At 38.4% G+C, this 114,062-nt stretch overlaps 7 protein-coding genes and 1 non-coding gene across 15 annotated transcripts; 5 read left to right on the top strand and 3 right to left on the bottom strand.

Moving 5' to 3' along the window:
- Positions 1 to 1,050: 1,050 nt before the first annotated feature.
- Positions 1,051 to 10,271, bottom strand: zgc:113278 (Translocating chain-associated membrane protein 1-like 1-like). The gene is made up of 11 exons (XM_044113805.1): positions 9,852 to 10,271; positions 8,271 to 8,331; positions 8,059 to 8,177; positions 6,726 to 6,842; positions 6,582 to 6,640; positions 6,195 to 6,279; positions 5,994 to 6,064; positions 3,872 to 3,976; positions 3,651 to 3,794; positions 3,401 to 3,561; positions 1,051 to 3,310 (listed from the first exon to the last, which is right to left on the bottom strand). The coding sequence occupies exons 1-11, from the start codon at positions 9,969 to 9,971 to the stop codon at positions 3,237 to 3,239; spliced, it is 1,116 nt and encodes a 371-aa protein (XP_043969740.1). The 5' UTR covers positions 9,972 to 10,271; the 3' UTR covers positions 1,051 to 3,236.
- A 1,556-nt stretch (positions 10,272 to 11,827) lies between these two features.
- Positions 11,828 to 11,900, top strand: trnak-cuu. Its single transcript has one exon. It is a non-coding gene; the product is annotated as a tRNA-Lys (tRNA).
- A 1,617-nt stretch (positions 11,901 to 13,517) lies between these two features.
- Positions 13,518 to 34,116, top strand: LOC122829307 (protein kinase C-binding protein 1-like). 6 transcript variants are annotated; one of them, XM_044113796.1, is made up of 21 exons: positions 13,518 to 13,736; positions 13,834 to 14,069; positions 18,834 to 18,904; positions 20,338 to 20,501; positions 22,441 to 22,584; positions 24,132 to 24,245; positions 24,864 to 24,956; positions 25,074 to 25,161; positions 25,256 to 25,311; positions 25,394 to 25,471; positions 25,560 to 25,675; positions 25,763 to 26,238; positions 26,326 to 26,454; positions 27,462 to 27,614; positions 27,893 to 28,402; positions 29,924 to 30,370; positions 30,473 to 30,615; positions 30,756 to 30,836; positions 31,568 to 31,646; positions 31,747 to 31,986; positions 32,973 to 34,116. In XM_044113796.1, the coding sequence occupies exons 2-21, from the start codon at positions 14,056 to 14,058 to the stop codon at positions 33,149 to 33,151; spliced, it is 3,375 nt and encodes a 1,124-aa protein (XP_043969731.1). In that variant the 5' UTR covers positions 13,518 to 13,736; positions 13,834 to 14,055; the 3' UTR covers positions 33,152 to 34,116. The 6 variants fall into 6 exon arrangements, with proteins under 6 accessions (XP_043969731.1, XP_043969687.1, XP_043969694.1 ...); XM_044113752.1 differs by having other exon boundaries at positions 22,363 to 22,584; XM_044113759.1 differs by having other exon boundaries at positions 13,518 to 13,740; positions 22,363 to 22,584.
- A 1,421-nt stretch (positions 34,117 to 35,537) lies between these two features.
- LOC122829344 lies at positions 35,538 to 64,720 on the top strand. 2 transcript variants are annotated; one of them, XM_044113827.1, is made up of 16 exons: positions 35,538 to 35,642; positions 37,013 to 37,093; positions 37,174 to 38,332; positions 38,418 to 38,667; positions 38,831 to 39,211; positions 39,319 to 39,502; positions 53,030 to 53,537; positions 54,419 to 54,578; positions 54,707 to 54,823; positions 54,916 to 55,023; positions 55,107 to 55,263; positions 55,626 to 56,247; positions 56,332 to 56,485; positions 56,583 to 56,672; positions 56,767 to 56,962; positions 57,584 to 64,720. In XM_044113827.1, the coding sequence occupies exons 2-16, from the start codon at positions 37,036 to 37,038 to the stop codon at positions 64,108 to 64,110; spliced, it is 10,671 nt and encodes a 3,556-aa protein (XP_043969762.1). In that variant the 5' UTR covers positions 35,538 to 35,642; positions 37,013 to 37,035; the 3' UTR covers positions 64,111 to 64,720. The 2 variants fall into 2 exon arrangements, with proteins under 2 accessions (XP_043969762.1, XP_043969753.1); XM_044113818.1 differs by having other exon boundaries at positions 53,027 to 53,537.
- Positions 64,721 to 66,406: 1,686 nt separating this feature from the next.
- LOC122829363 (transcription factor-like 5 protein) lies at positions 66,407 to 71,171 on the top strand. Its single transcript, XM_044113853.1, has 6 exons — positions 66,407 to 67,499; positions 67,609 to 67,765; positions 67,854 to 68,007; positions 68,107 to 68,293; positions 69,059 to 69,200; positions 70,291 to 71,171. The coding sequence occupies exons 1-6, from the start codon at positions 67,078 to 67,080 to the stop codon at positions 70,414 to 70,416; spliced, it is 1,188 nt and encodes a 395-aa protein (XP_043969788.1). The 5' UTR covers positions 66,407 to 67,077; the 3' UTR covers positions 70,417 to 71,171.
- A 30-nt stretch (positions 71,172 to 71,201) lies between these two features.
- col9a3 (collagen, type IX, alpha 3) lies at positions 71,202 to 89,474 on the bottom strand. Its single transcript, XM_044113841.1, has 32 exons — positions 89,176 to 89,474; positions 88,405 to 88,473; positions 87,228 to 87,263; positions 85,633 to 85,704; positions 85,463 to 85,516; positions 83,086 to 83,121; positions 82,743 to 82,766; positions 82,580 to 82,633; positions 81,233 to 81,286; positions 81,054 to 81,095; positions 80,908 to 80,964; positions 79,485 to 79,538; positions 79,344 to 79,397; positions 79,193 to 79,246; positions 79,020 to 79,073; positions 78,846 to 78,899; positions 78,268 to 78,321; positions 78,137 to 78,190; positions 77,999 to 78,052; positions 77,573 to 77,617; positions 77,433 to 77,486; positions 77,262 to 77,315; positions 76,617 to 76,670; positions 76,439 to 76,510; positions 75,947 to 75,982; positions 75,795 to 75,839; positions 74,470 to 74,502; positions 73,712 to 73,858; positions 73,573 to 73,627; positions 73,310 to 73,492; positions 72,122 to 72,199; positions 71,202 to 72,035 (listed from the first exon to the last, which is right to left on the bottom strand). Exons 1-32 carry the CDS (start codon positions 89,239 to 89,241, stop codon positions 71,851 to 71,853), a joined length of 2,037 nt encoding a protein of 678 aa, XP_043969776.1. The 5' UTR covers positions 89,242 to 89,474; the 3' UTR covers positions 71,202 to 71,850.
- A 1,212-nt stretch (positions 89,475 to 90,686) lies between these two features.
- Positions 90,687 to 97,431, bottom strand: ogfr (opioid growth factor receptor). The gene is made up of 7 exons (XM_044119129.1): positions 97,144 to 97,431; positions 96,705 to 96,770; positions 96,550 to 96,631; positions 96,369 to 96,447; positions 95,608 to 95,674; positions 93,651 to 93,799; positions 90,687 to 93,570 (listed from the first exon to the last, which is right to left on the bottom strand). Exons 1-7 carry the CDS (start codon positions 97,267 to 97,269, stop codon positions 92,493 to 92,495), a joined length of 1,647 nt encoding a protein of 548 aa, XP_043975064.1. The 5' UTR covers positions 97,270 to 97,431; the 3' UTR covers positions 90,687 to 92,492.
- A 327-nt stretch (positions 97,432 to 97,758) lies between these two features.
- Positions 97,759 to 107,679, top strand: kcnk15 (potassium channel, subfamily K, member 15). 2 transcript variants are annotated; one of them, XM_044119149.1, is made up of 3 exons: positions 97,759 to 102,106; positions 102,263 to 104,223; positions 104,378 to 107,679. In XM_044119149.1, exons 2-3 carry the CDS (start codon positions 103,926 to 103,928, stop codon positions 105,376 to 105,378), a joined length of 1,299 nt encoding a protein of 432 aa, XP_043975084.1. In that variant the 5' UTR covers positions 97,759 to 102,106; positions 102,263 to 103,925; the 3' UTR covers positions 105,379 to 107,679. The 2 variants fall into 2 exon arrangements, with proteins under 2 accessions (XP_043975084.1, XP_043975076.1); XM_044119141.1 differs by having other exon boundaries at positions 97,759 to 104,223.
- The last annotated feature ends 6,383 nt before the right edge of the window (positions 107,680 to 114,062 follow it).

Here is a 114,062-nt window from a genome sequence, read left to right as displayed (position 1 = left end):
GAAAAAAATTATAAAAAAATATCCAACAAGAGGCAGGAGTCATTGAACAGATTGTCACTTTTCCATGCTCCCCACACAGGCATGTTTTTTTCCCTTTAAACAAGACAAGCAATAAACCATCATTCCCAGTTATAATTTACGAGCTAAACAACACTGTACACGCACGAGAACAAGTGCACACGCATACAAAACACAGTCCCTCACAAACACACCTCCCACTGAACCATGGGACGCAAGTTATGGTGTGAGCGGTAAATAGCTTGTCCCCTGATACCAAAGGGTTGCAAAAAACGCAAACAGAAGGAGTGATATAAACCCTCAGCATTTGTAAGGACACTTGAAGAAAGATTGTTTTGTTTGGATTGATTAAATGTAGTTGCTATGTACCACTGTGTTTGCTGGTTATAGCTTTTTAAAGCATATAAAATAATAACTCTGTTGTTTATGACAAAAATAAATAACTGAAACATCTTGCAGCAGTTGTTAAAAAAGGTCACTTAATGTTTGTGTGTTTGTAGTACTATGTAAAAGATGCAAACTCAACAGCACAAGGAACTAGCAGTAAAAACCTTTAGCCTGAAACCATCATGCATTGCCATAGAAAAGACCAAAATGCATCCTCAGCAAACTTAATTTCCATCATGCCAATATAAATATTTAACTGTATACAAACAATACAGCATCACAATTTAGATTACGGATTACTCTTGATGAGTCTCCCATTCCGGACGAACCCCCAATCCAGGTTTGAATTCCAGAGTAGTGAATGAAATTTTTAAGTGCCTCAATCCTGAAACATGTCGGACTTCAATGGCAGAGGCCGTCAGATAATGGCAGTAAATGTTCGGAGAGCTCAGCACAGGCTCTGCTGTTCGCAAATATTTGCCTCTCGCATTTCATTTTGCCTCTTTTCCTGGAAAACAGCAGAATGTTTAACAACAAGGCCAACACTAAAAATGACACCCTGTGCTGTTAATCTGTGCACTGAACACTTTATGTTCCCCTGAAGTCAAGTATTGGCTTTGTAAGGAATTATGAAGGGATTCCATGTGAAATTACTGAAGTACTCCGTTTTTAATTTTTTTTTTTTTCCAAGGAGTGTTCGCTGTTTTACACAAAAAGGACACTTCATATAGCTAAATTCATCATGTTAAAGCATCAAAACCAGCAGTGCCCAGGCAACATCCCCATTCAGCAAACCCGAATGAACAATGAACACTTGCAGCTCACAGTAACACTGAAATTTTCAGAAAGGGGGTTTTTCAACCCCAGAGGGGGATTCATATAAAGGTTTCTTGGTGCGCAAAAATGTTTCATTTTCCCCAAAAGAGCAGCAGATGCATTTTTAGATTTTATAAGAAACAATGTTTCTTCTGACCAAACTTTTCTAAGAATTCCTGGAGAACCTACAGTTATAGGAATCCCCCATACAGCAAAGTAATAAGAAATATTACAACTTTTTTTTTTTTTTTGCTTGCATTTGCACTGCCAGAAAAAAAAAAAGAAAATGCAGTGATTGCATAGCAGTTGTCAGACGATCATTGTGGCAATGTCAGTTATGCTTGCAACACTCACCAAATTAAAGCCACAACAAAAGGATCCCCAAAATCAGAGCCATGTCTGTGTGTGTATGTTGCGTTAAATAACTTAGGCAGAGTTGGGAGAAAAAAAACCAACAAAAAAAAACATCAGGTTTCTGAAATTGCTGGTCATTTCATTCCTTCTCCATTTTGGTCAAACCAGACATTTTTTGGGTGTGATTGAGAAGTTCCTGTTAGAAGATTTATGAAAAGATTCAATTGTTTTAGTGAGTAGAGAGTTTTTCCTGGATCTTCCATGACAAACATGGCTCTGGTTTTGTAAAGTTGCCTGAAACTTAAATTGTACAATGTCACTCAGTGATTGTTTTACATCTTGAACTTGACTGAGACTTAGATCGACCTCTCATACCAGGTCACCTTGACCAAGTTGACCTAGTGTGAGAAACTTCACAATTCAGATTATTTTTGAAGATCCACCATTTGTGAGCTCCACCAGACATTTTTGCCTGAATCCCACTCCACCCTTTTTGGACCGCTAACAAAGGTAAGAACTGTAATGTTACTGGCCCATGTCAAAGTGGAGACAGATTTCCAGAAAGAGCTGGAAATCTTCACGTCCCCAGTGTTTTGAGTTAGTGAAAAACCAGATTAAGATAAAAATAAATCAATTAAATAAGTAGTTTCCTAAACTAAATAAAAACATTGTTCTTTTAAATTCAAGGTAGAACCAAGTCACATCACACTGATAAAAACATTGAGTGGTTGATAAATATTAGCCTGAATGATTAATTACAAAGTAACACAATTTTATTTGGTGCTAATTTGTCCTCAAAATATTGGCATCGTTAAACTATGCTATGAATGAGCATTTAGATATGTTAAATATTTTATCTTTATTAAATTAGCAATACAAGATTAAATTGAAAATTATAACTCCTCCTTTTCAACACATAAAAAGAATGTGTGATTCAGGACTGATGTCTGTTTACACAATATAAGAGCATTATAAACTATGTCAGGACAGAACTGATGCTGTACCACTTCCTAAAGGGAATGTCGTGTCTGGACATATATTTACCCTCTACCTGATAACTGAGGCGGGTGGAGAAGAAATGGGCGTGAGAATTGATGAAGCAGTGAAGTGGCCTGGAGCGTCTTTAAAAAACCCTGGAAGCTGAAGATTTCCAAACGTCTATCTAAATTAAATACTTAAAATGTTGAATCTATTTTTACCACTTGCTTCTCTTCCTGTGTAATCTTAGATTTTTTTTCTGCAATTCTGAATTTCCTGCATATTTTATTTAGAAATCCTCTCAGTCAGGTAAGACTGGCCTTAACTTCTGTTTCGCTTCATTTTGGTGAATGTTCTCAAACCTGTTGTGTACAGTTTGAGTGCGTTTCTAAAACCCAGACAATGACCAAGTGAACAACTGACTCTACAAATCTATATGCAACTGGGCCACCTACGTCCCCGATTGCAGACGGAGGGCTAATATTCTGAAGCAGGATCTTAAAAACACTCGTTAAAAGCAGCTCTGCAAAGAGGCCATGGTTCCTGCAGCGCAAATATAAACAAAGAGAGGAATCTGCCTTAAACTGTTATGAGAACTATTAAAAAGGTTCCTGCAGCCTGAAACAACCTGTAATGTCACATTATCAGAAATTATTTTCTCATCTCTCCAAGCTTGTCCGGTTTTATGAAGCTTTGGCTTTTCTTGCTCGTGGTGACATTTTATCCTCAGACTTGACAACTCCATTGGCAGCTCCTCCTAGCAAGACGAGTTGAGTGAAAAATTAGTAATTATAGCAGGTAAGCTGAGCTGCAGCAAGCAGGAAACACTGCATCTGTGCACACTTACCCTTGGTAGATTCTCTTTTATGAGGCTTGCTCTTTGGGCTCACTGTCTTCTTCTTTGATGCTTGGATTTGGCTGTGCTCTCTCCACTTTTTTAACTGGAAATTAATGAACTTCCACATCATCCAGGCCTGCGTCAGACAGATGGCTGCTAGGCAGGTCATCCTGAGAGGATACAGTTTACTTTATTTTACTCCCATCTGGATGTTTGCTGAGTATACACTGAAGCACTGAGAGCTTTTTCTTGGGCCTACCTGACGGTGAGCACATTAAAGTTGCCTTCTGCCAAGGAAAAACCGTGGTTTTCCGTACGGGGCAGACCAAAACCAAATGTCAGCACTGACAGCGTGAGGGTGAGGAGTCGGGCAATGACAAAAAGCAGCGCCCACAAGGTGAAGCTGGAGCCAAAAATAAATGGTGCTGTTAAATACCATTGCGCCATATTTAAAAAAATGAATGAGAATAAAACAAATACCCTTTTTGCTTGTTTTCGTCACTGAAGTAGAAAAGGCGTGAAGCGTGGAACAAAAGTTCGACCAAGTAGTGAGGGACCAGCAGCACCAGGCCCAGTCGGTGGAGGCTGAAAAACAAACAGGGACGCCAGTGAAGAATCAGCCAAAGACGAAAAACTCAACGTCCGGGTTCAAATACATTTTTTAGGATCAAGTTTCACACTTTTCTGTACCTGATCCCTTTTTAAGATATCTATACAAAAGTTAAACAAGACCCTTTTATGGACCTAACCAAGACCCGCCCACAACCGACCTAGAAAATCCCACGAGGCCGCAAGTCTCACAAACAAAGCCTCGCGGCCCATTGTTTCTAAACATGGCGTCTTCCACTTCGACTGATTCTCTGCAGTGTATTTCTGACTCGATTAGTGCATCATTTCTACCGGATTTTCACAATATATCAGCTACTACAATAAACAGAGGAACTAACAAGTTCATGTCATCTTTTTTGAATGAGATCAAGGTGTTTGAACCACACGATGCCTCCAACATTGTGCACATCACAGCAAAATGCTTTCGCTCGATGAGGAAAACGGCAGATCCACACACCCTCTACATCAATATAGCTGTGGACAAGATCACTGATGCCTATTGTTCTTGCAGGGCTGGGTAAGTCGGGCATTCGTTGTTTTGTAGGCTACTTTTGAAATCAGTGGGTGATTCCTGTGGTTTGTTGGCAAATGTTTGAGTGAACCTAGGCCTGGTACACTGTACTTGGTGCTAGAGTGGCTAACACCAGTAACAGTTTAGTCCAAAGCCTTTTCTGCTAAAATAAAATCTTTAGTGTACGGTATGTCAGATACAGTACACATTGCATATTGATCTGTTTAGCTAACATAAGACTGTGTAGCAGACAGACTTCTTCAAGGTGCAGAAGTTGTATCAGTATTGCCATTATGCTGTACTTAGCAAACGAGAAGCGTGTGTTTGTGAGACGGCCACCCACGCGGTAGCCGTAAAAATAGAATGGGCATCAGCCAATGAAACGCGGCTCCTGTGGTAAGGTCCACTGAAGTCCTGCTTTGAATACAGAATCTGTGAAAACCTGAGGATGAAGGGGTAAACAGATGGATAATGGTCAAATTAAATATAGACTAGATGGACAGATGCGTTGGAAGGGATGCATGGATGGACTAAAGCAGATGTATGGATGAGTCTCTGGTTCATTGATACCTGGACGGAAAAAGAGATGGAGAAATCAAGATATGGATAATTTGATAATGAATGGAAAGATGATTTGCACATGGAGTGTCAAAGGGGTAGATGGATATTTTGATGGATGGATAAACAGAAAGGGAAAGTTGGTTATTACACAAATTAAATTTTAGTCCTTATTCCAAAATTTTGTGATTTTGGAATAATCACAAAATTGATAACAATGGAAAAATGTAAGGTTTGTTGCTTAGTTTTTAAGTACTGCTAAATAAATAAACTTGCCTTTCTTAGGAAGATGGACAAATGGATGGACACGTCAATGAATGAATGAACAGAAGGGCAAATCGGTAAAAGGATGAATGGTTGAATGGTCAAACTCCTGGATGAACAAATCAATAGATTGTTCAAAGGAAGGTTGATTGAACTGACGGACAAATGGACACCCTGTCAACTAAAGTGAAGACTTAAAATGTACCACCTTCCATAAGCAGTAACTACAGAACAAGCCTATGGGCTCGACAGCATCCCTGCATCTGAGATCAATAATGCTGAAGGAAAAAAGATTAGCAAAGAGAACAGACTCCAAAGCCTGAAACAGTGAGGTCTGAGGTCAAAAAGCTTTTGGAAAGCTTCTGGTGTTGAAATCTATAGGCCAGGAAAAGGTGGCTGACCTGACTTTAAAAATGAAGAACATAATATGAGTGCATGCACGGAGAAGAGGGTACTGCAGGAATGGAGCAACTATTAAAACTTCATAAGTAATTAATTACAGAGAGCAGATTAGTGTCAGTCAGCAGGCTTGTTGTCCGGATGATTAAAAACATTCAAACTATCTCTTTAGAAGCTGCTTAGAGATCATAGGATTGATTTAATGAAGGTATTATTCTACTTGTAAAATTCTCAAAGCAAATAATAACCCCTCTGACTTACTTTAAGATGTAGGCACCAGAAATGTGGACAACATAAAGGCAAATGTAATAAAGCTGGCGGGGGATGTCCTCCTATGGAAATTAAACAGATAAGGAGAGCTACTGTTAGTATAAGCAGAATTTCACATAAGCATAAAGGTAGGTAAACACAGCTGTTATTAAAAATACATAAAATAAAAAAATTAGCACAGACCAACCTCACCTTTCGCACTTTTTGAAAGTACAGCTCAGGAAGCGCATGGAGCCAATAGGCAATTTGGCAAATGTAGAAGAATTTAACCTGAAAACTAAAGAGAAAATAGGTTGAGCAATAAACAAGAGACTAAGACACGCTAGTTTTATTTTATACATGTAGAAGATTTTTGTTTCTACCAACTGAAATTCAGAGAAATGCAGAGACAAGCTTAGAGATGAATAAGCAAATTTTTAACACTAAAAAAACCCAGAACATTTTGTTTAACAAAAGGAAAAACTCTGCAAGAAAACAATTTCAAACTGTGCTTCATCAGAGTTACATTAAAATAAACTTTTAACATGATTCCACAGTGTGACCTTATACTACACAGCTCTCAAAGGCATCTTTACTTACACCATGTTAGTGTGTGGGTACCCCTCCCATAAGAAAGTGGGGTTTGTTGCAAACTCCTCCTGTCAAAGTAAAAAGTTAAACCCCTATAAAGATGAAGCCTCGTACGACATGCAATAATGTTTTGGTGACTCCTGAGTTTTGTACCGCTGTTAGGATGCTGCAGCCCCAGATAAAGGAGAACAGGTAGAACGCTGCTAGCTGGCCAGACTCATTAAACTTGCTGTGTTTGGTCTTCGACAGGTGCAACCTCCTATTAATTTTCTGAAACGGAGAATAAACACACAACACGAACATAATTACACAGATCGCAGATCATTATGGGGCTGTGGGCAGTAGCTATGAGGGAACAGTGCATGGAAAGTTCAAGAGAAATTCAACTGGAAGCAATAAACTAACAGCTTCTAGTGGTGGCCTAGTAAAAAATGAAAATTTCCCTAATCTAAATCAACTCAAACTTAACAAAGATTTTTTTTTTTCTTTTTTTACACAGACATTAATAAATAAATAATCGCTCCTGGAAGACTTTGTGAGCAACATGTACACTCTTTCTTCAAAAGTAAAAATAAACAATAATGATTATAATAGGAAGGTTTTGGACTTCATTTGTTTCAAGTTGAGTAGATTCACTTGAATTTGCATTAGTCCACATAGCCAAAAGCATGGTTCTTTAATAAGAAAATAAGATAAGCCTGAAGCTTCTCTACTGCAGGTAAAAAATGTCTGCTAAGTACTTTACAGAACCCAGCTTAAAAATACCCCAATAAAACCTGCAGTGTTGTTAGTTCTTTTACTTTCTTAATTTTAATAATGCATGATCTTTATAATGTAATAGTCTGTCGTTTCTTTTAACCTCTTTTTGAAACAACTGCATTTGTTATAGTAGAAACACAAATGAATAAAGAAAAAAAATAAGCAAAAGCTGCTTGAGGACATTTTTGTTTCTGATTAAAAAAAATGTTTTTCAGAACAAGAGCAGTACAACTAAAATAAATAACAATAGTGTGACATTAAAAAACAATCTTAAAACATTCTATTGCAAACAAAGTATATTGCATATTTTTGTTTGGAAAGGAGGCATATGCATGACTGCAAGCACATACAAATAGAAAAATCCAATCACAAAGCTTATGAATCAGCCCTTTGAAGTGAAGTGAGAAGGGTTCTTTCTGGATTACTGCAGTATGAACAGGTTCATCTGATGGCCGTTTTAATAGATACACGGAAAAGAGTCTTATGAAGAGAGAAGGTACGCTTTAAAGCATGTTCCACTTTTTATATTGTAATCTTTGAATTACTGTCATGCTTTGATCATTTTGGATAAAGGGAAAAGAAGAAAAAAACAGACTTTTATTAGGTGAATAAAGCTTCCATCAGTCCTTATGAGTCACTTAAAAATATAAATATATGTGACGTTTTTCCTCGGGCATACATTTTTGATAAACAATTTGTGAGAAAAGTGGCGTCTAACTCTACTCACATCGAGAATATATTCTTGAATCAAGGCGTGAAGGATGACTGCTATGAGCAGGTAGAAAAACACTGTAGCCACATCTTTAGGGCCATACTGGTACAGGTTTATTGGCTCGCTTTTCTCATCTGCAGAGAGAAGGAAATCAGATTATTAAAAATAACCTTAAGGTATAAAAATTAAGAAACAGGAATGAGCAGAAATGTAGCAAACAATCTTACCAAGAACTTGAGTTACATTGTACTGGACTGTGATGAACATGATGGCAAACTTTGCCGTGACCTGGAGTGATAAGAAATTGGAATTAATTTTATTGCTTCAGTTTTCATCGCTGACGTTTTTTAAAATCACTTTGTGGTTTACTAAGCTTCCTTGGATACAAACCAAAAACCTTTTTTTCTTTTTAAAGATTGCCATGTATCATTAAATGTATCCATGTTTTTTCAAACTTTTTTTCCTATGAATGCAAATTGGCACCATGACAGATTTAGATTACAATAATTAGACAAGATTCTGTGTAGCTGCTTTGATACAATCCTCCACTGATGTTCCTTGAACACAAAGTGGTCTATTTGCTTTGAAAGACATCAGTAACATCAGTTCTGACTAAACATAAATATTCAACAGTTTTCTGAGCTTTTAGCTTGTTAAATGTGGGTTTTGGTTATTGAAGTCACTTTTAAGAAAAAAAAAAAAAAAAGAGTCTTTCCTTCCAAACCCACATATGCAAACTGGAATTTTAGATAATAAAAGTAATAGCAAAACTAAAATAGCAGACAATGAAATAAAAACACTTTTCTTATCTTTCCACAATCTTAGCTCCTTAAATTTCAGCTTTTGTGAAATTTTGATCAAAAAACAAACACAGAAAAGCTTATGTGTACTCCATTTATATGTGCAATACTTTTCTTTATGGTATTAACCCAGCCTGGAAAGAAGCCTGATTCTGATCATTTTAGGGGGTTTGTGTGTTTAAAGTTACTCAAAATCCATCAAAAATATTTTCTTCTCTGTCCCATTTCCACCCATCCCAATTACTCAAATTAGTAGATTGACTGCACCTTTCATTACATATATATATATATATATATATATGAAAAAAATAAAACATAACATTTTAAAGATTGGAAACCAATTACAAAATTGAGTTTGATAAGATCCAATAAATCCACTGTACCATATAGTCAAGATTACCCTCAATAAATGAAACTGTCAAAGCATACAGTACCTGCCTGCTCATTTAGCAGCATGCGTGTGATTTAAGCACCTCTGAAAGAACCTGAATTCACAAACTATCCTAATTGGGACCTATAGAGATATCCAGGAGCTGCCTGGAGGGGTAAATAAGTGAGGAGGTACATCACTCCTGCCACAGTTACATCTTGTAGGTTGTGTGTGTTGCACTTTAAATTAAGTATGTAAAAATGACATTTATAATGACAATAGTTTAATTTAAAAATGGATCGTAGAAGTCTGAATGATGCATTTGGGGTGGGGACAGGTTAGTGAGAGAAAAGCTTTTTGGTTTTATTCAACCGTAGCGGAGTACTTGTCAGCTTTAGTCGCAGCCTCCAGACAGACATTCAGTCTGATCAACTTGCTGACCAAAGCATTGGTTAGCTACAGTGGAAGGCGGTGAATCAGCAGAGAGAGAGCCAGCGGGCCTCCTGCACATCTTCTTTGGCAATCAGAGACACGCGAGAAGGGAAGGAGACACGCTAGCGCCCTGCTGCTGAGTACTGCTGTCATGTGAGCTAACGTCAGCTAGCAGCGGCTAACAGCTCCACTCACACACCGAGTACCTCAAACATTAGGCCGAGGAGGATGATCATGGCCAAACAGGAAACCATGTCGGCGTGATTCTGGATCACAAACTCGTGGCTCAGCACCGGTGGGCTCTTGTTTTTCTTGCGGAACCCCATGGCTCATCGACACGACTCTGCCTCCCTCTGGTTCCGCTGCTGCTGCTGCTGCTGCTGCTGTGGCCGCTGGCCTGTTCGTCTCAGCCGAAGGATGCTATCCCTGCGGGGTGAAGATCCCTCCGCTACAATCCGCAAACACAGACAACCACTCGCTGCTGGGCTGTTTAAAAACAGTCATGAAGCAGCAAAGCACATCACCCACTTTCTTCCTCCTGCCTGCTAAAGTCAGATGAGGGGCCCTCCCACTTCAGAGCCCCATTCATGAACCGCCCAGAGTCGTTGACGTAGAGGAGAACCCTACGCCGTGATGTCATCACTTACTTCACGTACGCGTTCTGTGTTCTAATGTTTTTGAAAGTGAAGAGATAACGGTCAGGCTAGTACGAAAGAGAATTAGAGCTACTGACTTTTATTATTTTATTTAATCTCAGAATCCGGATTCCTCCCCCACCCCCCACCTATCATAATTCAGATTTTAATGCAGATGGCACCTAGGATCAACCATCTTTAATGAGAGAGCTGTGAGTTGTGTAAGGAGGAGAATCGGGAGGGTCATAATGGATTGAAATGACATTTTACGTGACCTATTAACGTCAAAATACCCAGAAAGAAATCTGAATTCTGACTGGGCCTAATCATCTTCTACAGTTTTGAAATCATAGTCTATGTAAAAATAACAGGGACTACCCTTCTAAAGAGAATAGTTGTCAATTCAATTCATAAATACTTTGTACACCCAAAAGAGAAATTAAATGTAATAAATGAAGTTTCTTCAAAGTTGTCTTAGCTGCTGTGCAAGAATTATATCATGTAGCAGTAGGTATCACAGCAAATCTGGAAAAGCCTCTGACTGAGAATGCTCTATTGTTGTATCATTTTAGGATTGCAGTAGTTTTTCATCATCTTGATGCAGTTTTCCTTTAAAACAGAGGTTTTTTGTTGCTGAAGCACAAACTGACTCACTGTATTATTTTGAATTACTGCTGGCAAAAATTCCTTTCATAAGAATATGAAAGGAAGTTTCATATTCTTCCTATATAATTATTTCACATAAAAAGTATGCTTAGCCTGGTGCATATTTGTTTATGACTTCAACGTGGCAAAGTAGACTGATCAGGTGGTCCTGTGAGGTTTTTCACTTCTTCAAATGGTATATTTCAACTCAAATGTCACTTACAATCCTCAGGAGGGGAGACTGCATCAAAGAGCCAAATTGATAAAGCATGTTTCTTTGCTTAGATTGATACATCATTGGCATTTATCTTTTTTATTTACTAAATGTAGTTGTATTGGATTTATATGCAGTTTGATGACATTTAACAGCTCTGCTTTTTTGTCCTTTATTACAGTGACCGGAAGTTGCACTTGTTTTGGCATTACATTGGTGTCGCCTGAGAGGTATGTCCATTTACAATTCTAAACCGTTTTTAATGCAAATATTTTAGTACTTATGAACATACATGTTCATAATCAGTTTAGATGTATAATTTTTAAGCTCATTACTGTCCAAAGTTGTCAATGTAATGTTACGGAATAAATGTACGTAGCACATTTAGCTACCAAGCAACCTAACTGCTCACAATTATTTTTAACCAACCGTTACTTAGTTTATTGTTAAAAGGAGTCCCTATTCATCAATAAAATACAAGATTATTAATTTGTCTTTCTTACTTTGTCTTGAAATTAAACTTAAAGCCGAACATACGGCACATATACTATATTTTATTTCTGATTCAAAGGTATTTCACTCGAGGGAATGGGTTGTAAACAGTAGAGGGCAGTATTAGACAGAATGCGTGCTACAACACTTGCTGGTATGTGAAGGAAAAATGGCGCATGTTTTTCTGTTATTCCCAGCCCGGCTAGCTCAGTCGGTAGAGCATGAGACTCTTAATCTCAGGGTCGTGGGTTCGAGCCCCACGTTGGGCGCTCAAATTTTTTATTCCCTAGAATTTTAAATGCAGGCCTCAGTTGTCTTAGTGTAGATACGAAGAAAACTTAGTACAAAAATATGTTTGACTAGGCATGATTAAACCTGGTATTTATAGAGCAATTTTTCATTTCTTTAATGTTTCATGTTATTTAAATACCTTGCAACAATTCTGGGAGTATCTGTCAAACAGTTATTCCCTCTTTTCCAATAACACAACTCTTATTTTCTCAAGTTGAAAACTTATGAACTGAAAAAGCACTACAAATATTTAATAAAAGAATAACTGATAAGACAATCACAATTGTGCTATAAGCAAACACAGGAAATAAATAGGAAATGTTTGAAAAACCTAGGACAAACAATAACTACTTAATGTTTAACTTCCAAACGGTGATTAAAACCTAAAATAATGGTAAGTGCATTGCAAACAATATATAGTGCCGATATAGATAAACATTGGACATCGAAAAGTTTTGAATAATAAATATATTAGCAAATACATAAATAAAATAAATGTTAATTTTCACTTCAAGTATAAAAAACCCCCTAAAAAACAAAATATCTGAATGAATATACTTTACAATATATGGACATGCTTCTCAAGTAACACCCTTTTTTATGGGTCGTATGTAGGGCTGTTTGGTAGAACAGTTGTTAGCACTAAAATGTTACAATAATGTGTTTGGTTCAAATCCCAGCCTCCTTTTGCATGAAGTTTGAGTGTTCCCTCTGGCTTCTTCAGGTTCCTTTCACAGTCTAAAAACATGCATGCATGTAAATTAGTCTCTCTAAATGAGCAGAGAGTTATTAGTGGTTAATTCTGTGTGTACTTGTGATGGATTAGTGACATATCCAGAGAGAGTACCTCACCTCTTGCTCAATGACAGCTAGAGAGAGGCACCATCCCCCCCACAACCCTGAAATGATAAGTGGGTGTAGACAATCGATGGATGCTCTCATGTATTGTTGCAAGAGACTTCATTTGAGGGTTTTATTACCTGTAGACCATAGTAATGAAAATTAAATTAAATGACTGTTTGAAATATATCACTCTGTATAATTAGCTTGCTGATTTTTGAATTAAATTACTGAAATACAGGGAGTTTACAATGATTTTCTTATTTATTGAGATTTACCTATATTTGCTACAATCCCTTACAAAGCATAATACTGTCACAAGATACGCTGTCAGCTTAGTGTGAGACTTTTATTGGGATTTATATCTACAATGTGTTTGATCCCACCCCCATTGAAATGCTCTTTTGGCTATGTCATCATTAAACAAACATTACAGCCGTGTGGAAATCTCCTGAAGCCCCAAAGAGGCAGCAAAAATAAGGTACAGGAAAACCTAATTAAACAACCATTAGCAACTGAAATGCTAATCATAATTCAGATGTTGGATAAATACATTTGTGTTTGGTTGTCTGCTTCTGGGTGACCTTTTTATTTGCCAAGGTTATGACTTCCGTAACTATATTGAATTATGTTTAAATGTCATGTTAGTTTATTTGATTCCCTTCACAACAAGCTGTAGTGTAAGCCAGTGTAGATCATTTATCACTTGCAGCTTAATTCCCCCTTTTTGCATACTTAATAGGTGCAGAGCAGTGGCTTCTTCTCCCCCCCCCTCCGAGTCTAGAGGAAGCAGAGTGGGAGGGAGGAGTTTAAACAAAGGCCCTCTCCACATAAAAAATGGAGGCTTGTTCAGGGAAGCCATGGTGTCCTGCTCCTAACACTCCACAGGCTGACAGTTTCACTCTTTTAATCCTCCACTGAGAGAGCTGCCGACAGATTCTCCTCCTGGACGCTTCAAAACACTCTCACAAAGGGTTTGTATGTCAAAAATGCTCCTCTTAATCATATATTTGTGTGGATTTAGACCTAGCTCTGTGCTCATTTTTCTTCCCCTGTCTCTGACTCTCACAGAGCTGCCCCTGCCTGCACTGAACAAAGATAATTACTCAGGAAACATTTCGGCCAATCAGGCGCGGCTTTGTATTTCGCCTGCGAGGGAGGCGACCAGTCAGGATCTGGCTAACATCGCCGGGGCCTGATCGCCTTGCCTGAAGAGCGGAGCCTTCCCCGGCTGAGGGCTGAGAGTGTCCTCCATGTTTTATAAGTGTTGACATAACATTGTGTCAGGCAGCCATGCATCCACAGAGGTAAGCTCTGTCTTTTTTATCTCAGCCTTCTGATAGCAACATGGCTTCCTTTCTTGTTGTCGTGCTGACTTGTGGGGTTTCTCATGATGAATATGCACACCTTTAAAGTCAGCTTAGTGTGCAGCAGGAGGAAGAGGAGGAGGAGCTGGGCTGGATTGGAGGCCTCGTCAGGCCTCCGCGCCTTCCACAGGGGTTTTTTAGGGTTGGGGGGTTGGTTAACGACTCTCACCCTTGCTCTCTCTCTGTGTCTCAGGGTCACATGTGTGCCCCAGACAGCCAGGCTGCCATACAGCAGGCAGATCCCACCATGGCAAATCCTTTTTCTTTTTCCTTTGTACAAGGCAAAAGAGAGCTTGATCTAAAAGTTGCGCTCTCATCTCCTTGCTTCTGCTGCTGTTCTCGTGTTGTAGCCTGGCAGAGAAACAAGGGGGATGGGCAGGTTGGGGGTACTATGTACCCTGTGCAAGTATACTTGCTCTGCTCTGGCTTCTTATCTCCTGCCAGGCCCAGGGAGGAAGAGCAAGTGGCAACATACGTGTTTGGAAGAAGTGAAGGTAGTTCAGGGCAAAACTTAGAGCAGTTTAAAATATCTTGAAACTGAAATCTGCATGACTTTCTGTTTGTTGACACAGGAGTTTCTAATCTTCACACTGCTCAAAGAATGACTGCAGCTTCAAACCTGTTTTTGAACCCCTCTTTCCTGCCAGTCTAATCTTTAGAGCTGAAAAACACTAGACGGGACTTATTAGAGTCATGGGCCTTGAGGTTTCCGCCCCTGACTTCTTCAACTGTACTGTGAAGCTGCTTCCTCCACTCTCAGACACACACACACACACGCTCACACACACACGCGCATACACACAGTGGCCATTTTGTGTTCAGAGAGCTCATGTTGAAAGAACTTTACCCTCCCTTTTACAGATCAGACACCAGGACAAAGAAACAACACAAGATTTAAGAGGATCTTTGTATTATGTAATATTTAAACATCTGAGAACAGGATTTAGGAAGAATTTCAGTGATTGGATCTAATCTTTGTTAGGTTGTTTTTCTCGACCTACTCTTGCTGCTTTCTAATTATTTTTTTTTAGAGCTTTGAACACATAAACAAAAAAGCCAGCTAGGTTTGTCTTCAACTAGAGATTCAATGTAGGAAGTCGGACAAAGGTAAGACAGGTTATTTTATATTCAAACATCTTAAAATGACATCTTTTGAAAAGAGATTTTATGTAAAACATATGAAACAGATTACTCAAAATGTAAGCAAATGCTTCGTTGTGTCATGCTGTATGTATCAGAACATAGGCTGAACACCATGTTACGTCATGTAGCACCCTTATAGCAATCTGCGTGGGGGAAACAAAGAGGGATCTCTTTCTCTTGTGGGCTGACATGAGGCAGTTTTGATCTACATACACCCTGAAAATAGCAACATTACAATCAGAGAGGGTTTTTTGGCCTGCGACTAATTCACATTGTAAAATCAAAACCAAAAGTCAAACTTTTACTGGCTTGATTATTAGGTATCAAAAACATGTCGGGTAATTTTCTCACTGGTAGTGAGATAAGTTGGGGAACCAATCTGGGCCTCCTTCTGAGGCAACGGGGTGGCAGATGTTGAATAGTAAAGCCATAAATCACAGTTGTATATGCACAAATGTAATCTCCCATAAATCCTTGATTAAAATCCTCCTTTTTCAGAGTTTTTTGCTGTCATCATTAAGATGGGGAATAAGCTAAACTGAGAGGAGAAAAATAAAACCGACTAATGCAGGAGGAAAATCTCTGCATTGCAGCAAAAAAGGCTTTTTAAAGAGGAAGAGGGGAGCCTGCACACTGGTCTGTATTGGCACAGTGCAACCGACCAATGGCGTTCCAGCCTGTTGGCCTTCCAGCCAATTGCAGCGAGAGCTGAGGTTAAAGATTGACAATCGGAGGGAGCACGGCAGGGAGAGCAAGGGCCTTCTGGAAAATTCCACAGCCATCTTTGGTTCATCCTGTACAGCCTTATATAAAAATCCAGGTCTAATATTTTTCTCTTCTACAGGATTTATTGCGTATGATAGCAATGAATATTGTTGTGATAAGTTTTTCTCTTGTAGATAAATGCATTATTTGATCAAATGTAGGAACTATTTAGTTATTTAGTGACTACTGGGTTGGAAAACTGAGCCTCTTTGGTGTTTTTGGATTTTCTGAGTTTTGTTATATTGCTGAAAAATGGTTTTCTTGTTACTTTTATGTTGCATTCTGCTCCGTATGCTTATTTATTGCTCCTTTTTTAGCCATTGGAACCAATCTAAGTTGCTTTCATTTGGAGTTTCAGTCCAACGTATTGTTTCGCACATGATAGATCGTCTCTGTACTCTGAAATTGCTTTGTATCAGATATTTAGATATTTAACAACCCTCTTATGACACACATAGAAATGGGCTCGTCATGATCTGACTGTGGTTTCACATACTGGGTCTCTCCTTCCTAAAAAATGACATCTAATTATTCTGTGACAGTGGTGTTCACAGAGGAGAGAAGGAAGAGGATCGAAGACATACTGAAAGAGGTGGAGAGGTGGGGGGTGGGAGAATCCAGACCGGTGCTTCTCGTCCTGCTGGATTTTCTCGTGTCTCCTCGCTGTTGTTTTCCCTCTTGTGTCTGTGATTGGTTCATGAAGGTTCGTCCTGACACAACCGTCTTTATTTTTTCAGAAATGTTGGACCGTAATCTCCACAGATCTCTCGCCGGTCCTCCTGCATGGATGTGCCCGTGCCCGAGTCTCAGCCTTGGAGTGGGGGATGGGGGAGAGTGGGGGGGAGGGTAGCAAGCTGTGGCCTCCATTTTCTGTGACGAGAGAACCCTGCTCGTCTCTCACAGGAGTGGAATCTGAAGGCAGTGACTCAGTGTTGTTTCCTTTTTGTCCATCAGGTACTACAGTACTTGCAGAAGAGAAATGTGTGTGTGTAATTTTTTGTATTTGATCTTTCTGGAATATATCTGACTCTCTGCTGGGGATTTATTTGCCTTTAAGTCTGCTTGCTGCTTGATGGATCTTATTTCCTGATATGAAAAAAAAGCCCTTTTGGATACCTTTTTACTCCAGCTCATCTTGTCTTTTTGGTGGCTGCAGAAATTTCTTGACAATGTTTCTAAGAAGGTTTTGAGAACGAGGTTGTTGTGCAGCTCTGCTGAAGAATGGCGAACGTTCTCTCCTTTTCAGGGCTGTGGTGGAGACTCGGCTAACATCTCTTATTTTCATGTGGGCCTCGTTTGTTCACTCAGTCCGGAACAGGAAGGCCCTGAAGGGGTGTGTGTGTGCGCTTGTGAGAAAACTGGCAAGCTGAAACAAGATCTCCATGTGTCATATCTTAAACTTTGTTCAATGTTTTTATTTCAGTTCGATAAACTTTCTCTAATTGCTTCATTTTTAAATGAGTAATGGTCATTTTGTTTAGGTCTTTGGGTTGTAGAAGAACCACAAAGAGGAATTTAAGTAACTACTGGCTGATTGCATTATATTCGGGTTTAAATGTTTGTATCAAATCTTATCTTTTGGCTCATCTGTTCACATTCAGGCTTTTGGGCTTACATTTTATCCATCGTATATCCACAGCTTGGCTGCAATTTAACCAACTTTGTCTGGAGTTTCTCTGTAAAAATGGAGTCTGGAGGCGTAAAGAGGATTGTTGTAGTTTTCCAAGTGAAAATAAAACCAACCCACAACTGTGGGCATTCGAGTTGCAGACTGAAACCCTATCATTCAGCTGGAAACCAGAGCTGCAGCAGCCAGAGCTATTAACTGATCAAGTGTGTGACCTGTCAGGGGTTCTCTGGAGGGCTTCTTTCCCTGGTCTTTTGAATAAAGGGCACATCCTTGGAACGAGGCCCTGTGTTGCTTGGACAAAAGAAGAGCCAAAGACCCTCACTTATTGCCAAACCCTCTTTTTATTCTGCTTTTTGTAACCACAGAGGGAATGAGATGCTTTGCAAGAGCAAAGACGGGGGGGAGTGAGGATTATTATCATAATTTTTTTTATTCAGAGGTTAATGTTTTGACTTCTATGTTGAGCAGGCTTTGTGAAAGTGAATCTATAGTTGGTAGATTCGAAACTGATTATTTGGTAAAGATTTTGTTCAAGAATATTGAGATGACCTGAATGGTCTCCAAGAAAAGGCCTAAATCCTCCGGAGTCTGTTGTTGTTACTGAAGGGGCTTGCAAGGTGGTAGAAGCGTGTACTGTTAATTACAATGAGAGGCTGTCCTCTTCGCATGGGGCACCTCCCTTTGGATTTCTTGTTAGTATAGGTCTATTCGCCGATTGTCATAAACAAACCAGGCCGTGGCCCAGTTGAGCCACAATTTTACTTAGTCTGTGACATCTTCTGACGAGCACGGATGCACGGTAATGTTGGCTAAAAGGTTCTATGTATCGTTGTGAACATCCATTTGTGAAATTAATGTTGCCATGGTGACTGCTACTGGTCTCCCTGTTGGAGTATAAAGAACATTTTTCGACTTGATAGTAGCTGAAAATGTGGAAGGCGTTCGAACGTCACATTAAAAGTCAAAGATGCGTTCAAGTCTGATGAGATGTAAAAAAACAATGAAAACCGGTAGAGTCCCTGTTGACAGGTCCTCTGGGACCCAGTGCCTTAGGTGGTGTTCCATTTGTTTACAGATAACGCTGATGTGGTTTCTGAACACCCTCTCTGACTCTGTGTTTGCCCCTTTTCCTGTGTTCCTGTGTGCTCGTGTTCGTTGCTGTGCAGTCTGGCTGAGGAGGAGATAAAGAAAGAGCCGGATGTGGTAGAGGGGATGGACGCTTCTCTGCGATCGAAAGGTAAGTCTCTTAAGGCCGTGAATGTCCTATCAGAAGTCAAACATGACGGTGTCGGAGAACACGACAGGATTTTCCTATTGGATTTTGAGAGGTTAATGCATGCTGATGGGCATTAGATCTGCAACAGTGATATGTTATGACTGTATGGCTTTTTCCATCAGGAATCAGCACACACCCTTCACCTTAGATGAAGCCTTTTAGGCATTTGTTTTAATGTTTCAATTTATGTACTCCAAGATTTCAGGCATTCCTTTATTGAGCTTTGTTTAAAATGTTTGGTTGCTCTTGCAGTAATGTAAATGGTGTTGAAATAAATCTTTAGGTCATTGAAAGAAGCAAACTAAAATATTGCTTGGCTCTTGTTAGGATATAAATGTCTATGATTTTTTTTTCCTCCTTAATTGCATTGTTAGTTGTACTTGGATGCAATAAATAATCAAATGAGTTATATCAAAGAGATTTACACAAGTAAATACAAAATGCAGTTTCAAAATGATTTCACCTTAACTATCCAAACTAAACTGTCCCTATGTGAAACAGGGACAGTTTAGAGATTACCTTCAAACACTGTGGAAGACTTTTATTCCACTTTGCAGAATTTTATTAATTTAATAGGAGTAGCACATTGGAGGATTTCCAAGCACGAATGGGTCTTGCATCAACATCTTAGCTAGATTTGGATGGACTTTTATTTTTTCAACAAAATCAGCAGTGGTTTTGGCCTTCCAACTTTCCCATGGATGCCATTTTTGCCCAGTCTCATTTGCATTGTTGAATCATAAGCACCAATGTTTTAACTGAGGAAGCTATTGCTTGCAGTATTTTTGATATTGTTCTGGGCTCTTTTTGTGACTTGGATGAATTGTTGCTGTGCTCTTGGAGTAGTCCTGGTAGGATGTTTGTTTATGTTTCCTGCAGTTTCTGATCCTTAATATGCCGTTTTAACCCCCTTTACCTCTTAACTGATAGATATCAATGACTTTGTTTTATAGTGTGTTCTTATGTTTCTTTAGAGCAGGATATGATGTGTTGCTTCATGAAACAATTTAGCCTACTGCTCTGCTTAATATGTTTTCTTGGTTCAGGCAGGCTTGAGTGTAGCTAGTAAAACTGAACACAAAATTATGGTTACTATCATTATACTCATAATTTAACAAGGATTGGCATTAAATATCCTTATATAGAGCCATGTTGCTTTGGATAACTCTTTTTTTGTGCTTCTTCTATTTACTTGGGTAAATTTTTTCTGGTATTAAAATGATTTTTTTATCTGAAACGCCTGACCGTTGCAAAATCAGAAGAATCTCAACTGCAGCACTCCGGGGTGATAGATATGATCTATTGGAGCATTTATGAATTTATTTTTTGTCTAGCTTGTCTACTTTTATACCACAAGTGGTGCAATTCGAATGACACAAACCTTTTTATCTCAGCACCTGATGCACCAGGTTCAGCAGAACGATCAGCAGCACCACAGAAGCGAAAGGTGTCAAGTCCCACCCATTCCTCCAATGGACACTCTCCTTCAGACACGTCCCCCAGTCCCCTTAAGAAAAAGAAAAAGCCAGGAGCTGTAAATTGTAACAACAAAGACCAGGTAAGGCTCCTGGAGGCTCATCGCAAACTCAGGCATGGCCTGCTGCTTTTATCGGATTATAAGAGATTGTCAGATGTCCCCTTAACACACACACTTCTCTTCATTAATTTGGAAGTGTCTTTGTGTTGTGTAACATTTTAAAATGTAAATATTGTTAGACCAGTCCCTGCCACTAGTCCTATTTCTCTCAGAGCAAAAACCAAACACATAATCTTGATTAAATCCAAATTATTTTCAATTCACTTGTCCAATCTGCTGATTAAGCCTGCGACATATGTCATGATAAAAATATCAGTGTGTGCAATACTCATACTGCAAAGGACTGTTTGGAGTGTAATAATTGTTGCAATTTTCATGCTAATATTTATCCAGTTGAACTGTTTGAGTTATGCGGTACTTTCTTCACACTTAAGATTGGTTGAAAGGCCCACAGAGGTGAATAGGTTTCCTGACAGTAATGAATCAGACTTCTCTATACTTGCTTTAGTGCTACAAATAGCGGAAGGAATGCAAACAGAAATGAGTCACTGAAGAATTGTAGTCCAGTCCCTCATTTTCCTAAAAGAGTCAGCAGAGCTGTTTGGCATTAAAGAACATCAATATATACATAATGTAAACAAACTCAACCAGCAGAACTGAGAGAAATAAAAACACTCCTGCTGATCAAAAGTAATGTATAAAAAGTCACTTATTGTGCATATTGAGCTTTGACTTAAATGCATTTTAAACATAACCATGTATTTCAGACACTGAGTTTGTTTTAATAATTGTATCTATTTATTTATAGTTTGGTTTTTACTCTGAGCATATTTTGTCTTAATATGATTGTTATTAAATTCACTATACTGCCAAAAGTATTTGCTCAGATGCCTTGAAAAGCATGGCCTTGAGTGGTATCCCAATTCTAGTTCATAGAGTTTAACACGATGTCGGCCAAATTTTTGCGGCTTGCACTGGCTTGAGAAGCTTTATCAGGTTGAGGTCAGGAACTCCTTCATTTTGGGAGATTGCAACAGTAATGTTGGAACAGGAAGGGGCTATCCCCAGATTTTTCCCACAAAGTTTGGAGGTTTATGTAATACGAGCATTGTCCAGTGAAAGGACAGTTGGTTATGTAAGGTTAGCTTTTCATCATGGGGAATCCAGTTCCATGAAGCTCTCTACACACAGGTTTTCAGTTAATTACAAGGCCACATGAAATTTGGTTTCTCTGTACTCAAGTGTCTCTTCCGAAAATTTGACCTTTGTCCCCTGAATGCTTCACCATCTCACTGTTATGTGATTTTTACATGTCCCACTCCTACCACTTGTTGGCTCAGTTGCTGTGTCATCCCTGATCTCTTCCACTTTGTTATAATACCACTACAAGTTAACGGTGTCGCTTGGAAATTTTTACAATTGCTTAGGTGGCATCCTGTTATTGAACTTTGCTGCAATTCACAGAGCTCCTGAGAGCGGCCCATTCTTTCACAAAAATTTGTATAAATAGTCTGCCTGAAAAGATGCGGGATTTCAAACGCCTGTGGCCATGATAGCAATAATTTGGATGCATGAATGAATACTTTTGGCAAAATAGTTTATGGTTTGACTGTTAAATTTTATCACTTGTATTCACTATGAGTACAATCAACCCATTTATGTATCTTTTAAAAAGGGAAGCACAATTTTAGTGGAATTGATTTATTGTTCTCCTATTTGCAAAAAGCACCATTGTGTAGGTTTAGTTGCCTTTATTGTCCCCTGTGCCGCTTACCCTGCTTGCCTCACCTTAATACTACCTTGTTTCTGTTGCACTGCACCTTTTTTTGTGTTCCTGCGTGTTTTTGAAACCTGCCCCCTGTTTCTCTTGCCTGCATTTCAGTCAGAGCTAAGACATGGTCCCTTTTACTATATGAAGCAGCCAGCACTCACCACAGACCCTGTTGATGTTGTACCGCAGGACGGCAGGAATGACTTCTACTGCTGGCTGTGCCACCGCGAGGGTCAGGTGCTCTGCTGTGAGCTCTGCCCCAGGGTGTACCACGCCAAGTGCCTCAAACTACCAGCCGAGCCCGAGGGCGACTGGTTCTGTCCAGAGTGTGAGGTATCGCACGGACGACGTGTGTTTGTGTGTGGGTGTGGGCGTAGGCGTAGGCAGATGCTTGTTAGATTCAGCATGGCTCAGCTGACAAAAATGAGGTGTCCCAGTGAAGACATAAGTCAGTGTAATGACCTGCTTCAGCCTGTGGAACAGGCCGACACACAGAGACAAATGACCCACCATGGTACATCATCCTGTCACTACAGGAAATGAAAATCTGCACAAAAGAACAAAATGTGACGAACGTGGGCTCAGGTGCAGCTCAATAAATAATCATCATAAAGTAAAGTAATTACATGAATTCATTATACATACACTGATACTTTCAGGTATTATTTGAATGATTATAGTTAATGAGGGTGGCCTTCATGAACACGAGGAAGACGACTCACTTAAAAGTTGTCCTGAAGACAACTTCAGGTTTTTCTAAGGCGAACTGCCCTGCATGTTTCCCTGCTTCAGCTCCCTTAATTTCAATTTAGGCTTATTATGGGGCTTTTCCTGAACTGCAATCATCTGAATCAGGTGTGCTTAAAGCAGAGAAACGTCTAAAACATGCAGAGCAGTGGGCCTGGAGGACCGAGGTTGGGGAAACACTTCTCTATCGAAAAATTTGAATGAAAAACCGAGTGGAAGAAAGCAGAAGAATCCCACAGCCTCGAGAGGATTGTGAGAGTTTTTTTATTCCCTCTAAACCATAATCAACAGAATTACCTGAAATAAACACTGGAAATGCATCACTGTGTGTAACGTCTGTAATGGGGTTTGGTTTTTGAATGAAGTTACTAATATATATTTAACTATATTCTAATTGCTTGAGTTGCACCTGTCCATCAAAGAACCTTGAGCAGGGCCTGGTGTAAATGTAGACGCAATTACTCTGCATGCAAAGAATTGCTAAAACAGCTGCTTGATTTGAATGAAAGTAGTTTTTTGAATTTTTATTTAGATCAATTTCTCAGTTTCCCTTAAATTTAGACACCTGTTTAATAAAATTCATAATGACAAATTAATGGACAAATATTTAATATCTGATTGATATTATGACTACAGCGGGCATATTTACAAAACGATAATGCTGTAATGTTAAGTAATGAAATATGAATATAAAAATTATAATCTTATGTCTTGTCTCTAATTAGTTTTTTTTTACCACTTCCATATTTGATGATTCCTGTTTAATTTGAATTATTTATTTGAAAGTAATCTGTTAAGTAATTTGTTTTGCATTACTTTAAAGCTATTTACTATTTTTTAACCTTTGGGAATGGGAGTCAGTGATGCGCCTGGCTACACTCTGCATTTGCGACTCAGTTTGTGCAAGTTCTGATTTTCTTATAGCATCGGGCCTTTCAACCTGATGCTATAAGAATATCATGAACTGGGGATTTACAGAAAAAAAAACCTTGTTAGTTTATTTTTTAAGATGTACAGCTAAGATGATTTGTGGGATAAACTTTACAAAGTTTAACTTTGCTTGTTTATTATTATTATTATTATTATTATTATGATTATACAATAATTCTGTTCATCATTTTATCTTCTTTCAGAAAATAACAGTTGCTGAGTGCATTGAAACCCAGAGCAAAGCAATGACAATGCTAACAATAGACCAGCTCTCCTACTTACTGAAATTTGCACTCCAAAAAATCAAACAGCCTGGGGTAAGGAAGCCATTTTATCTGTTGTATTGCATTGTACACAAATTTATGAAATAATATTGGAAAATCCTGCAACAAACAATACCCTGGGAAAACTATGCTTTAAAAAATTCCTAAAATTTTTAAATAGATTTTTTTTTCTTTCCATTGCAGTTGCATGATCTCATACTGAACAATTTAGAAACCAATCCAAGTCCAATCTTTTGTTGGATTATACTTACTCCATTGAGCAGAAAATCTCACAGTAAAACTAAAGCTTTAGTTCTCTTTAAAACAAAATTACTGTAAAATTGTGTCCAGACCACAAAAAGTTTAAACTGTGCACTTTGAATTTAAGTTTAATTTGGTCAACATATAAAGAATCTTTCAATAAATAATCCATTACTTAATGTGACAAACTGATACATTTCTCTGCTGCCCACCAGTAAGAGGGAGGTTTTAAAAAAAAATCTTCAAGATCTTGCAACAATATTTTTAGTGTGGGATTATGCTACTGCAATAAAATCAGAATTGATTGTAACTGCGTCTTGGACGTGGCTGCAAAGACGCTGTGGCTTCAGGAGGTTAGTCTTTCAAAGTTCAGGCTTTAACAGTTGTCCCATGCTTGTCTTTAATGAGCAGACAGAGCCGTTTCAGAAGCCCGTGTCACTGGAACAGCATCCGGATTATGCAGAATACATCTTCCACCCTATGGACCTAAGTACTATAGAAAAGGTACTAACATTTTTAAGAACCCAAAGCAAGGGACAGCTTTACCAAATGCTATTTTTTTTTTCACTAAAATGTTTTATTGTCCTTGAATATGTGAGTATATTTTTTCCCTCTCGATAGAATGTGAAAAAGAAAATGTATGGCTGCACTGAGGCTTTTCTTGCTGATATGAAGTGGATCTTACACAACTGCATCATCTATAATGGAGGTTTGGCATTTTGTCATTTATAAATATTTATAACTACTCCTTTTATTGTGCAAACCCCCAAAGAAAAATAAAATTACTACAATTTCTTTTTCAGGTAATCATAAATTAACAGCAACTGCAAAGGTCATTGTCAAGATCTGTGAACATGAGGTAAAGGTTGTCTTCTAAATTGTTAAGGACAGAATAAAAATAAGTAATGCGTCATTAATGTTGTTTTTAAATTCATTTTTAGATGAATGAGATTGAGGTGTGTCCGGAGTGCTATTTGTCTTCTTGCCAAAAAAGGGATAACTGGTTTTGCGAGCCATGTGTAGGTCTTTGCTTTATCTTGAGTACCATATTTACAGAGTGTTTACACATTTGAAGCATATTGAATTGCGTTTCCTTGTTTTCAATAGAGTCAGCCTCACCCTCTGGTTTGGGCTAAGCTGAAGGGTTTTCCTTTTTGGCCGGCAAAAGCACTTAGAGAAAAGGATGGTCAAGTAGACGCACGCTTCTTTGGGCAACATGATCGGTAAGAGAAACAGCTCCTGTTGCGAATTGTTTAATTAATTTTTCTAAGTTGCTGATTTTCATATCCTTTTTGCTGTCGTCCATTCAGCGCCTGGGTTCCTATCAACAACTGCTACCTGATGTCCAAAGAAATCCCTTTCTCTGTGAAGAAAACAAAGAGCATTTTCAACAGCGCCATGCAAGAGATGGAGGTCTACGTGGAAAACATCCGCAAGAAATTTGGCATCTTTAACTACGCACCCTTCCGCACTCCCTACACACCCAACAACCAGCTGCAGATGCTGGTGGACCCCAACAACCCCAATGCCGGGACGGTGAAAACAGAGAAGCCAGACAAGCTCCGCTTCAACTTTGACATGACTTCCTCTCCCAAGATGATCCTCAGCAAGAGTTCTACGCCCAGCGGGATGAGCCGGCGGGCCTCAATGATGGAAATGCCTCGGTCTCCAATGAGCACCAACTCCTCGGTTCACACGGGGTCCGATGGGGAGCAAGAAACCGAGAAGCCGAGCAGGAACCCTGCCTTGCACTACAGCACTGGAGAGGAATCGATGGACTGCACTGGTAGATCATATTTCAAGTTTCTTTTTCTTTGGCAGCGATGACGATTTTAGTGCTTTTGAAAAACTTAGCAAAATCTTGTAATTACAGCATCTCCTGTATCGGGGAAGCCTGGTCCAACTGCTAGTGTGAGCAGCAGTCCAAAACCCATAAACTCTGCACTGGTTCCTAAGCAGGACAGGACAGCGGGAACTGGAGGCATCCTCAACCTTAACCTTGGTCAGTAACACATAAACTAGTATTTATGATGGATAACCTAGTAAAAATATATAGGTCCCTTTATATATTCGATAATATATATCATATCATCGAATATGATATGATATCATATTCGATGATATCATATCGAATATCATATTCATAGATCAAACTTAATCAATATGATTAAGTTTTTATCATATCGCAACCAGAAACATCGGTGTATTTATTTGGGATTTTAATAATGATTCAAAGTAGTGCATGTTTTTTTTTTTTGTTTTTGTTTTTTAATCTTTCTTTCCATCCCTTTTACTTTGATACGGTCAAATGAAATCCAGTGCAACCATCTTCATTCAGAAGTCACCTAATTAATTACTGAAATAGTAGAACTGGTAAAGCTGTATGTAATTCTAAGTACAAAAATACATAATACATTCCATGTGTCATTAACATGTGTGCTAATAACATTCAGTCTGTTGAAAAATGGAAAAGTTGATCATGCCATAACAATATTTTATCAAAATATAGTCATTAATTGTTTTCTGTGTTTTTTGTTGTGGTCATGAGGCTTTATTTTAGCTAAATAAGTTTAGAATGGCACAGTCGCAGTACACATCTTAACCAACTGGGAAACTGTGACAGGACTTGACTTGTCTACAGACAAGATATCCAATCTGACTGACTTTAAGTAATTTTACAAAAAACAATGAGCAAATATGCCACTTTCTGCATGTAGACAGCTAATAGACACATCCCCCGTAAGACCTACTGCTGGAACTCTGTGAGGCTGATTGCATGTAGGCATCACTTGTAAGACTTTTGTTTGTAAAAAAATAAAATAAAATCTTGAAAACCATGAGAACATTTCTTCCTACACCACAATTATGCACCACAATTGTCTTGTGTGGATTTATCGCATAAAATCCCATCGGAATACAGTAAACATTTTGTTGACTGAATTGGAAGGCTGTACATAGTTGACATACGATAAACCATGACTGTTGTCCTGTAATTTATGTTTAACTCAGATCGAGTGAAGGCTGAAATGGACCTGAAGGAACTAAGTGAGACCGTGCAGCAACAGCAGCAGCAACAACAAGCAGCTCCCACTACTGTCACCACTCCAAAGAGACCCATCAGGAGTCTGGACAAGACCATTGAAAGCTGCAAAGCACAGCTGGGTAAATATAGATATACTTTATAACTGTTTGAAACATAAATTTGGATTTGTTAAATGTATAAAAATAATTAATTTGATCTTCTTTGGCCAACAGTTTTGAGTAGTCTGACACTGTATCTTTGTATCTTGTGCCGATGTAAATCAATCATCTCAAGCTACTTTACAATAGAAATGGGTTCCGTTTAAATCAGACAATTACATGTAGTCCGATTCAGTCCAGAGATTGTGTATTTGTGTGATTTACCACAATAATTGTGAATTTTACATTTGCTTACACAGGTATTAACGAGATATCTGAAGATGTGTATAAAGATGTGGACCACAGCGACTCTGAGGACTCGGAGAAATCTGACTCCAGCGACAGCGAATATCCCAGCGATGAAGAACACCGGTCCAAGAACTCTGCACACGAGGACAAGGAGAAAGCAGAAAGAAAAAGGTCAAAGGTGAGCGCGGAGGGAGAGGGCAAGGAGGGACTTACAGCGATGGGGGATAAAGCCGCTCCCCCCGAGCCTTTGCTCAAAGAGAAGCCGGGCTGCAACGGTCCAGACAGGGATCTGCAGGAAAAGCCCAGGACACCTCAGTCTCAACCCGTCACTGAAAAGCCTAAACAGCCAGAGGAGGGCAAGACAGCTGCTCCATCCACTGAACAGGACTCTGATTCTGAGAGAGAGCTCGTCATTGATCTGGGCGACGAACATGGAGGACGGGACGCAAAGAGGCAGAGAAGAGACCCGAGCTCCGCCGCTGCCAAAACTACTAAGGAGTCCAACGCTGCCAAGGTGGAAGGTGAGGCTTTGTGCACTTTATGGTTGTGCTCTGTGTCCTTCACATTTTAAGACAAAATATAAGTTAAAAATAAGCCTAAACTGAAGTACTGGTAGGATCATGCCATGTCTGCTCTCTTGCTCATGGTTCTTGTTTTTTTTTTATTGTATGTTCACAGTGATGCTGGAATGTCTTGATTGGATATGTTGGTATAAAACTGTCTTTGGTAGAATAAGTACATTTGGATTTGTAGATATGATTTTCAGGTGATTCTCTGACAACATTTTGAAGAGACTACCATTAGTTGGTGTTTGATTTCCTCAGAGCCAAGTTCTGTTCTACCTTTCAGCCGATTTTTTTTTTTTTTTTTGTGCGTTGGTTTTTACTTTGTTAAATGCATAAAACAGCTTTAGGGCTTTATCAGTTATGGAGAAATATGGGGAGAAAGAAATTTGCAAAAAGATGTTGATCATAAAAGTGCTTCTTGCACTTCTATGATCGTAAGAAGCGACAATTTCCATAGTTTTCTTTAACATGGCAGATCTTATTTAGTTTAAAACATTCCTTAAAATGTAAATCACTTTCTGTTTTTAAGACAAACGTTTTTGCCACAACCCAAACATATGAGCAACTTTTCCTATTTTTACTCTAACCGGTCCCATAGTTTTCAAAATTTAATTTCATTTGTTGTTAAAGACTAGATTTTTTTTAGTCTTAGTTTAGTAATCATTATTTACTATGTTATTACACTGTGCCAAAGCAACAAATATCATGAGGCACAGATGCAAAAGGTCAGTTGAATGTTTCTCCTCAGTCATTCAGCCTCTAAAGGAATATTGCTCCTGCAGCTGTCTTAGTCAATGTTTAAGCAGTTTAACGTTTCATTATCTACAATCAGCTTATGGGCATGATTATTTTTTTTATTGTGGCTTGGCTTGAAACTGGAATTGTAATTGTGGGCTGAGTTCTGTCGACAGTTACTGGCTTAAAAGAAATGACGAACAGAAGGAATACATTGAGGTTTGTGAAGCTTGCTATAATGACAGACATCATAATTTTTCATATTCCACTTGGGTCTTAACTTTTAAATCAGAATGGTCTTAGATTTGGCAGAACTTGGAGAAAGCTGGAAGAAGACTAAACCCCTGTGATTAAACTCGGGAGGAAAAACAGGAAAGTGTAATTTTCTTCCGCAAATGTTGCCTGTCTGCATCGTAAATTTGCATAAAATATTTATTGTTGCGTGTTAAACTTCGGAAGAATCCTTGAAATGTGTAGACATGCTGGTCAACTGATTTACACAATGCAAACCAAACCAGGTTAATGCAACAGCCTGACTTCAAACTCACTCCTTGATTCCTTTTTTAAAATGATCTCTTTCTCCCTCAATTAAAAAGAAAATATACATCTTACATGCTACAAAAGGGGTTTAATTGTAATGCTTTTTCACATTGTTTGTGTTTAAAGTGCTGATGTTATAAATCCAGACTGTGCGGTGGATTATTAAGCAGTCCTAGTTATTCTTTCTTGCTTTTTGTTTAGGTAAGCTGTCTTCATCTGCTGCGTCAGCTACACCAACACGAGAAGCTGCCTCCAACCTGAAGGACTCTCTACAGCCGTCCATCACAGCAGCGCTCAACCTTGTTTCCAGTGCAGCATCTGGTCAGCCCAGCGCCTCCACAACCACCAGTGGATCTACCACTGCGCCACCTTCTGGCGCCACGACGTCCACAGGACCCACAACTGTAAAAAAACAGCGGCCGCTTCTTCCTAAAGAGACGGCTCAGCATGTGCAGCAGGCGGTGGTTTGGAATCCCACCAAGTTACAGACGTCGTCGCAAAAATGGCAAGTGCAGAAGCTCCAGAGGCAGCAGAACGAAGAGCAGTCGGGTGTCCAGACGCAGGGTCAGAGTCAGTCGCGCAGCCAGCAGCTGCAGTCACAGCAGAACTCCTCCAGCACTCGCTATCAGACCAGACAAGCAGCTAAAGGTAATATAAAAACACCACTGGGATTATGCACCAAAAAAACTTAAGTAACTATTTGAGGTTGTTTAATTTCTCTTGACATTTCTCCATCTTTGTCAACTGCAGTGCAACAAAAAGACCCAGCTCAAAGCTCCTCATCAACAGCGGGACAGATCACATCTGCTGCGTCGTCTCTGGTGTCAGCAGACTTGCAGATCCCCACAGTTTCAGCAGATGTAGCAGCAGATATCGCCAAATACACCAACAAAGTAAGTCACAATCCCCATTAATAATACTTCTAATACATGGTTTAGAATTTTTCACATACAGTTTCGAATATTTACTGCTCTGTTCTCTGGTTTTGCTTTGCAAGTATGTAAAATGTATAACTTCATTATTTTTCTCACAGATTATGGACACAATAAAAGGGACAATGACCGAAATCTACAACGATCTCTCTAAAAGTACATCAGGAAACACGATTGCCGAGGTAATCCCTCCCTCTCATATTGATGACTCTTCAAAAGTTGTTTAAGAAACTTGTAGTAATAAAAAAGCAGCTCGGAGGTCTTGTGTGTTTAGTGGTGGGAAGAAAATATGGAGGTAATTCTTCCTTCTCTGCCCCCAAAAACCCACTAATGCCACAAAAGCAATAAAATACTTTAAAACGTTTATATCGGGTTTTAAGAACTGAAAGACAAGAAGTACATCTGTCTGTCACTGCCTCAACTATGATGAACTCCTCTGTATAGAAAAGTATTTTTAATGTGAAAATATTAAGATTTTTTTTATTATTATTTATACAGCAAAAACTTGCCGGGATATGTAAAAACATGGCAGATTAAAATGACCGATTAAGTTAATTCTGAGTTGTTGAAGTGTCCCAGTCAAAGTCCAAATCTGAAAGTAAAGAACCATAGCAGGAAGGAATGCCAGTAAATCTCATCAAATAAGTGAAGCAATGTAGTAAAGAAAAGAAGACCAAATGTCCCAGCTGGATTATGTAATTTAGAAGAAAATGGTTTCAGTGTATTTCTGTTAATTATAGTGTGTAACCGTTTTGTTTAATGGCTACTTCTGTTTCTATAAAATAAATTTTTACCTATGCACTTTGAAGATCTTTAAAAAACAAAAGATCTTTTGCTTATGCCTACTTAAACAAGTTGTACTTTTGTTTTAACCACGACTGATTTCTTGATCGTTTCTATTTTTTTGCTACAGATTCGACGGCTGAGGATAGAAATTGAAAAACTCCAGTGGCTTCATCAGCAGGAGTTATCAGAGATGAAGCATAATCTGGGTAGGTTTTGCTTCCAGAGCTGCATGGATATCATGCAATTACCTTTTATTTTCTAAGACAGTTAGCATGGTTTCATGTTGAACTTACCACTTGAACGCAGAGCTGACGATGGCGGAGATGAGGCAGAGTCTTGAGCAGGAACGGGAACGTTTGGTTGCTGAGGTGAAAAAACAGATGGAGCTGGAGAAGCAGCAGGCGGTGGATGAGACCAAAAAGAAACAGTGGTGCGCCAACTGCAGGAAGGAGGCCATCTTCTACTGCTGCTGGAATACCAGCTACTGTGATTACCCCTGTCAGCAAGCACACTGGCCTGAGCACATGAAGTCCTGCACACAGTCGGGTAAAACAAGAATTCTCTCAGTTTTAAATCATTTTACTGTTTTTCAATCTGCTTTAAAACGTAGCATCTGTTGCTACTGCAGCTTTCAAGCAATCTTAGTATCCGCTATCTCGTTCTTTCGGTCATGACCCAAAGCTCATGACCATAGAAGAGGGTGGGAACATAGATTGACCGGTAAATCGAGAGCTTCGCTTTTTGGCTCAGCTCTCTCTTCACCACGACGGACTGGTACAGCGTCCGCTTGACAGCAGACGCTGCGCCAATCCGCCAGTTGATCTCCCGCTCCCTTCTTCCCTTATTCGTGAACAAGATCCCGAGATACTTGAACTCCTCCACTTGGGGCAGGACATCCCACCTGACCCGGAGAAGGCAATCTACCCTTTTCCGGCTCAAGACCATGGCCTCGGATTTGGAGGCACTGATCCTCATCCTGGCCGCTTCACAGTCGGCTGCGAACCGCTCCAGCGATAGCTGCAGATCACAACCTGATGAAGCCAAAAGGACCACGTCATCCGCAAAAAGCAGAGATGCAATCCTAAGGCCACCAAAACGGATCCCCTCAACACCTTGGCTGCACTTACAAATTCTGTCCATAAAAGTAATGAACAGAATCGTTGACAAAGGGCAGCCCTTTTTTCAACCAGTGTCATCAATAGGAAGCGAGAAAGGCAAGAAAAAAAGATAAAGCCGATAAATTAAAATGAGGTCGATAATTTTCATTTATTATGCGATTAATTGATTTATTGTTTATCACTACAGGCCTAGTCGTAACCTGACATAATGACAAATTTCAAAAGCTAGGATTGCTTTTGTAAAGCGTTTTTGTGTGCATTGGCAAGGTCCCTTCTTTGACAATGAAAGGAAATCGAATTGTTTAAAATCAATTTTATAGTCTGATTGGATTTTGTGTTGCACAAAAAGTTAAAAAGTCACTGTCAAACATAAAAAGTGTCTTCTCTCTCATGTTGGTTTTTGCTCTTTCCCAGCCACAGCATCCCAGCAGGAAGCAGAGGCAGAGCCCAGCTCGGAGCCGTCGGTCAAACCATCGGGCCACTCTCCCGCTGTGCAGTCCGTTCCCTCGGTCGCAGGCTCGATATCGGACAAAAGCAACTCTCCCACCTACACTGACAAAAACAAGGACAGTTCTGGTGTCACTGTGACCTAACTGATACACTACAAACACATCGGTGGAGTGAATGTGAGGCAGGTGGCCTCGAAGTTGGTGCTTCAAGCCCTGCACCTTGATGACAAATCACTTTTTTTTTTTTCTTTCTCTCTTTCATTCCCATTTGTATATGTGGTCACTGGACTGTTTTCGGTTCTCTTCTCATTTTCAGTTTCCACATCTGCGTTTAAGTCAGTTAATCATGTGAAAGTCTGTCTCGAGATGTGAAATGTTTTCATTCTACAGTTTTTCATTGTTGCTCAGATTATATCAACCCACAGGATAATCTCTTCATTTCTCTCTTTCATTGCTGCTCCATAGGACTTTGCTGCTGTTTGATTGCTCTCCATATTGTGAGACAAAACATTTGAAAGAGCCTTCAACAATTATACACAATGATTATGGTGCCATCACAAATACTTAGACTGATTTATTTTTCCTTTTATTTTGGTTTAAACCACACTTACTTAATGTTGAGTAGTGCAGGTTTAAACAACACATTTCAGTCCAACATGTTTGCTTTATGTCAGTGGTGGCGTTTTGGTTTCATACCAGTTTTGTATTGTAGTTCTGTGTTATATAGCCACACATTTAAAATGAAAAAAAAAAAATCTGATTTATTAAAAAGCCTAAACGATTTAAACTGTACAGCTTTTGTAAGAAGATACCTGTACAATATTTATAGTGTTACATGTTTTTATAGTATGTTTATTGCAATCACATTTCTATGTGTTGAGAAAAGTTATTTGAAATGAAACTTCTTCACATGAATGTCAGCTCCTAGTCAAGTCTTTGTGTAGCCAGTTACCCAAAGAAGATGTAAATCCAATCAAAAATGTGCCCATCTGAGTAGACATAAATATATATTGCTTTTTCAGCCATATATTTCCTGTGAGCATGTTTGTGTTGAGCTTTGTCTTGTTACTGTTTACATATTGTAAAAAGAATAAATGGACTTGTGAAGACGTTTCTCAACTTATTTGATCTGAATGGACATAAAAACACATTTTCTTTCTATTGCAGGGTTGCAAATATATAAATTATTAGTGATGAGTCCAAGAAGCAAAGAAGCTGCCTGAACACCCTGGCATCGCCGTTGCTGCATTTTACAAAAGCATTTTTGTGAGAATGAAAGCAAACTGCGAGGAATTTACATGGCAAATTTTCAGCTAATTTGCTGACTCTTAGATCTGCTGTGGTGATGTGACACCCTAACAACTCGGGACTCCTCTATTTTACAATATGAAGAATGAAAATGTAAAAAAGTACAAATGTATTTTTTCATGCTTAAATGATTCAGCTTACCGAACTGAGTAAATTCAATAAGCAGTTTGCAAAAGAAGAGAACCATATATGGACAAATATATGGACAACTTTTGATTACGTCAAAAGTTAAAGATAGAGCCACATTTGGCTGCAACAAACACATATAGCTGTGCATTAATTACGGGCCACTCTTCTTTGCAGAAGTTATTTCAGTCAGTCACACAAGAAGGGTTTTGACAATTATGAACAAATTTTTTTTTGCAATATGACATGCTGATTTACCTTTAATGTCCTTCTGCTGCTGTAACAAAAATAGAAATTTTGGCAGTGGATATTGCCAAAAATATTTGTCCACCTATCTTTAAATATCTGAATTTGACTGGCATGCCATTCTTACGCCATATGATCTAATATGATACTGGCTCACTCTTTAGACCTATGTACATGTAAAAAAAAAAAAAAAAGGTCTAAAAAGAAATATTTCTTGCTGTTTATCTCGCAAGGTGAAAGGGTCATTTTATAGAATTTTGACCATTTTCCCTGAAACGCAATTGTGGGGTCAGACACTTATGTGTGATTAAAAGGCATGGCCTGCAGTTTTAATTCATTTCAAAGATGTTCACTCCATTGATGTTATTTAAGTAGGCCATTAAAGTTCTTTCCCTTTGAGCTCACGTAGATCTTTAAGGAGCTCGATTTAAGTGCTGATGTGCAGAGCTGTTGAAAAAGGAAATATTTTACATCTAAAATGCATAAACTGTTTCCCATTAGGGTATTTACAAAGCAAGGTAGAACTTATTACAAGTAATTATTATAACTTATAGTTATTCAGATTTGGTTGTACAATGTAGGATTTAATTTCTAATTTCTACGCTTTCAAATATGTTTTTAAAATGTGATTTGCTCTTTTAGTGATAATGTCACATTTCTATTTTTAGTACGAATAAAATGGACACTGCATTGCATACATTTTTTACTATCTATAAACCTTAGAAGAACATGCATATTAGACATTATTTAATTCGAAAAACTAAGCTAGCAAACAATCAAATTCCAACGTAAACTTCCACTCAATAAGGAGATGGATGCAGCGTCAACACTTCTTCCGCCTCTGGCGAAATCTCGCGAGATTCCAAGTAGTAGGGCAAAGAAAATGGAATCCCATGCTAGCATGGTAGCTGAACGAATCTAACAACTACTGGAAAACAGTATCATATACTTCAAGGTATGGTATTCTTGTCTGCTACTGGTGTTCGCAGACAGCATTGTTAAATACAGTTAGCTTTAAAATGTAGTCCTTTGTTACCAGTTCACCGTCACGGCTAGCTAAGTTAGCTACAGACAACAATGTCGGACGCTTTTAACTGGTAGCCATTCTCCCCTGTGGCCTAACGGAATAACCCGATTTTGTTGTCGAGAGAGCAGATAAATCGTTTTGTTTCACGCTGGTTGAGATCTATTGTTTAAATTTTGAAGACTAGTTTCATTACTACTTCTCTAACTTGTGTTATCGACGTTCAAAAAGCATTTTAATGTTAAGGACTATGAACAAATACTAGCGCCACACTGTTTCTGCTCTGGTAAATAACACGATGAAATCTAGTCCAGACACAAGGGTCAAGTGTTTAATTAACATTAACATCGAGGTTATAATGTATATTCAAAGTACAGACTACAAAATTAATCATTATGTGTGGTTTTTATGCCGAATCCACATTTGGTGCTAAACCTGAAAGGCCAGCCTTGCACAGATTACTGCAGCATGCAGATTCTTTGCCTACTTACAGCTAAAGTTTGCCAGATAAAATGGAACATCTTTACTTACTTTTGCTAATATTTTTGCAGGGGTAAATTAAGAACAGCACTTCCCTGTAAAATAGAGCTCAGATGTTTCATCTGATGTTTTTTTAAATTTCTTCCCTGAAAAAGGAAAGCCAACTTAAAAACATCAGGCTTGTGTAAGTAGATTTTATTTAGAAACATTGTTCGTTTATAATAATCCATTTTCATAAGTATTACTTTCAGATTCTTGTTTTTCTCAATATTTTATTTAAATAAAAAAAACTTTTTGTCACAGTAACTACACCAAAAGAAAAGCTGGCCCAGGTCAATTCTTCTTCTCATTTTGTATGCATGTGTTGCCATTTTATTCTTCCTACTTCCACAAACTACTTCATACCAATTCACTTCATTATCACATCATTAATGTTGTAGTGTAGAGTTTGCTCAAATCAGGCCTGTAATGTAGCTTGATTTATTTTGTTTTCATTTTTCTTTTTTGTAAGTTTTTATAAAAGTGCCGTTTTCAACGTCGTTATATTTTTATCCTCTTAGGCACAATTAACTCAGGAAATATGAGAGTTAGGTCCCAGGTCAAACCCAAATAACTCTAAATTTACATCTTCTTTGTAGATATTTATTGGACTGCTAGAACCCCATTTCCTTATAGTAGATAAATAAAACAATGTTTTTTTAAGACTTAGGACTCTTTCCAGCCCTAAGGTACCTTAGGGCTGTTGTTGAAGTGAATACAAATTGGTGCTGCTACTGAGATGGATGTCATAATTTGTTTTAACTTAAATTGTTTGTGAACAGGACTGGTGGCTACTGATGTCAGCATGGACTCAATAGAAAAGACCGATGTGGTTAATGACGATGGTAGCTCAGGTACAACAGGTATGTGAACGAGTTTCTTAAGCAAACGGCTGAAATATCACGGTGTTAGTTCTATTTTCGATAATTTATTTTCCCTGTAGATGAACAGAGCCAATCAGGTGGGGTGGACTCCAGTGCCAGGCCGTCCTTGTCACAGGTTAAAAAGTCCTGGGGCTTCAGAAGGACAACCATTGCTAAACGGGAGTTTATGGAGGAGGTCGGAGACCTGACCCACAATCCCCCGCCGCTTCGAAGAGGCAGAAGCCGAAGAACCAACCAAGCACCAGAGATGAACACAGAAGAAGACACCAAGCCGAAAACTACTCGAACAGCTAGGAGTGTGATAGAGGACCTGCAGTGGTCTGCCCCTTCATCCCCTGCGTCAGATGACAGCAAGGAGCCACCAGAGACCTCTGCTGGAGGGAGCTTTGATCCCAACTTATGGCAGGACTTTGGATCTGCTTTCCACACAGCGTTCTCTCTGCTTGGTGGCAATGAAGGCTTGTCGTTGACAGATGCCCTGGCAGTTCCTAGTTTCTTTGAGCCTGCTAATGAAATTGAGCCCACTGATCCACAGCCTGTAGAAGAAAACGAGACCCCTGATAATCCGGATGACATGGAGGACACACAGCCTGTTGCTCCTGCCAATGTCGGAGAAAGAGAGAGCAATTATGTTGTTGTGATCTCCAGTCAGGAAGAGGACAGTGATGAAAAGACTCTGATGCAAATTAAAGAGCAGCTGGCCAGAAGCAGCAGGCAGGGAGACTCAAAAGCTCGAGGTGGGAACGGTGGAAGAGGAAAAGCCAGGGGCAGGGGGAGAGGCAGGGGAAGAGGCAGAGGAAGGGGGAAAGGTAAGGGAAGAGGCCGAGGCAGGGCAGCGGTGCTTCAGTCCATCGTTGCAGTCAACGAAGATACAGACGATGAAGTGGTGCTTGTTAATGAGCAGCAGGATTTACCCAAAGATGGCATCCAGAACGACTCACAGATCCCTCCTGAGATGGAATCAACATCTGCACACTTTGGTATAACTCTGAATGCTGCGCTGCAGTCTGTCAGCACAGGCTGCATAATCCTAGACAGCGATTTTAACCAAAGTGGCGCCATAACTCACGGCCAGTTTGATGATGCACCAGATGAGGTGGAAGGAGAGGAAGACAAGAATCAGGGGGAGACTATAACAGAGTTTCCCAGCATAACAGAGAGTGAGGGACAGGACTCCAACGCCACATGCTTCATCTGCAGCCAAACGCACATTAAGAGGTAACAAAGTCTCTTAGCTGAAAGATTTGCATTTCTGTTTTTTTTTTTATGCCTGTTTCACTTCCTGAAAACGTCCGTTTTTCAGGTTCATGATCTGCTGTAGCAGCTGCCAGGAGTGGTTTCATAGCGCATGTGTCGGTATCAGTGAAACGCAGGACAGGAAGATAGAGGAGATACACCAAGACTACATGTGTTTGACCTGCACTACAACGAGGCAGAGCATCATCCACCTAGAGTCACATCTTGAGCCAGACCTTAGCTTTCCTGAATGTCTGACTCTGAGTCCTCCTGCTGTGGAAACGGAGCCACAAGAGGAGCAGCAGCAAGTTGTCAAGGTTTGAATTTAGTTTGGATTGTTATCCATTCAACAAAAGGTTCAGAGTGAAGTTAAATGAAAATGATGGATGTTTTTGAATTTTGCTCTGGTTTATTTTAATATTTAGCATAAGTATGACAAATTTGAATGAGTATGCATTTAAGTTGGTGATCTGTGTTTAGGAGGCTGTTTTAGTAGAGGAGAAGGAGGAAGAAGAAGAGAGGGAGGCTCTTGTGATAAAGCCTCAAGTTGAAGCTGAACCTGAAGGGGAAACAAAAGCTGAGGTGGAAACAGAAGTTGAAGCTGAAGCTGAGGTGGAAAGAAAAGCTGAAGTTGAAGCTGAGGTGGAAACAGAAGCAGAAGCTGACCCTCAGTGTGAGATGGAGGCAGATGATTCGTTCCCTCTCTGCACTGGGCCTGGCTGCGCAAAACCAGCGCTGCCGGACTCTGTTTACTGTGGCACCGACTGCATCCTTCAGCATGCTGCTGTCACCATGAAGACTCTTTCCAGCCCTAAGGTGCCTAAATCCAAAGGACGACCTCAGAGAAAATCTGCTGCAAAGGTGAGTAAACACCTAGACTAGGTGAAGCGTTTTAGAGTTAAGAAAGAGTTGTTTTGTAGATAATGGGCGGGATCTTTGATGCTCATGTTTTAAAATATTACATCTAGGCTGAAAGCTCGTGTCGAACATCTAAGAGGTTGGCAAGAAAAGCTGCGGGAGATGCTGATGAAATGAAGGCGGAGCAAGATCAGGCAGAGCGGGAGGAGCCGCCCGCTTCTCCTAAAACCTGTGACCCCAATCTCTCAGATGTTCAGTCCACTTCCATACCGTCATCTAACCTAAACACCAAGTGTATGTACCACTCAGTACTCGTACACCTTCAGGTAGTTTATTCACCATGCACAAAGCACCTCCTCAGATACTATAGAGCTGTCCTTCCCTTTAAAAGGCTACATAAAACAAACTCACACTCCCTGTACGTATACATTTACTCTCATGGATGACTGACAAGTAGCAGGGGTCAGCTCTGGGTAAGTATGTTCAATTTTATTGTTGCTCTTGGATTTAAATACCAAAAATGTTGTGTTGAGAGAGTCTTAATGCATCATATTAGGTAAACCCTAAAACAAAACGGCTGGGTACTTCTGAATTTCTGTTAATACAACTTAATTTCACTCTTAAACTCCCAAGCTCTCTATAAATCTCAACTTTGAAGGATCATTTGAACAATGAACAAAACCTCACATGTTGGAAACAACATTTATGGGGGTTGGGGGAAGCATTACTCATTGTATGATCAGTAAAACTATCAAGATCTTTTCCTAAAGTTTTGCAATAAGATTTTATATTTAATCTTTATATTGTGCACCCATGTTTAATTTTCATTCAATAGAAAAGGCTGCTCAGGCCTGCTGTCTACGTTTCAATCAAAAACGTTCCTCAGTGACGGTGTTTGACTCTTACTCTTACAATATCTCAATAATCAGTTTCTATGGCTGCTTTATGAGAAACATTGCTGCTCTCTTGCTTCGTTTTCAGTTTAAAACATAAACATGCTCTCACAACATAAAGGATGGGACAGATCCCTGACACACATTTCTGCTGGCTTGTTGGAAGCCCTAGGGATGAATCTATCCACAGAATCTGCATGTTAAACATACCTCACTAATCACTTTCAGCCACAATTTGCTGCAATTTTCCTAGTTCTTGATTGTGACAATGGGTTTGTTTTTTTGTGACTGTACGGTTTTTGTGCATTTATTAAGCTCACACCTCATACAAAAAGCTTAGGAAAGCTCTCAAAGTAAATTAAACATACAGCAAATATTTACAATGCAATTTTTCTTTTACACAATTTATCGGCAGTTTTACAATACATAATACTACTAAATGAATGTTGCATCAGAGCAAATCAACAAGTCAAACGATTTTTTATTTTAGCAGTCAAAAATAAGAATACTATGATTTAAAACATAGTTATCCTTGTCTATACTACCTTGCAGAAGAATCTTATTCTTTAAACATTTCAACATTTGTTGCATTACAACCATAAACTGACCCAAAATAGATCAGAATTGTAAAATGGAAGAAGAATGGTCCCAAAAAGAATGACAGGCGAATATATTTTACTGACATACCTAACAGTTTCAGTGCAATCATTTACATTCGAAAGTCCCTTAATTATTTAATATATACAGTCCAGTTGTATTTAATTTACTCTAAGTAGAAATAGTGGTGTTCAATGGAGGCCCTTGATTTGAGGACACAGAAGAACAAGCCAGGGATGGAGTTTTTGGAGAAATATAAAGCAGGGTTAGGTTATAAAACAATTTCCTAAGCTTTGAACATCTTGCATAACTTGGGAGGTGAAACGTGGTCAAAGCATCATTCTGCGGGGACAACATTTTCAGTAGGGTTAGGGTATTAAATTAGGATAGCCTCGGCCTGATGTACGACACATTCATTCAAACACATTCAGGTGTTTGAATGAATGTGTCAAAGTCCACACTTAAATCCAGACCTCGTCCATCCAGTCAGACTGAGTTTGAGCTATTTTTCAAATTAGGAAAATAAATGTTATTTCTAGGTGTTCAAAAATGATTGTGACATACCACAATAAGAATATTCCACAAATTATTGACACATTTTTTAGATTTTCTGTGTGAAAAACTTTAAAAACCAAGTAATGTGAAAAGTTTTGAGGGCTATAAATGCTTTTGGAAGATATTTTACATTTTAAGGCTTCATATTAGGGCAACACATTTCCTGTCCAGTTTCCAAAAGGTAAATGTTTAGTTAATGACGTTTAATTTCAGTCTGCAATTTAAACTCTCTCCTTATGCTATATAATTCACCGATGGCCATTCTCTGTCCTTCTTCAGAGTTGCTTCTTTTGATGAAGTATATTTTTAAGAAGGTATTTACTGTTTAGCAGCCTGCCACCATCAACAGGCAACCTTTTCCTGAGAGGTCACATTTAAACACAATCTGAGTGCACCTGAAGCTATTTGTTGCATTAGATGCTTCCCTGCATACAAGTAGCTTCTGCATTTTAAAACTCTTCGTGTTCATGCCTTCTTAAAGTAGCTTTCTTGATACAGAAAATCTCACATTATGCTGTTTACGCTTCCAGTAACCTTAGTAGACATCTCGCTTTCTTCAAAATGGACGGAGTCAGTCTTCGGCTGACTATTGAGAGGCAGCTGCTTTCGAGCAGGAAGAGTTTCTACACATGGTACATAAATCTGGTATACACTGTTCGAATTAGAGTTTTGTGACAGTGGTGGGAAGATTTGTCTGCAGCAGTGAAAGGCTGTCCTCCTGCTTAGCCTCAGGGATGAGTAACAGTTCGTCTATACATTCAAGCCTCCGCTGGAGCAGAGCACCATTTTTATCTTCGCCGTGGAGAGATAAAAGAATATCTCTCCAAAACTAAAGTTGGATGACAATAAGCCAACTTTTCTCTCAGGTGATGACGTGAATACAGCAATGCTAGCTGTGTCAAAGTACTTTGAGTATTTTTTACTCAAATACATGACAGCATACACATTTCTGACATATACACATGGACTGCTGCAAACTACTTTTTCTGAAGTTTTTTGAGATTTTTTTTTATTTTTACCAGGGTCAGCTTTTGATATCTTTTCTTTTTTATTTTTTTTAATGATCACTCATCAAACTCACGTAGGTACTGAGGCACCTACTGTTGAGACTTGTACAGTCAACTGATCAAATTGCCAGAATTGCACATCTATTTAATATTTGATGGGAGTGGAGGGCTGTTGATGCCTTTCTGTTTCAATCCCTTTGTAAAATCAATGGATTAATTACAATAATATCAGGGTCCTGCCTTGGATCCTAATATTCTTGCAGCATTGGCCGAGTCTTGATATATACTGATGGCAAAAAGAAAACGTTCCCCACAACACCAGTTGTCCTGCAGTGTATCATAACCAAAGGGACAACCTGTTCTCTGCTCAGCACCTCATGGAACCACTGAGCCTCTGGATGTGCAGCTGTGAAGTGCTGGCACATTCCTGAAGAGGACCCCGACTGAACATCTGGTCCCTGGCAGGAATCGGTCAAGTCTCCATCTGTGGTATAGCAACACAGTGCACAATTTCTCGCTGGGGTGGACATCAAGGGATGAGACAACCTGAGACGGCGTCTTCACTCCATGATCTTCCCTGAACCAATGTGATCACAGGGGCTGAGAGCAGAAGTTTTGCCCTGGTGAATCAAAGCACTCCATGTGATCTTTTTAGATGATCACAAATATTGCTTTATGGTCCTTATTCCAACTATATGTTTCTTTTCCATCAGTATATACAGCAAAATGCAATACAGCCCAACTCATTTTACATAATACACCCTGTTCACACAGACATGGTAATTTGCTATTCTTTTGTGAGAGTAATTCACTTTTTTAATAATGCATTAAGGAGTTTTTGGTTTCCAACACCCACAATGTAGGGCACTAACATCATGTCAACAGGTTGATCAGACATTTATATGGAATTTATAAAAGCATACAGACTAAATTATAAATATCATCAAAGGCTCAGTATCCACAAAATATTTTTAGCCTAAATATCAAACCATTTTAAATATTACTATCATTTTAACATCTCAGATTTTGAGCTTGTTGCAATATCATCAAAAGTGAGTAGTTATCTAAATCTACAAATGTGAATTTCCGCTCTTAATTTTAAATACCACACATCAGTAGGGTTTAAAATAAAAATGAATAAAATCAGAAGAGAAACTTCACTGTTTTTCTTCAATATCAGTGCATTTGTTTTGGGAAAAGATCTGTAGAGCTTTGCATGTCGTTTATTGGAGATTCCGGAGGACCCAAGAAGGACTGAGATCATTTGAAGTTGTTCATCTGTTATAAGTTGAGGTCAAAGATTTGAGGAGTTCCTATACTTTGCTTGTTAATTGTCTCAAACACAATTAAAGGCAACAATACCAGTAGTCACACAATACACAATATCATAATGTTGTTGTTTTTTTTTCAAAATACAGCAAAAAATTATTATACAAGGAAGAATCTATCAGAAATCTGTAAAATACAAAAGCCATAGCTGTATATGATTATATGAAGTTAGTAAGTGAATATACTCAATAGAGATGGGCTGGCTATCAGTATATTATGAGCTACATGTGGCACAGCAGTAGTACTATACTTAACCACACGAGATGGCTACTACACATTTTCCGTTCCCACAAGGGAAAAAATAATCAACTGCTTCCAACTATTGAGTCAAAAAATAATGCCCTTCATGACTTGAAAAATAAAGGATTACCATCTATCACAGTATTAAAACTATAGTTTGCAAGCTACTGCCCGGCAACCTGAGTAGATACCCTGACTAATTTACACATTTAATTCTACATTTTCCTTGGCAAAATAAGTGCATTCATTAAATCCTTAAAAATCTCTTAACACATATTCGATTTTTTTAAATTTATGTTGGTATTGTTAGTGAAAGTGTAGGTTTTACACTCAGCAGCAGTGGTTACCAGTGGGAAACCATTGTTTTTGTACCCTTAATTTGCCCCTTTTACACACATTTAAAATGAGAGTAACAATAACATGCATAATCTATAATAACAAGGCATGGTTATAAGTATGTTCAGAACTACTTTAGATACGTAAACATATTATGACACATCAGTGTCTGAAGGGACCCAAAACCTTGTTTGGTCATTTCCTCAGTGAGGATAAGTGAAGTGAAAAGGTTACCATACACAAATGAAAACCCTGGAGGAACTTCTCCCTGTTCTGCCAGACCAAGCACTACACTCACATTAAGAAGATGTGTGTGGACTTCACAATAGGGGTCCATGTGAAACATGGACACTATGGGTAAAACAAGGCTCCATGACTTCTACCCAAATTTCCAAATAAACTGTTTGGAGCCTTGTTGCATCAACAATGGATAGCAGTCTTGTGTATGTCGTCATTTCTGCAGGAATCTTTCAATGGACTGAAGATGGGCGACATTTTGTAGACAGAGTTGTCTGCTGCCTTTAACTTATCCACCAGATGAGTTGGGGCCATTATTACATGAAAGCAGTTGCTTGTTGCATTTGAGATGGTTTCACTTTAGACATGACGGTCATATGACCAATACATGTTCCTCCATTGAAGCCAGAAGTGAGCAGAATCACATCCATGTCCAGATCAAGTACCTTCCCTTTGGTTTGTATTGAATAGGCATTTAACATTTCAACTGAGAGCTCCTTCCGAATAGGAGGATATGTCAACACGAACAAAGTTTCATTTTTATCTGGGCATTTTCTTGTAGGGCATCAGTATCTTTTGGGGACCTTCTTTTTCGGCTTGGCACTGTGGGAAATTCGCCATCATCATGGGTCATCTTCTGTTTTTTTATGGCCTTTTTGGGGTATCATTGATCTCAGGGCATCTTTTTCTTGGTCGTGTGGTCTCATTTATCACAGGGAACCTTCTTTCATTTGCCTTGATGCTGTGGGAGACTCACCAAATAGTGGCGTGGGTTTTCTTCCAACACAAAATGTTGCAGGAGTGGGAGATGAGGGAGGGGGGCAACTGGGTGGATGGGATGGGAGTGGAGGACGTTTGTGGGTAGGTCCAGACTTATAACCTGAGTCAAATAATGAGGTCATTAGCAGGACTCTGGAGAACCTGACTGCACTTGGGAGGTGATTCAGTTCTTGGATTCAGGTGTGTTGGATCAGGGAGACATGTAAGAGTTGCAGGACACCGGCCCTCAAGGACCAGGAGTGCCCACCCCTGGTCTAAACTGTCAAGCAAAAATTTAAAAACGCATTTTTTACATAAATCTGATAAATTAAGTAATCTTTAAGAACCATACTGTTATGACTGTTTGCGATAGCATGTGTGTAATACTTTGTCAGAAGTTATATTTGTAGCCTACTCTCTGGTTATATCACTGTGACAAAGTTTAAAAGAATTCATTTTCATCTATATAGTCACTGTGGCTTTATAAACAGACAGGTCTCTGTTTTGTTAATTTTCCCATTGACTTTAAGTCTTAGTTGGCCTTGCTCCGTCTCCTGACTGTTCTAAACCACGTTCTGCCGAACAAAACGCAACGTCAACCCTGAAAGGAAAGTTTTTGTTGACTTTTAACTTGTATTATATCACTGACAAGGACAGGATGCATTGTCTGTGCCAGGAAATTTTAAATATTAAAAATTGCTATAGATCATAATTATCGGTCAATTTTAAAAGAGCAAGAACAGATGATCGGTTGGATTTTAATGTTGGTTTTGGGTAAATCATGACCTGTCTCTTGTCAGGTTTAGGTCCATGTACTTCAGTCTAAATAATAAGTGCAATTAGTTTTCTTTTTAGTTCACAGCATCTTGATTTATCTCATCACAAGCTGTAAAAAGATTTGAGGGTGATGTAGTTCAGTTGTACACACGCCTACATATCCAGTCTCCATTATGTGCTGTGAAATTAACTAGAGTAGCTTATAGATTTTCTGTGCAGAAAGGGCACTTAAATGAGTTGTTCTTTCATTGTACTTCCTGAAATTTAAGCTGACACTTTGTTTTGCTCTTCCTGTGTATAATTTGAGAAAATTGATCCCAAGCAGCTGTAACGGGAAAAAGCATGACTTTTGTTGATGAGGGTCAGTGTTGACAGCATTTTGTTTATTTTACAGAGCACATGTTCTTTACAATCTATATTGTTTAGATTGTAAAGTGTTTTATTTTGACATGCTTTCATGGCGTACATATCTTGAAATCAATGTTCCAAGTAATTTAATCACTCCGCAGCAGATATCTAGATCAGCTGATGGTAACACACAAGCACCCTCTACTGGCCAAAAAAAAACATAGAGTAGACCTCATTTAATATTCGTAGTATTTCAAAATTTATAATATCTGCGTGAGAGAAGATTAAAAAATTTTTGGGAACCTCTGTGGAGAAATGCAATATAAAAATAGAATTTTATAGTAATGAAGAGTTTAAAAAAGTACTTTACATACTTAAAATAATTATCTTAAAACATAGCTGGATTTATGTGTGAGTGTTTTCCATGTTTGGAAGGTGAGAAATGTGAATTAGAACAAGCTAATATTCAAATTAAATGATTTAACATTTTGTAAGATTATATTTACAAAATGTTAAATCATTTTGTAAATTATATTTACAAAATGTACAAAATAGTTGACTGATAGGGAATAGTTCTAGGTCTGGGAGTAAAAATTATATTTAAACAGAATAACTAAGCACTTAAAGGCTTGGATCTTGATTATTGGGTGTATTGTTTTAATAATTATAAGATTTAGTATCTTCTAACTTTTATATAAGATACTTTGTAACAAACTTATGCACACATTTTCAGCTGCAATGTCACAACATCTATTCACAAATAAACTTCCTTTTTACTCAGATTGTTCCCTGAGTTGCCACACATACAACTACTGTTTTGGACGACATACAACTTTGCAGCATAGGTTCAACCTGTTTACACATTCTGACACATAGCACATAGCTATATATTGAACAAAATGTTTTACCAAAATTTTACTTGTAAAAATAAAAATTCACCTCATTAAATTCACATAAGCAACATTCATATACCTTTGAATTATTTTAGAAGTTGTTGAAATTATAAATTCATTGACTTTCACCTTTCTTTTTCTTTTTTTAAGGAAAACTACAATAAACTCATGCTTTTCATATTTTTTTCTTAGTGGCTTTCAAACCTGCAAACTGAAGGATTTTCACCCGATAGAGCTACTTTAAAACCATATTTAATTTTTATTATTTTATTGTTACCAAGTATTTTTACAGTAATTAGTTTAAGCTTAATCAAAAATAGTCTGATATTTATGGAGTATTATGGTTTAGGTAAATGGTAGCAGTTTTTGCCCTTTTTTAAAATGCAAACTAGTGGCTGTAGATGGCTACATAGAGGATCTCCACAAGATGTTTATATCACCTATTATTTAAAAAAGTGATGGCTACAGTTTTGTAGATGCAGAATTAAAATGCCAGATACCAGAAAATTGAGACAGGCATTCATGCATAGGTTCATTCATACGTTGAACAGGTCAGGCTATGCAGGCTTGGGAATTTTTTAAAAAACATGACACTGATGACTGTTTCATTGGCCTGCTTGAACCCTGGCTTATAATGAACTTGGTCTTTGTTCTGGATAAGTAAAGGATTGGTCTTACTACAACCTGGTAACCTCGATCATTTCTGACATTGTTTGAAACACGAATAACTGGCCCTAAACTACTCTGTTGCTCAAAATACATTCTGAAAATGTTTTGGTATAAATTCCCACTGCAGACTCAAGGTAGCCACTCTTCTGCTCTAACTAGTTAGACAAGATACCTTGAGATATAAGGACTTTTTAAATCAAAGACTGGAGTTGTCGGGACATATTTTGCGAAGATTTAAACAATGTTTTCACACAGTTAACAAGCTGCAAAAGTTTCAAAAACATGGCTTCTGACTTGCTTGGAAGCAAATAAACAAAACACAGCAGGGTTAACATATACTAACTACAATATTTTATTAGACTCTGACCACAAAGGCAAACAGGATTAGGTTTAGGCTAAAACCACTTTAGTTAGTTTACATTAATTTGTTTGATTTCAACAGATAACAGGGATTCTTGTTGACATTTAGGACAGCTTTAAAACCAACTAACATCAACCTGGAAAAAGTCAGAGACTCACCAAAGATGTCTAAGTGTACAGGTGATTCCAAAGTCACCTAAGAAACGATAAGAATTTTGTCCACAGTTTTTTGGGCAAAATTTTGAATCTTTTAGGGATTAACTATCATCAGACCTTCTGCTCAAATATTTCCTAAAATTTATTGAATGTATACTAAGATATACTTAAGAGTATATATTCTTTAGCTATAATCCTGTGTATAATAAACCATGAGTCCACTGTACCATAAACCCATAATTATATCGATTAAAATAAACGTTTAACAGCTGAATTTGTGCCATACACTTAAAAACTAAATAACATTGTTACCATTAATGATGCACCTTTGTTTGGATCAAGTCAAGTAGCAAAATAAAATACTGAATAATCTTGTAATTTATATTCCTGAAACTGCCTGCACAAACCTGACTATGCAAATTAAGGCCTGAACATTCTCCAAAAGAACAGCTCAAGGCTACATAAAGTTCTTGTTAGCAAAGACAAGTCATAATTATGAAGAAGTAAAGTGGAGATCTCCAAACACCACACAAGGAAAAAAATTTCCTGTCCAGAATATGCATCAAGAACAAGCAAGAACAGAAAGACGACGTTTCTCTGTTGTTTCAAAGTATGTATTGGCTTTTAGTCTGAACAAGAGAGCCTGAAGACTTTCATGAGCCTAGTGATTGACAGGAAGTACGAATCTAACAAGATAAGAGTTGAAACATTTGAAAGGAAAATTCCTTCACTCCTTCATTTTACCTTAAGGTAAAACATATCGGTGTATAGCAAAAGACAATTTTGATCAATTCAAAACAAAATTAGAAGGTTGTAAACGCAAATATTACAGTTAGTTCAAGAATACATAAAGACATCAGGACATAAAACATTACAAAGCAAAAAGTATGCAAATGCACAACATAAATAACTAAACAGGAGAAAGAGTTGGCTTATGTGTGGCTTTCATGGACTGTGATATTTGATGATAAATCCTGAAAAAGCATAAGCCCAAGGAATTGATGGTGGAACATTTGATTTGTGTGATCCTAAAGAAACACATAAAGACGACTTCCTTAAGAAAATAACCACATTTCCAAAGTCATTGATTTATTTTTGGAAGGGATGTTCAGTAGAGACAACAGAAGAGAAAGAATGTCATGCATATATGCAGTTAATGCATATTATACAAAATTTTGTAATGATTTCTTATCTAACATGACAATGACCCAAAGCACATAGCATAGATAACAAGGGAGTGGCTTCAGGAGCAGTTTGAGTCTTTGAAAAGACCCAAAAATCTCTTCACCTGCACTTCCAAATATCTGACAGGTCAAAAAGGAAATGCCCATAAGAAGTCGGAAATGTTAGAAAGTTGCTTTTCCAAGCTTGCAGAGATATAAACAGGAAGTCTGGGGGGGGGGTAATTGGTGCCCAAAGTGCTAAAATGTTTGTTTTTCTTTAGAAATGCTGTACATTTAACTTGTTCTTAATACGTTAGAGGTTCTAGTCCTTCACAGGAGCTGGTGTTAGCCAGGTATGATTCTATCAAAGACCCGGTGTGATTCTCTATCACCCAAGAGCAACTTCATGAACATCTCATCTAGTTGATATTTGATACTAGTTATCTTTATGTGTGTGTGTGTGTGTGTGTGTGGTGGATCACAGTGGATGAAAACATTTCAAAAATACAAATCATATTAATTACCCCAGTTTCACAACCTGTTGCCTTAAGTTAACAACACAGTTTTATACAAAAAGTGATGGTTGTGAATAACACAATCTTAAGCAGCTGATGTTTCATACACACCAAAAATGCTGAAAAGATGGTTAAACACAACTTAATAGGAAGTTTTGTCAACACTACCAGGAGATAATAAGGGCATCTTATAAGACCCATTTTCCTAAACTCTGCAAGATGAGAGACAGTTAGCTTGTGATATTCTGCTAAAATGACATTTCATTATTGTAAAGTGCTGTGCTGTTAAGGATCTATGATTGGTCAAATTTAAAACAGGTCAAAGGACCTGTTTGATTTTCTACCACCCTAAAGTCACCTCATAAAGATGGTGGCTTTGAACCACTGTGGCGTTTTTGATTGTCCGTTTGCCATTTGTCCGCCTTTTATGTCCTGATGAAAGTAATAGTTTCCTCTGGTCCAGCATCAAACTGGGTTTTGTCAACATTTAAATTGTTTGGGGCCAGAGGTTTAACTTTTTCAGTGGAAACACACAGAACTGGAACTGGTTTGGTGAAAATGGCCCTTTTATCAGAAAACAGAATGAAAAACAAGGAACACAGAAAGAGCAGGAGCATATCTGTGATGTGCTCTAAAACAAGTTTAAGTTATAAAACAATTTCCCAAGTTTTGGACATCTCCACATGCTATTTTACAGACATTATCAGAAGATGGAAAGCGTTTATCATAACTGTAAATCTAGCAAGACTTGGCCAACTACCTAAGCTGTCAGGGTGTGGCATAGCACTGAACAGAGAAGAGACCAAAAGGCCTGTGGTAACAAAGGAACTGTAGAGATCCAAAATTATTGGGAGGAGAACTTCCACCAAATCCTGGCGTTTTTGAGAAAGTACCTAGAAAGAAGGGCGTCTGATTTGGTCACATAAGGCCAAAATTAAACTTCACATGCAAAATGATGTGGATGGTGGAAAATCAGCACAAGTGAAATGTGGTGGGGATGATTTTCTTCAGAGACAAAAACTGGGCAGAGTTGATTCAAAGATGGATGGAGCTAAATGCAGGGCAGTGCTGGAAGAAAACCTGTTGAGACTCAAGATTTGCTTACATCAAGACAGTGAACCTAAAACATACAGCTGGAGTAACAGTGGGACAGTTTAGATCAAAACACATTCATAGTTTAGAATGGTCTAGTCAGACTTTTTTTTAGAAAACCATTAATCCAGTTCCTTGTATTTTGCAATTATGCACTGCTTTGTTTTGGTCGATTCAAGAAAATCCCAATAAAAAGTATTAAAGTCTGTGGCTTTACCTATAGGCAATGTGGAAAATTTCACAGGGTATGGAAACCTTTGCACGTTGATGTCTCTAACTATAACCCATCTGCTGTGAAGAGGGAGAATCGATTTGTTACTTGGATGATTTGTTCAGTTCAGCAGAGGAGGACAGTTTAAATACCAAACTGGCCACAACAGAGATTCAGAATGTTTTTTTCTAAGCAACAGGGTATTGATCTCTGAAATGAGAAATGACAAAATTTTTTGGACATTCATTTAACCCAGTGAAACATCTGCTTTTTGGAGAGAGCTAATAATATTAATATTATTATATACTCTTTGTTTTGAGAGGTAGGATCTGCAGTAGTTTGTCTTAACGATGCAAAAATGAAATACCCAATGATGATGGGATTATCTCTGTTCATTAAATGCACAAAAATTGAGAAATCACTTTCAGTTTGTAAACACATCAACATAGAGTACATCATAATATTTGCATTTATAGTTCAAGAACAAACATAAAAAAACAGTGTTTTATATCTATACTAACTATCCCCTTAAAATTGTGGATATGTGCAAAAGACAAAAACCCTATATCAAGTAGTACAGTTTTTAAAATCAACGTTACAAATTTATTGTTTCATAAGGCTGTTTTCTGTTCAAAGAGCTAATTTAGTTGCAAATTTTATTGCAAGTATTGATGTAAAAAGTAATTAGAAAACATTGAAAATAAAAAAATTGAAGTTAAAAGAAGTGAAAGATACACTTTTTCAAAGACAGCCTTGAAATACAAGCAAAATGACAAAAAGATGATCTTAAAAATGTAGAATTTATTGAAGGGAAAAATGTCTCCGTAAGGAAAAAATCAAAAACAATATTCCATTGCTTTTTGCTGCTAATTCATAAGGTTTTTTATTATAATTTATTCTGCAGCAAATATGAATTTATTCTTCGCTCGCACTCTAACAAAACGTTTTATGTGCAAAGTTCACATGATTAGAAACTATTCTAGATCTAGTCTCTGTGTCTTCAAAGTGGCATCTAATTAGATTTACTTATTTGCTTATTTTGATTTTAAGCCTAACTTGTATATTTGTAACATTATTATAGTTTTTTTTAAGAGTATTTGCTCATATTTTATTTCACAGCTTTTACTTTCATTGAAAGTGAAATGCTACCTAGCTGAAGATCTTAAAATAAATCATACAGACTGATAAGTTCATTCAATGATATAGCTCATTTAGTTATATAAGTTCAGTCTGATATTTTTTTCCTTGGTTACATAACAACAGAAATTTCCTCTTAAGAGTTACTGCATTGAAGCTAGGCCTGATTTTCTTGTACACACCAGTCCAGAAATAAAAAAAAAACAAAGTTGTATGCACAAATGCAAGTAAAAAAGATTGTCTTTTAGATAGGAACAGTTTTTTTTTTTTTTTTTTTTTTTTACCAGCATCTTGGAGACCTGAGCCCTTCTCCTGACCTTAATTCATATTCTGGTTCATTCATACATGTGAAACACTGAAATTAGGAAACAAAATTATGTTCACTTTATGTGCATCTTAATCAAATATTCATGTATACAGAATAAATATAACATACTAGAGAAAACTAGAAAGATAAATAAGTAGTAATCAGTGACCAATTTGAGCACGTTTTTCTCATATTAATAAAACGCCACATTTTTTTTTCTTTTGTCCTCGTTTTTAGCAGCTGATGAGACCAGTGACAAGCCAGAGCCTGACACTGAGGCCATATTTGTTCCGAAACAAGAGAAGCCCACAGCAGACGCTCCTCTACTCACCCAGCCAGTAGCCAAGGAACCCCCAGTACAGAATCCGTCTCAGGAAAAGGAACCTGAAAGTACTGATGTGTCCGATCAACCAAAAGCTGCAGAAGATGTCTCACCACCACCAACATCTGAGAAATCTGATCAACCTGCTGCCACACAAGCTCCGCCCATTTCAGCTGTTCAACATCTAGAAATGGGCGCCCTGATCGTCAAAAAGACGGCATATGTTATACCAAAGAAGCAGCCTGTAACTCAGTCTTCATGCAGCCAGCCGTCCCAGAAAGCGTCTGCAGTCCCCGCTCTGCTGAGCGAAACTCGAAATCTGCTGGTGCCTCCAGCACCCAGCGCTCCGTCCTCCAGACCATCTCAGCCCAATAACCAGATCCGACAGAGCATCCAGCGCTCCCTTACCGCCATCTTGTTTAAAAGGTGAGAACCACTTTAGAGACTCTGAAGCATATACGGTTATTGACAAATTTTATTTTAATTGATTTTATGATGATATTGAGTGAATACAACTTTAATAAATCAAGGTTTGCTGTTGTAAAGAAGATGGAGCCAAAATTCCTCAGTAATGCTTTAAAAGACGAAATTAGAAAATCATGCAAAACTATATTTATTTCAGTGATGGAACTCACCGATCCAAGCCTTGTGAATCTTCCCCATTGTTTCTTAATTGGCATTGCTGTGCTTTCTTTTATTACTACACCTTTTTCTTCCACCCAATTTTCCAATAATATAGCTGGATAAAATTTTTATTTATTTATTGGTTGTAGGTATTGGATTGGGGTTTTCATTAGCAATAATTGAGACTAGTACAAAAACATTTTAAATGCGTTACTCTGTGTCATCAACTTAAAGGGATTCACTTTTTCAAAACCATTAATAAATAATGGTTTGATGGTGATATAATTTCTTGGTACACCTGTAGTTATTCACACTATTTTACGTTTCAACATCAAGTTATTATCAGTAGCAGAACTTTAAAACAATTGTGCAAACGATTGTTTCAAAAAAAGAACCCCACGGTTTTGGTTTCTGGTCACGTCAGATCTTCATGACTATCCAAGCTTGTTTCTCATTAAAATAATATTTTCCCCTCATAATTTTATGACTTTCTTCTGTAGATATTGCATCTTTTTCTGCAACTATTATGACTTTTTTCTTGAAATAAAAAAAAATTCTTATAAACTCTAATATTTTGTTATGCATCAAAAAATGATGCATAATGCGTTTTTGTCTGGATCTCAAGAATAACATTTCTATGTTGGTGTGTAAAATGATTGGAGATATATTTTTTCTTTCTTCAGGGTAAGTGACTGTGAAGATCTGGAGATGCCTGAGAGCGAAGTTGTAAAACTTGTTGCTGGCATTGAGAAGGAAATGTTTGACATATTCCGTAATACAGACAGCAAATACATGAACAAGTATAGAACTATAATGTTCAACCTAAAAGATCCAAGAAATAAGGTTGGTTGACATCTTAGTGAACTTTTTTTTTGTATTATTATTTTTCTTAATCTGATTCTTTATATTGCAAATGGGATCTTTTTTTTCCATTGTGAAATCAAATGTTGGCCTTTTTTACTGTTTTCTAGGGCTTGTTGTATCGGGTTGTAAATGGAGAAATAGGCCCTTTCAGACTGGTCAGAATGACCCAAAAGGACATGCAGGCTACGAAAGCCCCTGAGCCAACTACTAAGGAAACAACTCAGGTAAAGAATATCTGAAAACAAAAGGAGATTTTAATGGATTATATAAAACAAATGAAAAAGATTGAGTGATTTGACTGTTTTTGATTTTAAAGGTTAAAGTTGAAGCTGCTAAGGGGACGAATATCCCAAAGCCTGAAGCCGTGAAGATCGATCTGCCCAGTTTGAATCCTCCTAGACCTGAAAGAAAGGCTGAGAGCACGGTCTGTATTATTGTCACTACTCTTGGAACCTTTTAATGTTTTTTAGACTTATTTTGTATTTTTATTTTACATTTGATTCTTAGGAACAGAAGAAAGTTCTTCCTTCTCAAGCTTCCAAATCTAGAGTTATGCAACCAAGCAAGAACAAAAAGATGCCAGATATACTTTCCTGCATGCTTAAGGATACAACATCAGAACACAAGGCTCACCTCTTTGACTTGAAATGCAAAATATGCACAGGTAAATACAAAAAACAACTTTATTAACTGTTTTAACTACTACTATTATACAGTAAAAATTTATGAGTTTCGAGTTTACTTTGCTCTTTGACTTCAGTGCTTTGTTGTAGCGGTAGAAGCTGTTTTGTATTTTTGCACTGCTTAGTTTTTTACACAGAGAGGGAGATGAAAGTCAAAAATGATATTTGATAATGAGATTGATATACAAACTATCTAGACTTGTTTATGTGCATTTAAAATAACTTTTTTTAATACTTAAAAATATTTATGTAATCTAAATAATACTTACAATGTATAATTGACGAGCATGTAAAGTTATCTTAAAATGCTTTGGTTAAAATGATTTTGTATTCATTCTTGAAGGCCAGATGCAAGCTGTTCAAGGTGAAGAACCTGCTAAGAAAAAGTCAAAGGTCTCTACATCAAGAGACAAGACTGATAAGATATCTTGGAAGAAGCCTGGGGGAGATGTGTCTCCTCTGTTGGCACCACCTGACACACCTGAAATGGAGTCTCCTACATCTTCACTGATGGAGCCATCGTCCCAAATTGACATTGATTCTCCAAAATTGACAATTGTTGAATCTCCTGCTTCCCCGACGATAGATTCTCCTGCCTCCCCTGCATTAGAGTCTCCTGCTTCCCCCATCATGGAGTCTCCCGCTTCTCCAACTCCAGAGGGATCCACAGTGCCTGCACCAAAGAGATCATATACACCAGTTGTGATTCCCACTGTCTCCACTGTAACCATTACAAGACGTGACCCCCGAACTGCAGCAAACAGATTTACTGCTTCCTCAGGTGGCAACTCTGGCCTTAGTAACATTGTTTCCAAACAAGCAGCTCCTTACGCTGCTATAAAAGGTAACCTGGCACCGAGCTCAGCACCACCACCCTCAGTACCACCACTAAAACCATTACCCAAATCAATCTTAATGAAGCCATCCTCCTCTTCTGACCCAAGACTTAGTGGTGCATCCTCCAGGTACTTAAAGAGTTTCAATTCTAAATCTTGTTTTAGTCTTTTTGGGAAGAAGTAAGTTGTATTCTTCCATCACTTGTGTTTCAGAGCCACAGTTTCTCAAACCCCAGCAGATGGTGATACTACACCATTCCTAGCTAAACAGGGCATACTGTGGAAAGGCTTTGTAAACATGCTCACAGTGGCCAAGTTTGTGACGAAGGGATACCTGGTTTCAGGACCGGCTGAAAATATTAAAGTGGTATAGTAATACACTATGATGCTTAATGCTAGCTGAGCACATCTGCCTCTCTCATAGAGGAAATTATTGTAAAACTACTTTTTTGTGTGTTGTGCAGGATTTGCCTGATACCATACAAATCGGGGGGAGAATCTTACCTGAGACTGTGTGGGATTATGTTGTAAAACTGAAGACCTCAGTTACAAAGGCAAGCAAGATGTTTTCCATATTTATGCCTTCACCTTGCAAGATGGTGTTGAGGGTGTATCAGTTATTTTTACTCATTCTTCTGTTTTGTTTAGGAGTTGTGTGTGATCCGGTTTCACCCTGCAACAGAGGAGGAAGAGGTAGCCTACGTGTCCCTGTTTTCCTACTTCAGCAGCAGAGGCCGTTTTGGTGTCGTTGCCAACATAAGCCGTTCCATCAAAGATGTATATCTTGTCCCTCTTGGTGCTAATGAGTCAGTCCCATCCATACTACAACCTTTTGAAGGTCCAGGTATGAAAATATTTTACTTTTATGTTTTATCATGCTAGCATCATGTTAGGTGAAGTTTAACTTCACCCTATCTTTAAAAGTTCTTTATTTGAATTTTATTTTGACCAAAAATGCACTGATCAGGCTTTCTCTGACCAATTCAGGGTTTTGCTGCTGATTCTATTTTGATAACATTTTTCTACATAACATATAAACAAGAAAAAAGTGCAACAAGTTTGTTGATAGAGATAGGAGTTTAGAATCCAACAGAAGATGAAAAAAAAGACTTTCCCTAACCTTCTTTAATTTTTACTGATGAATTTGATTATTTTACACACAAAAGAGTTCTTTGTTTTAAAGAAGTACAAAACAATGTGATTTTTCTGACCTGCTAATCACTCATTAGGACCAATAAAGGGAAAATTTTACAATTCATAGGTACATCTTCTGATGCATAGAAAAGTACCTGTGTTTTATGTAGCCTAAATTCAGCTAAAGTATTGATATACATACAGAAACTTGTTAGAAAGGTCCATGTATTTGTTTCTAATTCTCAATTAGGAATATTTCAGAGCTTTGAAGTTGTATTTAAGTAAAATAATTTGGAATACTTTGTTTAATTGATTTTGTTTGTTTTTTCAGGCCTTGAAAAGAACAGACCCAATCTTCTTTTGGGTCTAGCAATTGTCCAGAAGTTAAAGCGTCCAGGAAGCTTGCCTCAGGAAATTGAAGAGAAGAAACCCAAAGTTAGCATGTCCAAAGACCCTATGTGGATTCCAAAACCACCAGTCCTCTATGGTTCTGACAAGTTGGACATGTTCAAACCATATGATCCAGAGACTCCTGCTACTTCCTCCCCTCCTGCTTCGCCATCAGATTCTTCCTCTTCCGGCTCAATTACCATACCTTCCCTCTTAAGTTCCATTAAAGCAACTCCTTCAGTCTCATCCATTGCTACCACTGAGTCCACATCTGTTAGCAACTCAGTCAAGAATGTTACACCATCATCTGGCAATAATAACCCATTACAGACTATTTTGAAGACATTGTTTGGGGGAAAGGAGTCAGACCCAACAACCTCCTCTGACGGGAGTTCCCCCAAAGCAACAGAAAGTTCCAAGAAGAAACCAGTGTTCCCTAAAGTGTCTGGGCCTATGGTTGATCCAATAGTCCAGCAGTATGGACAGAAATCAAAAGTCAAACGGGTAGAACAAGAAGAAGAAAAGGAAGATGACTTTGACAGACCCTATGACCCTGAAGAGGAATATAATCCTGCAAAGGGATACAAAATCTTTACTCCACAAATCACAGACAGTAATAAGACTGATGACTCTACATTATCAGGCTTGGTGGAAGACGATGTGGCCTATGATCCAGAAGATGAAACTATTTTTGAAGTATTTCAAAGTGATGCTGTCGTAACAAAGCTCCCCATTCCAACCCAAAATGCAGAGACACCAACATTACCAACACCAATTTCGGATTCCACTCCAACCACACTTAAATCTAACCCAACTTCTGTAGTGTCGACTTTTCATACAGGTGCTGTAGTTGTCTCAGCTGCAACACTGAGTGAACAGCAGCGGATGCTTGAGGAACTTAATAGGCAAATTGAAGAGCAAAAGCGACAGCTAAAAGAGCAGGAAGAGGTGCTGCGTAAACAGAGAGAAGCTGTGGGTATGTTTATGGCTCACTTTTCTGTTTCTGATACATTGATGTCTCCTCCCACAAAATCTTTGCCACTTGGTCAGCTGTCAGCTGTGCAGAGTGCTGTAATACCAACAGACTCAAAGCCTGCAGAAAAATCTGACAAGGTCAACAACAATACAGTGATGGAAGATAATTCTGCTGTAAAGTCAGAAACTGTTAAGCTAGACCATACAAATGTCAGTGATACCACAAATACACTGACGGAACAAATGGGAATGAAAGAAAATGCAAAGGAATGTGAGAAATATTCATCTGCTGGAGAGATTGAGGACTCTGATGTAGCTTATGACCCTGAAGATGAGTCACTTTTTGATGAAATCCAAGATGATGTATTTAAGGGAGGGAGTGCAAAGACTAATGATGCTTCATTAAGGACTGGGGATAGTGTTGGGAATAAAGGCGATTCTCCAAATTCACACCACAGCAGAAGGCGAAGGTCGTCACCTAAAAGACGGAGTCGTCGAGAAAGGGATCGCAGAAGCCCTTCAAGAAGGTCACTGAGGCGTTCTCGGTCACATTCTAGGAGACATAGAGACAAGGATAGACACAGAAGTGAAAGAGAGAGGTCAAGGCACAGAATAAGAGATCAATCTGATTATCCAGGACACCATCAAAAAGACCATGCTGCTAGCAGACATTCTCGTGGGCTAAGAAGGTCCTCATCTTCACCAAGAAGAAAACAGTCTGCCTCTCTTTCACCAAAACGCCACAGGGGAGCTCCTTTACAAGTCATTGATAAAACAAAGCTCAGAAGTGGTCCATGCAATATTTCTGAGACTATAAAGACTTCAATAGAATCAACACCATCAGTTGTGGGAATTAAAAATGAGCCAAGTGAACTTAAGCTTGAGTGTAATCCTGTTGAGAACCCTGTTAAACACTCTGTTGCACTCATTCAAAATGTGAAGACTGAGATTTTAGAACCGTCAATCAGTCAATGCAATAATCAAATTAACAGTTCTCCTAGTCAAGAAAACAAACTGTCTCTGCAGGAAACATGGTTTCAAGACAAAATTGAAAGCAAAATTCCTCTGAGAGAAATTGATCCACCTCTTCGAGATTCTCCTGAAAGTCCAGATCCAGAACCACAGTTTTCAAAACCTTTCAGCACTGAAGGTGACTGTGCTAGAACTGCAGACTCTGAGGAACAAAACAATGCTTCAGCAACATTTTTTAAAGATGAAAATGACTCTGTGGCAGTTAGTTGTCAAACAACCTCCAGTCTACAAAAAGGACCACATATCCAGGACTCAGGACCAGGAAGGGAAGCTGTTTTACACAGTGTTCTATCTGGTCCAAGTTTTCAAAGTACTGGAAATCCAACGGCAAATATAAAAGATTCTGAACACAGTATGACCCAAGCAGATCTAGTGGACAAGGAAATTGGGTTTACAGGGCCTGATAGAAAAGGGCTTGACATGCAGCATATAATGAGAAATACTTTGGGACCCACTCCAAGCACTCAGAACACACCTACAGATGGTTCAGAGAGACTTGTAATGCAACAAGCAACATGCCTTCAGGGCTCAATGTTAAATTTGATGAAAAATCATAACCCCAATGTAACTGATTCACAGACTATCCCAAGTGTTTCAGAAATAACAAATACAATGCAAGGGAAAGAAAGCTCTTCTTTCCAAGTCATTAACCAAGGCGTAACTCACCCATGCTCTAGTGTGATGCAAAATGTTGTGCAAAGTGCATCAAATTCTGAAAGTCCAGTATTAAGAACACAAATTGAGACCCAAAATCAATTTGTTAGAAGCCAGTTGTCAGATAGACCTCTGCCTGGGTCAAATGATTCTATCTCAGCTGTTCAACATCGTAATCCAAATATTAATGACCAAAATGTCGGTTATTACAGAGAACCTTTGCCTTTTGTGAAAACAGACGAGTTAAGATTGCAGCCAAAGAACTCAGACAGCAAGTCAAACATTATGAAAATAGACGCATCATTTGGGAATCCACAGTTTGAAGGAAGGATTTCACATCCTGGGACTTTGGGTTCTCATATTAGAATGGTTAATAAAATGGGTCACAACCCATCTTTTTCTGGATTCAGAGGAGATCAGACACGTTCAAAGCATACTGAAAGTCTTTCCTTTGGTGAAAGAGGACTTGGGAAAAGGGAATCTCAACCCATTAAAGGAGATCCAGACTTCAGTGATGGTCTAGAATGTGGAGACAAGCCAGATATTTCAAATCTAGACTGGAGAGGTCCAAGGTCATTTCAAATAAGTCAAAATAAGGGCCTTTGTCCACCTGAAAGCCCTTTATGTTCAAATCCCCCACAGTCAGACAGTGGAGATGCACAAAAAGGATTAAATAAGGAGTTAACACATCCGGTCAGAACAGGAACATTTACACAAAATGATTGGAGTACCCATCAGTTTGATGAAAGAGTGACAAATTTGGAGAGTCAGGGACCTTGCAAAACAGGCATTCAAAACTTTCAGTATGGACAAAGGAATAAAGAACAAAGTCCAGACAGACAAACTTTCATGCATGATTTTAGGGGACCAAGAGGGACATGTTTTGTAGGACCTAGAACTGAAATAAGAAATTCTGAGTTGCACTTCACAAGAAATGACACTAGACAACCTGTGTGTTCAGATATGATGGGAAAATGGTCAGAAAATAAAGGCCCTGACATTGAAGCCACAATGCATGGCAGGAGAGAACCAGCAGGTCCAGATTTTAAGATACAGGAACCTGAATGGATAGGTCCTAAGAGTGAGAACCCTATTCATAACAGTAGAGGACCAGGGCATCCAGATCCTGTGGGGCAAAGACTTGAACAAAGAAACTGGCCTGAAAGGAGAGGACCAGATGCCCCTGGTTCAGGGATTGATCAAAGGGGTCCAAATATGGAGGGTCCTGGGAATGAGTGGAGAGGAGGAGGAGGTCCAAATTTCAGAGGAGGACCTGAAACAAGAGGCTTGTCTATGGAGCAATACAGGTCTGAAAATCTAGAATTTAGACGACCAGGTTACAATAAAGGAAGTCTTCCTATTGAAAATACTGGTCTCCCAGGTAGAGGAGGTAGAGATCCAGTTTTCCGAGGACCAGGTCCCGAAGGCAGATACTTACCTGCGCAAAGATCTGAGCCAGACAAAATATCTGAACATCCTAATTTTATTGAGCAAGGGTTTGAGAATACAAATGTCATCCTGGGTGGCCCAAAAATCGACAGTAGAATGATAGGAGGTCCAGATTTCAGTAGGCCTGTAAATGAAATGAGGAGTCCTGCTATGGATGCCCGAAATTCTGACAGGAGAGGATCACAAGAACCAGAAAACTGGGGAGCAGGATCTGAAAGAAAAGGAACATATTTGGGGCGTGCTGGGCCTGATAGCACAGAACAAGGACAAGCAAGAATTCACCTGGGTTTAGAAGGTCCTAAGCCTGCACAGGGAGGACCACACCTCAGGGGAAATGTAACAGATGTTGCATGTCTAAATTTGGAAGGCTCAGAACACAGGGGGAGAAGTCCAAATCTCAGAGGTTCTAATTCAGATATGGTGCGTTCAGAATTAAATAGAACAGGACCAGGGGTTCCAAGAACAGGGAGAATAGGTCCTCCAGTTGAATGTCCTGAAGGCCCAAACATTAGAGACCCATGGCCAGAAAGAGTGGCTCCAAATGTGAAACAAGCAAACAGAAGTCCTCCAAGAGACTCTCAATTCAGGTGTCCTGAACAAGGAAGAACATTTTCAGATATGGAGGGCCTGCAGCCTAATAAAAACATGGCACACCCTGAAGAAGTGGAACATAACAGAAATACTGTGGGAGGTCCTGGGACTACAAGGATAGGTCCAAGATTTTGTAGGAGACCAGATTATGAGGGCCCAGTCCCTGACAAACAAAATCCAAGGGGCCCAAGCTTTAGGGAACCCAGGCCTGTAAGACCACGTCCAGGCATGGATGGCCGAAGATCTGACTGGAGAGAAGCAAGTGATTGTAGAGGTAGAGGCCCCAAGGAGGAAAGGGAAAATACAGAGGATCTTGGATATGACAGACAAAATGACTGGGGGGAGGCTGAACCTGTTCAAGAATTTCCTGATTTTGAGGTCTTAGAATCTGATAGGAGAGGTCGACCTTTTAGACCTTCAAGGCTAATGAGAAGAAGCATCAGAAGACCGGGACCAAATGCCCGTGGCTTTGCACCGAGTCGGAGAGGTGGTGCCTTTGAGGGGAAGTGGTTAGACAGAAGAAGACCAAGATTTCAAGAGCCGGAGGGAGGTGAATCTTCTGGAGATGTTTGGGACAACAGTAGCGACAGAGGTTTAGAGACTTTCCGAGATCATCCTGATGAACAAGGTAAAGGCCTTAATTTCCATGATAATCATAGTGAATGGACAGAGGATGGAGAAAATGTGAAGTTTTCTGTTTCTGGAGATGATTGGGATGGGCCTGGTTTTAGACATCCAGGGCCTGTTAGTGACAACCCAGACATGGCTTGTCCTGGCCCTAATAGAGAAAGAGAAGAACATGAATGGACTGAGCCTGATAGAGAAGATTCTGGGACATTTTTCAGAAGGAGAGGGGGTCCATGCAATAGAAGACAAAGCTGGGGTGGAGTTCGAACTAGAGGACGAGGATCGATTCAGCAAAGACATGCAAGCATGGATGATGATTGGAGACATCAGGACTTTGAGGGGGATATTAGAGGCCATGATAGTGGGATGCCCTGGCCTCAAAGGGGAGCCAAACATCCAAACAGGAGACCATTTGAGATGGAGGCTCCAGGAGATCCAGATTTAAGATACCCAGAAACTTCCTACAGAAATTTCAATGATGAAGGTACTGAGTCAGATAGGAGAGTTTCAGATTTTGGGGAATCCTGCTCGGAAAGGCATAGTGCAGACATGAATGCAAGAGCAGACCCTGAAGGATTTGAGCATAACTTTAGGAGAGTAAGAAGGGGTCCAATAATGAGACAAGGGCCTAGCAGCGCAGAACGTAGAGGAGTGTCACCCAATAATTCAGATTTTAGACCTGGTAGATGGGATTCAAACTCAGAGTTTCCAGAATCTGATAGAAGAGATGTAGATAGGAGGGAAAGGGAACAAAGACATCCGGGTCAAACAACTAGCAGGGGGAGAAGAGGTCCTCATCAAGTCAGCCATGGCCCTCATGAAGGACCTCCAGCACCATTCAATACGCCTTTAGGTCCCGGTCCAAACAGAGAAGGACATTCATGCCATGACTTTGACAGCCCACAAAATCAACAAGCTGTGCAATCTCAAAGACACAGAGGTGCCTTACTTCCCACTCCCACTGATGGTCCATTACCGGTTTCAGATCCTGTGATGAATAGTCATGATGCTTCCTCTATGAAAACACCACAGTTTGGCTCCCCATTCAATAGAAACAGGGGAACAAGTAGAGGCAGACCAATGGATAATTGGTTCAGAGGGCGTGCAAGAGGGCCAGGACGAGGTGCTCCTGCTCGTTAACAAAATGTAGGGTATGAAGATGGAATGTCATTAAATTACTAAAACAGAAGTTTAACATGGCAAAGTTATAATAAAAAATAAACAAAGTATGGACCGTCTTGGATTTTAAAACGTATTGATCTAATATTGAGACTTGCAAAAGTCTCAAATTATATATATGTTTTTTTTAGAATTCCAAGGCTATGAGACACTTTAATATTGCTTCCTGAAATGTATGGTTTTGTAAAGGCAGTTTTCATTTATATTACAACTTGACCCACAGGCAAGCCCATTGGTGAAATTTGTAATGATTAACTGATCCAGAAATGCTGAGTTTTTGTGTTAATTATGTTCGACTTTGTTCCCAGTCATAGTAGTTATTTGATTATGACCTACACCTTGTAAATTGTTGTATATTATACCATCTAAGGGTATTTCTGGAAGGAAATAGTTTAAAAAGCTTTGTAAAAAAGTAGTATTTTTTTTTTTTTGTTTGATTTTAAGTCATAACATCACTGTATTTCGTTGTCTTGTTTGTTACATTTTTATGCTCATAAAAATGTAACTTGTTTCAGTGTTCTTTTAGAATGCTACAAGTCAATAAAGCGACATTTTAAAAACTTGTAAAAAATGTAACTTGTCAGTGCTTCTTCACTGGATTTTTGTTTTGATTAGGTCCATCAGTAGAGATATCCATTTATGTTGAAATCATCTTATATCAAGACAAAATAAGCTATTACTTTGGAAAATGAACCGTTTTTTATTATTATTATTTCCAAAAAGAGTAAGAACTTCTCATGTTATGTCACCTACCCCGAAAGTGTGTTTTACCTTTATAAGGTAGAAGGAGGGTTTTCTTTTTCTAGAAGGGTGTTTTAATTTTAAATTTAGAAGAGATGTGTTTTTGTTGAAAGGCTTCAACAGTAAGCATAAAAAAATTATCAATAATGTCAGATTGAAGACAAGAAGGTCATATTTGACCTTCACAGTTTCTTATTGGGGGGCTTAGGGGAATCAGACATTTTAGCAATAACCTTAGGTTACTCCATTCAACATTCTACAGCTGCACATTTTTGTATAGTTATGTTTTTTATTTGCAGCAGTTGGATATTATTACTGAAATAATTGCTCTCATAACCTGCATTTTCCAATATTTCACCATTATCATACTGACATATCATTAAGAATGAATATTTCATATATAAACACATTTATCCTTGCATAGTTATGAGGGGAACTGATGCTTGTCTTTTCCTCACACAGTGATTCTGAATATTTTTTGTCACTTTTCTAGGGTTAATAAGTGCTGCCATGTTTTCAGTATACTTTACTTGTTAAAGCTGGTTTTTGTACATTTAAGTTTATGTTGATTTAGAAAAGTGAATGCCAAAATAAACAAAAACTTGACATCTAATATTCTTTATAAAATTGAGCATTTTATGTTTTAGATAATTGGGTTTTTCTTTAAAGTTCTGATACATTGAGGTCGAACATCAATTTAACAACCATCAATTCAGAAGTTATCTCTGACGTAAGCAAAAGAGATCTAGCTGCAAGGAACTATTTTACTTTTTTATAAGTAAACTTTTATAATTAATTATTTTAGGTATGGATATTGGTATGGGTATTTTGTAGTGCATTCAAAGATGGCGACGGTGTACGTAGCCGAACGTTAGTGTGGTAGTCGCTTAGCTAAAATGCTAATGTAGCGTACACCAGCTAGCTGCTAATTATGGTAAACAACGCTTAAATGCTGAAGAAACAAAATTCGTCCTTTTGGAAAGAAATCCCTCCAACAACCGCCTCGTGAGTAAGAATTCTTTATTGATATCGGTATGGTTAGGTACATTTGTTAAAGAATTTATCAAATAGTTTTTTACTTTTAAGGTAGCCGTTTTCCACTGTCTCATCATAACCAATCTTTATACGTATTTTATGCTTTTTAAATAAAAGAATAACTTGATATATGCCGTGCCATAGTACGTATGTATTAATGTACGCATATTTTGTCTCAGTATTACCAATAAACCAATAAATTCCGCATTTTGTCTTTCTTTAATGAGAGGAAGTTTTGTTTAATTGGATCAACCAGCGGCGTAATGTAGGGCTCCTTAGTACGAAACCTTTAGCTCAACCATTATAAAAGTCAAGTAGCTGAAGAATTTATACTTTTGTTCACATTTTCTTATGCAACGCAGCTGTTTTACCAGCTTTTAACAAAATAGCACACGATGCTTAAGTGAAGACAAAATAATTTCTAAAGTTCTTTTAAATCTAACATCTGAAAAGACTGGTGTCTATTTGTACTTTTTTGAGTTAATATTTTGAAGAACATAATTTTGCCTCAATTTCTTACAGAATTTAGGTCCTCTCTAGCTTAGCATGTCTTGAGTTCAATTTTATTTATTCTTTTGCCTGTTCTATGCAAAATAACTCAAGATTAGGACCAAAATGTTTAATTTTAATCTCATCTAGCCAATTATCCTAACTGCATGAGCCAGCCATCATCTTGTGTCACCATGGGGCTAGTGTGGCATGACTAATATGTCTATGCACAATATCCCCACCTGAGCTGTGATTCTCTGCAGCCCCTCCAGAGTTACTATGGACCTGTTGGCCGCTTAAGACTCCTCTCACATGGGCCTCTTAAGCATTCACAGAACATCCGGACTTATACTAAAGTATTATTATTAACTGATGCAGTCCATATACTAATTTAGTGACATTTTATTTAGGGGGAGCAGAGCAAAGATGAACTGTTACAGATGCATGCCAGACTTGCAGGTTTTGAAAATGGCATAATTTTACTTCCACTTTATACTTAAGTGCTTAAGAAAATACACTGGCGTAATGGTTATTTAATTCAAAACTCTTCATACATCATCAAGTGAACACACCTCTGATGTCATCGGTTTGATTTGGAGCCAAGGTGGATGCGGGACCCAGAGTCAGGGACTGACAACTAGCTCAGAGTTTGATCTAACAGAGATGTCAGATTTTGATTACTCTCACCTTCAGCACCTCAACCAGTCGCAAGTGGAGCCTGGGCTTTCAGACGACTCTGATACCAGTCCATCCTCAGCTGTAGTAGTGGTTCAAAGTGCCACTTGTTCTACAGGGATTTCCCCCAACACGTCTAGTCAAGCCATTGACTTGTCAACTTCAACCTCAAATGATGACCACAATCTTGTAATGCCAGGGGAAAAGACTCCTGTGTTTTACGGTGAGGTTCCAAGTTTTGTGCTGGCCAGAATCAGAGGTGAAGAAAGCCCAATCAAGATGACCGTCAAAGAGGAGTTTTCCAAGAACCGATCCATATCAGCTGCAAGAGTGTGTCTGGAGAAAAGATTCAACAGCATGTGTGCCGACACCACAACGCAGCCGGATAGCCACTCTGCTGTTCTCAGCAAGTTAGTTTCAGTTATATAGTGTAATAATTTTTTTAGGATGTGTAACGCTGTTGAATTCTTATTATTTTTGCATAGTGTGCAGCAACCTTTGTTTTCCTGTTCTCTTCAGTCTTTTGACAGTATTTGAACACTCAGCAGACGCTCAAGAGGCATCCACACATCCTCAGACACAAAAGTGGGTGAAAGCTGACCGAGCAAATTCTTTTAAGCTCTCTAACTCTCATGTCGGAGGTGTTTTCGAACCGATAACCAATGTCTTTGGGCAGGTGGGATACAAATTAACATCAGCAATCAATTTAATAGATTTAGGCAGCACGTTTAATCAAACCTTAATGTTTTCTGCTGCGATTGCAGGTTATTGCACACATGGCTGAGCCCAACATACATCAGGGTTTAATAATGCCCCCCAGTTTTTCATTTAGCTTTCACCCTGAGACCTCTGTGATAAAAACCGTCTACGCTGACAGCAGTAACCCCAGAGAAGAGCAGGAGTTGATGTTCACGGAAAGTACGAGTCATTACTCTAATTAGAAACTCAGTTAATTTCTTTGTCTATTAAACTACACATCATTTTTCAAAGTTTGTGTCCCATTGCTGTTTTACACAGAGGATGTGGTGCCTCATGCTGTCTACAGAGGGCATTGCAGCAGCTTGTGCCCTGAACCTCCCAAAGCTGCTAAAACTGCTCCAAAAACATCCAAGAAGTCCAGGAGGGGCGGCTGCAAAAGAGCCCGACCTTCATTGTCACTGACCCAACGCAAGGAGAAACACAACAGCAAAGAGAGGGAGCGCAGGTGAGCCATATCAAACTGTTAGTTGAATTTCCACCTCGTATTTAAACTATTTTCTTTAGATTTAATGTTGGCTGCACACTCAATATTGCTTTCTACGATATTGCTCACAAAATCCACAACTAATGTGGATTTTGTTAATTTAATTTAAATTAATTAGTTGGATTGATTTTGACATGCTAAAAATTTTAACACAACTACATTTTTTTTGGACATAAAAAAGTTTGTGCTGGAATAGTTTCTCTTGGTTCACCAGGGGCTAATTTTTGCTTCAACTGGGGCGACTGTGACTCTGGAGACAGTAGTCATCTTGTGATAGGAAGGTTGTAGGCTCGATTCCAGCTTCCTCCTTAGCCCCAAATTGTTTACCTATCTGCATATCAGTGTATAAATGTGTGAGCGTTTGTGAGTGCAAATGGGTGAATGTGACTCTAGTGTAAAGTGCTTTGAGTGGTCAAAATGAGTGGAAATATAATATATAAGTTCAGTCCATTTACCATTCAAAAAACTGTCTGATGAGCCACTGGAAAAGACAGTTACTGTGTGCAACTTGTGCAAAACGTGTTGCAGCAGCCCAGACGTCCCCAACACGAATGTTAGCATCCTCAGTTCACTTTTCTAAAGAATGATTTTGAAACAAAAAAAAATCATAAGACTTGAATAAATTATTAAAAGATAAACATATGTAGTATGTGAATCTTAGGAAATTACTCGATAGATAACAATAAAATGCTGCTTGATTTACTGTATGTGTCTGGTGACGTGCAGGAAGAGGATCCGCTCCTGCTGTGATGAGCTGAACACCATGGTGCCATTCTGTGACTCAAACACAGACAAAGTCACAACGTTACAGTGGACCACAGCTTATCTAAGATACATCAAAAAAATGTATGGAGACAGCTTCAAGGAGGTAAGCCTGTGTAGAACATCAACTTATAAAGCCATTTTCAGGCTTTTCTTTTGTCTTGAATTTATTTCTGTTTTCAAGATATGCCTGTATGTAGACCTGTTTTACTGTAAATAGCTTTTATTTCGTTGCAGTTATGTACTCTGTGTGTAGAATTATGAAGTTTTATTTTTTTTGCTTGAAGAAAAGTGACTTCTAAAAACTGTCAGTAGTTTTAGGAGTTGATTTTGAGTCCATCTTCAACTAGAAGATGAAGATGGACTCATCATCTTCTAGCAGATGCCACCTTTCTGGCTTCTGAGTTGAAGTGGAGCTCTGTTACCTGTTACTGATCCAGCCACAGATCCGTCCATCTGATCCAATTTTCTTCTAATATTTCTTGGCCCAGTTCCACCTTGTGTGTCCTATTTAGTCATGGTCGGGTTTCAATCTTCCTTGATCTTGTCTTTTGAACCTGAACACTTTGTACTTATCGGGCCTCCATGCAGGTTGCATTTCTGGAACATAACAGCTCTGGAGTAGAATAGATGTCTAGTTGATTCGTGTTTACGTCTCTCTATTCATTTAAATTTTTCAGAACCAGTTAAGTCTATTTTTTCATGTTTGTACAGGTAAGAAAGCAAAAAAAGTATAGGTGAATGTTTTATTGAGTCCCAGGCGGTGCTAACAGTGAGGCACACTGATAAACTTCCTCTGTGATGGTGCTCCCAGTAAATGGTCAAGAAAACAGCTGAATACAGAATCTTCCAGCAAGCTGTACCTTTTGGTGATGATCAGTATATTTTTGAGCATTACGGAGAACCATGTTACAGGACCAAAATTACAATGAAGTGTCTTTAAATTAAAACTTACCTGAAGTAAAGGAAAGCAGAAGCTGACAAATTGTGATAAAGTCACAGAATAATTAAGATTGGTTGTCAATTAATAATTATCTCTATAAAGTTTGTGCATTCCCAACTTATAAGATATTGTTAATTGTTCAGTTTAGTATAAAAACGGAAAACTCCAAAAGTTATCTTCCACTTCTGAGACCTTTCTCTGATGACTGTAGGTAGGCTGAAAATAATTGAAATGAAAATTTCTTCTTTGGCAGGAGTTTCAGAAGGTCTTCAATAATGAGAGAGAGCGGTTTTTAAAGTCCAGCCCCTCTCCAGGTAAACAACCATCCAACCCAAAGAAAGACAAGACACTGAGCACTTCTCTTGCAGCTGAGCAATGATCTGCTTCACTTTTAATCCACATGTAAGACGGCACTTTAAATTGAGTCAGTAAACCGAGGGAGTCTGTAGGGCTTAACTGAAAAGTTCATTTTATGTGTTTGAAAAGTTTATGATGTAACTCTGGCTTAGAGAGTGGAAAGTTCCCTTTGTCTGATTGAGAGACGCTCAAAGATGGCAGGTTTTCTGCAGTTGCATCGTAAGACCACTAACTGTCACTTTTGTATCAGAATTGCCAAAACCAGTTCCATTCAGCTGATAAACTTTTAAAACTGTATTTCACACTAGATGGCACTCTTTTCTTTTGGAAAATGGAATATGGGAATAAGACTGCTCTCGACCCATTTTGTTTTATTAATGTGTTATTTTTATATTTTATTTAAATGTTCCGTTGTGTTACTTTTACAGCTGATGTTCTTAAACTGACAATACTCTATACGTTGTCTTTTGTATTCATATTTATGCATTTTTATATATAACCTTGGGACACTAGTGAATTAATGGAGTTATAATGAAGTGTTGGGCTCATTTGATATGTAGAGAAGAGTATTGTTTTACTGAAAAGTGGCTTTATTTGTTCTTACAACATGTCGCTGTAGCATCTTACTGTACATACAACAGTCACCCACAATAATAAATACTATTTAAAGTAATGTATATTTAATAGTTACAGCACCGGCGGTACACAGTGGATGTGGTCATTAATGATTGAAAAACCAAAAAAATAAAAATAAACTTTTTCTAATTTCTTTATGAATTTTACATGTCTGATTTATGCATCCACAATTTTTTTATCTTATTCTCTTACCTTTAGTGAATCACCTTCACTTTACAAGTTATATATTAAAAAAAACAAGCTGTAAAAAACCCCCAAAAACATTAAGTTTTTTTTGTTAGTTTTTTTGCATTATTCTACACAATTTCTGGGCACCTGGGTAATTGTTATTTTATTACTTTTACAGTACATATACAGCTCCAGCACCTTTGTCCATATTTTCCACTGTCAGTTTGTATATTGAGGTAACACCTGTGATTCACACAATAAGCCGTGTCAAGTGGGCGTTCACATCAGAGACGGTCACAGTTGTCGTGCCGATGATAATCCAAACAAATGGAGCATCGAAACATTTACAAACTTATGCCAGTTGTTATGTGACACTTTTGAGTCTCTACAGTTGTTCTCTTGTTTTCTTTTCCTTGCCTGATCTGCTTTATTTCAAAATGTTACCTGTAATCTTTTGGGTCTCTCGGTTGCTTTGGTGTTCCTGTCACTCTTGGGATGTTCCTCCATTCACACTTGTAGATGTTATTCCTCCCTTGTGATACATGTATTTAAATAAAGAGGACTTGTTGTGAACGTTCTCTTGTCATTCCTCTCCTCTTCTTGTTAACCTTCCCTCCTAAGAGCGGAGCGGTCAGGCTGCAGGAAGTCATGTTTAATTGTTTTTGGGGTTTGAGGATTTCCCAGCTGGTGACGTTCCCTGGCAGGCTGTTGTATCACAGATCCCTGGAGGACCCTGATGCCCAGTCCTACCTGCCCTGCCAGACTCTCCAGGCTCACCCGGATCTCCAGGAGACCCATCACGGCCATCTTTGACAATCCCACGTACTCCAGGAAGACCTAATGAGGACGAGAAAAGGTTTCAGAGGTCAGGTAAGTGTTAGAGGCAGTTATCCATGTGGTGATTTAAAATATCCAGCTTATACCTTGGTGTCCTTGGTCTCCAGGAGGCCCATCAATGGCTTTGCCAACAGGTCCCTTATCACCTGCCTCACCAACATCACCTGTTATATTAAAAAAAAACATTTATTTCCAGCTTTGTGTCCTCTGAAAAAAAAAAAAAAATTGTATTTGCTTATGCTGCATGTAATACCAGTTTTGTACCTATGAGTATATTTCCTTCCTAAGTAATTCCTCCCAATTCAAATCTCTCTTTCACTTAAATTTCTCTGGTAGAATTTTAACCCAGCGAAGAGGGGGAGAAATTGTGAACAATTATGTTGATTGTTTTGCTCTGCTTTAGATTTGTAGTCTGCCTGTAGTTTTAGCAATGGCAACAGTGAAAGTAAAGGAAGTCGTTCAGTCCACATTGACCATGCTTTCTAAACATTAACCGCCATCTTGTTTGGCTCAGCACTTCTCTCTTGAGGGTGTTTATTACAGCATAGCTACGTTCTGCTAACCTTCATAGCGTCAAACTCATACTTTATACAAATCACAGGCAAACGTTATGAATTGGGTAAAATTTAAAACGACAACAGAGTCCATGCCTTCAGCGACAATTGTTCAGTCCAGACCTTCTGTACGAAAGGAAGCATAAAACAAGTGTTGGGTTTTACCAGGTTAAGTAAAAACAGCTTTTGAACTGTTCTTTTTGAATTAGTGAAACAACAAACAACTTTAACTTTGAATTTCCAAAAAATATGACTTCTTTTTATAGTGTTGATGTCAGGGCCTTTTTAAAATCAGCCTGTTTCATCCATTTCAAAGCAGTTTTGGGGCGAAATAATGTTCTTGCTGGACAGTTACAAAGGGAATTGAAATATTTGGAGGTAGTTTTCTGTCTTAAATATTTCACTCAATTTGTCCAATGTAGCAGCACCACTGGCACTGAAACGATCTGCAGCATGATGCTGCCTGCATGCTGTCACTTTGTTACGCTGTTCAATAACAGTCCAGGAATCGTAAACATTCAAGCCCATCATAAACAGTCAAGACAGTTTAACATTATTGGATGCCGATAATGGATGACACAAAATGCTTCCGGAGAAAAAATTTACGGTCAGACAAGACGATGTTTGATTTATTTGGCGACATTGATGAGGCATGTGGAGAGGAGTCCAGGTGAGGACTCGTTTTGTGTACTTTGTTAGAAACTGTATAATTTCTCGTACCTCTGGGACCTGGATCTCCAAGTTCTCCTGGCAGGCCTCTGTATCCTGGTGGTCCACGGGTCCCTGGATGCCCAACTGAACCAGCAACCCCTTGCTTTCCTGGGGGACCCGCGGGGCCGGGCCGGCCCACTGTTCCTGGGGCCAGGGGCCTCCGCAGGTTGGCCGCTAGCTGTGCAATCTGGTCTGGATGACGGAGGACACCATAAGGTAAGCTCTGGTAAATGTGTGGATCGTGATTGGAGAACAGGTTTAAGATTTCTCACCATCGATCATGGAACCACACAGCTCTCTGATGTGCTGCTCACTTGCTAGTTTACCCTGAAAGACAAGAAGCCATTTATGAAACGTGATCTAAAGTCAGACGATAAAATTAGAGCCGTTTGTTATAACAGTCCTACTCACAGGTACACCGGTCTTTCCTGCGATTCCTGGCAGACCCTGTTCCCCTTGGAAACCCATCGGTCCCGGTTTTCCTGGAGGCCCCCTGGCCCCGATCTCGCCTTGTGGACCTGTCACACCTTTAGGCCCCAGTTCACCTCTCTTTCCTGACTGTGGTTAGCAGGATTTATCAGTTTAATTGCTCAGTATGTTTTGCAGAAACAAGTAATCTTTTGTCCAAACTCCTAAAAACCTCCCTGAGATTTAATCGCTGACTAAACACCACCAGGAAAACAAACTGGGCCTGTTGAGACAGTGCGGGGGTGGGTTCATATGGACTCTTCTAGCCTGATAATTACTCCAAAGAGCACAGCAAACAGTAAGTGAGACTAAGGGAGTGAAGCTCATCAGCGCTGTGTCGCTAATTACACAAATTGTGCTGCAGCTTAGTGTGACTTGTCTTTCCCTCATGGCGATAGCAGCAAACAGGCCAATAAAGCTAAAGCTGCAGTGACAATCTCTAAATAATCCCATTAAACCGGGAATGTGCCGTCATGTGCCGTGACTTTGACGTGCGGGCAAAAACTGCTCAGAGTGAGGCGACATTTTTAATGTTTGGAGAAGGAACAGACGCAGAGGGAGTTTGGAGCAAACTTGCACTGCTAATTACACCCACACAGCATCTGAAGTATGTTTGGCAGACACAAACTGTATTTGGAGAGACACTTTGAAGGCTGAGGTTCTGTAAATGTAGGACAGGGGAATCTGATTAATTATCTTACCTCTCCTTTCTGTCCAACTGGCCCAAACGGACCCTGAAAATAGATAAACACCTTAGTTGTTCAAGCATTTAGTTTCAAATCAGAGTCAGACGAACAAGGCAGATACATTTCAGTATATTGTCAATAAGTTAATTTATTTCACTTATTTATATATTTTCAGAGAGTTCTGTTAGTTTTGGTGATCATTGGGTAACAAGTAATACAAACCTAGGATTCAGTTTCTCAGATATCTAAAATATTACATAAAAAGACAATTAAAATAAGAATTTAAAGTCAGAAATGCCATCCTACTGAAAGGCTTTTCCAGACAAAATACTTGATTGTGGCTCCTTTTGCTTGAATTACTGCATTCAGCCTGTCTCACTGCGGATGATTTAAGGAAGTCCAGGTTGACAATACTCCAAAGCAATCACAAAAATACCATGATCATTGGTACTTTTGGCAGTGTGGGCTGGTGCTAGGCCTGCTGGAAAATGAAATCAGCATCTCCATAAATCTTGTCAGTAGAGGGAAGCAGTAAGTGCTCTGAAATGTCCAAGCAGACTTGATAAAACAGATTGGACCAAGACCAGCAGAAGACATGGTTCCCCAAATCCTCACTGAATGTGAAAGCTTCACACTGGACTTGACACAACTTGAATCATTTTCCTCTCTGCTCTTTCTTCAGACTCTGAGGTTGATTTCTGAATGACATGCAGAGAGGACTTTGCCCCATTGAACATCAGTGTCTTTCTCTTTTTGAAAGTGATAACCGAGGGCCAACCAAAAGACGGTCGAGGAGAGCGCCACATTTTAGTCCAGGTTCAGTTTATCCTGAAAGTAACACTAAAGCACAGAAGTTGAAACCAACTAACTCTCCTTTGTCCTGAGGCTGAAGTGAATGCAGAAAACCTCACTGGAAGTCTGTGAATTTCACCCATTAGCTTCTTCTTCTCCCAAACTCTTCTTTTTTTCCTTCAACATTACTGCTAGGTCATGAAATTAGAAATTTAATTTTTTTATTCTCTAGCATCTGAAAATCAAACGGATACTAGAGAAGCTTCAAGGTTTTAATCCGTTTAAATCTTGTAGAAAAATGCCTCCCATTTTTTTCTAAGTTTTATTGAGTAGTGTGCTGTTTGTTTTATTAGTATTCAAATTTTATTTGATATTGATATCAAAGTTCAATGGAAAGCTATGATTTATGCTTCAGATAAAAATGTATTGATAAGTTAAGAGTTTTATTTTAGTTTTAGCAGAGTTTTGCTGTAACATGCAGCTGATAGGTACTAAAAAACGTTAATTTCAGATTATGGCAGATTTTTAGATTAGGACAAAATACTCACAGGTTCTCCATTTTCTCCTGGTAAGCCATCACTTCCTGCCACGCCCTAAAAAAGGAGAATTTGTTGCTTAAAAGCTGCTTAAAGCATCATATGTTCATTAACATGGTAGAACAATAACATGTTCTATCAGAAAAAGGTTTTGGGTGACTTACTATGTCTCCCTTTGCTCCAGAAGCTCCAACTGGACCCTAAAGAGGTGGGAAATGGAGACGGAGTCAATATATAAGAGACATGCAGAGAATTTGTTGCTGTGACAGCAGGAGGGGAGCGAGGTGGGCTGGTTGAGGGGAACCTGGACGGACATAAAGGGCGGCTTTGTTCTGTCTTCGGGTTCTGAACAGGAAGCCTCCTTGTGTCTCTACGTTCTCCTGGCTGCAGGCTGCACTTTTAACTGATCAGGATGAACGACCTGGCTACTACCTCGTATGATCACAGACATCTATGTAGTGTTTGTGTGGAGGTATTGTTTCCAAACTTTCAAATTTCTTCAAACATTTTGATTAACTCCAACCTAACAGAACCACTAGGGATATCACGTAAGGCTTGTTTAACTTATTTTCATTTAAATCATTTCAAACAAGCTGTTAAAAGAAAACTACGCATATTCAAGGCTTAGCTGGACCCATTTTACTGCAGGAACTCACTCTGTCACCAAACTCCCCACGGAGTCCTGTTGGACCTGGAAGGCCTGGGTCGCCCAAGGCTCCTTTGACGCCCTGCAGCAGATTTCACACACACACAGATTCAGGAACTTCACCATAACATATTAATACCTTTAAAAAAAACAAAAAACATAATAATTTGTGATTTCATGTTGCTGACCTGGAAGCCTTTTACTCCCAGAGGCCCAGAATTGCCAACTGGTCCGATTCCTCCCTGTTAGGAAGAGACATAATCATGTGATCCTACTAGACTATTTATGAGGCTATTTCAATTCAGAGAACAGGAATTAAGCAAACTGATGCCGTCGCTGTGAAAGATTTTTTATGCAGCACAGCGTGTAATACGTTTTTTTTTTTTCTCCTGAAGACTAACTTGAGACAAAAGCTTTTCTGTGTAAAAGCTTTTGTATCCCTTTATTTAATGGAGAATAAAGTGATAAATCAGAGAACAATGAATTGATTATGTACTTACTAAGTCATGATTTTCTTTTCTGGTTCCTGCATGTATTCCTCCATTTCTAATTAACTCTACTCAGGTACATTTGCAATTTTTTTAAATTGCTTTCGCAGCATGCAAATAGCTGCAGAAGCCAACTGTTTGTTGTTAATCTGATATTTGAACATTAGTGCCTCATGTTATTTCCATTATCTGCACTTATCAAGCACTCAGACACACAAACTGGAGTAGACATCAGTTTATTTTAACATGTTGGAAAATATTTAACAGTTTAGGGTCATGGTTGTCTTAAGTGATCATATTACTATATGACTGGTCAGCAGTTTATAGTGAGAGTATTTAACTTACAGCCACTCCTCTGGGACCTGCTATCCCCCTGTTTCCTGGAACGCCAATTTCACCCTGAAGAAAACAGGTTGAGGACAAGTTAGAAGATCCCTGATCTAGTGCGCATCTAGAGGTCATGTGACTCTGCGGAGCGGTTGATAACCCTCCCAAACAATCCCATCAGATACATACAGGAATACCTGGCTCTCCAGAGGGTCCTTGCTCCCCATTCTTCCCTGGATCACCCTGGGATAAAAAGAAGTGAGGATAAACATCTCATCTTCAAACTTCTGAACTTGAGGTTCTGACAGTTTTCTTGTCAAAATACTCACAATTTGTCCTTTTGACCCCTTAGCTCCAGCTTTTCCAGGCAAACCCTTGAAAAGAAAAGAGAGGATATTAAAACTTACAGCAGTTTCTAATCCGTCAAGAACTCTGGTTTTCAGAAATGACACAAAAATGATACATTCTAGTATATTAACTAGAAATTACAAGTTGCATATAACAATGTCTAAAGGATGATTCTTAAAGACATCATTGAATGCAACTTGCAACTTCTCCTTGCCACATTTTAGTAAATATTTATATATAGTTACCAATATATATATATAGTTTTTTAGTAAACATTATTTCAAGTGAGCAAAAAATTGAGTCCTGCTGTATATCAGCACATTTTAGTCGACATAATTACCAAACTCTGGCGCTGAATGGAGAATAAAGTGATAAATCAGAGAATAATGAATTGATTATGTACTTACAGGAAGTCCATTTGGTCCTTTCTCTCCAACTACTCCATGGCGTCCAGGATCACCCTGTGAGCAGAGAGAAAAACCTTCTGACCTCTCGGCTCTCTGCTTATGCAGAAGAATATTCCCGGATGAGGAGGTCCAGCTCACCTTCTCGCCATCCAACCCCGGCGTTCCATCTTTCCCATCTCGTCCAGGTATACCCTGTAAAAATCATCAGATATGACCCTCAGATATCTAAATGTGCATCACACATTCAATTTCTCCTAATGTGAACTTACAGGCTCCCCTTTGGGTCCTGCTCCACCCACTGCTCCTTTGGGACCAATTTTGCCCTGATAAAAAATACATAACATGGACATTATTAACTAGAAGGAAAATGTGTCTTATTTAAATGTTGATCTGCTGAAAAAACTGAGCTGAAGCAGAAAATGTTGTTGAAGAGAGCAAATAATTAAAAATATAGTAGTAGAGACTGCATACATTGAAGAATACTAGCACATTGGATGCAGTTTAATCTGATCAGTACATATTCAGATGTATTATAAGAACATTTCTATTTTAAAATAGTGCTTCAATAAAATTTTGTAGGTTTAAAGCTTAATAAATGTGTTTAAAAGTGTTTCAAACTTTGTAATATTTAATATTAAGAACTAAAACCTGTTATGGTAGAAATGACATGGTAACAAAAGAGCTGAATGTTTTCATATGTGAATGATTGAAACAGCGCAAAGATTGCAGAAGAACTCCGGGGACAAAAGGGAACATGATCAAACTAATAGCTTGGTGCTTTACAGCATCAACACAGTGATTGTGTGTCATATAGATGAAAAATCAAAGTTCTTGTATGTTGACTTACAATCTCTCCTTTAGGTCCCTTGAACCCCTGCGGTCCTTTTTCCCCAACGTCGCCCTGCAGACATCAGATGAAACACACCCAGCTATGCTTTGACCAGCCATCCATTCTCACTGTGAACTACCAACAAACACAGTCACTGTGATAAAAAAATGAAACAAACTAGGAGTGACTCACTGTCTTTCCGATAATTCCAGCTATACCAGGTTTGCCTCTGAAACCTGGGAAACCCTGGAGACAAACAGAGGAAGCTGAAGTCAAACAAAGCCTCCAGACCTGTCTGATTCTTGTAGAGGGGCTGACAGTGAAAATGAGGCAGGAAGGAGGGATCCTGCTTTAAGGATGCTTACTCTGTCCCCTGCAGATCCCATTGAGCCTTGTAGACCCCTCAGACCACGAGGGCCCTGAAACACACCATGAATGAACCATGAAAACAGGCATTGAGGATTAAATAGTTGATAAAATTTGGTATAATTTTCTAGTAATGAGACAAATTCTCACCTGCAGACCAACAGTTCCTGGAACACCCGGCTGTCCCGGTGGACCAGAATCCCCCTGGAGACGACAGCGAACACTTAAAACCACCATCAGGTAAGTCTCATAAATAACAGCTGATTTACTTGTCTCACATGTTCAGTTCACCTTCTCTCCATTTTTTCCAGGCTCTCCCTTGTCTCCTTTGTGTCCAGTGTGTCCCTTTGAGGTGAAGCATGAATAGGAAGAAGCAGGTTAGTTGACTTGGAGCAGCAGTGTTTAAATCCAAACACCTAGAAATAAATTGCTGGAGCAATTCATACAAAGCAAACTTACAGCCGCTGTACGCAACTCAAAACAAAAGCAATCGGGGTCCTACATAAAGTGGGAAATTGGGAACATGCAATTTTATTAGATTTTAAATAAACTGAAATTATGCAACCTTGTAAAATTCAAAGCTTTACAATTTATGTTCAAAGAAAGAAACTGTCAACTTTCACATAATATTAAAAAAAATGTGTTGACACAAAGAGGGCGGTTATAATTTAAAGCTCCTTATTATGCTTCCTTGTACAGGCTGGATAGATCGAAACATAGCACGTTCTTTACATTTTTTGCACAAAATTATTCTTGGACAATAAGTTTCTATTTTGCTCAGATCTGCCTATTTGTAGCTCCTTTCAGAATGAGCTGTTTTAAGGCCTCTTGTCACTTTAAATCCAAAGAATCTGCTGCCAAATCATCGTTTACACACGCACATAAAAATGGTTGCAAACAGATGCGCAAATATACAACTGATTTGAAAAGCAGAAGTAGAGCCTCCTCCACAAAAAAACAAGAAAGCAGCAAGTGGTTTCTGCATGCTAGGTCAACAACAAAACACTTGGTTTTCCAGTAGCCATTATACAGCAGTAAAACTAGCTGACCAAACATTTTGAAGCTCTGCTTGGGTTGCTTGGTAATGCGCTGGGCTTCACTGGGGCTGCTAGGTAACACATTGGCCTCAGGTGGCGTTGCTAGGTGAGTACCTGCTGATTTGTGACGTTGCATTCTGGCTCTTTCCAGACACCAAAAAAACATAAACTTATAGGCAAAAACCAGGTTGGTAGGTTTTTTTTAAAGAATCTTGGCTGCTTCTAGAAGCAGTAGAAACACAAATGGAAGTTTGAAAACGTTCAAAAAGAATTTTCATATATCAGTATGTGAGGCAACTCTATGGAATGGACTAAATTATGGGCTCAAACATAAAAATACAAATATAAACCAGCTTAGAAAACGGTGCAAAAATGAACTGATTAGAGCATATGTTGATGAATAGGCATCTCAAAGGCCAAAAATTCTGCTGTTGATGCTAATAATGTGCATTAATTGTACAGTCAATGATGGGAATGTGAGGTTTATGCGTCATTTAACGTGGAAATACTTTAAGAGTTTAACTGGAGTGGTACGTTTATGGATGAGAGGGTGAGAAAATAATAGCATCTTTTATCTTCTACCGGCTCCTTTTTGAAAAAATTTGTCAAATTGCATGTCAATTGGCATTACTGTTTTTATTGTCTATTTGAAATAAATGATTAAGCAAACTTTTTACCTTGAATCCTGGCATCCCGGGTGGGCCGGGGGGACCAGGAGGACAGATAGCAGGACACTGAAGACGACAGAGACATGATGCATTCTCAGTTAGAAAAACACATATTCAGAATACAGAATTTGAGGTGTGCAGTGCAGACATCTTACCAGAAGGTCACCATTAAGATCTTGAAGAGAGCCAGGAAGCCCCTGATGGAGGGAAAATCGCACAGATCACATCTATTTCATTTCCTGCATCAGTGTATTGTTTGGTTCCCATTTAGCCACCAGCTGGAAGCAGCAGCTATAATGTGCTGCTGGAATAATGTGATGATAACTGCACTTACCGGGGGTCCATCAGGGCCAGGAGGTCCTGGAAGTCCTGGAAGACCCTCTAGACCCTAACAGATTATAAAGGCACGTTTTCAGCAGCTCTGATTAAAACATAAAAGTCCTGAATCTTTATCTTCCACTCAACCTGATTTAACCTCACTTTGGTGCAAAGCTTAAAGTCCACCTCTAAAATAAATCTTACAGTGACATTCAGTAGTTTGACACATTAAAACCGATTTACAGTGCCTTGCAAAAATATTCAAACCCTTCCATTGCAGCTGCAGATGAATATTCAGGATCACTCTCCTGAATATACTCTCCTACGACCAATTTTTAACGATGCACTGAAATTAAAATTTGGGCCGATGTCCGATATTTACCAAAATTATATACATTATATGAATTTTATTAGCCTCCAAAATTCTGAGCTCCATCACTATCAATGTCATATGACCAATCTCCTTCCCCCCATTAAGAAACAAATGGCAGCAAGACAGAAATAAATATCAGTTATTAATATCAGCACAGTTTTATTTATCAAACAGATACTGATATGTTAAGCGATGACTAATATCAACCGTTACCAATGTATTATTATGCATCTCCACCAAGATTCAGGTCTTTAGCCTTTAGCAAGTTTTTCTGTCAGAGGCAGCCTGTTCATTTTTCTTCTCTGTCTCTGCTGTTGTGAAGTTAAAGCCTAAACGTTGTCCTGTCAGTGATTCTTCAACCTAAGCTGTGAATCTCTGCAGTTCCTCCAGAGTTACCAAGAAGTTCTGATTGACGCTCTACTGGCTCTTGGACAGACATGTTTTAGTCGGCTTGTAGTTGCACCATAATTTGATTTTTAAGAAGATTGTTTGATTGATATGTTTAAAGCTTGGGATGACCTAACCCTGTTTTAAACTTCTCCACAACTTGATGTGTTTCTTTCCCTTAATGAAGCTGACTATTGACTAATGTTCCCTGACAAACCTCTAAGACTTTCACAGAACAGATATCTTTATACTACTCTGTTTACTTATCTGATTTCTGCTTAGAGGCATCAGATTAATGGAGGTTAAATGCATATCACACCTCAGGTTTCTATTTGCAAAAAAATCTGTAAGCGATGTACCCTCTTCCATCCTTTTCACATTTGTGCATTGATTTATGTTGGCCTATTACTTTAAATCCAATTATAACGTATTGATAGTGTGAAAAAGATCAGATTTATACATTTGTAAAGCATTATAACAATCACTTTTCTGCACCTTTACACTGAAAATAGCCTCTTGTTTACTAGAAATCCTTCCAGAGAGAATGGAGGTTAATTATAACCTTCTGAAATATTGTTAACTATATATATGAGACGGACTCACTGCTGCTCCCTGGGGTCCGACTCCGCCCGGCAACCCATTGGTCCCAGGTAATCCCTACAAACAAAAGTGTTTGTGTTGACGGCATCAGAGTGCAACAAACACAAGCTCCCAGGGTGCAATCAGAAAACATAACAACATTGTTTGAAAGGAAATGTTCACTCACTGGGGCTCCTGGTCTCCCCCTGCCCTACGGAAGACACAAGAAGACAAATTAAGTCACACCAGGAACCGGGATTTTACTGACAAAAACAACATCCGTTTTATGGTTTTTACCCTACAGCTAAAGTGTTTTGAATTTCAGTGGAGGTTTTTTGTTATAAATTAGATGTCAGCTTCAGATACTGAAGGGGAAACAGCATCATGTGTGTCCTCTTCATCTGGTGGCGTGTTTAGTGATGATGGTTTTCACAGCATGAACGTATCCAGTGTTTCCCTGTAGCAGCTTCATGCAGGGTTACTCGAAGAGAAACATCTGCTGTAGGTGTAAAGTGCATGTGATTGCTTACAGGAGGTCCAGGTGGTCCCGGAGGTCCAGCTTCACCCTGTAGCCAACAAGAGAAAGTCACTGACAAACCCAGTTGGTTTACGGTAAAAACTGCAAAAATTAGCACCATAAGTGCTCATATGAAGCAGTGAATGGTCTGAGGCAGCCAGTCTTTTCCTCTGTTGGTTCTTAAAATCTTAAATTTTTAGTGATTTTCTGCATAACACTGATAACTAAAGGAATGAAGCCTTTTCAGGAGGCAGTTGGATCTGGATCTAGTTACGTTTGGTTGAGTCCATCATTTTTCTCTTCCAAAAAGAAAACAACAAAAAAACAACCAGTGTTAATATCAGGGTTTGTGCTTCTGTTTTTGCATGTTTCTCCAATAAATTTTAGGGTTTTATTGTTAAATTCCCTGTTTTTGTGTGTTTATATCTTTCAATCCAGATCCTTGGATGTTTTTTTTCTTTTAGAGTAGCTTTATAAATATCTTTTTTTTTTTCACTCCTTCTATACAAGACGTCCTCTTAATACATGACATTTTTTTAGCCATTCAGCAGTAGACTTGCTGGTGTGATCTGGGAAATCATCCTGCTGAATAATCTGAGAGAATTTGAATTTAAAGTCACAAACTGATGGCTGGATTTTCTTCTGCAGGGTTTCCTGATGTCTGGCAGGAAGCAGATCTCATTGTCCTCCAGATCCTGAAGCTGCAAAGCAGTCCAACGCACTACAATCGTCACGTTTGACTGTAGGTCTGATGTTCTTTTCCTGAAATGCTTTGTGTTTTCTAATAGTTGAATCATGAACATTGACTTTAACTAAAGCAAATGAGGCCTGCAGCGCTCTAGACGTTGATCTGGGGTCTTTGTGACCTTGTGGATGAGCTGTTGAAGCTCTCTTGGAGACATTTTGGTCGACTGTTCACTCCCGAGAATGTGTCGCATCTGTCCCATTGTTCTCCATTTTGGATAATGGTTCTCATAGTGGTTCACTCTAAAACCTTAGAAATGACTTTATAATCCTTTCCAGACTCATACCTGTCAATTACTTTGTTTCCCCATCTGCTCTTGAATTTGTGTAGATTGAGACATGATATGTTGCTCTAGCCTACTTCATGTCGGACTGTTTCTGTTTAGGTGGCAAAAATTTTGACTTTGTGTGATTAAAAGGAAATGTGATTAAAACAATCAGTTTTTAGTTTAATCACAGGAAAGGAATCATTTTGACATTGACGGTTCAGATACTTTATTTTTACCACCACATATATCATGTGTTTGATAATCTGAGACGTTAAAGTGTGACCAAAAAAACAAAACAAACAAAGAAGAAGAAATATGTAAGGAGGCAAAAACCTTTTCATACCACTTTACATAAATGTACGTAGACTACGTACATTTAGTGTTTTCACAAAATAATAATTTTAGGTGAAAAATTATGGAATTACTGAAATACAAGTTTGTTAGCTGTATCCTAGCTTAGCTTGAGGTTAGCACAGCCCACTTAAATGAGTGAAAAGGTTTACAAAAAGCTATGATTGTCATTGTAGTGTGTTAAGAATAAGGGGGATTCTGGTTGAAAGTAGAAATAGTCAAATGAACTCATCACACTTTTACTAGTTTCTGTTGATTTGAACATTTTCTCTGCAAATAGGATTAGAAATTTAAAAACTGCTGGGTTAGACTTATTAACATATTACCTAACTTAATTTCCAATAACTTGCCATATTTTGAAGGCCTTTCTGTTCTTCATTTTGGATGAAAACTTAAAATAAATGTTCAACAGCATTTATTTTGCATCTAATTCAGATAAATCTGTGTTGCATCCAAACTTTGCGTTACCCTTAATCACTCAGAGCCAGCCGTCACAGTGTGGTTATCTGTGTAATTAGCGACGCGAGTTAAAGCCGGCTTCCTCATTAAGTCTGCTAATTAGCTGGGAGGGGGCAGTAGTCACTGATTCTCTGATATTTCATAAGTCTGATGAATTGTGAAAATTACAAGTCTTGTTAAATTACAGGATGTTGTCTTAATGACCATTTAGAGTTTATGGGGTGTTTCCTTTAGAAAAGCAGTTCATATCTTCTACTTTTTTTTTTTTTTTTGCGAAAAATGGGTCAGATTCCAGGCCGGATTAGGGAGAAGCAGAAAATTTTACCTCATCCTGATCCCTCATTAAAAATATTCCTAACCAAGAAGTTGAGCCAATTAGACAAATTTATGGTGACAGAGAGCGGAGGCCTCGTGCCTGTTAAAACCTCTGGGTTTAACAGAACCAGAACAACCTGCTGGGTCCTGGTGGATCCTGATGGTTGCTGACTTCAGCTGGTTGACGCAGGAAAGGGTAAAATCTGCTAATGGAACCTTAAAACATGCGAGAGGTTCAGAAGATGCACTCACTGCTTCCCCTGGGGGTCCGTCTCTGCCAGCAGGACCATCAGGACCGGTCAAGCCCTAGAGATGAACAACAGCATCATTACTTGTTCCTCTTTTTAGATAAACTCAACAACCTACAGCTTCCTTGTGTAAGGTTGATATTTCTGTAAGGCCTGGGGATTTTGGACCCTTACATCAATTCCTGGAAGTCCTGGCAGACCTGGTTTTCCTGGTCCTCCTGGTATTCCTGCTTTCCCTTTTGGGCCCTGCAAACGATCCAAGAGGAATTTAATAAAGTCTTTTCCAGGCAGATTAATGTGTACATTTTCAAAATGCAAGCAAAAAAAGGGTTTTTGTGTGCAGCTGAATGATCCTCAGAACTTTAAAAAAAGTGCTATTTGTCACTTTGTTTTAGTTTACTGCTGCAACATAGGCAGAATTTAGAGATGAACAACATAGAGATCAAATTTATTATATTTTGAAGTATTTAATACAATAACAATTAAAAGAATCTCTTTTAGAGAGGCAACGTGAGTACAACTGCATCATTAAGCAGTTGGCAGCTGTTGCGTCCAATCAAATCTTCATATATGTTATTGATGGATTGCAGTGACTCAGCACTGTTGCCCTGTAGCAGGAAGGTTCATGGTCTTTTTGCATGGAGTTTGCAGGTCCTGCCCTGCGATGAACTTTGACCTGTCCAGCTTGGACCTGCCTGTCCTAATGACTACATGTAGAATCTAGACAATGGATGATAATTGCAAATGCTTGAACCATTTGTGGTAGAAACAGTTTCAAACAGCGACAATGTCAGCCAGTTGTTTTGAGTTGTACAAATGCTATCAGTTTGTCAGAGTAATTATACTACACTGTACTTTTAACTTCTACTTGTCTAATGATATTTTTAAGTATTGCGACTCAGGTACTGTTTCAGGCGGGTCCTTCACCTCTAGTAACGTCACTCAATGACAAACAGATTCTTTAACTTAAAATGCCCCATTTCATGTCAAAGTGGGGTTTCTTGTTTCTACACAAGCTTCTTGTTCTAATTTGATTTCCTATTTAAAAAGTCTCTGCTACTTGGAGGTCAGGTTAAAGGTGTATATTGTCACTGGTAGTAATTTGCATTATTTTGACGTACCGACATCGTAATTATTGGTTTCAGATGCTTTATGTTGTGGAAAAGTGAAACTGCAACCAGTTTGTGTTCGACCTGAATTTGTTCATTTGTAATTATTTATTCTTTATTTTAGTTTGTATTATACCAGATCATTGTAGCATCAGATGCTACTAGCAAACACTTCAGTACTTCTGCAACCTTTTAACCAAATATGTTTTTTACTCTTACTTGTTTCGATAACTTTTTACGTTTCCTTGAGGAAAATATATTAAGTGGTTTTTTGACTACGCTGTCACCTCATCTTCGAGTTTATTGTTAACGCATTAAATCACATGATAAATTTGTTCCCTGTAATAATAAATAATAATATAATTGGCCCTTCTTAACATAATCTCCTGGAGAAATGGCAACTTTTCTTTGTATTAAGACTAATCTCTACACACTCTTAAAATCAATAACTTTTTTATATTTACATCATGGCTGCATTAATAGGATTCATGGTGTAAAACTGTAAAAATGCTCAGATTTAAGGAAAATCTGGAAAAAAAAACGCCCTTGAATAGTTTTTAAAAATGATTTTAACTTATTGCAAAGGGACATGAAAATGTTACATCTCTAAATAAAACCGTTTGTGTCCCTCCAGTTTGTCGTAATGACTGGATTACTTACAGCTTTCCCTGGCAACCCAGGAGGTCCCGGTTTCCCCTGACAACAAGAAGAAAAAAAAAAAAAAAAAGGTTAGAAAGTTAAATTTCTCTTACAGCATTTTCAGTGTTAAACAAATGACTTCCTCTCAGGTGTACAGCTTCCCAGCTGTTGGCTGCATCTTAATCATCCATAACCCAAGCTGGGAGCATCAACTGCTGCACTGTTTAGTGTTTAACTTCTCTACCAGCGGAGAACAAACGGCTCCAAGCAGAAGCGATGCGGACTGGGTCACATGTTCAGACCCTCGGTGCGGTTTGAAGGAGGTGCGAGCTGAAACCCTAGATGCTCTCACAGGGCTGGAGAATGTATGAATGGGTCCTCTGTGTGCCCAATGTTTACCCGAGACATAAAAATATTCAGAGCCAAAATGGGATGAAATGTTTTGATATCGGTGGCATTTAAAAAGCAAACAAAAAGCAAATTATATAGTTAAAAACACAACGGGAGCAAAATCACATCTAAAGGCTTGGAATAATAAAGATTAAGGATGAGTACTTTAGTGTATTTCGCTAAGCTTATGCAATAAAATGAAACTATTTAACCAAGATTCACAGTTCTTAAGCAAGAATAATAGCCCAGACTTTTGAGACACACCTTTAAGCCCTGCCTACCTAAATCCAACAAGTAATCGTTTAATAAACGCAGGTGGAGTAGCAGGAGTAGTCAAACTGATGAAATGTTTCATTTTTTTAGACATTGTACTCCATTTACTCCTTTTCCTTTCAGAAGCAACTTGAATCTAAAATTAAAAATGCACCCTGAGAAAATGTTTTAATTTGTATGCATATGGAGGCCACTGATAACGAAGAGGGGGTTTCACACTAAATCCAAACGTCTGCAGTCGTTATACAACATACAAAATAAATAACTAAACATTGGTCATTGAGGTTTGATTAAAAACAATTACAAGTGTGAGAGTGGTTAGCCAGTTTGAGGCATAGAGAGAACAGCAAATATGCCTTCGCTTGTGCCACAGAATCACACATAATGTAAGAACTGCAGAGTCTTTCTGAGGCAGAAGTTTGTTCCTGTTTTTCCAATAGTTTAATGAGATCCAGTTAGTCTGATCAGGTCTTGTTTTTTACAGTCCAGTTCCAGACAAACTCCAAGAGCACATCTAGTTCTTTGGTCAACTCACATCAGTGCCGTCCCTTCCTGGTTGTCCTGGCGGTCCTTGTGGCCCTTGGATTCCTCTGGGGCCAGTCCTCTGCAAGATAAAACACAATATAACTGGAGGCTTGTGCCTGAAATCCTTGTAAGGACCACAAAAAATAAAATAAAGTCTGGACAGGATAGGCAAATGTTATCATGTCAAAGCTCTCAACAAGACGAGTTCAATTCAAATCCAGGAATATAAAATCAAATAAATCCCAATACAAAGCAACAAAACACAGAGAAAATTATTCAGAGAATACAAATAGATCATGCTTTAAACCTCCTGTGTTGATAGTATTTTACAATAAAATATCAGTGTTTCTTTTGCTCAGACTATTGAATAAATGGACCTCTTTGAAGACTTTGCAGAACTGAGCTGCTGAATGAACAGAGGCTGCATTGTGTGCACTGATCTCCCGTCTGCACATTCCACAGGTTCAGGGGAAACATTTACCTCCGACTGCTGCAGCTACAGAGCAACCAGTTCACATTTACTCATTAGATGAACAGGTACGTGGTTTAAAACTGCAAAAGTGCTCAATACACAGAATAGTAACTGTACTTTCATTGAGATTTTTTCTGAATTTGAATTTAATTGAACGCAGAGAGTGCAGGTAAATACATAATCGTTACAAGAAAGCAGAAATGTAACAATAAGGCCTTTGAGTACGTAATCGTCCTCACAACATGAGGAAACCATCATCGCACTAAGAAGCGCAGCAGGTGTGTGCAGCGGCTGCTCGACGAGCCTTACCTGGGCAGAGGAGGACGACAGCAGCTGGCACAGGAAGAGCACCCAAAGAGCTGAGAACACCGTCATCGTCCGCGCTCGTCCTCACAACCCAGAGTTTAATGGAAAAGAGGTCAAATCCTCTGGACTCTTCTCCTTCCCCCCCCAGCAGCGGAGCCTTCCTTCACCTGACGGCGCGCAGCTCCTGAATGGCTTTTCTCTTTGCTCCCAGATAAACCCGAGCCTCCAGCTCCGGCTGTCCGCACACAGGGGAGAGGGAAGCAGAGGAGGGGGGCGCCCAGCTTGGACTCCCAAGAAAGTGGGCTGAGCTAAACATGTTAAAAACATCAACCGACCAATCAGAAAGTGGCCAAAAATAAACGGAATGAGGAAATTTCATTTTGTCAGGTCTCAACCATAAACTTCAAGCTACTTTGTTTGGATTTCTGAGTGACAGAGCAACAAGACGTAATTCATGACATGAAGGGAAATAATTTATTTTCAATTGTTTACAAACAAAAATCTGACACCCACAGTAGAACATGTTGCGGTTTGGAAGTTGAGTAAAAATGTAGAGCATGCATGCTTAAGTTGGTGAACATCAAAATGGAAAGAGATTAAGCAAAAAAGTTCAGGTCAAGTTGTTCCTGACCTGATCAAGATTAAGACTGTTCACCTTTAAAAACTCGAATAAATCTGGCTTTCCTATAATTTTCTTTTAGGTATTCACTGTCCTGGCCTCCTGATGGCAAAGAACGTCTTTGAAGAGCTGCACAAGTAAGACTTTAATTTTGTAAAAGATCCTGGAGGGATTGGAAAAAAATAAACTGGTTTGAGGGAAAACCATCAACACGTTTTGAGCCGTAGGAGGAATGCACAGTAGGCTGGAGTCTTTATAAATGGAGTCTGCATGTTCATGGGTGGGTTCTCTCTGGGTACTCCAGGTTCCTCCATCAGGCCAACATCATGATTGTTTGGTTCATTTTCTCTCCAAACTGTCCTTTCTTCAGATTAATGTGCGTCGCAGTTTATCCTGTGATAGATTGTTGACCTGTCCAGGCGGCGACCCCTGATACTATTCTCACTCTCACGCTTGTTTCTTCCTTTAGCTAAACTTTATACCTGGTTAGGATTCACAAGCACAAATCTCTTCAGATTTTTGTATCGTATCTATGGGGAAAAGATTATATTGCAAACAAAATTCAGTAATATAGATGGAAATTTACAGTACGTTTGGCATAACAAAATGTAATAACCACATGACTAACTCAAGAGTATTCTCATGATTTCTGCAGTTTGATTAATATGAATTTCCTCTAAACTGAGGACAAAGAAGAACAGTATTAAACTTAACTTGAGCAAGATAACTATAACTGATATGTTTTGACTTTTGCATCAAAACTCCAGTCATTTTAGGTAATTAGCTTCAACACCTTCTGGCTGCCGTTACCAAAGAGAGTCTGTGTTCAAATAAATAACAAGATAAGTCTAAATATAACATAAAGCAGCAAATTAACAAACATTAAAGGTTCAACAAATCTTAACTTCAAACAGATCACTTTCAGAAAATAGGATGACTTTATTCAGTTCTCGTAACAGCCAGGTGTGTAACTGGGAAATTATTATAAAGGTCTATTCAGGTAAAATTATACAGTAACTTCAACAAGTCATAGCAGAAATCAGTGCAAATATAAAAGGATGCCTGATCACACCGGATCTTCCATTTTCATGGACTGCACCGATTTCAAAGGAACATACAGAGTTTAAGTTGCAGCCAAAGCATTCAAGACAAACACGTTGTACAATCAACCAGTCTCATCACATTTGTTTGTTTTTTTGTTTTTGTTTTTTGGCAAGGCTTTCAGCTGCAATCAGCTTCCCAAATGAGCATGACAGCATACAGTGTGCAGCATTTTCTGAAATACAACTTCAACTTCATTTGAACAGCAGGATTTTAAAAAACACAATGTTTTGCAAACACAAAAACAGCCCAGAGAGAGAAAAAGGTTCATAGAAATCGATTAAATCTCAGTGCAAAACATGTGGCTAAAATGAAATAAAAACCCTTCAACCTGCATTTAAATCTGTATGCAGCGATATCACATTTCTGCTGCAGTTCATTTCCACCCTACGCATAAAAGAGGTGCATCTAAATAAATTTAAACTTCAAAGTTTATTTATTTGAATAATTGAATTCGAAAAGTGAAACACTTTTTAGACACACATTTTGAATATTGTGTCTTACAGATAATTCTACTTAAAAATAGGATATTACATAAGATCATAAGATTTTAAAAAAGTATTTTGAATCAATTGTATATATATATATATATATATATATATATATATATATATATGTGCTCCAATCCTTGGTCAGGAATATTTTTAAATGAATTACTGCATCAGTGAAGATAATCAGTCTGTGCTGATGTTTTAAGGAAGCCCAGGTTGCTCTAATTGGTACATTGATACTGGATCTGCTTCATATAACACATTTTTTTCTTCCACCAAGTTTTCAATTAATATGCCTGGACACAGCAATATGAATAGCCTTTTGACCCTCTTTGTGGACGTGTCCATATCAAGTCAGCAGTCTTCCCTGTGGTTTTGTGGACCATAAAATAACATTTCTGTACATAAAAAATGCTTTATTTGGTCTTGTGTAACGTCCAAAGTTTCTCACCGTTACTGAAACAACAATCTGAATACATTACCTTTTAGTATGATTTGTTTTCTACGCTTGAAATCATTTTTTTATTCTAATTTTCTAAGAAACTGAACTTTTGAATTTTATTAGATGTAAACCATCAAAATTAAAACCAAATAAGAATATTGAAATATATAAAACTAGGGTATGTTTTTAACTCTGAACTGAATTACTGAAATAAATTAAACTCCTCCACGATGTTCAAATTTGTTGAGATGCACCTGTATGTAGTGAAATTATCTGTCTGATGTTCACATTGTCAAAGGAAAAATCCATTTTAGCCTTATTCAGCTGATAAAAATATACATAAAACAACAATTAAATCACTTTTCATTAGAGCTGCAGATCTCAGCATCAGAAAACTGTTTTCCTGTTTTGAAACCACATCATGTGACTAAATCTTAAACTATGGCATTTGATTAACATATTGCTGCTTTTGGTCTTTTTAGTTTTTGTCTTGAAAGTTTTAAGAAACCCAAATGTAGAATACCATAATCCATTTAAAGTGAAAAGAATGAATAATATCTTAACATCAAATATAGTAGAAATAAGGCCTAGAAAATGTCCAGTCAGATTCTGTCCTTATAATACATAAAATCTAAGTTTATATGAATTTCCTTCTGTCACTACTTATTCATGAGGCTCTCTCATTGTGATTGGAGCTTGAGGGGGTTGAATCCATGGGAACGTCCTCCGACTCCGTCCCGTTTCTCTGTCCTTCTGCATGTTTGCTGCTCTGCATGCCGTTTGAGGCTGAACTATTTTCCATCTCGACTTCTGTTTGATCCGACGGTTGAATAAAATCCGTCCTTGGGATCTTTTCCTCCCTTTCAGAAGATAGAGAGGGTGAGTGTTTTGAGCTCTTAAGAGGAGTGTGAACTGAAGGGCTTGTTTGACCTGTAGATTTATTAGGAGCAGCGTTTTCCTGCACCAGGCCGGCAGCAGCAGTAGCAGGATCGTTGTTAGGCAGAACCTCTTCGTCGTCCCTTTTCTTTTTTGGAGGTTTTTCGGGCTCTCCATCCGCACCGGTTTGCATAATGTTCAGATCTTGGTCGTCCTTGGCGTTGCTGGTAGATTTCGGTTCGCTGTCTGCAGCGGCATCGTTATTTGGGATGTCGCTGTCTAGACTGGAGGACTGCTCCATTTCAACGACATTTTCGTCAACATAATTTGGAAATTCATTTCCATTGCTTATATTTTCAATATCAGACCCCGTTTCCTCGTTTCCGTTCCCGACAGCCTCTGTTTCTGCTGGTGGCTCATCAGACTCCTCCGCTTGTTTGCTCTTGTCTTTAATTTTTTCACTTCCTTCCAGAGTCTTGGGAACATTATTCATCCCATCTTCTTTCTGCTGCCCTGCTGCATCCCCGTCTTTTTTACTGTGCAAGACATCGTCTTTCCCGTCTCCATTCCCAACGTCAGAACTTCTGCCGCCCTTCCTGAATTGTTTCTGGATCTTTCTGGGACACCACACAAACTTGTCCTTCGGCTCGTAGTGTTGGTAAGCGAAGTGCACGAGATCCTGGCGTTCCTGCTTTTCCAGCACGGCGAACAGGAAGTAGTCCAACACGCTGCGCTTAACGTTACTCAGCGTCTTCTTGACCAGAGTCTCTTCCAGGAAGAAGCGCACAAGCGGAGCCTGGTAGTGCTTGAAGCCAAGCTCCCCGAGGCTTTTCAGGATGCGAGTTATCCGGAGGTTGTTGTGCATATTTCTGCAACACACCGGACGGATGAAGCTGGAATTACTGACAAAACCATCGAGATCTGAGAATTTACTGAAATTGGCGTTTACCTCTCCAGGTTTCCAAAACGCTCCTTCCAATTTTCTGCACGCTTCACTTCCCCCGTCTCTTTGTTGACCAGACGTATGCCGTAAAAACCCAACATGAGTTCATACGCCTCCACCAGCCTCCTTTTGGCATCCTCATTCTTCTTGAAAGCCTTTTGGGCAAATAGAATAAGTTTAAAACGTGCAGAAATTCAAATAATTAAGAGAGAGAAGGATTATAGAAGCGCTGCAGTTTTGTTTTAGTGTCCCACTGGTCTTTAAGGTGTTGTGGCTTTTCTGCGTCGTACATTTGGCTTCTTGGTGTCGATAAGAAAAAATTTATCCAAATGTAGGCAGGTAAGACACTTAATTAAAAAATAAAATAAAATCACAAATATTGGAAAAATGGAAAGTAAATGTAAAAGGTAAAAAAAATAGAAAATGGTTGACATTTTTAAATAGATAAAAGGTCTTCTATATTTAGTTTATTTCCCTAACTTGATTTAATCATGTTCAACAGTTTGGTGAAGGGAGATAAGATAACAGGTTACAATGGCAGAGTGTGACGAGTTAGTTGATTTTTCATCAAGACCGCCATGTTGGACTGAGGCACTTAACTAGTTTTTCTCCTGCTTTATAATGTGAAGTTGAACATTTTAAACCGACTTAGTGTTTCACACTGAGGTCTTAATTTGTTTGTTTGCATCTGCAAACTTTGCAACCAGTTTGTGTCAAATTAAGCCACATAAACACCAGCGGGAATTTCCATTCTCACTCACAAGAGGATCCACTCATGTATTATTATAGCTATTTGTAAATTGCCAGGGCAAAAAAAAAAATAATACATGAACTGCAACCTATTATCTAAAGCACTCCACACCAAACTAATGCCACAATAGCTGCTAATAATAAAACACAGATGGCTGAAGACACACCTGCTTTATTTTGAGAACCAAATGTAAAAATGAGGCAAATGATTGTTTAATATTTCAGTCTATTTTTTGTATTTCCTCCTTAGTGGTTTAATTCTTCACTAAGCACACAGTAAAAGCTAAATCATTTACACCTTTTATGTTTTTTCCCCCTTTATGACATGAAATATGACACCTAGAAGAAGGATTTAGCATTAAGCAAATAGTTTAGATTCACAGAAATAAGTACATTAAGACAAAAATGAAAATACCTAATTGAGGTAGTTGGATAGGTGAGTTACATGACTGAATAATTTAACAATTGCATGAATTAATACCCAGCATGCAATGTAGAAAGCACTGCATGAAAACAGTTTATATAGTACCCATAAGAACACTTTTATTACAAACAATAAATTAGCACTCCAAGCAGACAATATTTACAAAAAGAAAATATTGTCAATGTGAACACTTTCACCATGTGCATAGATGTGGTTTTGCTATTACAGGACTGTTAAGAGAGCAGGCTGCAGCCTCCCGACGCCTCCACACCAACTTAACACTCTCTTGATCTATCTTTTCCTCAGTTTGCACCATCTCTTGTTTTACGCTGCAGTCCAAAAAGCCCAGTTGATAGCAGCAGAAGCAGTTTTTTTTTTTTTTTTTTTACACAGATGTCAGTTTGTAGTTATGTTGTGTAAAAAAAAAAAAAAGAGGTTGCAAATAGATAACGTATTATGAACTATTTGGTAGGGAATTTATTCATATTAGCAATTTTGTCAACATTTAAATACTAAAATAAACCCTTTTCTGTGAAACAGCTTAAAATAAAACTTTGAAATAACTCCAATATCATGTCGCATTGTTGAACATTAACAGCTACAGAATTTAAAAATCATACACACTAAATTTTTTGCTGAAAACGTAAATGCTTATACATAGGCTGGTTTTTAGTAAATATTTAAATACAAGAAGTAAAAGACAATTAGGTTATTTAAAAAATTTGGAAGTTCTAAATTTTAAGGAGGAACAAACCTGTTTAAAGTCACAGTTTAGTAGTAGCAACTTACCTCAATTTCCTTCTTGGTGAGCTCTGAAGCCATATAATTAACCCCTGGTTCTCGCAGTGGAAACAACCTTGAAGATGATTGAAGAGAGAAAAAACAGCGATGATTGAAACTGCTCTACAGATATGCTACAAGCTGATCTTTGTAAACGCAATAAAATTAAGTATTTCTTTATCCCAAAAAGCAAACAACAATACAGCAAATGTCAAATACAAACATGTATAGTGAACATATAGCTTTAAATCTATTTAAAAATATATATTTTTCTCTTTTTATCTACAGATTTAGCTTAATGATTGAGGAAGATCCGACATTAGACACAGGAGACGCTTTACTTCTTGACATGGTGTCGTCAGAATTAAAATTGTTCCAACCCCAAAAAACCTGGAGCAGCATTGGACAACCGTTGTCCACCAGGCAGAGTCTCTTAAATGCTCCAACACATCTGGAGAAAATCAATTTATCTTAAGCTTAAGCTTCATTTCCCTTCAAATTTTAAAAGATGTGGCGAAGCATTAAAACAGCTCAAACCTGGAGGGCAGTGTGGCCGAAGAACCAGCATTGGGAAACTCTGATACACGGGAAATATGACAAAATTGTGCAGCTGATTGTTTCCAGTTCTGTTTTTTGTTGTATTGAGATTGCATCCTGCAGCCTATAAAACATTCCATCTTAACAGTGTTTTGCAATTGCAATATTAAATAGAAACCAGTATTGTGTATCTCCAGTATATTTGACTAATATTAAACACTCATAATACATACCACTGGATGTAAGAGTGAACCCTCTCCAATTTTTTGTAGTCGTTTTTCCATTCTTTAAGAAAGGACTCAATGTAGATATCTGTAACAAAAGTTTTTAAAAAATAATACAATTAGAACAAAACAAAAACATTTTAAAATTCTAAATGCCAATTTATATTTTATATAGAAATAACTGTGTTACCATCAGGAGCAGATGGAAACTTGTTTAGATAGAACTGTAGGTTGTTCATTTTGTCTTCTGAGCAATCATCATCTGTTAGATTCTGTAAATATTAAAAAAGCTCATCATTACTTGCTCTAAACGGAAGTTATTTTTAATTGCCATGTATTACTTACAGGATATCCTCTTCTATAATTCTGCATGTCTTTTGCTGCCCTCATATTTCTGGGTGTATGATGCCACTGCAATAAAAAAAAAATCGAATTAGTCTGCATCTAGTTGCAGCTAATTAGCGCATCAAGACTATACAAGTTAAATAAAAGCAGGATACATATCGTCACTTCTGGTTATGTGATCTACAAGGACTCTATTTAACAATGAAGCTAAAAAACTCTTTAATATAATAAAACGGAGGCTTAGATAATAAAACGTAAGCCAAATATTTTAAAAAAGGAACTTACAATGGCTAGCTAAGCTAGTTAGCGAGGTTGCAGCAGTGAGGAAAAAGCTAACATTAGCTTTTTCACTACAGTACGTGCCTAAGCGAAAGTGAATGATAACAGGACAGGGTTTTTGCGCGTTAAAACTGAGCAGGCCTGCAATGAAAGCACTTACGATAGCCCAGGAAGACTTGTTTTTGTCTTGATTTGACCGACGGCTCTGGCTCTCTCCGGCCGGGTCGTCTCCATCACTCTCTGTGTCCCATGTCGAGTCGTATTCACACACATAGTCGTCTTCCATTTTTTTTCTTTTTTTTTTTTTTTTGTAATTGAAAAAAATTAAGAGTGTATAAAAGGTAGCCTAGTTCGGTACTATAACCGGGTTTGAATCAGTTCTACTTTCATTTTCGGGTTAGAGACGGGGACGGCCCTAACCAGCCGTCTCTGTTGCCTTCAGTCGTATTACGGCTGCAGTGATGACGCTGCGTTCACGTGCTTGCGCTGAGTAGGAAATGTGACAATTAACCAGAAAACTTTACTAAGGGAAAGGGGTACGTAAATATTAGGTAATTTTTATATTAACGTAAAGCAACCTCTACTCTTACAAAGTGAGTCTCCAATGCGAACTCGCCTTTCTGATGATCGTCATGCAACCACAATTGGAGATACTGACAAATAATAATCAACACAGCTAAATTCACCCCAAGTTTACCTCCAAAAACAATTTATTTGAGTAAGTCACTTCTTCTTGTCATATGATTAACGAGGAAATTTACTTCAACGTGATTCTATTTGGCACTCTAATAGTATTTTTCCAAGGATTTATAATTTTATATTTACGATTCTACTTGAAGGCAATATAATTTCTGTGTTGGCTGTAAGTGTTAAAGTGCAAATCAACTGAGTCAGACAACTTATTTTAAGTACAGAAAAACTCTTTTTTTCATCTGACAGTTATGTAACGGCACAACAAAAACATGCAGGTCAAGTGCATAATAACTATATAAATAAAATATGTGTAATCTGTTTTATAAATAAATTTAGGAATGTTTTAATGAAAACGTAAAAATATTAGAACAGACTGTTTGCAAACCAGAACACAAAATCACAACTTTCATAATATCAGTCTCAATAAAAATTTTAACAAGTTTATTTCTTTAATTTATAAGTCAAATATCATAGTCACATTGTTAATAATTATGTTATTTGGACATGTTTTTCTCCACAGAAAATCCACTGTGTCAAATGCACTAAGCTGCTCTGACCTAGAAAGTCAGGAAGGAATTCAGATTTGAAGAGATAACAATTTAAATATTCCAGCTGCGGACAATTCCTGGAAAAGCTCATGGAGCTCCATCTTGAAGCAAGAGAAGAGATTTGCATCAGCCACAGAACGGACTGGACTGGTTGAGAACGCTATACACATAAGTAGACAGGTTTGAGAGTCTGGGGCTGGGTGACTTATTATTCATTTCAAAATGAAAATGTAAGCAAAAGTATTAAAAGTTTTGATAACAAAAGAGATGAAATCCTGCTTTTCAGACTGAAAATGTGTGCTCTTGGATTATGGCAGAAAAATTCCCCCATACATTTGTCAACCTGCTCTGGGACTGAAAACACTCTGTATTCACATATCATTCACCAGAATGTAATTTGGTGGAGATGATTTTCCATCTCTTTCTTTTTTACCTGATCAATATCAGTTCCTCTTTCTCTTGTCATCCTTCAGGTAACTCATTTTATTTACTTGGATACTTAATCAAATAGTGTGTGTGTTTGTGAAGTTCAAATTATGATAGATCTTTTTTTTTCTTTACTACAGTTGAGTGTTTGTTCACACCTGATTGTCACATTTGAAAGTACTTGTTAATAACAAAAGCTCTCACACAGCCTGATGTATGACATGCAAGACTGACATGTTGTAGCTTTGTGTTTTTTTTTTTTTTTTTAAGAAATTATGGGAAAGTGTTAAAATTAAGTTGAAGATGCCTAAGGGTGGATAATTCCTGAATTGTAGAAATATTTGTGTATACTTGTGCATACAATCCAAATAAGTACTAAATAAAGAATTGGTAACATAATTCTGTTGCTATATTTTGCAGTGTCAGTGTAAGTCCACACTGTAAAAGCATTAGATGAGAGTAGTTTTTCTTGACATTGATCCAATGTCCTCAACATAAACATGATTTGTACATAACAGACACATTTATAGTCTGAAATCTGACCTTACTATTCACACTGAGAGGCTGTGCTGTAAGAGCTGGCAGCAGGAACAGGGATATCAGAGGTGGCAACATGTAATCGTTCCACGTTCCTCATCTTTTGACTGTAATTGGACTGATACATTTATACACCGGCTTATTTCACCATTAGAGGGTATAAATAGAATCCTGTGTTATCACTGGGGATTGGGGGCTGAAAAGATGCCGGTGTGGGTTGCTATTTTTGCTCGTCGTTACTGTGGTAACCGCGGGGCTCTGCAGGCATCCAAGTGTTTGCTGTTGTTATTTTGTGCCTCTGCTTCATAAAACCCCCGTCACCTTTCTCTGTGTGAGATCAGCAAACGCGAGAGGATCCGATTGGCTCAGATTCACGTTACATGTAAAATGTCTCAGTCACCAAAATACAAATGTTGCCTTTTCCGTTTAATGTTGCTGAGCGGAAAACTTCATACACAAATGCAGAATAATAATGAGGCTGACAGTAAAAAGAACAAAAAAAATCTGTTATTATTGATGACAATTTCCAGTGAAGACCATATGAGCTACTAATGGGAGCATCTTGCAGAAAATATATCCAGTAAGCTGTAAGAAATATCCAGAAAGCCAAACTTCTAATATTACACCTAGCTGCTCAATGTTAATGCAGGTTAGATTTTTATTCCTACTAGTCTATTTAGAGCATGTGGTGAAAAGGTGCTGAGCAAAGTTGTAATTGAGTTGCAGCAAACTTAGGAGGTGATTTGTTACTCTGCAGCAACTCAATTTTCTCGCCACATAGTGAGACTATAATCGGTGAGAAGGCGCTTCAGCAGGGATCCTTCCTAACACTGTCAGACTCCACTGTGTTAGAAACCAGTGCTTCCCTAAATATGAGCTGTAAAACTCACAAACTAAGAAATTTACCCCATCGTTATGTATATTTTTTACCTGGTCCATGCTTTACTGCTTTTTGAGAGAAATATTATTCAGTGGCACTAAAAAACATGTTATGAAAATGTGCTATATAAAAATAAACAACCCACTCGATACTTCAACAAATGTCTTTATTGTAAAGAGGAATGGAAAACCTATATGTGTGTATTATTTGATTAACGCAGCTTAACTTGACTGTAGCTACCACGTCAATCTTCCAAAGGCAGGTTTTAGTTGCTTCAGATTAACGTAAAAAAACCAAAAAAACAAAATAAAATTAACATGCCAGAACACTTTTCTGAAATATGAATGACCAATTCAGTTATAAAAGTTTCTGCTTTAAGAGAAAACCCCCCATATTTTTCATGCTTGTAATGCAAACTTCTGAGGTGGAAGAAAACATAGTTTTGCAAAACAAACTCTAAAAAATATGATGTAGATTTATATTTCACATAAGAATGAATGTGTGAGTGCTCATCTGTTTTATTTTTATTGATAAGAACTGAAAACCATGTATATTAATAGTCCGTTTCATCCAGTTTTTATAATTAAGACATGTTGTGTGTGTGTTATATTTGTCCATTTTACAGATTTCCATATTTAATTGAACACGGCAGAAATTAGAAACTGAAAAAGGCAAAGGGAAGCTCCGCAACAGATTCTTAGCATCTTCCCTCCCAATCACCGATAAGCTTCCCAGCCAAATGAATTCGTCAGTGAAACCAAATTAGTTCTTGAGAAGTTTATAATGAGATTTCTGCTCCAAAGTCTTATCGGGTGTTCATAATCTGCCCACTCTATAATCAGAGGCGACCAGCAGATCAGTATCTCTGAATGGGCCTCCTGGTGAAAAGCCAACAATTTACACGTTTATCTCTTTTGAGATTCTTCCTGGGTTTTAATGGCCTGCCCTGACAGGCGGCTTCTTCATTTATAAATCCGTTCTGTCAGATTTACTTCTACACCAGATGTAATGTCAGAATATTTTTTCATTACAGATTTCATTTCTTCAACACAGGAAAAATACCTTCTTGTCCACTGACTGTCTCTTGTATCTTTAAAATGTCTTAGAAAGTCTGTGGAGATTCAGAAAGTATAGCCAAAATGGATGTATAAGCTAATATTTAATAGATTTCTGCAAGGAGTATTTTTATAAACTCTTTAGCATTTTTTTATGTGTCCTCATGGGAGGCACGTTATTTTCACAGGTTGTAACCCTCTCACCCAAACTATCTCCGTAAGACAACAAGATTTTCTGATGAGACAATGTTCGTAAAATTTCTTTAAAGATGGTTTTGGAACGGATGGAGCAGCCAAGCATCAGGCTTCTGGAAAATCTCTATTTCAACCTTAATAAAAATAGACAGTAAGTCAGGTTTGAGACAGGAAATCAACTAATTTAAATTCATTGTGAAAAGACGAGTGGTTAGCCAAAAAAAAAATTGTGGTTTCTCTGCAAGTTCCTAAAATAAAATCATGCTATAATTAGTGAGGAGTGAATATATATCTTTATCCCTGTGGATATACTTTTCCTTTATGTGGATTAGATCAAATTGACAAAAACATTTGCACTAAACAGTAATTACAGGTTGTTGTTGCAGCAACAGCCAAAAATAAACAGAAAATTCAAACTAGTGCATGTGAACTTTCAGTATTAGATGATTATATACAGTGTGTGTGTGTGTGTGTGTGGGTGTGGGTGTGTGTGTGTGTCCTAATGCAATGTACCTTTGCGAGAACAGAGATAGCAAAGCTCATTAAGTGAAGCATCTATCTCTTTGAGTCAGTGTAGCCTCCCTCACTTTGTCCCACATCTGTCTGCAGAAAAAAGGATGTGACTCAAAGCCGTCTGGATTGATTGGTGACTGTTGGAGCATCAGGTTTCCCTCTTATCAGCTGAGATATAATTGATTTATGGAGAGCTGGTTGAATCCAAACAAGGACATAAGTGTGCTGATTTAACCACTTAAGACAAAAACAGGAGCACATAGAGCAGGATGATCTGTGAGAACAAAAGAACACGTGAAAATCCACCTGCATTATTCAGATGCAGCTTTTTTTTCTTTCTCTTTGTTTCTTTCTTCCTTCATTTTTGTTTTTTTCTGTCTTTCTGTCTTTCTCTCTTTCCTTTTTCTTTCTTCTTCCTCACATTCGACTAAGACAAAAGCTGTGATGCATTGATGATATCATTTACCAGCCAACAGCCATGATCATCACGTTTCTGTTAGTTTCATCCTAACTGATGGCCAAAGTCTGTGCCTCGGATACAAGTGCAGTCACCATGGCAACCGGCATCACCTACAGTAAGGAAGCATCTAGCCAACCTGTTTTGTTCACTCACATTGTACATGTTGTGCCAGCATTTTAATATTGAGGGGAAAAAATCAGCATGTTTCTCTAATCTGACGTGATGCTATTGTTAAATAAAGGTTTTATCACTTTTATTTTTTATCAGTATAGTTAAACTGTTAGTATACTGCAGTGGAGAATTAATTTTATTGGCTCTTTTTCCATTTCTCATTTAAAATCTGTTTTAATTTAGTTGTTTGATGATTAAAACTGGCAGCAATACCATTTAATTTAGTTTTATTTGTCACAAGTCAAAAGCGTATTTTTTTGAAGCTTTAAAATAATTGGCTCCAAATGTTAGCTTTTGATTTAACTTTAAACTGGATTAACATTTTGTTTTTACATCTGTATGGAAGTCCAAAAGTAACAAAATTACATAAAAATTAAGTAATAATAAAGTACTATTTAAAAATGCCTTTCACCATTGGGCCACGAGAGGCAGGGTACAGAGTGGACACACACACAGACACAAACTCTCTCTCCGGAGGACAATCCAGAGTTACCAATGAATCTAAAAGTTATATTTTTGGATTGAAGGAAGAACTCAAAGCACCAGTACAGATCCCATGAAAGACATGCACAAGGAGAACATACAAGCTCAATGCAGAAAAATCCCAGTGTGAATAATTTAGAAAACATCTTAATTAGTTTCTGTAATGCAAGTATGTTATGTTTTTCATTTAGCATGACAAAACGCCCCGCTGCAGCCACTGTCTTCCCTCACATTGACAATAAAGAAATTATTTATTAGAAAGCTCCCGTTGTCTCTTTAGAGATGTTGGAAACAGTTTATTATGGAGCACCGAAAATCAATAGAAATATACTGCTTGGTTAAATATTTTACACATGCAAAACTTTGCACCACTACTATTTTATGTATATTTATGTGTTACTCAAATAGAGCCACTGAGGCACAATATTAAGAAGAAAACAGAAGGCATTATTCTTCCAGTTTTTAATGTTTGGCTCGCATTGTTTTCAGTTTCAGTTTATGTAAAGCATTGCGTCTGGTTTGTTTTACCAATCATCTTGTAGTATTTATCTGAAAAAACAAAAGGTTTACTATCATTGTCGTTATAATTAGTGGGACATTGTGGCACTGTATATATTTCAAAGCCTACAACTGACTGAAATCCGCAGGTTGCTGTCCGTGGTGCTGAAGCCTCTCCAAACACACACCTACATTAACGACAGCCTTTCACTGGAGGTTGCTTTGCGCATGCGATGAAGTAATGCGGGGCCACTTGTTTAAACAGATGGCCACATCAAGAGCAGGTAGGCTGCATACGCATTTTTATACATACACTGAAGACCGTTCGAACCGGACTTGCTGGCTTTATTTTCCTGCCTGCCCGCCTCCGCTGCTTTGGTTGAACGCAACAGGCTGCAGCACCGATGTGATGTCTGTACGCTGAAAAGCCGCACCACCTGTAACTGCAGCCTCCCCACCTCTCTTTCATCCTCCGGACTCCCCATGCCGACACCGAGGATGAAGAAGCAGAACGTCCGGACCCTCTCGCTCATCCTCTGCATGTTCTCCTACCTGCTGGTCGGCGCCGCGGTGTTTGACGCGCTGGAGTCCGAGTCGGAGAGCTCCCGCAGGCGCATCTTGGAGCAGAAGCGCAGTGAGATGAAGAGGAAGTATCGCTTCTCCGAGGACGATTACCGCGAAATCGAGCGAGTGGTGCTGCAAGCGGAGCCCCACCGCGCCGGGAGGCAGTGGAAATTTGCTGGCTCCTTTTATTTTGCCATTACGGTCATCACGACCATAGGTAAGTTGAGGCGCAGCTTTTTTTCGTCTTTCTTTGGAAGTAAGGATGTTTTACTTTCATTCAGCCGTATTGCAATGCTTACATTACCTCATGTTATACTTCCTAAGTGTTGCTACAATATTCCTCTTTCTTCTGTTTACCTCTGTGCATTAAGGGTACGGACACGCTGCACCAGGAACAGATGCAGGAAAAGTCTTCTGCATGTTCTACGCTGTTCTTGGCATTCCTCTCACTCTTGTGATGTTCCAGAGCCTCGGAGAGAGAATGAACACGTTCGTCCGCTACCTCCTCCACAAAATGAAGCAGTGCCTGCGTTTCAGACGCACCGAGGTGTCCATGGAGAACATGGTCCTGGTGGGCTTCCTGTCCTGCGTTGGAACACTGTGTGTGGGAGCCGCAGCCTTTTCCCACTTTGAGGGATGGAGCTTTTTCCATGCATACTACTACTGCTTCATTACTCTCACCACTATTGGCTTTGGGGACTTTGTGGCCCTGCAGAAGAAGGAGGACCTCCAGGAGAAAACGCCTTACGTCGCCTTCAGCTTCCTGTACATTCTGGTGGGGCTGACGGTAATCGGAGCTTTTCTCAATTTGGTGGTCCTGCGTTTCCTCACCATGAACACCGAGGATGAAAGACGGGATGCTCAGGAGAGAGCTTCGCTGAAGAGAGACAAGGGTCTTTTAGAGGGGCAAACCGGCCTCCGCGTTGTAGGTGAACAGAGGGAGAGGACCAGCAGGGACAGCATGGTGCACGTCCGCAGCCACAGCACACTCTTCCTCCCCATGCAGGAGGGAACCAGTCGCACCAACCTCATCCCTTCCCCAGCTGAGGACACAGAGAGGCAGGAAAGTCCCTGCAGGCACAGGCTGCATTTTCGGATCAAGCCAGGAAGACGGAGGGAGGAGACGAGCGTCAGCTCCCTCTGCTCCTCCTGCGTGTGTTATCGCTCAGAAGTTTGTGACGACCCCGTGGTGAACCGCAGCAAACACCACGGAGGCCACGTTAACTCAGTTTATTACAACTCAGTCTCCTATAGGATCGATGGCTGCTCGTCGAGATCCAAGGACAATACTGGACTCTCCTCCCCTGGAAGCACACTGTCGCCTGAGCACAGCTTCCAGGAGTTCAGTAGTTTAAGGAGGAAGTCGGTGTAAAGGGCATTATTGTAAGGGGGGAAAGTTTGCCACGACAGTAAGCTGTATTTATTTATTTGTTAGATTTTTTCTTTTGCGCATGACAGAATTCTGTTTGTTGAATAAACTGTCTCTTGTAGCTACTGAATTTGATTTTAATCATAAAGCAAGAATGTCTTTGCTCCTTGTTACTGTATCAATATATATATGTTGTGGGTTCTGCTGTTTTGCTTGCATGTAGCAATGCATGCTAAAGAGAATGTAAAGCACTCTATGTGGATGCAGGAGAGCTACATTTAAAGTTGTTGTTTTTTTTTGCCAAGTTTAACACAGAGATGAAGACTCAAATCTTTGACTTAAAGACTTTACATTCTCTGCAATAACTGAGGAATCTGTCGGTTTATTCAAAGAACAAATTTAGACCAAATCAAAACATTTGAAACTTCACAGCAAAGACAAGAGCACAACTCTGTTCTTAAAGTGGAAATGTTGTTGACAAAACACAACATTTCCACTTTTTCCTGCTTGTCACTAATGACAACCAGCTCAAATTTCAGATAAAAAAAAGAAAAGAAAATTATTTCCACACAATGTGTTGAGAACTAGCTACAAAACCTCCACCATGCCATCCTTTCCTCACAGCTCCACAAGAGAGAAAAGATTTCTTGGTTTATGCAGAATATGTAACGACGACTTCAGACTCGACTTGCACACGAGGTTTGAGACTCGAGTCTCTTGTAATGGAGGTGAGCATTTCACCTGTAGCTCATTTTAGCAGATGACTAATAATGCTACCTAGTAAAGTTTCAAGTTGGTCTGTTTTGGTTTCATGCTTATAATGTTCACTATTTAGTTCAGTAAGTAAGACGATAGCAAAGCTCTGATGCAATAGGGTTGCGTTCGATTAATTAATCATGGATGTTTGCGGATCACGGACCATTAATGGCTCGTAGCTACCGCTTCATATCTAATGTAGCATCATAATAATGACTATATGGATGTCTCTCATTTTGAGCTGTGACTCTGGGTTATTTGAGAACACACTCAGTTTACCTCCAACGTCTTTTTAGATTGATAACAGCAGTAAAATAAAAAGCAGGGGTGGGCAATACAGACTTAAAGTTTTATCACCATATTTTGTACAATTGTTTTTAATTAATTTTTTTTTCTTAATTAAAATGACAATAATAACTATATATTACTTCAGTTTAACTTAATAGCTGGGACTGCATGACAGAGCAATTGTAGCTTCACAAACACAAATACTGCTCTTGAAGAACGCCGGTCACATAAAGGTCACAGCAACTGCATTTAACCATATTTTCAATTTGATTAATGTTTATTGATCTGGACAATAAGGACAGTTTGTTTTTTTAAGAATCAATCATTTTAATTTATCATGACAGCGATAAATCAAAATCCTTATTATGAAAAGAAATTCATCAAGAGAATGATAAATGATACGATAAATTCCCACCTCTATTGCAGATTTGCACTGTCCTGTTCTTATTGAAAAAAATTCCTTACTGTTTGAATCAAAAACTAGTTTTAATCTATCTTTCACTGAACAATTTCATATTTTAATTGGGGAGACATTTTGTGTCTCGCAATTAGGGCTCACAATAATGAGTTATATCCACAACAGTAACTCTGTGCTTTACGCCATGCATCCAGTGTGAGAACCTTCAGAGTATTTAGAGACTCATGACTTGACTTGAACTTGGAAAAATGACTTGTGAACATCTCTGCTTTAATAAAAGGAACGAGTATTTTGTTTAGCAATGAAGAGACTTAAACCCCCCCCCCCACCACAGGGCTCTTGATTAAAGAAAAGTCTTAAATTTTCCTGCCATAGAAAGATGATGTCATAATTCTAGTTTTATATTTAAAAAGCCTTAAAGAAGTTTGACCAAGCACATCAGATAAGTGACTATTTTACAAGACGAGAATAATACAATATTTTATTACCTGACATTGGAGTGAGGCGGTGAACACTCCGATAAATAAAAAACTTTATGTTGCTAGTTGAACTAAAATGGATGTAGCTTGTAAAATATATGTAGCAGGTTATTAAGGTCTGCAGAAGTTTTTATCTTCCAGCGACTGAAGGTGTTGTTGTAGTCCTGACTGAAGTCATTCTCTTCCAGTATTGTTTGACTAAACCAAATGAGTGTAACGTTGAATGTATTTTTTTTTAAATTTAGTCTCTTTCTTATTGTATGTTGTTGTGTAATTTTTATTTTTAATTTTTTTGTGAAGATTCTGTTTTCATTTGTCTTCCCTTCAAATGCGTGTTTTTACTTTCAGAGAATAAAACCTTGTAACCATTAGTCTGACCATCAGTTGAACTGACTTCAATTTCTTAAAAGTATTCAACGTTCTTTTGTGTTATACGTTGTTAAAGATGGTCAGAAACCTGATACACATACCCCAATATGACCCAGATCTACAAAAAGACACTAGATTAAACTAAAACAGCAGGGAGACTCAGAAAATAAAAGATTTATTGCAGTTATGAGAAACCCTTTGTTTGGATGGATGTCAAGAAGTACTCGTTAAAGTAAATGATCCTAGTTCATGTGTGTAACCTTCACTGTAATTTTTTAATCTAGTTTCTTTTCTTGAAAGAACAATTAGTAATTTTCATCTTTGATAATGATACATGCGCTACAAATACTAAACTTCACAGTTTAGTATTTGTCTTGGAGTGATTTATGTGTGCTGCAGTAAGCAGTGAGAAAATGATGGACATACATGAGAGAAGCACACAACAGTCCGGTAATTTAACAAGTTCTAGATCAACTTGAGTTAAAATAGAGTCGCAAAATTTTATTTACCTTAACCTTTTCGTTTTTTTTCATCGTTTAGTTGTTAGATTTTAGCAGCTTTGTTTGTTTCGCCTTCATGCACCTGAGGTAGAGACCAGAATCCAACTTCTTCTGCAAGATAGTTTGTAGAACTTTTAACAATTTAGTATTAACTCCAATTGAGAACCGACCAAAAACATTTAGAAACCACCAGACAGTCTGAAGATGATCTTTCTGGTCAAACAGCAGTGTGTGCGTCAAGATGTTCCTCTCTGACAGAATCAGAAGGTAGTAACTGGAAGTGCAGAGGCCCAAATATGGTTTCCAAGTTCAGATTGACCTGAGCTGATGGAATAAGTGTGACCCACTCAGAGTTCATTCTTTTTTTTTTTTTACCCCAAACATCACCTTAAATTAATCCAGGTATTTGAAACTCAAAATTATGCAGAACTCAGCTTTTACTTTGACATCAAATAATTTTTTGGTGAAAAATGTCAAATTTTGTTCATTCTGATTGAGTTGCAAAAACAGCAAAAGGGTAAAATGTTCCAGGGAGCGAATAGTTTTTATAGGCTCTGTGTCATGATTGAGGATTATTGCCTCTATTGGAAGTTACAGGCAATTTTGTTATGGCAAACAAACAGGCCAACAAAGGAATCTAATCGAGATTTGTATTATGACACTTTGAAAAATGTCACACTTAACTGAATTATTGATGCGTGACCATAAGACAATGGGGCGCTTTCTGAACTCGTCACCAATTACACAAAGGATGTGAAACAGAAGAAAGAAGCACAACGAGGGAGAATATTCTCTGAGACAAAGGAAGAGTGTTATTGTTAAGGATGAGTTAGTTTAGCCATTAAGAGCTGAAGATGAAAAATTATCTCCTGGATGTGCTGCAAATTTGTCAAAAGAATAATTTATCTACCGGTGATGTGAAATAGGATTGGACATTAAATCAATAGCAATATATTTTGCTATAGATACGTGATCGATATCAATATTAAAATAATAAGTGTGACAAAATATTCAATAATTTCACTAATGAAATTATTGAGCATTCTGGGGGATGTAGGCAGAGAAAAGACTTTAGCTACTCAACCTCTCACAGCCAACTAGCTAGGTTGGTGGAATCAACGAACTCACTCGCTCTTTGGTTACCTAGCAACATGAAAGTTAAGGAGGGGTTGTTACCTAGAAACAACCTGTCGAGTAACTTGCGCAGCAGCAGTTTAAAGTTTCGCCACGGTGCCTCATAACTGCACAGTGATGTGAAATGAAAACTGTGGATATAAAAGAAAAAGCCACTTCACCAATTTGGTAGCATTTTATATGTTTAAAAAAAAGTTAAACATTTGATTCCACTAACTAATGTCCAACACAACCATCAGACTTCAGAAACCACTCAAATGGTAGAGAGCAAGAGGTTTTATAGAAAATATTAGTGAACAAACATCTTTCTGAAGGTCGAGGAACACAGGAGATCAGGGAAGACGTTGTGGAGAGTAAAGCAAGATTATGTTGTAAAACATTTTCTCAAGTTGTCAAAACCCAGCACTGGAGGAGCTGCAGAGATCCACAGCTCATGTGGGAGAATCTGTTAACAGAATATCTATTGGCTGCCCTGTAAAAAAAAAAAAACCAATAAATCTGACAACAAGTCTGGCTTTTTTGGAAGAATGAGATAAGGAAAGTCATTGCTGAAAAAAGGAGCTTTGTATGCAGTTGGCCTGTAGGAGAAACAGCAAAAATATGGAATAAGATGCTGCATGGAGGTAATCAAAAGGGATCTGTAGTGGAAAAATGAGAGTACACATCATCATCTGAACACAAACTATGGGACAAAATAATGGAGTGGCAGCGTGGGGATAATTTTCTGCAGCATCAATTGATGGAAAGATGAACTGGAGCAAAATAAAAAACAATCCAGGAAGATAAGCTGTTAAAATTTTCAACTTTCCTCCTGGAAAGTTTCCTCTACACATTTAAATGCTTTATATGAAGCAGATTTCAAAATAGTTGAGAATGTGTGGCAAGACTTGGGAGAAAATGTTCAGTCTTTTTATCCAATCTGATAAAAAGTTATTTTGCAAAAACAAAGGGGTGTTTCTTTTTTTTCACATAAACCTAAATACTTCCAGGTGTATTTGTAGCTAAGTGTGATTTTACAACATGCTTACTCAGATTAATCAGTCTGAGTAACCTGAGATACGGCTTAATTGTACCAAAAGGCATAATCCTATTAATAAATAATAATAAGCAGCTTTTGGTTAGGTTTAATGATCATCTTGATATCAAGTATTGACACAAAAAGCACATTTAATGTATCAACATGTTGTTATTGTGGTGGCTCTCATCGGGGTCAATGAACAAGAAACTGCATGTGAATGAACAGACACACACAGGACAAACGACCATGAAGACACACATGTTTATTCACATTTAAGAACAATTCAGAGATGGGATTAAATTCATTCAAAAGGGCTTTATCCTATTCCCACTTCTAAGGTATAGAATATTCGACACTAAAATGGCAAAAATGTGAGAGATGAACCTTTACTTGTCATGTTCTGTGTTTTCCTGTGTGTTTATTTTGAGTTTCCTGTGTGTCTGAGTCTCCGTGTTGTCCTGTCTCCCTTTGATTAGTTCCCAGGTGTGTCTCGTTCCCTGATTACCCTCTGTGTATTTAGTGTCACCTGTGTCTCTGTGTCCTTGTCGGGTCCTACGTCTAGTTTACGTCTTTCTACGTCTCTCTGCGTCCGTTGTTCCACAGTCTGTCGGTTTTGTCCATTCGTCACCTTGTTTGCTACCTGTGTTGAGCCCTGGATTCAGCTCAAGCAGTGCTGCCTTGGTTTTTAGACTTTGTTTGGATTTATTTATTAAACTTCATCATCACTCATCTAAGCTGGGTCTCTAGAGTCTACCTCACCACCTCAAACACCGCAAAACATGACAGAAGGACCCGACAAGGACACAGGTGACACTAAATACACAGAGGGTAATCAGGGAACGAGACACACCTGGGAACTAATCAAAGGGCGACAGGACAACACGGAGACTCAGACACACAGGAAACTCAAAATAAACACACAGGAAAACACAGAACATGACATTACTGTTTTGGTTCTAACTATAACCATCCCTAACTTCCTAATTTTTTATTTATTTATTTATTTATTTATTTTTACCATAGAACAGAAGAACATAATGTAACATTTACTTTCTTGCACTTGCTACTTTTAATAGCTGGTTGCAATTTGAAAGGAAAAATGGCAATAAAATGGTTACACAACTGTCTCCAAGCATCCATTTCAAACCATCTGCTGGTTTGCTTGAAAAGCCATCTACTTTACACAAATGTAAAAATGACTGGGTAATAGCGTCAGAAATGGTGATTGGATATTAAATACCATCTGCTGACGCTGCATGTGGGTGCACATGGTGAAATTCACTCCGCGCTCTCTCCGTCACATTAGTGTATCTTCCTAAAGTTCAAGTGAAATGGAGCTACATTTTGTCCTGTTGTCACTACAAGGCACACGGGATTATAGTCTAATTTTTTTCATCATTATAGGGAAAAGAAAAGTTTAATAACTTAGACAAGAGGGCCCTCTGTAGGTGATAAAAAAAATGCCTTGGAAAATCTTTTCCTAAAACCAGTTTAAAACCAAATAATGGTTTGGCCGCTAGAGGGCAGACTGCGGCCATGCAACAGCTTGCTGAAACACATACAGGAAAAATATGGTTTTCTAACATATCCTGATAGAAAAGATAATTAAGAAATTAATGGCATGTAAAAATGTGAATGATATAACTTTATTTCTTTATTTTTTTTTATCATGGACACCTTCAGTGGAGCAACATAGGAGGAAGCCCTTGTTCCACACAAGCAGATGCTGAGAGCTTTGAGTATAAAATTAGAAAAATGCTGAAATTCAGATGACGATACTGAACACAAACAATGTGGGTCTCATAGAGATTTTTTTGAAAAAGAAGAAACCCTCCCACCCCCCCATCATGCCCTGCTAAATATATGAGACCTCAGCATTGGTCACTTTGCTTGCAAGATGAAAACCGAAGTCACACTGTACAAACACATCTTTCACACAGACAAGGTAATAACACTGCAGCCTGAAGAAGAAAAAAAAACATAGTGGTAGAAAAGAGAAACCCATTAGAGGTAAGCATCACAAGTGCTAACATGACTGATGTCAGTGCAAATATCTGACCTATAAAAAACATTAAAAGAAGAAAACATGAAACTTTCATGACAGGGATATACAACTTTTTCAATCAGCTTCCAGCCATTACCAACAATTCTTTTTACTATTCCTGGACCGTTAGAGGTATAAATGTTATCCTTTCACTGCAAATGCACAGTGGTAATGGGATTTGTCAGGAGCCATCTCAACAGGACTGGAATGTTTTATGCTCAGTGTTATGCAGAGGTATGTTAACAACTGACATTTTTTATCAATACTCAAAATGCCTCATTGGTAGACCAGATACTTTGGGTCGCTAACAGAATTCAGGCCTGTTATCCTAATACCCCTGTTATACTGTGTTTCCATGGTGCTCAAATGTATGCAGCTTTAAATGAATAACATTCCAGCATGGCTTCTTTACATCTGATACCGTTGCATGCACAATTTGAGCTCCATCTAAGATTGGTTGCCACAGTTATTTTTTGACATATTTAAAAATCTTTTGCATAATCCTCACTTCTTATGGCAATCTACACATAAAGCCCCATATGCAAAAATGTATGCAAATACTTGGAAAAAGGATAAGGAAGCACAGGAAAATGCTGCTACTTACACAACGCTTCATGTCTGCATGCTAAAGGTTGTTTCTGTCTTGTATACCTGGATAGTCAAATGCATTTCCTGATGAACCCAGTTTATTTATGACAGTTTGACCTCTTGTGGTTATTTATAGATTACATGCAAAGCATTTAAAATTTCAGTCTAATTTCAGTCTTTTTTAAAAAGTTGTTCATACCACTAATTAAACCGGAACGTAATGAGACTTCTATGTGAACGGTTTATGTCCTCAAAGAGACCCGCATGCACAGAAGCAAACCTTTTGACGTCACACAGCAGCACACTGTTCACGAAAATAGCACCCGTAGTCACCGTCTGTGGATCGCTTTTAAAGTTTATTCAGCAGACAGAGCTGACAGAGTCGTCACAAGGTTACAACAACACAAAGGACGCTAATAAAAAGAAAAGCACAAGTAATAGCAACCGTGTGTTTTGGAGCAACCAAAGCACAGAAACAGTTTGACAGCACCTTTATAATAACTACTACATAGCTGTGATTGAAAGTCCATATTTAGCCTCACTGAACTGATGGACTGTCTGATAAAATTACACAAAAATGCATTTCTCATTTACGGGCATGTTGCTGTAATTTGATTAGAGGATCAATACCTGTCAAATCAACATTTGCAAACATAATTTCTAATAAAAATTAGGCGCCAGTGTTTATACTAAATACATTGATTCAAGAATCACATTACCAGGAACTAACTGCCTAAATAATCTAAAAAGAAGCACTACCATGATATTCAAAACAGGATTTATTTTATGATGATAAATACCAGCAAACTTTTCGAACATAAGCACTAAAACAGTCTCAAAATAACATAGACATAGAGTGGCCACTTCACATGTTAATCTCATTTATGTCTTTGGTTAAGAGGTCCAGGTTAAGTACGATGAATTTTAATATTACTTATCTCTCTACTGATTACTTTTCTGAACCCATATTTACTACACTTATTTTTTTATTTTCTTCTTTTTCAAACAATATACGTAACCTTGACTAAAGCCAAGTGAAAGCGATCTAAAATTATCACTCAAACCTGTAACATGAGAATAAGATAAACCCAGG

The sequence above is a fragment of the Gambusia affinis genome, linkage group LG01 (assembly GCF_019740435.1).
Source record: "Gambusia affinis linkage group LG01, SWU_Gaff_1.0, whole genome shotgun sequence".
NCBI classification, from domain to species: domain Eukaryota; kingdom Metazoa; phylum Chordata; class Actinopteri; order Cyprinodontiformes; family Poeciliidae; genus Gambusia; species Gambusia affinis.
This window is presented reverse-complemented; position numbering and strand designations above follow the sequence as displayed.

Excerpts from the sequence above, each read along its gene's own strand:
- zgc:113278 (XM_044113805.1), bottom strand. The coding sequence starts at position 9,971 with ATGGGGTTCCGCAAGAAAAACAAGAGCCCACCGGTGCTGAGCCACGAG. Across the intron at positions 8,332-9,851 it reads TCCTCGGCCTAATGTTTGAG|GTCACGGCAAAGTTTGCCAT; the intron begins GTACTCGGTGTG and ends TTATCACTCCAG. Across the intron at positions 3,311-3,400 it reads TAAAAGAGAATCTACCAAGG|GAGGAGCTGCCAATGGAGTT; the intron begins GTAAGTGTGCAC and ends TCGTCTTGCTAG.
- col9a3 (XM_044113841.1), bottom strand. The coding sequence starts at position 89,241 with ATGACGGTGTTCTCAGCTCTTTGGGTGCTCTTCCTGTGCCAGCTGCTG. Across the intron at positions 75,983-76,438 it reads GTGGGGAGTTTGGTGACAGA|GGTCCAGTTGGAGCTTCTGG; the intron begins GTGAGTTCCTGC and ends CCACCTCTTTAG. Across the intron at positions 73,493-73,572 it reads GTGTGGTTCCATGATCGATG|ACCAGATTGCACAGCTAGCG; the intron begins GTGAGAAATCTT and ends TCCGTCATCCAG.
- LOC122829344 (XM_044113818.1), top strand. The coding sequence starts at position 37,036 with ATGGACTCAATAGAAAAGACCGATGTGGTTAATGACGATGGTAGCTCA. Across the intron at positions 53,538-54,418 it reads ACCGCCATCTTGTTTAAAAG|GGTAAGTGACTGTGAAGATC; the intron begins GTGAGAACCACT and ends TTCTTTCTTCAG. Across the intron at positions 55,024-55,106 it reads AAAGAAAGGCTGAGAGCACG|GAACAGAAGAAAGTTCTTCC; the intron begins GTCTGTATTATT and ends TTTGATTCTTAG.
- LOC122829307 (XM_044113752.1), top strand. Across the intron at positions 25,472-25,559 it reads ACTGGTTTTGCGAGCCATGT|AGTCAGCCTCACCCTCTGGT; the intron begins GTAGGTCTTTGC and ends TGTTTTCAATAG. Across the intron at positions 28,403-29,923 it reads CAACGCTGCCAAGGTGGAAG|GTAAGCTGTCTTCATCTGCT; the intron begins GTGAGGCTTTGT and ends CTTTTTGTTTAG.
- LOC122829363 (XM_044113853.1), top strand. The coding sequence starts at position 67,078 with ATGTCAGATTTTGATTACTCTCACCTTCAGCACCTCAACCAGTCGCAA. Across the intron at positions 67,500-67,608 it reads CACTCTGCTGTTCTCAGCAA|TCTTTTGACAGTATTTGAAC; the intron begins GTTAGTTTCAGT and ends TGTTCTCTTCAG. Across the intron at positions 68,294-69,058 it reads AGCAAAGAGAGGGAGCGCAG|GAAGAGGATCCGCTCCTGCT; the intron begins GTGAGCCATATC and ends GGTGACGTGCAG.
- ogfr (XM_044119129.1), bottom strand. The coding sequence starts at position 97,269 with ATGGAAGACGACTATGTGTGTGAATACGACTCGACATGGGACACAGAG. Across the intron at positions 95,675-96,368 it reads GTTCACTCTTACATCCAGTG|GTTGTTTCCACTGCGAGAAC; the intron begins GTATGTATTATG and ends ATCATCTTCAAG. Across the intron at positions 93,571-93,650 it reads CGTTTTGGAAACCTGGAGAG|AAATATGCACAACAACCTCC; the intron begins GTAAACGCCAAT and ends GGTGTGTTGCAG.
- kcnk15 (XM_044119149.1), top strand. The coding sequence starts at position 103,926 with ATGCCGACACCGAGGATGAAGAAGCAGAACGTCCGGACCCTCTCGCTC. Across the intron at positions 104,224-104,377 it reads TACGGTCATCACGACCATAG|GGTACGGACACGCTGCACCA; the intron begins GTAAGTTGAGGC and ends CTGTGCATTAAG.